General features: G+C 43.4%; 1 protein-coding gene across 3 annotated transcripts; it reads left to right on the top strand.

Annotated features, from left to right (window-relative positions):
* Positions 1-50,779: 50,779 nt before the first annotated feature.
* On the top strand, positions 50,780-141,432 carry ST18 (ST18 C2H2C-type zinc finger transcription factor; the record flags this gene model as incomplete). 3 transcript variants are annotated; one of them, XM_082858521.1, is made up of 20 exons in its annotated part: positions 50,780-50,834; positions 52,877-52,907; positions 76,603-76,805; positions 83,503-84,300; positions 90,100-90,234; positions 90,904-90,994; positions 92,001-92,105; positions 94,069-94,262; positions 96,292-96,503; positions 108,549-108,794; positions 116,084-116,199; positions 121,318-121,380; positions 122,126-122,194; positions 125,887-125,949; positions 126,051-126,131; positions 127,038-127,259; positions 132,776-132,864; positions 135,977-136,080; positions 138,734-138,877; positions 141,292-141,432. In XM_082858521.1, the coding sequence occupies 20 exons, from the start codon at positions 50,780-50,782 to the stop codon at positions 141,430-141,432; spliced, it is 3,162 nt and encodes a 1,053-aa protein (XP_082714647.1). The 3 variants fall into 3 exon arrangements, with proteins under 3 accessions (XP_082714647.1, XP_082714648.1, XP_082714649.1); XM_082858522.1 differs by lacking the exon at positions 108,549-108,794; XM_082858523.1 differs by lacking the exons at positions 83,503-84,300; positions 108,549-108,794.
* Positions 141,433-144,179: the final 2,747 nt, after the last annotated feature.

The following is a 144,179-nucleotide window of genomic DNA, read 5'->3' as shown; positions in this document are numbered from 1 at the left end:
AGCTCATGCAAAAAGTTTGCTTTTTATTTCCCAACAAGTGCTCATCTGGGCAATTAAAAAATTATTAAGATTTGTATTTTGTTAACATTTTTTTCCTGCATTTTTTTTTTTAGCAAACTCTGTGCGTTTACAATGTCATGACTAATCCCAGGGTATTAGAGAGGAGTACTTAGGACTGTGGAAGCAAACGATGGCTACAGAAGATAATTCGCACACAAGCCACCTTTCCGAATTTCCCTTGAGTCAGGGTCCCTCCCCCAGAGCATCTTTAGAATCAGTGCCCTGGATAGTCAGGATTTATCCTCGCAAACTTCTGTTTTCTCATTGTCAAACCCTATTCTTGAACATTTCTCCATGTCTTGTATTTGGAGTCCATGCTGTGTACTCATCAGGACTCCTGTTGACAAGGGGCAGAATCGTAACTCAGACCACAAGCGCAGACGTATCTTGTGGGGAGGGCAGGAATGTAGCTGGGTTTCAGGAACAATAGAAACCAGGAACGTTATCCCTTAGCCTGTTGTGTCCGCATCTCCTTGTTTATGAGCTTCCTTTTCTCCTGCTGCAGACCATCTCCTCCGTACCCCTGGAGACATGACGTCTATAGCTTCAGATTTATATCTCAGCCAACCGAGAACCACGAAGCCTTGGTTGCTCTGAGCTGAAGCCCAAAGATCTTAGAGAAATGCTCTCATCGGCCAAATATGGTGAATTTTCTAAACCCCAAATATGAACCATATTATGATACAACAATCCCCACCCGCAGATCCGTCAATAAGGAGAAAGCATCTCTCTGGTTTCAGAGGAAAATTCCCCAGGAGAGTGTTCATCGTAGTACGTGTTTTGATGTGCACAGCAGTGCTGAGACTTCGGCCGCTCCTGGGCGGGGGGTGCTGCCCCAGCTCCAGGGTGCTGGCCTTCAGGTGCTAATCCTCTGTGGGAGATGCCCCAGCTGCTGAACCCCCAGCAGACACGTCCTGTGCTTTCAGCCATTCACATCTCATTCTACTGCTCCTCAATAAGACACGTGTGGAAAGACGGTGAGAAAATTAGGCTGAATCTAACGTTTTTTTGGTCTCAGAGTCTAAAAATTCCTTTAACAAACCTCAAGGACACCTTGTTCGCTTTGTCTCATACCTCTTGAAATATAGTGTTTGTTTAAAGCATGCATACAAATTTATATATTGAAATATACTTAAAGAATCCAGGGCTTCCCTGGTGGTGCAGTGGTTGAGAGTCCGCCTGCCGATGCAGGGGACACGGGTTCGTGCCCCGGTCCGGAAAGATCCCACATGCCGCGGAGCGGCTGGGCCCGTGAGCCATGGCCTCTGAGCCTGTGCGTCCGGAGCCTGTGCTCCGCAACGGGAGAGGCCGCAACAGTGAGAGGCCTGTGCACCGTGATGAAGAGTGGCCCCCGCTCACCGCAACTGGAGAAAGCCCTCGCACAGAAACGAAGACCCAACACAGCCAAAAATAAATAAATAAATTTATATTAAAAAAAAAAAAAAGAATCCAAGATGCTTCCAATCTGTGTAATATTTACTTGGAGTACTTGTACTTAGTCTCTTGAAAAGAATTGAGTCTGTAAGTTCTCCATGTGAAACGAAAACAAAAAGAGGCCTACCTGTAATGTTGTCATTTGTACCTAAGTTTTTTAATGAGTGAATTTGCATTATAAATGTTTTCCATTCATAAATACATACGTGAACCAAAGGTTTTTGTCCTTTCCTTCACTGGTTTGTTTTTAAAAATAATAATAACTAAAAGTTTATTGCGAAAAAAAAATCTTACAGTTTCCATCTGTTTGCTTCTACTCTTCTCACTTATAGAATCAAAACACTAAGGCACAGCACCTGGTCTAATTTCATATACTGATTTACTGCCCCAGCTGGGCCTCCAATTCTTTTTGACTCAACCTAGTGGTTGAGAGATTACCCTGTTTGGCCAATGCTTTCTTATGCAATCTAAGCCTCAGTTTCTTTGTCTGTATGATGGCGATTGTAGCACATACTTCTCCGTGTTTTTGTGAGAGTCAAGAGACATTAGGAAAATAAAGCGATTAGCACCATGCCTGGGTCACTAAGTATTTAATAGATATTAGCTATTAGTAGTAGTGATATGGGTTAGCAGCCCAGGAAAAGTTCACAATGCTGTCTTATGATACAGCTTATCGGGGTATTATATAGTGACAATAGCTCCATGCTATTATTTTGGTGACAACCTGGTAGAGCATGAAAATTTCTTTTCAATAACAAACTTGACTAGATATATACATTCACATATTTAAGTCTCGACTTAAAGGCATGGAAGTTACTGTAACTTAGATATTTAGCGATTAAAAATCAAGAGTATCGGGCTTCCCTGGTGGCGCAGTGGTTGAGAGTCCGCCTGCCGATGCAGGGGACACGGGTTCATGCCCCGGTCCGGGAAGATCCCACATGCCGCGGAGCAGCTGGGCCCGTGAACCATGGCCGCTGAGCCTGCGCGTCCGGAGCCTGTGCTCCGCAACGGGAGGGACCACAACAGTGAGAGGCCCGCGTACCGCAAAAACAAAACAAGACAAAAATCTGCACATGGATGTTTATAACAGCTTTATTCATAATTACCAAAGCCTGAAAACAATCAAGGTGTCCTTCAGAAGGTGAATGATAAACAAACTGTGGTACATCCAGACAATGGAATTTTACTCAATGATGAAAAAAAGAAACGTGAGCCATCAAGCCATAAAAAGACACAGAAGAAACTTAAATGGATATTTACTAAGTGAAAGAAACCAATGTGGAAAGGCTACGTACTTCATGATTCCAGCTATATGACCTTATGGAAAAGATAAAACTATGGAGACAGTGAAAAGATCAGGGGTTGGTGGGGAGGGAGGGGTGAGTGGGCAGAGCACAGAGGATTTTAGGGCAGTGGAAACACTCTGTGTGATATTACAGAGGTGGATACATCTGGCCAAACCACAGAACGTACAACGCGGAGAGAACCCTAAAGTAAACTGTGGACTTTGGGTGATGATGAGGTGTCAGTGTAGGTTCATCAGTTGTAACAAATGAAGCATCTGGTGGGGGTGTGGATAACAGGGGAGACTCCACATGTGGTGGAGGGTCGCTGGGGAAACCTCTGCTCCTTCCTCGCAATTTCACTGTAAACCTAAAACTGCTCTAAAAAATGAAGTCGAACACAATTTTTTAATTTAAAAATAATTTCCCATTGGACGTTCAAGTGTTATTTCCTTTGTTCATTTTGGATCAGTGACTTTTGAAATTTTGAATTTTTAACACTATTGGTCTGACTGGAGCCCTCACCTTGAGGAATATTTCCTCCTTAATTTATGAGGATATCGTGGAGATTTGTCCACAAACTCCACTTGGTTATCAATTTTCTTAATGCTTAGGAAATAGGACATCCCCGTCCCAAAATACTTGGATATAAATTAAATAGGAAAAAGTCGCTATTTTATTTATTTATTTTGAAAATAAATTTATTTATTTATTTTTGGCTGCGTTGGGTCTTCGTTGCTGCGCGCGGGCTTTCTCTACTTGCGGCGAGCGGGGGCTACTCTTCATTGCGGTGCGTGGGCTGCTCATTGCGGTGGCTTCTCTTGTTGCGGAGCACAGGTTCTAGGCGCGTGGGCTTCAGTAGTTGTGGCACAAGGGCTCAGTAGTTGTGGCTCGCGGGCTTCGTTGCTCTGCGGCATGTGGGATCTTCCCGGACCAGGGCTCGCGCCCGTATCCCCTGTACTGGCAGGCAGATTCTTAACCACGGCGCCACCAGGGAAGCCCCAAAGTCACTATTTTAAAGAGTGTAAAATAACTGAAGGGAACTCTGCTAGATTTCACTTATAAAATCTATATGGTATTATCAGGAATTCGAAGGATTAAATATACACAGAAAAATGTTAACACAAGTTTACTCATAATAATAGTTACATATGAGGAAGAGCGTTTGGCACTGAGGTGTCTGCAAAGATAGAACCGATTCCCTCTATGGTCCCTCGAGTTCATCCTTGTCAAAGGTGTTCTGTGAAACTCAGGTCTGGGTAAGTACTTGCCTTAAATAACTGCAGTATCTTCTAACATCAGTGGTTTACGAATCTGTCTTAACACGTTGGGATTATTTATTTAGCTTTTTTTCTCTGCCAAGCACGAAGTATTTTTGAGCCATCTGTATGTCTACCTGGGAGGTGATTTATTTGGAGAAGAGGCAGCAATGACACTTCCTCTCCATACAGGATAGAAGAATCCAGGCACCCAAATCTCAGCGAGCTCCACACCTGTCAATTCCCCAGTAGGGACATGTGCGGAAAATGGAAACCGACACGGAGGCTCTCTAAGGAAACTGTTCGTTCCTCACCAAAGTGAAGAATGACAGCAAAGGCAGAAGAAGCCCTTCACACAAGCACTGTGACCTCAGTATCGCTCCAGATATTTGGGTTTCTGGGGAAGAAACACAAGCAGTATAATAGCCTGAGGACAGCAGTGAGAAGTTTGGGCCCCTTTTGAGAGGAGTCTTCGGGGAGATGGAATCACATTTAAGGCCTCTTTGTTGAAACTGAAATATATTTGACATATAACGTGTAAATTTAAAGTATACAACATGTTAATTTGATGCATTTACATTATAAATTTGGTACATTTCTATCACTGTAATGTGATTGCCATCGCCTCTTATACATGATGTCTGGAGATTAAATTAAGTTGTCCCTGGGCAAGGATGAGCGTGACATTTCCAGTAAATAGTGAGGAGCTAACTGTGTAGTCTGTGCATAAGGAGAAGCAGGTAAAGTAGCTGAAGAGGCAAAGTGGGATAAAATTGAGAAACTCCATGTAGTACTAAGACATCTGGACTTAGTCCTACAGATAAAAGAGATTTCTAAGCAGAGGGTGTGTTTATGAAGCTAACACTAGCTGTCTAAGAAATCCACACAAAAATGTACAATAACACAAACACAAGAGTAGTTTAATTTTGATCATGTAAATAGTCTCAAAACTTCGTGTTTTGTAAGGGAAGCTGGGGGCTTTGGTCCACGTGGTCATTCAGGACTCAGACTGACTGGGGATCTGCCGTCTTCAACATATGGCTTTCAAGGTCATCTCTGTGCATTTGGCAGAAGAGAATGAAGCTTGAGGACAGTGGGGAGGCTTTGTGGGCTAGACGGGAAGTGATGAATGCATGAGGCTGCGGCCCTGTCTCTGCACGTGGCCACACCTAACCTCAAAGAGGGGGGTGGGAGGCTTAGCCCGGTTGTTGTCCAGGAAGAAAAGGAAAAGCCATAGAATGGACACAACTAGATTCGCCTTCTAGAAAAAATGATGCTGGCGGCACGGGAAAGGATGTCCTGGAAAGAGGCACATTGCTGGGACTGTGGAAGAGCTTGGCTACCGTGATGTTAGGAGCTCAGATGATGGATGATGGGAACTTGGAACAGGCCCTGGAAATGGATCATTACAAGAGTTTGTAAAGGGCTGTAGCTACGGGGGTGGTAGGGGCCTTGGAGTCTGGGGTCCTGCATGCAGTGTGGGTGTGGGTGTCATACGGAGCGTGGAGACTGGTCGGCAAGGGGTCCACCCAGTGACTCAGTAGTACTCGAACTTTAACATCTGAGCTTCCCGTTCAGATTGAGAAGTTGAAGTTTGGGGTTTAACCCAACATGGAACAGTGAGAATGACAGGCGCCTAGAATCCGAGGCCAGTGAAACGGTGTTTGCAGGTTGCTGAGGATGCAGCTGTGCTGTGGACTGGGGTGAACACTGGACTGCAGGAGGCCTGCCTGGATCGAGACGGCCCCAAGTCTTGTCATTTGTCATCCTTGCCTTGTTCCTAGGATGGGATCCAGAATAATCTCTGGTCATATCTTTGTCTGTTCAAAAAAGGGTAAGAAAAATATTGTGTGATCTCTGGAAACACGTTCAACATTCTTAAAGTCTTTGCAACTGATTTATTTAGATGTGTTTTCTCTTCTCACCTCTTTAAAAGTCAGTGGCAGCAGCTGGGCCTCCAGAGCACCATGCTGACCTCCTCCGCCATTCAGGACATTCAGAGTGTCAGCCAGCAGGCTTGTTTGTGTGCTTGGGCCATCCTGAGATCATCCTTCCTCTTCTGCTCTTTTCTTTTTGTTGTTTTAAATGCTAACTGTTCAGTCATGGAGACACTTATTCCAAACACATTTACAAAATGAATTGTAGAAACCACAGAGAATCCTTCGTTGGAGACCTTGTGGTCTAGTACATCAAATCACAGTGAGACGGAAACTAGGGAGTCTAGAAAATGCAGGGTTTTTCCTGAGTGGAATCATAATAGGCCTGATTGCCTTTCTGAGAAGAGAGGGACAAGCTAGTTATTATGGACTGAATGTTTATGTCTTCCCTAAATTAATATGTTGAAGCCTCTACCCCTATTGTGATGGTATTTGGAGGTGGGGCCTTTGGGAGGTAATTAAATTTAGGTGAGATCTTGAGGGTGGGGCCCCCATGGGGGGATTAGCGCCCTTATAAGGAGAAGAAGAGACCAGAGCTCTCTCTCTCTCCACCATGTGAAGACACAGTGAGAAAACAGCCATCTGCAAGCCAAGAAGAGAGTTATTAACAGGAATGGAATCACCTTGATCTTGGACTTACCAGCCTCCAGGACTGTGGGAAGTAAATGTCTGCTGTTGACACTGCCTAGTCTGTGGTATTTGGTTATAGCACCCTGAGCTAAGACACTTGTTTAAGCCCAAATCTATCTAAATAGAATAACTGCTGTGTGTGAGTGTGTGTGTGTCTGTGTGTAGGAGGAGAAGGGGTTGTGCAGCGAAATGAGAATAAGGGCCCACACACCTAGAATGAGTTGTGTGTGCTCAGTGCATGTACAGAGCTGGACCTCCGGCTGCAGGAATGTGATCCAGAATCAGCAGGGTGTGGAGGGATGACTGGGACGAGCACATCACCATGGCGACCCTGTTCAGATCCCTCAAGTCCATGATCCAAGGCCACAGTGTCACCACGTGTGAAGTAGGTACAAGGATCTTAACACGGATTTCATGCAGCTGAGTGATGCAGCCTGTCACAAGGGAGAGTGAGTGAGTGAGCTGCCCACCACGGACCAAATGCAATTCAGCTGCCTGGGGATGAAGCAAAACTATATCTGTGTGATGTCAAGGCCGTATTGCAAATATATAGATACAGACATAATGGATAGAGACAAATATAGACATAGGTGTGGGCGTAGATATAGGCAAAGGTACACATACAAGTACAGAAGTAAAGGTACATGTACCAAAAATCTTTCTCAGCAAAGATTTTACTCACTGTATCTTACTGTATCTTAACTGTATATCAGTGTTCATGTGGTTCCTGATGAAAAGCGTCACCTGACAAAAGAAAGATCTTTGAAATTTCTTATTGACCCCATCGATTTTGCTTGAAAAATCTTCATTTTCCTGAATGATAACAGTTTTGTAAAAGATGAGAAGATGGAGCACTGGAAACCTTTTACACTGGGATCCATTTCTTATAAAAATGCCAAAAGATGAAGGGAAAACAAATTCACCGGAGAGTTTCCCCATCAGATTCATGGTGGTTTTCTCTGATCGGATCTGATGTGTGGACAAGAGTGAAGCTGGCAGAAGTGCCTGGTGGTTGAGAAAAGGGGCCTGGCCGCAGACCACCTGAGCTCGAGGCCTGGGTCAGCAGCTTCGCTAGCAGCACGTATTTGGGAAATTTATGAGATTTTAGGGTTCAGCTTCCAAATTAACCTGTGAAAAGCACTTAGAGCAGTGCCTGCCAGAAGATAAGCACTAAGTCGAATGATAGCTACTATTACTGTGGATAATATCACCCTCATTATGATTCGAGCTAATATGTTGCTGCATCGGGGGTGTCTTATCTTTCATTTATTATCAAAATGTCATTTGATTCTATAATTTTCCAATATCTGATACAATTTGCTACGTTTTACTGGCTACAAATAGGTCTACTTTTGCAAATAGGTATAGGAAATACTCAGAATCCGTCTGTAGGGGTTAAAAATGGAAAATGTGAACTGGATGGGCCGTATCCTTATGACTGAGGCGGTTTGGTTTAATCCCAGGCAGCAGGTGGAATCTAGGTGTGCCACCTACACCTGACCTTGACAGCGTGTTCACAAATGTTGACATGAAAGGTGAAGACCTAGAAGTTGAACCTATAGTTTGGCCTCTACAACATCACTGAACTTGGGATCCAGGTGACCATTACTACCAGAACCTGAGAGACTTCAAAGGACACTCTGGAACTTAGCTCCGGCAGGCTGTTACTGACTTCCTTGGGGATGCTCTGAGCCACCAAGGCAGACCAAACTGGAAGGAATGAATCCCCTGTGTCAGACCACACTCCAGTTTAGGAGGCAGTAAGCACCGTGACAGATCGCATACCAGGTACTTGTAAAACTGTAGAGCTGGGGGATTTCCTTCTGGTCTCCCCAGGAGTTACACCAATATAGGGCAGTTTACTGTCCCAGGTAGACATTAGCTTTTATATTTAAAATGTGTTTACACTGAGCTTTCCAAATTCCAGAATTAGCTCACATCATGCATAGTGTGAAAGATTGAATTCTTACCTTCTAAGATCGGGAACAGAACAATGGTGTCTGTTCTTTGCACTTCTGTTCTGTACTGGAGGTTTAAAGGAAGTAGTAAAACTATTTCCATTTGCAGATGACGTGATGCAGTATATAGATTTGTATACAGAAAATACTAAGGAATCCACTAAAAAAACCATTAGAGCTTACAAGCAAGCTCGGTAAGGTTTCAAGTTACAACATATAAAAATCAATTGTATTTCTACACAGTAGCAATAAACAAAACAAGAAAGTAAGAAAATAATTTTACTTACAATAGTATCAAAAAGGATAAAATACTTAGGAATAAAATTAGCAAGACAAGTGTAAAACTTTGAACACTATAAAACGTTGAAAGAAATTAAAGAAAACCTAAATAAATGAAAAGGCACGTTCATGGATTAGAAGTCTCAATATTAAGGTGGCAGTACTAACCAAAGTGATCTGCAGATCCAACACATTCCCTATAAAAATCCCAGCTGGTTTCTTTGCAGAAATTGACAAGTTGATCCTAAGTTTCATATGGAAATTCAGGGGATCCATAAGAGCTAAACAGTCTTGGATAAGAACAAAGTTGGGGGGTTCACAAATCCCAATTTCAAAACTTGCTGCAAAGCTACAGTGATCAAGCAAGTGTGGCATTGGTGTAAATAGAGACACATAGATCAATAGAATAGAATAGAGAGTCTAGAAATAAACCCCCACCTCTATGGTAAATTGATTTCAACAAGGGTGCCAAGACGATTCAACAGGGAAAACGTATTCTTGTCAACAAAGATGCTTGGAAAGCTGGATATTCACACGCAAAAGAATGCAGTTAGACCCCTTCTTCGTGCCATATACAAAAATGAACTCAAAGTGAATCAAAAAACCTACGTGTAAGGGCTCACACTATAAAACTCTCAGGAGAAAACATAGATGTAATCTTTGTGACCTTGAATTTGGCAATAGTCTCTTAGATACGACACCAAAGCAGAAGTAACCAAAGAAACACACAGATAAACTGGACTTCATCAAAATTGAAAACCTTTGTGTTGGGCTTCCCTGGTGGCGCAGTGGTTGAGAGTCCGCCTGCCGATGCAGGGGACATGGGTTCGTGCCCCGGTCTGGGAAGATCCCACATGCCGCGGAGCGGCTGGGCCCGTGAGCCATGGCCGCTGAGCCTGCGCATCCGGAGCCTGTGCTCCGCAACGGGAGGGGCCACGACAGTGAGAGGCCCGCGTACCGCAAACAGGCAAACAAAAACCTTTGTGTTTTGAAGGACAAAATCAAGAAAGTAAAATAACAGCCCATACAACAGGAGAAAAGTTTTGCCAATTATATATCAGATAAGGGACTTGTATCTAGGATACACGTATAAAGAATTCTTAAAACTCAATAATAAAAATACAAGCGACCCAGTGTAAAAATGGGCAAAAGATCTGAATAAACAGTACTCCATAAAAGATTTCAAATAACCAATAAGCACATGAAAAGATTCTCAATACCATTAGTCATTAAGGAAATGCAAAACCATTAGATAGCATTCACATGCCCCAGGATGGCCGTGAGAAAAAAAAGATAGATAGATAATAACGAGTGTTGGTGAAGATGTGGAGAAATTAGAACCCTTGTGTACTGCCAATGGGGGTGTAAAGTGGTGTGGAAAACAATTCAGAAGGTAGGGCTACCAAATGACCTAGTAATTCCACTCCGAGGAATACACCCAGGAGAAATGAAAATATACCTCCACGCAAAAACTTGTGTATGAATGTTTATAGCAACACTATTCATAGCTGTCCATCAGCTGGTGACGGGCTAAATAAAATGTGGTATATCCAAACAGTGAACCAGCACACTCAGTAATAAAGAAAAATGTCCTTATACATGCCATGACATGGATGAACCTTGAAAATACGCCACATGAAAGAGCCAGTAACAAAGGACAAGATGTTGTACTATTAGCATGAAATGTCCGAAATAGGCAAGTTCATAGTGACAGGAAATAGATTAGTGGTTATCTGGGCCTGAAGGAGGGAGTTAGATTGGCTGATGGGGGCAGAGGGGTGAATGGCGAGGGACTGCTAACGGTTATGGCATTTCTTTTGGGGGTGATGAAAGTGCTCTAAAATTGTGATAATGGTTGCACAACTATGAACAAGATGAACACCATTAAATTGTATACTTTCCATGGGTAACTAATTCAGTGTGTCACTTATATTTCAATAAAGCTGTTCTTGAAACATTTTTTCAATAGTAGGTGATTGTGTATTTCAGTGTCAATAGGGTCAGTAAAGTCACTGAAATTGGTCACGTGCCTGGTCTGTCCGCTAGAAATCCATGTCGTTACTACACTGCAAACATTTGCATCTTGTGCAGGTTCACTAATGGTATGGGTGACAGCTCAGGAAAGCAACTCATATCAAAGAGCGGGATTTGAGTACCCTACACTCCCAGGGTGGAGAGTTTCAGAGTGAACATCCTCTGCTCCTAATTCGTCCTTGCATTGGAGGATTAAATAGCACGATGAAATTTTGCACTAGGCAATCAGATTATTTACAACGACAAAGTGTTGTGAAACGTGGGTGAATTGATGGCCCACACGCTTGGAAGGCCAGTGATCTAAGCATAAACTGCAACCCCACACACTCAGGTTGTAACGCATTTAATATTGTACCCGATCCAGGCAAGTGGTAGACTGCTTTGTTTCGGTGAACAGACAGTTGGAGGCTGGAGGAGTCCTATCCTGCGCCTGGGCTCCAGGTCTGGGGTCGGGGAAGGGGGCAGGATTCTGGTGCCTCTCGGGAAACCGAGACACAGAACAGTGCGGGGAAAGGGTCTCAAACAATTCATTAAGGTCCTGCTGGAGGAGAACACTAAGATCCTTTATCTCACATCCCTCATCTGTTCAGAGAGCCTAGCACGGTGTCTTTGAGGTTTGTTCAAGGTTGAAAGGATGTGAGAAGGTTTTAATTCTTTTAAAAAAATTTTTATAGTTTTCCTCTTCTAAGGCAATAAATTCTTATTAATATCTTTTTTTTCCCATTATGGACACCGAATGTAGTTTGCTGTCATAAGATGCTACTGCCACGGTGGTTTTTCTTTGAAAAATAAATCGACTCAAACTTTTCAAAATGTTGCTATGTGGTTCAACCCTACGAACAAACAAACAAAAAGTGAAATCGTCATTATGTTATCGGTTAGTCGGAAAATACTGCCAAGGGTGTTTCAAAAAATAGTTTCCAAGAAAATATCTGGAAGCCAGATTTTTCCTCTCGATTTTTTGTCCCATTTCCTAAAAGCTCCCACTTGTCTTGGCCGTTTGGAGGTCTGCCCTTTCCAATGTAAAAGGGCTTGCTGCACATTTTTGAAGGATTGATTGGGTTTTTTTTCTTCCCATGATTTCATTTCTTTCATACGGTTAGGAGTGAGTAGCAGATCGAGGATCCGCTAGGAGTCAGGGATGAAAAGAGCCACATGAAAAAATTCCCTGGCGAGCTGGGCACGACCTGCAGAGGGAAGTGAAGCCAGGGTCCAGCGTGAGGGGCAGGGATGGGGATGCAGGGATGGGGCGCCGGGGGGCTCGGAGCTGGAGACCATTCTGTGTGGGAGCCCCATACAGCATCGAGCTTCCCTAAGCTCCACCCAGAAGTGTGGTCGCCTTTGTCATTTTAATTGGTCTGTGTTTGTGAAGTGGGGCCTCTATTTACTTATAGCTTGGGGCTTGTGTTTACCAAGCCTGGTGGAGGCCAAGTGACAGGGCTCCTGCAAGCTCCCCGGCTGTATCTTGAGGCACTTTTCTTTTCAGTATCTGTGCCTGTCTAATGCGTGAGCTTCTGTGAAGCAAGCACAGGAGGGTACAAGGCCTACAGGGAGGAATTACACCTAATTACTCAAATAATTGCTAGGCTGTTGCCTTCTTAGTCACTGAAAATAATTTCCAGGTCCCTGGCTTTTATAGATAGTCTTCTAAAGGCAGGAGGACACAGCCCCCTTTTTAACTCAGCCCATTCACTCACAAAATCAGAACACTCGAGCCTGCAAAATTAATAAGCACCACTTCCATTACATATATTTTAGGTTGTTGTTGCCGTGGCGATAAAGTCAGGGACATTGCATCTCCTCTGTTGAGCCATTGTTATCATCCCTGGCCATCTGCTGCCGAGGAGTGATACTCCGTCTCATTTGCATGATGACTGATATATGGGAGGTTTGGAAGGACATATGCCACGGCAATCATGTGATGAAAATTAAAGTGAAAGTTTTGGGCCCAGAGCCGAAAAAAAATCTGTGTATGCGCGTGAGGCTGTTGATGTGCAAATGGGAATCATATTGAGAAGGTCTGAATAGGGAGGTGTGACGTAAAGAGAGGACACAAGGCAGGTGCTTATCTCTGAGCAGTCAGAGGCACTGGATGTCATATCATGGGAACTACCTTTCAAAGAAACAGCTTTAGTGCTTCCGTTCAGCACACAAGGGAGGAGAGAAATATAAGTTTTGGAAACGAACAAAAAAGTAAGTTGAAAACTTTGGAACCGCGTACTGCTCGCACGGAGGTTTAAGTCCCTCATCCTTGTAGTAGGTTTTTGTGTCTTAGGTCGTCATGTTGAGTTTTGTTTCTGGGGGAAAAAAATAATGAGAGCACTAAAGGTTGAACTTTAGAAGTATGTAGACGGGTTTTTCTGATGTTTGTTTTGAACTTCTGTTTCTGGTTTCTCCTGTGGTATATACTTGGTCATTATTTTAAATGCTCTTTCTGTCTCTCTTTCTTAAATTTTTGCAGAAAGGATTGTTGTATCTTCATTGAGAAGGATTTCAGAATAAAATGTCTTGGTGCACTTGCATTTATACTGCATCAATAATGCCTTTGTTCATATACATTTTTGAAATGTGCAAATTTACAACAGAGAATATTTGATACAAAATTATACTTAGTACACTTTTTTCTCTGAAACAAAGTAAAGTGGAAATAATTTCTGAGATCGCAAAAACTACCATTGAGATCCCAAATCTGACAGCTCACTAGGGTAGAGGAAATCTTTTCCGGGGGGAAGAGGGTTATCAACACAACAATATAGGTTATTTTTATAAACAAATAACCATATCAAAAAGATGCTTCATATATTCTTTTTGGAAAGTCGAAATGCTGGTCATGGCTACACGTAAGGGAAAGAGTTTGTGGGAAGTCCCAAAGATATTTAAAATGATAAGTACGGTATTTATAATCTTGTCTTTAAATATTTAGAGAATTGAAGAGGAGTCTTAAAAAATGATACAGTTCATTTTTTTGATAAATTCAGATGTCAGGAGACTCTTCAGAAAGTTAAAGAGTGATATTAGAAAAGGCTGAAGAAGGAGAAAGACTTAAAATGAACCTTGAACAAAATTTTGCTGAAGGATGAGTTCAGTGAAATATTACTAAAGGATAGAGAAAAATTTCAAATACCTTGATAAACAGTACTTGGCCTCATGTTCCTTTCATCCTCACAAGGCATTTATTAAACATGCTTTGGTTTGATACATGTGGAAATCATAGAAGTCTCCTAAAGGGGTATACTGAGCTTTTCTTTCAATTTCAAAGAACAAAGCAGCTAATAGGCAAAGTGTGTAAAATAACTTCTTCAGCATTTTTTTCTAAGAGGAAGTGGCTTATTGTCAGAAAAGTTATACCAACTCTTATCTTATGCCATAACGAGCACTGCAAAATCCCATAAACTCAAGGGAAAAAAATTGACGAAGAAACCGTAAATATAATTGTGTACACTGTCTTTATGTTAGGGAAAAAATAAATAAGGTCCAGGGAGTAATCAGATTCAGAGTCTAAAATAAAACTGAAATTAGACTTTCCCTAACTTTTGTTCCCCTTGCAAATATCGTCTGCATATTATCCTACTCTTATGTGTGTAACCTAAGATTGCCAGTGATCTCTTTTCTCCTTATTGTAAATATTCAGTTACTCAGTGGTGATTATGTGGCCTTCTTGGCTTACCCCAATATTAGATTACTATAGATTTCTTGTGCCAAATTAGCGGAAATCACTGTTGCACATAAGAGTGATTCACTCTTTTTTAGTTGTATTTATGTTATCGAAGCAGCATCATTTTAAGCTTAAAAGCTTTTATATTTTAAATTTGGATATACTGTACCTTGGAGAGCATAAATAAGGTAGTTGTATTTAAAACCTTTCAAAGTACACTGGAACTTTGATAGAGATTCTAATTTAGTTACGTTTAAAGGAGTCTTTTTTTTTTTTTTTAAGAGTGGCCATTAGTATTCTGCTATAACATCAGCTAGTAAGATTTAAAGTTTCCTGGTTCTTCTTAACTTAGACATTTTAAGTGCAAATTAACTAGAAAAGAATAGAAAACGCTAGGAGCTGTCCATGGTAGCATGCTTTTTAAAAAGTTAGATTTATAAAATGCATATCTGCATACTCTGTGTAATTGGCCTTATTACCATTTTAAAAGGTCAGGATTAAATTCTTATTAGATAAATTAACCCGGCATATACGGTAGTTATTTGCAGGTAATGTAACAATCTTATGCTTGCAATTCAGTTGCAAAACTTTAAGCTTCCATAATGTTAATGAATGTTTCTGGTTGCAGCTTTAATGTATTTATGAGTAAATAAACAAAAATCACAGGCTACTAGATATGTAATTATTTAGGTTGACATTAAAAGAAAACCACAGTGCAAATAGTTTCCATGGTAGTAGGGCAATGCGAACAAACATCAAAAAATGTAACTTGTATGACTTTATTGCTCTTGAAATTAATTCTTGTCCTTATGTGACCTGCCATGTCTGCTATAGAAATCCAAAAGATCATAATTGTTTGATATGAAGTGCAAAAAGAATAGTTAAATTGAAAGTTTAACATCATGAAATGCAAAATCCCAAGCGGTATATAAACATTAAAAGAAACTTTGGACTGCTAATCCTAGGAAATGAGTTTTATGGATTGAATTCAACAAGGCTTCAGAAATGGTTCCATCTGCTGCCTAGCAGCTGGTGAAAGGATAAATTTAATTCATTAATTCATTTGGAAAAAAGGATCCAAAGTAGTAAAGACTTCATTGCTCATAATGCATATAGGTGAAAACACAAACTGAAATCTGGTCCAATTGATCATCCTAGATAATGAGCTACATTTTGTCTTCCCTTTTTTACTAAAGGTCTTAGTGACTGAGTCAATACGGTGTTGATTTTTATGACAATAACCAATCATTTCCAATCATTTCAATGATAAAAAAAATCAGGGAAATTTAAAGTGAGTCACGATTTTTAATCGAGGGAACTGTAGCATTACAAATTATACACGTTCTCATTTTGTGTATGTGTATGTGGGTAGCAGGGTGTGTGTATCTATGCTTACACTATATACGTATCCCTACTCTGAATCATATATATCCCGAATCACTTCAATGAACTACTAATATTAAGTGGCATCCTCCCCTTTGTCGAAATATTCAGACTTACTTAGTACTCGAGTTGAATGCAGGTAAAGCCTACTTCAGATTCAGAATTCATATTTACTCAAAAGTTGCAAGGTTCAAAATAACACTTGTTTTGTTTTCTCCTCTTTCTACGCTTCAAACTAGTTACTCCAGCCTCTGTTTTTACCCACACGCTGTAGAGGCCTTCAAAAGATAAAAAAGTTGTACTTGAAGTTGTCTTTCCCAACTCCTTTTCTACATTAATCACGTTGACATAGGACACGGAAAAAGATCTGGTTGGCTGGATTGCACGGGACTTTTTAGTATCTTCATAAAAAAATGATAGAGATTTCATGCCCAGCTTCTTGAATTGTTTACATGTAACCAACACGATGAGGTATTGAAAAAGTTAACGTTGTTGGATTCCCTTTAACTTATAATCGTATTGGTGGATTTTTTTTTTTAATCTGCTGGCATCTTAATAAGAGCGAGTTTGCCCTTAGACATGTATAGCTCACCTTCCCCGGCAAGGTAAATGTGTCCTGGTTGCTACTTAATTGATTATGATAGAGGTAAGAACGCCCCTGACCTGATTCAGCAGCCAGCAGCCATTCAAACCCTTCTTTTCGGATGGTGATTTCATGAATGGTTTTGGTCTTTTCTTTCTCTGTGGTCATAGCTCACTGTGGTGGGTTTGTTTGCACCCTGTGGGTTGGGTTAAGAATCAGGGTTTATGCATTTACTTGTACTGTTGCATTGTTTATACAGCTTTGGTTTAGTTTTGATCTTTTTTCTTTTTTCTTTTTTTTTTTTTTTTTTGCCTTTGAGGCTCTTCCACAGTGTCAGCTGCTGACTGATAGTAGGAAAAACGGCCTCGTGGTGTGAATGAAAGGGACCTAGCGGTTGGTAAACAGAGATAAGGAATAAATAGAGCACAGGCAAAAGGAGATAGTTCTGCGGGGCCCAGATTGCTGCCAGTCTGTTCAGGGGAGATGCAGAGCCTGTCCTTTTCCCAGATTAAATTAGTGTGCGAAATCTCCAGTGACCTCCTCCGCTTCTCCCCACACTCTTTAGCCAAGCTGAACAGCCTCTGCTGTAAAGGGTTCATTTTATCCAGGGACTGGCTGGACAATAGAGCTCTCCCTGATACTTATGGACAGCTGTCGTCATTCACCGTGCTGTCAGCATTTCATTTTTCATAAGAGTTAAAAGGGTTTTTACCTTGTCACGGAAAGAGGGCAGGAACGTAACTTTGCCAGTTCCAAGGCTGCTCGGGCAGTGGGTAGGACTGGGGCAGGGGCAACTTCGGAGTCAGGAGAAACTGCTAAAGGATGCAGCGCTTTTTGGGTTTGCTCGTAAGATTAAACTGAGACAGAAATTAAATTTCAAATCCGGGTTCCTTGCTCGGAGAAAATATCTTTGATGCTGAAAGTTCTGTTTTAAAAAAATTAAGGTCACCCATGCCAACCAGAGAATTCCTCTCCACCTGCTCTGCCCTTGTTTTGGCTGAAGATGCATGCATTTTATTACCTGCGAGGAACCACCCTTAAACAGGAAGCCTGCAAGATACCTCGGGAGTCTCATATTTTTCTCTCTCTCTTTTTTTTTAGTGATTTACTGCAAATATATTCAGCATTTGACTGATTAAATAGACCTTCGGCAACCTTGAGGGTCACTGTGTAGAGTATGTACATAGAAAATGCATCAGCCCATTGTACCCTGGCAGCTAATGAGATTGGTCGTTAAGTAAATGACACAAAGCCTACAAAAAAAGCTTAGCAGCTCACTAGAGTATCACAGAGTGTCCCTGCACACCACACAACGACACAAACACTGGACTACCCTAGCCCACCCCTGCGTTATTCTGCATCACTGCTTCCCTGAGGTCATCGCGAGAGGCAGAACAAAGGCTAGGAGGTGCGGGTAAGTCAGTCTGGCAATTAAGCCCCAGGGAGAAGGTAGAACAAATCTTAGCCTAACCGTGGCGATGCAAGTCCGGTTCTCGACAAGTAGGTCAGAATGGAGGGATTTTGCTATCACTCCTGGAAATACTGCTTCAGTGATCAAAGCTCTTATGTTGCTGTTACGGTTGTTTCATTTTGCCATTTCATAAAAGTTTTTACATTTCAAAGTCGAGTGTACTCCAAAATGCAAGGGAACTTGAATTGGAGAGGTGGGCTGTTTGCTGGAGAAAGGGGGCTTCTGCAAGTGACGACCGTTCAGGTGTGTGTGCAGCTTTGAAAAACTTTCAAATGCATGAGGTAACTCTGATTTTAGTTAGTCCTACTGCTTTTAAGACACAGCAGAAACTGGGGTATGAATGGGTGCAGTGAAGTTCTTTCTCGTTAATATAAAATTGTTCCCTCCACTAGTATGTATTTAACAGATGTGGGACAACCGTTTCCTCGATCAGTATCTTAAAAATCAATCAATCAGACACAACAAAACAAGGAGATAATAGCTCCTCTTTTTCTGTGCGTTCCAGTTCTCTTGAAGCTGCAAATAAAATCATTGCTGTGAATCTGTAATGTGGAGTAGGATTAGTGGTTATTTGCTTGCTGTACTTGGGGGAAAAAAATCAAAGCTATTTGACACTGAGTAGCACGGGGGTACTGTGTCCCTTAAAAAATGCATTTAGTATTGAACTATAACGTCGCAGGATCCTTTTAGAGAAATATGGCAACAGGAAGTTGCCAGAAAGTCTTATTTGCCTTGCTGAAATGTCTGTCTGCCTTAGACGTGTGTACTCAGAGGCTGTTTAGTTCAAGAGAGAATGATATTGTTCCACGACGTTCAGGTAAATTCCATATTTTATTCTAAGAACTGTCAGCTCAGTGGATTGTCAACGGTGTAATAAACTCTGACACTCTCACTGAAAACATTTTTTAGAGTGTTGTTAAGTGTGCTGTTTTAAAATAGATGGATTCATAATATCTGTGTCAGGATTCAATTTTTGAAGACACTGTCATTTAATATCATAATGGCATGTCATCTGTTCATGAATTAAAACTCTCCATATTACATAGAAACCAGTTTGCAAACTTGCATTACTTGCCCGGAAACATTTTTGTTTATGTGAGAATATGGAAATATGATGATACGGAATAAATTGCTTCCTACTGGTATTCATGGGAGATTCATAATAGTTCATGATATGGTCTGGGTGACCAGAGGTCACATACTTTTTAAATTTTTTTGTCTTGAAGTACTCTTCTCCTTTCCCAACATTCATTTTCTTTACATGAGTCATTTAAGACTGTATGTGTAGAGTATATCACACATATTGTGTGTTACAAACCCTAAGTATTATTTTTATAGCAACCAGAATTTAGAGGGAAATAGATTTTGTGAAGAAAGTGGTATAATTGCGTCGCGTTCTTTCAAGTAAGCCATAGGTAGGGGAGAGATACTTTGATTTTACTCAGTTCAGATTTTTCTAATATGTCGTCTCATCACCAGGCCTTTAATGGGACAGAACTCATGGAAAAAGCAAGCTGTCTGCAAGTGGCTACTCGTGCAACCTAACGATTTTGGTTTAAGGCAGAGTTATGCAGCTAGGCCATCCTTCTGGGCGTTCTAGGTGCATGAGGTTCTCTCTCTGTGCTGAACAATTTAAATCTGAATCCTGTGACGTATAATTTATTTCTTCTCCGGGTGCTCATGTTCATCACGTTACTACAGGAGCGAAATGTTCAGAAAACGCACAATCCTTTCGGATGGCTATACGTATTTGACTGCTGCCCTCCAGTCCAGCGAACGGCGGGCAATCTTGGCCCAAGTCTGTTAGCTGCATCACTGTGGATAAAACTGAGTGGGATTACTTTCACAGGAATATGACTGTCACCCTTCAAAATAAAATGGGGCTGTGTTGTAATTAAGATCCCAGGGCACAGATTCTTACTTTTGCTTTACGTGAACTCGTTTTCACCAGTATTGGTCTTGAATTGGAAAAATGCTTTTAAAAATTTAACTGAAAATACCTGAAGAAAATGGTTTTATCTGCCGTATAAATTGCTTCTTCAAAGAAATGGGAGGAACTTCATTTCTGTTGACGGAAGGAAACTTTGTTACTTTTATTCAGATTGGTTTATTTGAGAAATAAGTATTATGAGTTCAAAGGATTGTGTGACTTGCTGTGGGTAGTACAGGGAGCTCATTTCCAGCCCTAACTACCCACCATCTAAGCAGAACTATGACATGTTTCCTAGAGACAAGGCCGTCGTTATAAGTGTCACGTGAGTGACACAAAGTGACCAGAGAATCTACCCCACTCCCTTCCCGAGTTCATATGTTTGAAACCTGGCTCTTCCATTGACCAAATCTGTGGTCCTGGATAGTTATTGAACTTTTCTGGGCCTCAGTTTTCTGGTCTGTTAGATGGGGCACAGGGTGGATAAATCTTGCCTTACAGCTTCTGTGAAAACTAAATAAGATAATGTAAGTATTTGAAAAGCTTTTGCTGCTTTAACTTTCCCTTGGAGCTCGAACCAGTGAGTGGCCCTGCCAGTATCAGGTGAAGATGCTTCCACGTTTGCCTCACCCTTACAGAGCTCTTTCTCGTGTTTTTACTTTCAGAGCCCTCAGTTTTGTGAGATTCCTTGAAAGACTGTGAAAACCATTTTACATGGCTGCGTGCTCATATCGAGTCTAAGGTAACAAGTTAAAAATACCAAATGTATATTGATATGTCATTAGACTGATTATGCATAGCTTTACTAACAGCAATCAGGTGTATGCTGAAATTTCATTACATTTCAACTGTCTATAAACAGAAACACTAAATTTCATTGCAGTGAAATCGAAATTCATTTCATTTCGAAACGGAATATCCATAGTTTAAATATTTAGTTAAAACAAAGGTCTCTATCTACTACTGTTAGGTTTACTCCTCATTTTTTAAAATTAGTATCTTTATTTTTTGTCCCTTTGAGATTTATTTCATAAGGTTTTGACTTAGATTGTTTCTTTTAATTGAAACTTTGATTTGGTAAAAAAAAGACATTTTCTTTTTCAATGACATTATGATTGGAAAATATTTTATTCTATGAACTATTTAAAGAAACTTGAAACTAGTTGACAGCTAAATATTTTAAAATTTCATTCCAGTGAACTCTAAGAGACACCCAAGTGTCTTTACAGGTATTTGAACAGTATTTTGTCAAATGTAGCATCAGATTTATAAACTTTCAGGTACGAATTTGTTACTTTTTTGGTTTAACTCTTCAGATTCTGATTGTAGGAATATTTATTCTGATAGGGTTTGACTTGTACATTTAAGTTGCAACTCTGTGAGAATTTTGTTGCTAAGAAGGATTTCTGATCTCATGTATCTCATATCCACAGGTAAATTGCGTCAACCTCAGAAACGTGAATGCGTTCAAAGTCTTACTAGTGACTTATTTATACTACAAAGTAGGATTAACTACAAAAGTATAATAGCTTTTAAAATCAGAGCATTTTAATTTATTTGACTTAGTGTAAATACGAAGGTATAGAGGTACTTGCACAATATATGTTCTCCAAATATTCCTAAATATTATATTTGTTGGTTTATCAGAATAAAATACCTATTAATTGATATGCTATTAGGACGAAGAATTACACTTGGTATTTCCATGAGAAAATATTTACATCATGATTTCATTGCCAAATAAGTATACCAATATGGATGGTACATTTTCTCCACCTTTTCCGAAATTTACGAGTAACATAGGTAGTTTAATTTAATTTCCTAAATTTTGAGTTTTTCCTCATGAAGGAAACATGGCCCAAGGCCAGTGTGTAAACCTTGCCTCACCCTTTTTTTTTTCAGTTGTGTCATATACGTGTCCAATTTCTGTATGAGGGAATTCATGCTTGGCACGGGACAAAACTTAGTTATCCGGACTTGCAATGTTAGGCAGAAGCAGCCGGAAATGAAATGGTTAATTATTTAAATAGAATAAACAGTATTTTCATTCCTGGCAAGTAGATTACAGAGAATAAGAAAACAAAAAATGAAAAATTTTGTTATTGAAAAGCTAATTTGTAAAGGAATACCGTCAGCTAGGAAGATGCATGTACCGTTTGCTCTTTGGTGTCTGTGGCATATTTGGTATGAATTAGAATGAAGGTATTTACCTCTTTTAAATTTTCTTCTTTCAAATAACAAACAATGGTAAGGAATGAGTCTTAACATTTCTATGCTGAAGGGTGAAAAAGGGGTGAGGGTGAAATATGCTCATGGAGAAAATGAAATCAAGAAAAGATTGAAGCTGACAAAATGACTACTCCAGAAAAGGGGCAAACCTATTATGTACAGAGCCCTTGACCTTTTTGTGTGTGAAATAGACCAGTGTCTACCAAAAGGGTTAAACAAAATGCATTCTGTTGCATCTGCTTACTAAATCCCTTACTTTAGTAGAAATTCAAATTTTGTAAAGATTATTCGTTTTATTGATGCATATAATTATAATAACAAGCCATCTGCTGATTTGGCAGGCACGGTTAAAATTCTCCAACTCTCATAACCTTTCAAGTACTGTGCCCTTGGGACTCTATTTCACTTTTATATTTTGGAAAACATGTAGGGACAAATAAGGGCGGTCATCTACAGAATGTCAGGCCTGAGGAAGGGAAAGAATGGAGATCGGGGTACCGTGGTGGGTACTTTTCATGGTAGAGGAAGTTATTTTTTCCTTTTCTTTTTTCTTTTTTTTTTGCTTCTGACTCCATGGAGGATTGTCCTAATTCTATGAGGTATTTAGGAATTTTTTTCCTAGGGATTAAAGCTCTACCTTTTCACTCCTGAAAGGCAGTTTCTAAGTCTAAACAAAACCAACGAATAAAAGACCTTTCCGAATATTGCTTACGTTGGTTTTCACAGGTAAATGGAATCTATTTCACTGAGACCTTTTGAGCTAATAAAATATTCCACTGGTTTTATTTATCTGAAATGCATTCGGCTGAATTACCTTCCAGCCATAGATTTCGGATTGTAGAACAGTTTGTACATTTTGATGTGGATCTTTGGTTTGAAGGTCAAATTTCCAAGCGTTTTTGTAGGAAATCACGAGCTGATTAGATTCCCCGTGGCAGGAATCTTCTGGTAGCCCTTCTTTGCTCCCATAAACAGTTGAAGTTTGGTGACATCCCATGCCTGCTTCACTTACTTCCTTGGGACTGTTCCTACATAATCGAACCTGGTCAATCCCGGAGATTCCAACAATCAGATTTTGTGGTTGGAGATGGTATATAGGCCGTATCACAGCAGACTGCAAGTGAGCTGAGGGGGACGGACAGAAGCTGTGGGATCCCAGGACTTGGCTTTGTCAAATGATGGAAACACACACCTCCCTCCTTCCCTCTCCCTAACACATGCACGCACTCACAATCAACGCACACCTGTTAAGTCGGCAACCCAAGAACTATTTCTTAGGTTTGGCCAATAAGAAAAAGAACTTCTGACGCAAACATTGTGCGCATGAATCTCTTCGTAACAAGGATGACGTACGTGACGACAGTAATAAAATAGCAATCTTTGTCCTTCACCGGCGCGCGCGCTGTGCCGGCGCTGTGTTAAACCCCTACACACGTTACGTGATGTAATACTTGTAAGATTTCCCTTCGTACCCCTTTTTAGCGGATAAAGCAATTGAAGCTGAGGCACATTCAGGTGCTTTCCCTGAGGTCACTAGCAGGCTTGAGGCTTGAGCCCAAATCTAACTGTTCCCCAAATCCGTGCTCTTAATTTCTTTCTCTGCTATGCGGTCTCTGGGCACAGAGGTTAGGGAAAAACAAACATTGTCAGCGACATAGTGTCAAGTGACACTGGGTCCCGTGGACTCTGGGCTCTACTCACAGCCGAGTATGGTTAAGGGTTGAATGATCTTGACTCGACCAGTTGCTTTATTTTGATAACATCTGTCACATTCCGGGCTGAGCTTGGTGTCCACTGGGGTCCTTTTCGTTCCTCAAATTCTATAACTCCATGAACTTTTATAATGAAACATCCCAAGATTTGAAAAACAGTTCACAGACAGCTTGTCTTCGGTATACCTAAGACGTAGATGTTCAGCAGGCCAGTAACCTTGGTATCGGAAGCAGCCTGTTCTAAGAACTGTATGCGCTTTAGCTCTGAGACTAAACATCACATCGAAGTTAGACATTTGCCAAACAGCCAGAAATCTTAGGTCTGTGAGCGTAAGTACAGATACGTGGAAACACCTGATCGTTGCATTCTTCTTCTGAGAATTTTGGTGTCGAGCGGAAGACGTTATTTTTTTCTGCTGTGATAACAATACAACACTGACCTGGTGTCAGCCACTATTTTGAGTCCAGATAAGAATTGTTTTCATTTTAACCACAGTCACAACCAGAGCAAAAGCCAATAGGTGAGGTCTGCCATCATCCCCTTTCCTAGATGAGGAGACCCCCCTGGGATACGGAGTAGCCTGCCCGGGACTCAGGGCTGCAGGTGAGAGCCCGACTGACCCCGCCCGGCACTGTGGCCTCGGGCAGCGTGGGTTACACAGCCAGCCTCTGTGCCCCCCTCTCTCTGTGGACTTGTGAAGATTTCGCTTTGCTTAAGAAAAGGTTTGGAAACATAAATTACGGATTACAGATATGTTTAGACTCATTGTAGTATTTATTTTTGCATTTTAGATCTTAATTAGGCAGTTACTATTATAATACTCATATAGTTTCCTTAAATTATTATAGAAGATTAACCCGAAAACACTGTTTAATCTTTTGCAAATACCATGTTGAAAATATAATACCGAGTAAAAAGAGTCAAGTTAATGAGATTTGACAAAAATCCTTTAGAAGAGAAACTGTATTTAAAACAATTTTATTCTTCTCAGTATCTAGCATAGGAACTTTGAACGTTGTGAGTTCAAATGCAAAAGTGTTTGTTGAAATAAAGAACCTAAGAATGAAGAGTTTCAATCACAATGGAACTCTTCCTAGGTATTGTAGATACCACGTGACGTTCACAGGAGATTAAAATATTTTATTCCAGCTGGATATGATTTAAGATATTGTTTGTATTTATAGTTTCCAAGAGAGTGAAGGAAGAAATGTAAATATCGTGAACAGGTTATTTAGGCTCTCAGTTGACTAAGAAATATTGTCTAGAAGGTTCCAGAAGTATAGACAGTGGATGTAAGACGTGGCACCTGCCCTGAGGGACTTTATGAGCCAGAGCAAAGCACGGTGGTGGAGGTGAAGCCTCCAACCTCGGCTGCGTCATTGTTCACAGGATGGGGGGCTTCCCCATGGCCGGTGCAAAGATGAAATAGGCCACGGCCACACGTCACCTCACTCTGCCACTCAGCCCTCCTGTATGTGGGCCAGAGCACCTCACCAGGCACAGTCAGTTTTATTTTCCCCTAAAAGGTAAGGTTATGGCCTAGAGAATAGAATGACCACCTTTGCCTAGCAGTAGCCTCAGGGAAGAGTTCATAGAAGAGACATTTAAAGGGTCTTGAATTCATCCATTCAACCAACTTCTTGAGAATCTACTATGTTCCAGCATCTCTGTCACGCATGGAGGGTACAGACACAAGTATTGTAAGATCTCATACCATAGCAGGTGACACGGGCAAACTGATGTTCACAGTCCCAAGGGGCCCATGTTATGCAAGAGGCAGCCCCAGGGCAGCCATTTGAAAACCAGTCAGGAGTCATGAATGACAGCCATGTGGCTGGGATTACAGGTGGCTGGGTAACCAGGTGAAGAGACTCAGAAGGAAGAGGTTATTTAGAGGAGAAGCTGATGTACATCTTGAATGCAAGACAGCCAGGTGGCGATGCTGAGTATCCAGCTGATCTGTGGATCTGAGATTCAAGGGCAAGATCTGAGACAAAGAGATGGACGTTTGGACGTGGTTTCCAAGGAGAATGCACGGAGTAAGAAATGGATCAAAATTAGCAACTCCGGGAAATCTCAGTGTTTGGTGGGACGATGGAAAAGGGGGAGCCAACAGAGGAGGAATGTAGAGAAGGCTGGAGAAAGCCGGGATTCAGGGAAGACAAGGACGTAACCGGCTTGCTCAGGAAATAGACTGACGATGCAGCGCGAGACACGTTGGCTAGGAGGTCACTGGTGGTCTTTCCAAAGACGCTCGAGCTGACTTGGGCTGGGAGCCAGGTGGCCCTGGGCTGTGCAGGAACGGTGTGCTGAGAACAGAAAGCCTGGGGATTTTAAGAAGTTTGACTCTGAAGAACAGAGTTAACAAGATATAGGGAGAAATGTGTTTATATACTGAAGAGAAGGAACCAGAAGACATAAGAAGGCTGGAAAGTTTGAAGATATGGATGAAGAACAAACTAGACCGAGTAGGAAGCAAATGTCATAGAGCCCAGTGGAGAGCCTACCGTCAGAAGGCAGCAGGGAACTCTCACCCTAAAACCGGAGCAAGGGAGAGAGGAGAGGCTGCAAATAAAAGGCTGTCCTGCATGTATAAGATGAGATATGGGGACCATTCAGAGTAGGTAGGAGTTGATGCAGATAGAAGTAGGTCTGTGCATGGAAGGATGAGACATTAGGACCATTCAGAGTAGGTAGCCCCCAACATTTTCTGTCAAGTTAGGCAGCAAAGTCCTATTTCAACTCTGTCTGGAATGGTTTTAAACTGTAAGTGCCTTTAACATGTTAGTATTTATTAATTATTACATTTACATCATATTAAAAACAACAGGTTCTACTTCGCTCCTAAATGTTATGCATAATGGATATTGGCATGGAAACTCAGAAGACTGAAGACAACCAGAGGAGCTAGGGCTTCGAGCTGTCTTAGAAGATGCAGACGATTAGGAAGGGGGAGGGGAAGAGGAGAGTGTTCTCGGTCTGGGGCTGATGTGGAAGAGGTGAGCAGAGGGGCAGGGGGAGGGGGAGGGGAGGGGTTGGCTTCTCTCCACCCAGGATTCGTGAGGACGTTGGGAGTGATGCGTTCGTCTCGTAGCAGGCAGCAGATCCATTTCTGTTCTTGATCGCGCTCCTTTTTGTACTTTTCCTTGATCTACACTGAAGACGGAACTTCAAGGCTGCCTGCTGCTTTACCTCCTCCACCCCAGGGAGGTCCACCTGCCCACGCCCAGTTGACGCCATGACCTGGACACCCACTTCCCTGCTTTCTCACCTCTGCTCGCAGCTGTCCGAGGGCATCCTATCCCACTTAAAGCAAGATACAGACTCCTCGCTACGGCTCACGGGCCCAGCCGCTCCGCGGCATGTGGGATCTTCCCAGACCGGGGCACGAACCCACGTCCCCTGCATCGGCAGGCGGACTCTCGACCACTGCGCCACCAGGGAAGCCCTCCATCTGTTTTTTAAAACAGCTTTATTGAGATATAGTTCACATACCATACAGTTTACCCATTTAATGTTACAGTTCAGTAAAAGTCTTTAGTATATTCAGAGTTATGCAGCAGTTTTAGAACATTTTCCTTCCCCCCAAAAGAAACTCTGCACCCCTTAGCCATCACCCTCCAATGTTCCCTCTGCCCCAAGTTCTAGGCAGCCACTTACCGACGTTATGTTTTCGTAGATAGGCCTGTTCTGGAAACTTCATAGGAATGTGAGAGCATCGTGTGTGGTCTTTCGTGACTTCTCTTTCACTCAGCATATTTTCAAGGTTCGTCTCTGTTGTATCATCTATCACTGCTTCACTCGTTTTGATTGCCGAACAATATTCCATGCATTGGATAGACCACATTTTATTTATCCATTCATTAGTTTATGAAAATTTGGGTTGTCTCCACTTTTCCACTATTATGAGCAATGCTGCTGTGAACATTCATGTACAATTTTTTGTGTGGACGTATGTTTTTATTTCTCTTGGGTATGTACCTAGGGGTTGAATTGCTCTATTATATCATAACCCTATGTTTAACCATTTGAGGAACTGCCAGACGTTTCTCCAACACAGCTGCACCATTTCACATTCCCTCCAACAGTGTAGGAAGGTCCAGTTTCTTCACATCCTCACCAACACTTGTTATTATGTGTCTTTCTATTATAGCCATCCTAGTGGGTGTAAAGTGGTTTCTCACTGTGGTTTTGACTTGCAGTTCCCTAGCAACTAATGATGTTGAGCATCTTATCATGTGCTTATTGGCCATTTGTATGTCTTCTTTGGAGAAATGTCTGTTCAAGTCCTTGGCCCAGTTTTAACTGAGTAATTTGTCCTTCTATTATTGAGTTGTGATCTTCTTTATACATTCTGGATAGAGGGCTCTAACTCTTTTCAACCTAGGCACAGTTCTTGTACTCTTTCTTAAATGAACGAAGATTATTATTACTTCAATTTAAAATACCCCCCATCTTTTATTTTCCCGTAGCGCTTATCACTGCTTCAAATTGCGCTGTACACGTGTTGTTTCCTTGGTTCTTGGTCTGGCTTCCAAGAATATAATCCCAAGAATATCATTTCTGTCTTGTGCATCCTTGCTTCTCCATCTCCTCTCTCATGATGATGAAAGGTTGCTGTGATTAAACACATGGACCTTGCAGCGAGAGTCCAGTTCCCAGGGCTGCTCATCGAGAGCTGGGTGACCCTGGGAAAGCACTTGACTTCTCTGTGTTTTAATCTCCTCATTTGAAAGATGGGAAAGATTAATAATCCCTGATTCACTTAACTGTTGTGCAAAATGAGTTACTATATAAAAATATAAAGCATCTACAACAGTATCTAGCACAAAGAAATAACAGAATGAGAAAGTCAACAGAGATTTTTGAATGAAAACTTCATGAATTTTCCCACTAACAAAGAAAGTGGTCTGTTAAATTTCCAGACTTAATCAGCCTCACCAACACATGTCCTCACCATGACCAGGCAGGGTTATTAATTGGGTACCACCTACCTGTGGGCTTTGCATGAAAACTGATCTCTTTGGGGATCATGGAGTTTTATAGAATTTGTACTGTGTGCCATGCCTTTTATGAGTGACATCTCATGAGTCCTCACAGCTCTAGAGGGAGGTTCTGTTATGGTATCTTTTTAACAGATGAAGAACCTGAAGATCAGGGAGGTTAAATACAGACCTGAGATCACAGAACTAGCAAATGTTAGAGTTAGGATTTAAATTCAGGTTGGCGTCACCCCTCTACACCTGCTGCCTTGGGCCAGGGCTCAGGGTCTCCTGTCATCAACAAGCATTTCCCAGGTCATTATCACTGTATTTCCCCACATATGGTTTTATGGTTTTTACTGTATTTCAGAGCCTCCATAATCTTAACACGCATTACTGTTTGTCTAAACATTCTATCCCATTATTTTCAGTCTAAATGCAGCACAGAAGTTCTCATTCCTTGAGTTAATGGGTCTTTCCAGGGGTTGCTCAAAGAAAGACATACAGGCTCCGCCTGCCATTTTAGCCAGTACTACACGGCAGGAGAAACCCTGGCATCGCACGTGGTCTTGAGCACCAGCTCAACTTAAATTAGGAATCATAATGTCACCCTCCTTAGGCTGTTGTGAGGCTTCAATAGGATAATAAGACTGTGAGATGCCTAGTCTGGCGTGTGAATGAACATCCAGGCACGACCAATGGCAGTGATAGCTGAGAGCCTCGTCTGATTTTGTGTTTACGTCTTGCCTCGCGCAGATCACTTCAAGCATCGTCCACCACTTTCTACTCCCCACCACCTCCTCTGTCTAATTTGAGATCAGCATGTTGCTTAGCACATTCATGATAAATAATACTATGTTTCTTCTATTACCTTTTAATTTTATTTCATGGTATTTTAAGAACTGCCCAATTGAGTTTCTTTAGACGTTTGAAACACGCCAGTCACTCTTCTATTTTTAACATATGACTGAACTGGCAGTGACAGTCCTTAAGCTTTAATTCCCCCCCACACTTTGAGTTAACATCAATGGTTATGAAGGTTATTAATGGTTATTAATAGTTACATACGTTTTCTGTCCATTTTTAATTTGCAAAGTTATTTTTAATTTGTAAAGTTAATCTCAGTTCACAAGTAAACTGTTCATAAGATTGTTATTCTCTACCTCACTGGTTTTCAGATATTAATAATCTACTTTAAGCATTACACTTATTAGTCTTACAAGTTAACCTACCCTGTATGTTTTCACCAGCATAACTTTTTGCTACATGCTCTGGATACTTTCATGCTTTATCTCTAGATATTTGATCCATTGTTTTCCTAAAATTCATATCCCAGAGGCAGGGCCTTGGTCACAGTTCCCTGTGGTCCTCAAATAGTCAGCACTCTCACTGAGCTTCTGGACTATGGAGAAAGAAGGGAAGAGATTGTCCCGGGCCTGCAGGAGCCTTCAGTGAGCAGAGGGGGAGAGCATGTCGAGGGTGATACATTATGAGGCTAGGGGGGCTTCCTTTGGGAACACGGAACCACGCTTGGGAGGAGGAGTTAAAAGGTGAGAGGAAACCCGTCCAGGTTACTTGGAGGCCAAGTCTTCATTTCATGAGCTTTCTCATTACTCACTTTGAAAACACACTGTATAAATTAAGTCTTGAAAAGCAGGAATTCTGTAGTTCTTCCAAGGAATTTTCTCCTTGTACACTTTTCGAAAAATTTAAAGTACCCCCAAAATACGTAGTCTGTTACCTCTGATGGAAAACTAAGATCAGATTCCCTCAGTAACCTGCCACAGATAACGAAACACCGGAATGTAGAGAGAAACCAGCAAAAACGAACAAAAACCAATAAAAATAACAGACCGGAATTGGATAAGCACAGGACAAAGTGCCTGACGTGAACGGTCCTGACCTCTCTGTACAACCAGATGTTCAAATGACCGAAGGCTCTTATTTAGTCTGATTCATTGTAACTCTTAAAAACCGCCCAAGCAGAGAGATCGGTTAGGATCTTGACACAACCGTCGGCCGTGACAGCACCGTGCACAGCTGACCTGAATTTGTAGGATTATGAGTTCTTCCCTACTCAAACTATACACCCTGATGTTTGTGCTTCTGCAGGAGAGAGCTCGTCAAACCCATCAGATGGTTCTCCCAACTTACCAAGAAATAAACGCGGCACCCTCTTCTCAAAGATTTTCAGTTTATCGCCTCTTTGCTTTGTTCGACAGAAGTATCTGTGCTGTGAGAGGGGCACACACCTTACACCTCTCTCCACTCTACAGGACTCCACCTGTTTATATAAACACTTTCCCCTCTTCTCCAGAAGAATAGGTGCTTAGTGAAGATTTGAGCGAATAAGTTAATGAGTTCGTTCAATAATATTGTTCTATACGGAGAAGGTTGGTTATACCGGCATTAATCAAATTACTTATTTGTGACATTATCTGGTATTTAGATGAGGTTGATACTTTTAAAATAGCTTTGTTAAATAAATATCAGTGGGGTAGCAAGACATAAGAGGCGGTGAGAATTCAGAAGGGGCATTGATTCCTTTAAAATTGTTCTCATTTGTGAACAAACTTCTGGTTACGGGGCGGGGGAGGGGGAGGGATAGATTGGGAGTTTGGGACTGACACGTACACACTGCTATTTTTATAACAGATAACCAACAAGGACCTACTGTATCGCACAGGTTCTGAATACTAATACTCTGAAATAACCTAAATGGGAAAAGAATTTGAAAAAGAATTTGAAGAAACCGTTCTCATTTGCTTACTGCTGTTCCTTATATTGAGCCGCATTCTCCCAGCTTTACTGGAGTGTTGTTTAATAAGGTCATGTTTCAGGACACTACGTAGTTTTTCCTGGCCTGAGCACATCACTCTGCTGAAGCACCTAACTTCCGCTCCGTGAGTCATTTTCTGTTTGGAGAATCACCCTCCATCTCGTTGCTAAAACACTCCTCAGCAGTGTTTCCTTCTACAATTTATTTTACTACCAACTGCTTGTACTCTCCTAGTTCTAAAATATGTATTCCAATGAACAGTGTTGACAAATGACCTTGTAAGAGCTTTGCCACTGAGGTATTTACCAGGACAGCGACGCACACTTATTTTTAGTATCAGACTAAAAGGTGTTTTCATCCTTCGAGAAGTTTTCGGGATAATGTGTTCTTCAAAACAGCCATCGGCACGCTTCGCATGGCGTCCGTGAGAAACTCGCTGTGCCATTTAGAAATAAGTCCGAGTTTACTAGGGCTGGTAAAACATTGAACGTCTCAAGGAAATACGCATCATTGCTTGACATGGAAATTCATTTTTATGATATCATTTTTCATTAATTCATCCTCTTCTTTTATTCACTTTGGGCCAGTTTAAATGCTGTGCGGTCTTAGATCTGTAATTTGTGAGCTCACGTTTGATAAAGGCACCTGTAATGAAGAAGTACATAATTGCTGTTCCTTTCTCAACATGAACGGCTTCAACTGAAGGGAAGATCAAGTTCAATAAGCTATAAAGTGGTTCTCAGAATGTACTCCAGGGATGGGCCAGAACATTCACTTTTTATCTGTTCTTCTCTATCGTGAACTATTAAATACAGAGCAGATACATAGCTCTAGAGTAGAGTGGGGAAGTGCCTCTGTTCCATGTGGATGCAGGGGATGTAGCCTTTGGGATTGGAGTTCTTCAAAGCCTGTATTAGTGACTCTCTAAGGCAACGGTTCTCGAAGTGTGGTCCCCGGGCCATCAGCACCTGCATCACCTGGGAACATGCTGAAGAGGTTCTGTCTCAGGCCCTCTCCAGACGACCCTGCAGGTGACTCTGACGCTGGCTGATGTTCGAGAACGACTGCTCTGACACTTTGCTGTTCAAAGTGTGGCCTGTGGAGCAACGGGAGCCCCTGGACCCTCATTAGGATTACAGGACCTCGGGGTGTTGGAATCAGGACCTGCACTTTAACAAGACACCCAGGTGACCCTGATGCCTATTAGAACCTGAAAGCCACTGACCTAAGGGTTAGAGCAGGAAACTTACAGGGGAGGGTACCTGCCATTCAGGGGCATTTGGGAGGCTGTCAAAGTGGGGTCAGTGGATGCTTTGTTTTCACTGCCCGAAATATATTCAAACACCCTAATTCAACTTATTTATATTAGAGAACTGTGGGAATAACCCTGAGAGTACAGAGAGAAATGTTTGCAGATAACAGCATGAAAAAAGAAAAGAGTTCCTGTGTTTTGCTTATTTTATAAAGTAGTTAATAGGTCATTCAACCAACAAAACACAAAACCACTACGAAATATTACCTTTAAACCTTAATTATTTTCAAGGCAGTATTACCCATTAAATGTTCCCTAGCTTTTTATATTGTGATTTCTATTTTTTAATTTCTTTTGGTAGAAGTTGTTAATTTTATTCTAGTGTTTACCTTACATCAATATATCAATACTTCCATTTTCTTCTTTATTTCTCTCCTTTTTTAAAAAAAAATATAATCTTTTACTATCTGGTTTGTATATTTTAAATGATATACTTTGAATCCCAGTTATTATTTATACCACTTCGTACCAGTGATTTCATTCCATTTTCCAGTTTTTCTGTCCCTTGTCAGAACAAAAAACACTTACATAGTAATTCCTCTATCTATAACTCCATCCTTGTTTGTCTTCATTTTGCAATTAAATAAATGAAATTCTGACCATCTATCTTTTTGCCAAAACTTTCAGTCATCTCTAGTAGAGGGCTTGGCAAACTACACACATTTTTGTTGAGCGAGATCAGTGGATACTTTGCTCTTTGTGGATCCCTCTCAGTTCCCTCTGGAATAAAAAGGGGGAAGAGATGGGTAAACCTCGTGGCTACAATGTTCAAAAATATGTAAAGGCACCCTGTCTACATTGTGAGATGGAGAGTAGAACCATGATATGAGTAGCAGAGCTATTAACTGGATAATAAATCATATGTGTGCATATATACACACACACATATATACTCATACACACATATACAGACCATATATATCAACATATCCCACAATGACCTAGACATTTTAAGAGAAAACATAGTTTTCAAGTCTAACTTTTTTTGAAAACTCAATTTTCTAATTCACTTTTCATGTACAAATAAATCCAAGATGTATTTGTGTCTCTCTCTCTTATTTTCTACCCTCGGATTTAATTTTCTGGAATGCATCTTTTTAGAAAGTCTTTTTACCAGGGAAGGAGGTTGCAAACTTTCGAGTCCCGCCTCATCCCCACAGGGTCGTTGTTACAATGCTGAGGAATCAGTAAGACAAAGCTTTCTGTGGCGGCCGTGAAGTTTGCCTCTTTCCAGGACTCGGCATTTTCCATCTTCTCGTGGTGAAGCCAGTGGCCTGGGCAGAAAAGAATAGTTGACCAAGTAAAATCTTATTTGTAAGAATATTTTTAGCGTGGAAACACATGAAAATGAAGGGATCTTTTTTTTAAAAAAGGCTTTGGAAATCTTTTGCACAACAAACACCCCCATATGTAAATAGGACTGTCACTAGCTGTTTGTCCACAGCGAGGCCTCCAGATGAAGCAGGGCTGTGCTCTGACAGGGACAGCTGACTCATTAGCAGAGAGCAGTGAAAGGTAATTAACCCTGGGAAAAGTACAGCTGCTGTGCGGGCTGTTCCTTTCTGTAGGATCTGATTAGAAATTAGTGTTAAACCACTGATTCTTTTTTTTTTTTTTAAGGAAAAAAAAAAAAAAAGACTGTCATTGATAATTCACTTTCACTCTCAGGTGTGTCCCCAGAAAAGGTTCTCAAATGTACTTGTAGACAAAAGGACTCAAATCCAAAAAGCATTTTCTGATCACAGTAGACACCTGTTTTTCTTGTTGAGGGGGAGTTCTTTCAAATGAATATTATTGAACTATTGAAGATTGGTTTGTGCCCTGATCCGTTCTCCCATAGTCAGTATGTAAATTACTTGAAAAGATTGTTTTATACAGTTAATAAGCTGTAGATAATTACCATTTAATTAAGTTTCTCTTTTTCTTTCCATTTTCCCTCTGATGATGCTTCTCGTCAGTAGCAATGGAAACTCTCCAGTTCAAATCCAGTGGACGCTAGGGAAGGTAAGTGAAGACTATTTAGAAATAAACTTTCCCCCCCAAAAGAGAAGTATCCCTAACTTTTCAGTGGCCTTCTAAAACTTGAGAATTTAAGGAACTTGGTTTTAGGGGACAGCCGAAGATGCCTGATTTTGTTCGTGTTGGTCTCATCCTGGTCATTTGAGTTACAATTGTGTATTTTTTTTTGAGAAGTGTGTATACCTGTTCATCTTGATTTATGACTTCACTTGTCTCATATGAGGAGTATTCATACTTTAACACAGTCAGGATTTACATATGTGGCTGAAGAATGTGGTGGGTAGCATAATGGCGGCCCCCAAAGCATCTGTGTCTTAATTCCTGAAACCTATGAATACGTTACGTTACATGCAAAGGGAGTTGATTAAATTGCGAGTCTAGAGATGAGGAGATTTCCTGGATTATCCAGGTGGGCCCAGCTAATCCCAGCGACTTTCAGAGAGAAGCAGATGAATGAGTCATGCAGATGCAGCCTGAGAAGGACTCAATTCCACCAACCATTTGAAGAAGGAGGAAGGGATCTTGGGCCCCAGAATGCAGTGGCTTCGAGATGCTGAGAACGGCCACTGAGAAAACAGGGACCTCAATCCTATGACAGTAAGGAATTCTGACCTGCAGCCTCCCGTAAAGAGCTCAGCCTGACTTGATTTCAGGCTGGTGAGACCGTCCCAGACTCCGGACCCCCCGAGCTGTGAGATACTGACTTATTTGTGCTGTTTTAAGCCACACAGTTTGAGGACTTTTGTTACAGCAGCAACAGGAAACTAATACAGAAGATAAGCCAACCTATAGATGGGACGTATTTTACAGCTGACAGTATAAATCCTATGAAGAATTTCTTGTGTTTGAATGAAGAGAAGAAAAATTTCTTGAGAGGCCAAGACTGATAAGTCGTTTTTAGGAATTGGCATCTGTAGATTGTAATGATGGTTATTTCAGTAACTCTGAGATTTCTGTCTTCTGCATCGCAACACCCTGCCCACACCAAAAATGTTCTCCATGTGATATTTTTGTAAACATGATGCCTGTATCCTCCAAGGTACAAAGGAGTACCTGCTTTATTGGGGTGGTGAGTACATCTGTGTTTCACTGTGCTTGGGTGAGAGGAATGGAACGTCCGTGGGAAAGGCGACCTCTCTGATGCAGAGAGAAAATTGATCTGACCGTCGTAGTGTATGCGGAGCCTGGCGCCTAGAACCACAGCGCTGTCATGCAGAGCCCGGTGCTAGCGTGGGGACGCTGACTTTGTTCCCTTTCTTCATTGTGAAATGGATAGAGTCTCCCTATAGGCACGGGATGATGACAGGAAAAGAGTGCATGACGGTGCGCAGAAGAGTGTCTTTCACGGGGCAAGAGTTCAGTCAAGGTGAGCTCAACTAATTTAGAAAATACCATGTCATTTTACTATCTTGATAAAAAATAATGGATGGGGCTTCCCTGGTGGCGCAGTGGTTGAGAGTCCGCCTGCCGATGCAGGGGACGCGGGTTCGTGCCCCGGTCCGGGAGGATCCCACGTGCCGCGGAGCGGCTGGGCCCGTGAGCCATGGCCGCCGAGCCTGCGCGTCCGGAGCCTGTGCTCCGCAACGGCAGAGGCCACAACAGTGAGAGGCCCGCGTACCGCAAAAAAAAAAAAAAACAACAAAAAAAGGATGACTTTTGTCTTTCCTTGTGGTTCCATTTTTGTCTCGAATAGAAAAGTCATCAGTTTAGAGTATATGGACGTACATTGTTTAAAATAAAATGTAAGTGCGTAGTAGTTAGGACACTGGCCATACTGACAAATTCTGAGTAAGAAAAGTGAGATACAGAAACTGGAAACTGGATGGAGGTTACGTGAGTTGGAGATCTTCCTAAATGGTTTTCTTGCCAAATTTGGAAAAATAAGAATAATATTTCTATTTTACCTTTGGCTTTTATCCCCACAAAGGGACTGATTTAAATCACATGCTGTCATTTCTCATGCAAATGAGATGAAAGTGGACGTTGGGGAAGAAATCTGACCATAAAATCTGTTACAATCTATGCTTGCTCCCCTTTGTGTTTTGGGAGCTGACTTTTTGACACAAGGGAAGACAACATCGTGAATCCTGCTTACCGGGCATTGCAATCAAGCAGACAAAATCTGTAAGTTCCAGGTGTTGTGCTGGGAAGTTATGTGTTGAATACAATGAATAGGATGATATCTCAAGCATCTGAAGAGTATTACCTTTGGCTTATTTTCATTGAATTCAGTAATAACATATTGAGCACCTGCTTTGGCCACAACATCATGTTGCAATGAAAGGTCAACACTACACAGCCCCTCAGGTCCGTGAGCTTTACTGGCGCTGGGACGATAAAGTGACCTTGAGTCAGCGTGGCGTCAGGCAGCACCTATGAATCCAGGTGGAGGTGCCGTCAGAACAGGACCGGGACACAGAATTCTGTGAGGCGCGGCCGCTTGCAGCACAGCATGGATGACAAATTGCGTTTCAACAGACAGATTTTTCAGCTCTGATACCGAAGGGAAAAGTTCCTTTGGAAGTTACAAATGACATCAACATATTCTAAACATTGAATTTGAGCTCTGTCATTTGACCAGCTGGTCTCCTTGGACCCTCGTGTAACTATACAAAAGTATGGCTTTAATACATTGTTTCACCAAGCCAAGTATGATTTCGACTGTTTGTATTTTTTTTCAACTGGTCTTTGGGGACGTTTATTTATTTTAGCCAAAGTCTCTGAATCTCTCAGGATGCATTCTTCAGGATTCATCATTTCGGGAAGCGTTTCCAGGCTGCACTCTCATCGCTGCTTCTGCCTCTTCCGTTATCATACTTTCTTTTTTTTTTTTTTTAACTTGAGAATTTAGGGTTTTTTTAAAAAAAAAAACTTCTTATTTTATATTGGAGTCTAGCCAATTAACAATGTTTGGTAGTTTCAGGTGCACAGCAAAGGACTCAGCTGCACATACATGTACCCATTCTCTCCCAAGGCTGCCACATAACATTGAGCAGAGTTCCCGGTGCTATACAGTAGCTCCTTATTATTAGAGAAATGCAGATCAAAACTACAATGAGGTATCAGCTCGCACCAGTCAGAATGGCCATCATCCAAAAGTCTACAAACAATAAATCCTGGAGAGGGTGTGGAGAAAAGGGAGCCCTCCTACGCTGTTGGTGGGAATGTCAACTGGTGCAGCCACTATGGAGAAGAGCATGGAAGTTCCTTAAAAAACTAAAAATAGAGCTACCGTATGACCCTGAAATCCCACTCCTGGGCATGTATCTGGAGAAAAACATGTCCCGAAAGGATACATGCACCCCAGTGTTCACTGCAGCACTGTCTACAATAGCCAGGACATGGAAGCAACTGTTTTCATACTTTCCACATCCTACTGGAATCCTCAGTTTTCTGGTTTGTACCATGAGGACAGGAGCTGTGCTTTCTATATCTTTTGATGCCCGAGACTAACATGGAGTTCCCTAGATCAGTTCTCAATAAATGTGTATTGACCCAATAATAAGTAAAGTGTTTAGGACAAAGAGATTGATATTAACAGAATCCCTATTAAATTAAACACTGTAATGAGAACAAAATCCAGAAATCATTCTGCAAAAATCCAGGGCCCATTGACTTCAGTGTTTGAGAATCAGGTCATTTCTTTGTAAATTTCGTTAGCTTCTCCCATCCCATATTTCCTAGTCAGACAATAAAGATAAATGACTCTATTCTTTTATCTTAATTCAATTTTACAGAATATGGTGAAGATTTTAATGCAAAACGAACAGTTCCTGTTGGGAAAAGCAGCACACTTGTTGAAAAAACATTCTAAAAAAACCTCTTAAAAACGGGCAAAGAAAATAGAAAATGTCTTAGGATATCAAGCATATTGTATAACAATCTATATAATAAAACAGCTTAAATAGAGAAAACTCCCTTTACGTAATAAAAAACCTCATTTTTGAATCAACAAGTGCTCTGTGAACTTTATTAAAAATGTTTTGACATTATAGGGTTGTTTAGTATAGATTTACTCAAAATAGCACATTTACTTGCAACACAAGCCTTGAAGTTAAGTGGTGAGTTTGATAACACAGAGTTTCCATAGTTACACAGGAGAACAGAGGATAACTTTTATTTCTTTGGAAGCCAGGAAGGGGCTTTAGAGAAAAGATTAAGCAAACAGACCCAAGCAGGTTCATTACGCAGGGCTTTACACCTGATTGGCTTTTTAAAAGCGGAAATTACAGGAAATAAAGTTGCTATTACAGGAAATAAAGTTTTGCCACTAAAATCTATAGCAGCACGGTAAGAAGTCCGCACATTCCCTTTCCCTGGGCGTTCCCAGCTAGGTTCTGAGTCAGAGGGGAAGCTGGTTTCATGAGATGATCTCCGTGAGATGCACTTTTGCTCACAGTGTTTGTTAAGAACCATGCCGTGAACAAGTGGTTTAAAAGCCACGCAGGAGAGAGCACTGCCTTGCCCTCCAAGGCAGATCCTGCCATCTCAGGTCTAACTTGGTCATTCACGATCACCATTCTGTCGAGAGGCCTGATGAAGGGGAAACGGGAAGCCGCGCTGGTGAAGCCCCCCTCGTGCCAGCTTCCCTGAGATGGGCTCTGCGTGCTAAAGACGGTCACTGTGGCCGTGTCCTCTGATGCGTGTAACCCAAGGAGTTCTTCACCGTTGACTGTGGAGAAGCAGAATGACGTCTAGCGTCTCACCTTCAGCCCGGGAGCCTTTAACGCAGCCGTGATTAAGAGGACTTTTCCAAAGTTTCTGTGTAGTTACAAGGACAGTTTCAGTCTTCTGTCATTTTTTTGCATCAGCTCTGATTATGTTTTTACCAGAAAGATGCATTTGTTTTAAAGGTAACAATACAGACTAGGAGAATAGCTTATGTTTCATCTATATTTATCAGCACTCACTGTACATTTGTGTCTTCATTACCAGGAAATATTAAGGGACATTGTGCCATCGATTCCTGTTTACAGTTTATTATGCAGAGATAGGAAACACTTAGCATGTAAAATGAATGTAGAAATTATTCCTGGATAGAAACACGGACATTTCCCGCTCGTTGGCGCTTCTCCTCCATCACTGGATCAGAGTGTAATTGTCAGTAATCAGGGCTGCTCGCTGCTGATAAAACCACTCTGAATGCTAGCAGCCTTCTTTGTGTGATGACTCAATTATTCCAGAAGTGCCTCATCAAATCTGCCCCATCAGCTGGGCTAATAAATAAGGAGAAGAAACTGGCCCCCCAAAGCAAATTATAAATCCATTTGCATTAACCATTTCGCTGGTCCATGATCTAGGCAGAAATAAGCATGGCAGATTGTGCTAAGCTTATTTGAATATGTTTATAATGTTTACAGCATGCAACTTTTTCTCCCCACAAGGTGTTGGAATTATCGGTCATGAATGGCATCTGAATTCAGCTATGTTAATTGCAGCAAGGCTTTAAGTAGCTTTGAGGGCTATTTTGTGACTTAAATCAGGTGAAAGTTAAATCCTCTCGCAGGGAAAAAAATAGGGGTCTTGCACAAGTTATTGGCTTTGCTTCCGAGTTGTTTAAGGAGGAGAGGCCTGTGTTTTATTTTTACAGGTGATGGAAGGACAAACGCAAATAATATAATGCCTGCTAGTACAAGGATCAGATGACTTCTCATCCATCTCAGTGGAAACCAGAAGTTATTTTGATGCTCTGTATGACTGCAGCAATTTGCAAAGCAAAAACTTACATTTTCTAGAGAAGATCAGGGTTGCCATAGCATTCCTTGTAACTTCAATTCCTTGAAAGACTCCATAGGGCAGAGATTTCAAAACGCCAGGCAAACCAGTAAAAATCACTTAAATCCGTCCATGGAAACTTTGTACATTGACAAATCTTATTTCTCCTCTTCTTGTAAAATAACAAACTCTACTGCATAGCAAGAAGTTTTGTTTGTATTTGAACTTCAGTGATCACTTGGGGAAGCAAAAAAACGTTCAGAATGGATCATGAAAAGCAATCTGGTTGCTGATATCAAAGAATTAGTCTTGTTGAAAATGCAACGACTTAAAATCCAAAACATACCCCCTAAAAGTAAGTGATACCACCACCCCACTTTGCAGCGGGAGCTGTTTTTCCTGCGGAGCTGTTCCAGTTTTGGTGAAGTTCCTCCTTCTACTCCTACATTGACCAGGAGCCTCATTCTGGGCTGATGGTCAAAGTAAAGCTTGTGGCCAATCAACAGTATATTTCTTTGCCTGAAACGACGTAAAAGAAACTCACCACTTCTCTTCATTTGCCCCCAGCCAGTGAAGCCTAACCCCCTAATATCAACCTGGAAAGCTAAGAAGAAGAGAGTCATCTTTGACGGCATAAATATAAAGTGGCAGTAGGCTAACGTAAATTGTGTGCATCCGTTTCTCAATATATAATCTCTTGCTATGATAGGAGAGGCAATTCTATAGCTCATTGACTAGAAACATCAAAATAAGGGGCTTACATTTTCATTAGAAATTTAATGGCACAACATGGCAAATGGAAAGACAAAGAATTCGATTGTCTGTCCAGGCAGATTTATATGAAATTTGACTCTCACTAAAATTATCATGGTGATTAATATAAAAATAATGCTGGAAACTTAGAACTATAAAGGACTTGCCTTCCCATTAAAAGAAAAAAACAAGCAAGAATAATCCCCCTCTTTCAGCATGTCAACTAATGAACAATTGGTGAAGATCTCGAAGTTAGTGACTGAGAGGTTAAAAGTGTTAGAGGTTAGGAGACAGGACCTCCAGGGTCCGCAGTGCTGAGGTTAACATGCTGGCATTCTCCTGTTTTCGTTTTACTTGGCAGGAAACTAAATCTGAGAGTGGTGTTTGGAGCTTGAATTAGCATCCCAAACTTCTGAGAGGAGCCTGCCATGCATTTTGCATCCCAACTGGTTCTATTGGTAAGCAAGTTCCCAAAATAGTAGTTATATCACAGGGCTACCAGTGCTACGACATTTCGTATTCAACTGACTTGCCTTTTCACCAAACTTTTCACTTTGAGTTTAGTTTGGAGGATTTTTTTTAAATATAGGGTTTTCTTTGAATCGTAAGTAGATCTATGGTTCTCTGCTTTAAGGACACAATTGACGGTTGCATCCTATCACTTTAGGTCACCCCACCACCACCACCACCACCACCACCACCAATAAAATATAATCTGATATACCCTTTTTAAAAAATAACACTGCAGATTCATTACATTATATTATAGGTTTAAAGAACCGTCTTTTTCCGAAGCAAGTACTTACCCCTGAAGCAGCTGTAAATTTAGGACTCCATCCACTATTATTGGCATGTGGCAGAGCAGACAAATGGAGAACTCTGTGATGACTCCATTTAATGAGGGAAGCCATGTCTTACTTAGAGCACACACTGAAGGACTGTGTAGCCCATTCCCAACACCTTGGGTGTCATATAGTTTTACCTTTTAAGATTGCTGTTTCATGAAGAGATGGGCTTCAATGGAAAAGTGTCCATCCTGGTAGGCGGGGGATAGAACTAACTCAGTTACAAGTTGGGGGAGCTTGGTCAAGATTCCAAGCCTTAGGTTAACTGTATTCCAAAATGTGTATCTCCTATGAAAATTTTAGGAAGTCCTTAAGTTTTACAACATGGTTTAAGGTCATCAAAGAGATTAAAGATGGCAATGAATAAAAATGGGTTTTTTAAGGTATCTCTTTGATATAATAACAGGACACAAGCAGGGAATGGAGGGAACCGATTGCAGTGGAAGATTCCTTTTGGTATCCGCCAAGGGTGTGTTTCCAAAAGGCGGTGGGTGGAGTCACGGATGATGGACGCCTGGAACGGCGAGCGTCCGCGGGCCCCTCTTTCCCATCCGTATTTTGGTGCACTTGGACTTCCCAGCCCGTTCGTGTCAAATCATATTTCTAAACTTATATGTTGTCGGCGCCCTCTGTGCACGGCTCCACGTGGATCTCAGCTGTGCTGCCTTAACTCTCATCCCCCGGGGAGGGGAGAGACAGCAGATGGGGTTAGGGCAGAGGGCTGATGCATCTGACAGCAAACGGCCGGGTTGTTGAGTGGAAGCCGCGAGCGTCAGGAAGCTACTTTTCCCCTGAGAACCAACTAACCACTGAAGAAAGTTGAAAATGAGCCCTTTGAGAAGCGCTATTAAAAGTAGTAAAAAATTGCAATTGTGCAGATGATGTGCTGCTGTGTGCTTATTCGGATGCTAATGAGTTTGACATTAGGGAACTCAGAGGGTTTACAGCTACTCCCTTATGTGATTCAGTTCTTTATTGGCAATCTTTGAGAAAATAAATGGAAAATGTATTGCTAATAAACACACAACACGATAGGGTGTAGACAAAAAGCCATTACTTTCAGGATTTAGAAAGAGCTCTGCCCACCAGTGTTTTCCGGGATCTTTTGTCTTAGGTTAGAGTGTGGCAAACAAAGGGGACAGGCAGGTGGACCGAGGGTGAAGGAGAAGAAGCCAAACACATTTGTAGAGAAAGCTCTTTTTTTTTTTTTTTTTTTTTAGTTGCAATCAAACAAACTAAGAACTCCCGAGTCCTGTGCTACTTTTCAATCCTTACATCCTGTGCGATAATCTGCTCTATCTCTTGAGGGTTTTATCCCCGTTACTCCCCAGGAACTCGAGTTGCTGAGGTGAGTTGAAGAAGCATCTGCTTAATGTCTGGTCAAAGCTTTCAAGTAACACAGAAATCCATGGTTCAAAAGCTGGGCACACCAACCTACTGCAAAGGGTAAAACACGGACGAGAGAAGTCTTCTGCCAGGAAGGTTGGTGACTTGGGTTCTAGTATGTCAGAACTGACGGGTGAACCATTGTAAATGTGCGTTAATATAGATAGTATACGTATAGTGTTTGTACCAATAGCCACTCTCTTATCAGGCTGAGTGTATTACAGAGTTTCAGAGGATTCTCTCAAGGGCCAAATGGACTGAAGACAGATTCTGTTCCATCCCTGGGACCAAATAGAGGTGACACAGGCCTGTGAAAGCGAGGAAGCCACGTGCAAATTGTTTCCACAGGAAGCAGGTTAAAACATTGGCAAAAAGCGTTAGTAGCCTTTTAAGACAGCCTCATTCAACAGCGCCCTAAATACAGATGCCTTTGGAATCTTGTCTTTTGTGACTTCTTGAGTATAGCACGTGCCAGACCGTGTCTGAACTTTTTCTTCTGGTGGTTAAAAGTAAAAATGACAATAGTGATACTGAGAGTCCCTATTATCCAATTTTCCTAGTAAATTGAAGGCATAACATAAATTATATATATATATATATATATATATATAGAGAGAGAGAGAGAGAGAGAGAGAGAGGGAAATTACCAGTTTTTGTTTGGTAAGAAAATTTTCTTACCAATTTTTGTTCGGTAAGAAAAACAAAAGTTAATTTGGCTTACCGTAAAAAAGCTAAACATCGTTTTCCCATTGATATGTTAGGTGAAATTTTCATTCTGTTTGTAGCGTAGTCCACCGGAGTTATAGCTGATGGTTTATTGTGCACTTCACTGTTCATTATTGCTCTTCTATTTATTTGTTCTACCTTATATGCCTTCTTTTACTTTTTATCTTCATAGAATGAATTGCAGGATTTCTCACTAAAGCAGACAAAGGTATTCAGTCACTCTGAGAGAGGAAGGAAAACCAGGTTAGCGTACAAGTTACCTGGAGAAAGAGAGAGGTAAGGCAACGTTTTTATTAAAGAGTAGAATATATTGAAATCAAATGAGTCTGACCAAAGCATTTATAAAAGGCTCTCCTCTACAACAGCACTTTATCTCTGCCCATTTGCTTTGACAGAAATTTACTCTTAACGCCCAATTTAGAATTATGATTTTTGTCAGAAGTACGGTCACTTTAATCCTTTAAAATATTAAACAGGTGACGTTCTCCGTACCTACAAACCCTTTAGCATGTTGATTGGTATGTGTTACTTGTTTAAACGTGTTTGCCCTTAGAGAAGGAGTCAGCATTAAAATAGTTGTAAAATTCCAGTTTTAATTCATGTGTATTTGAAATCAGTTTACTTGAGGATTAAGAGTAAATAAGTGAGATGTTTTTAAAGCATGTTTTTAAAGGCACTGTAGCTGACATCTAGAGTTCACTCCTACGGACACTAAAAAGTAAGGAATTGGGTTGTCCTTGGGAAAAATTCTATTTAGAATAACCTATCCCTGTAGGAAGGAGCTTGTTTTCTAACATTTTTCAACACATGCCTCTCAAAATATCAGCAAGAAAAAAAAACAATTTAAGACCCATTTAGGGTGTTCCTTACACTGAGCTATCTTTAAACAGGGAATATTAAAAAGCAGGAAATATTAAAAAAATTTAAGTCTCCGAAAACACAAAGCTGGTGGCTGCCCCCTTAGATCACAAAGCTGTGTGACTCAGAGGCCGTGGTTCGGCGACTAACAGAAATCGTTGGCACACGCTGTCCACCTAAGGGAATAATAGAACTATTTGCTGGAGTCGTTAGGCAAAAGGACACAGACGTATGGCATTGGTTCAGGGTCACGTGGCCAGCTGTGCAAAGTTAAGAGGGTTAGTCTACACCCAGGAGCCGCAGAAACTCAGAAATCAGAAGCAGGAATCAACACACCTCAGCCTCCTCCTAAAGCCACCCAAGCTCTCCCAGGCCCAAGGTTTCCTTCATTGCTGGGCCTTTCCACTTGACTCTAGAAATTCCCCTTGAAAAGCATCTCCTCTGCTGCGGATGTGCATGCCCTTGGCCTTCGGGGAGAGCTCTTTCCAGACAGCTGTGCTTCGTCTGAGAGAGCGCTGAACCTGCTTTTCCATGAGGTGTGGTGTTTGCCAGGCTGGGAGGGATCAGGGGACATGAGACGGGTTACCGGTGTAAACAGTACCATCCTTCAATTCTTCAGCCTTTTATGCAGAATCAACGGCAGTACAAATAGAGACGGCCAGGAACAGAGAGCTGACATCAGGGATCCTGTGCCCTAAATAGAGGATTCAGAAAATTTTCACTGCATTTAGGATAAAGCATTCAGAAAAGGTTCGGAAATTATTAACGGGGCATCAAGGGTGATGTCAAAGCTCCTGGATTTATTCACTTAAATGTTTTTAAGTTTTACTTTCTGAATTACTCTTCCTGAGGAATTAATAAATGTGTGAAAGGAGAGCCAGGAAAACAATAAAAGGGTAAGAACAGAGGAAAAAATGCTTGAACATTCAATCTTGGTATTCTTATCAATGAATCAAGTATTCTTTTAGGATCACAACTCGTTTTCCCCATCTTTTTCTTGTATAACAGGGAAACATCTTTTGCTGCCGTTTTGGGCTGATCCAAAGCTATGTTTAAAACAAAATAACGCCAGAAACATCAAAAGAAAGGGCACTCGGTGTAGGGTTCTTTGTTCTTCAATCTGGCCGAGTTTCATCCCAAGGTACTGGCATCATTTAGCTGCTCCATTTTCTGGGTTTAGCCTTTTCCAACTTCCTGAGTTTCTCTTTGTCGTTTTTTAAAAGATGATTTTGTAAAGAAAGCATCCGCTGAGGATAAGGTGCTCCTCGTGGGGAGGACCCCTGGACCTCCTCTGGGCAGGCACAGAACTAACTTCCTCTCACCGTTGCCGTGAGTTTCCTGAGATTGAAGGGACAGCTCACAAGAGTCATGAGGCACAGCAGACAAAACTGCTTTGTCAGTTCCCAGCTCTCAGGAGAGGAACACAATGAAATCTTGTTAAAAGTGGGACTTATTGCAAGTTGAATGTATGTGAAGGACTTCTCAAATTGAAAGTAGCTACCCGCATGAAATTATATGTCACTAAACAGTATGACAATTAATTGTATAAGGATTTTGAGAAACTGTCCTCAAAACATTATGATCACCATGGCCTTTCTACTAATATTAAGAAACTCAAGACTGCTTATAAATATATATTGAGGACGTCACTGTCCAGGGTTCTGTTGAAAGGAGAAATAAAACGTAAGCATTACCGAGAGATTTGTTTTCCCCAAATCTTAAGAAGTGATTAAATATTTACTTGGAGGTTGTTTTTGTTGACAAATCATTTTGTTTGTTTAACCATTAGGTTAAAATAGGATTTTTGAGTGAAAAATAAAATCAGAGGGAACTAAATCTCCTCACATACCCATAATTTGCTTGTATGAATGAAAGCAAAATTGAGTTTATCAATTTGGTGTCCTGCTCCTTGAATCTCTCCCTTCCACAAATCAGCAGTTCCAGGGGTCCCTCTTCAGCCCAAAAGAAGGCACCAGATCCGTGCCTTGGAGCAATGCAGAAGGAAGATCTCCTGATCGCCCCTGATGTAACTAACTAAGCACCTGGGGGAAAAGGTGGTCAAGTCCATGTCACTAGGGAATTACCGTGCACACCTGTATGTAGGTCTGTAAATATGTGACGATGGTAAATGAAGGCTTTCCAAATGCAACTAAGTAATGAACATTTATTTTATGGTCATTTTTCTTCTTTGTCGCCTATCTGCTTATCTCCGTTGTTGGTGCTGGCGTATCCTTCCCCCAAGTTTTGTTTCTTTGCCTTCTTTATTTTATAAGTTTCTTTCCCTCTTGCCTCTTCTTGTATTAACCCCTCTCCCCAGAGAACTGGGGAAGAGAGTCTTAAAATTTTTTTTCACGGCTTTATTATGAAATAGACAGCAAGCAGGAACACTGTTTTCCCTTTCTACATAAATATTATACATAACATATCCATAATTATAGGTTAAAAGAACTTTTCTTAGTTTCAGGAAAAATAAGAGTGGCAAAACTTGCCTTTACTGTTTTATCTCGATTGAGTAGATTGTCAAAGCCGGGAGGAACCCGTGATAGGAATGTGAGAAAATGTCTTGTTCCCATCCATAAACAATGGGATGGAGAGAAAGGTCCTAAGAAGTGAGGAGAAGGACAGCTTTTTAGAAAATCAAAGCTCTGTTTTGGGAAAAGAGATGATTCATTAAGTTTCACAAAATCAGTTGCAGGCTTGTCGATAGAATTTGGGACTTTGGTAGTAAAGATGGTCGAGTGTCCTTTTCCAATAGAAAAAAAACCCCATGTTCCCAACAGGAAGTAGAGTTTTCAAGATACAGGCCATGTTCGTTAGATCAATGTCCTGAATCGTACGTGCTCGTGGCCTCTTCTGTAACGTGGAGGGCTTGAAGGGGTGGCCGTCCCCCTGCCCCGCCGCACACGCCCCCTGGGTCTCAGCACAAGCAGTGAGGTAGAACTTCTTTCCCCTTGAACGAACCATCACCGGAACGTGGTACCCACTGAATCTGAGGTTCGATTTTACAAAAATTAAGTCTTCCCATTGGCAATTTATTAAAGTCCATGAGAATAATCCATACAGAGAATATTGAGGGATTCCTGCTCCCGTGTGTCAGGTGTTTGAGAACAAAGGCTTATTTTTAAGCTGAGATCTACCAGAGAGCGAGGTTTCTCATGATTGTTGCCCCCCCAGAGAAAAGCACGTATGCTCCAGGTGTCTGATGTTCTCATTTCCAAAGAGCTGCAAGACAGGACTAGACCCTGAACTTAGTAACAGCCACGGTCCTTCAGGTGTGAACAGGAGAGAGGAGGTGAAAGGGATGGATTGTATGTTGGGGCCTGATCCATCCCACACCTGCAGCCTGGCCCGCAAGTTAAAATGAACGCTGAGCTTCATGGATGAGTGGCCAGTTCTTACAAGGCTTGTGTGGGATGTATGTGCTCCACCAGCAAGAGGCCAATAGCTCCACGAAATGCAAGCGTGAGGCTGGCACTCCAGGCCCCTTCAAGCAGAGGCCCATGAATATTTATGTCTCCCTTCCGATGACTTTAACGGGGAGGTGTCTGCACAGGGCGGCGGCAGTCCGCTCAGGTCCTCGGACAGCTGAATTGTGAAATAGCACGAGTCTTGGAGCCGTTATGAAGAAGGTTACGTTTAAGCAGTTTTCTGACATTTCTGTATGCCTGCTGGCACTCTGCACACCGTGTTTCTGTAAAGAAACGCGTGGAGTTCAACCTTCACCTGTGTTTTGGGGCGGGGGAGTACGGGGACGTCCAGAGTGGCGGGGGGAGCTATCAGAGCCCCTGCACGCAGTGTAACTGCAGACCCGAGTTGAGATGGTGCTCTCCCACGGGAGGAGCTCCCTCAGAAATAGGTGATGGTTTGCCCATTTTAACCCTCAAGCTACTGGTTTCTCCTAATCAGGTGACTCGTTTAGCGCACAGAAGGGAGTTTGCGTGAACTGAGCCACTGGATACGCAGCAGAGACCCTCACGGAGGAGGCGCTCACAGCGCAGTGCCCACCGTCCTGTGTAAACCAAGCCACGTTAATCCCAGCCAGTGTCACATGTATCATAAGTCTGTGTGGTTTTAAAAGAAGGGAAATCTACAGGAGGAAAAAACAAACCTCCTCTGTTTTCCTGTTGTTTTCTCTTATCATGTAGTTTGAAAATACTCGTTAACAATGGACCGTTTTACCTAGACTAAAGCAATGGCCGCTCAAAAAAGCAGTGGACACTTTTGTTGGCTAATTTGAAAACCAGTTCAGCGATTGCTGTGGTGTTTATTACGAAATGATGACAAAAGGGTGCTGGTGGTTTTAATAGCTTTAGCTTACAAGAGCTGTCATTAATTTTGTCTGTAGTGTTGCAGGTGAAAAAATGCGCGATGGATAAATAGTCTATATTGGTTTAACTGAACATAATATATAGTGTGTTCTGGAGTTGTTTGTCTCAATAGACTATAGTAATCAAAAGTAATGAACCTATTATGTGCAGGACCTTGGAGAGCGTCGAATGGCAGTAAAAGTGTGGCACATAAAAGGTTTATTAAAGGAAATTAAAGTCCATCATTGCCACACCTGCTCCCCTATTATAAGTCTATGGCAGGTCAGTGCTTTCCATCACAACTCAGCCTCGGAGAGCAGAGATGCGTCTCCCATTCTCATTGCAGTCACACCGCACCCCCGCCGGCGTCGGGATTTAAGGATGAGCCGTGGAGAGCGCCTTCGGCCTGCTTCTGATTTTCAACAAGCAGAACAACTTCTTTCTACTTAAGAATTCCTTCTGATAAAGTGCAAAAGTGAATTAAACTACGAGATGCTTAGAGGATCCTAGTGGAGTGGTTGGGTGTAGTCAGGTCAGACTCTATCTCCGTGTGGACAGAAACAAGTTCTTTATGTCTTGGCATCCCTTTGATAATTAGCTTCATTATATTTAAAATCATCAGTAATGATGTTTTAGGGAATTTGACAGACACAACACTCAAATTTTACTTTCCTTATGGATTTGGACGATTATAACCCGCATTTATTCTGGAATTATGGGAGTAAATGTATGCCATTGTTGATCGTAAACATTTCCAGGGGTATTTTACAATGAGGGCATTTCAGGGTTTTTGTGTTCACGTTGGATTTTTACAGTGGGAATTATTTTTCCTAACTTAGAAAGAGGCATGTAGCAGAAAGTTTCTAGAAATGCAAAGGCATCTGGTTTAGTAAATTAATCTGAAACCTTTTGGTTTGGCCTTTGAGGTTTTGTCTCTTTCACGATCACTGTTAATCAGACCATCCCTCTTTCTATCTTTGTCATGCCGGAAGTGTTTGAATCACTAGCAAACACTTGTGGGCAAGGACATCTGCCCCCTTGTCCCTTCCGTCTGGTTCCAGCATCTATAGAAGTGTTTCCAGAACTCATGGGGTGTGAGGCAGTCACAGCTCTATCGCTTCAGAGTCAGATGCTGTTCAAGAGCATGAAAGGCTACTCTGCTTTTCATAACGACCTTCAGAACTTCTAGTGACATGTGTTCGTATTTTGACCAAATGTCAAAGCGGTGACCTCAGGACTCTGTGCTTACGTTACAGATGGACGCAGAGGCTGAAGATAAAACGCTGCGTACCCGTGCGAAAGGAACCAAGGGTGAGTTAGCAAGCAGATTCCACGACACCGTGCTCACCACACCATGAAACGTGGGCGTTCCATGCTCAGTCCCTGACGTGTGGTCAGAAGAATTACAACTTCCTCAGGGCTTCCATTTTTAAACCAAGCCAGGACATTGGATCATGGCATTGAGAGACTAAATACTATGAACCAGGAGTAAAAGACTCAGAATAGTCCAAACGATGTAGGATGCTAATTTTTACAAAATGCAATCATGAGTAGATTTAAACCTCGTGCGAAGTAGCATAATGGTCAGCAAGGGAAGAACACTTCACGGAGACCTCAGATCATTGACGTGACTTTAACGTCCAAGGGAAAAGACCGAATTGTTCGTTTATTGCCAAAGCAGGTTTTGATTTTTATGTTATCCGGTTTAGTGGCTTCCAGTCTAAACTTAGTTCAAGTCAAATGACGACGTTTGCTTTTGGACTGTCCCTGCTGGGAATTTCCAGCAGCTCTGCGACGTAACGTCTGAAAGGTTTAACTTGTCAGTTATCCCTCTCTTTCTGTAACCAACAGATGGTAATGTAATATTGAAATATAGACAGGCCCTTGATGATCCAAACATCTGGAAAACAGGATTGACTGGCAATAATACCCCTTAAGGAAAATAACTTTTATTATAATTAGCTGTATTTGTGTGACCCTTCATTCTAAATGGAAGGTTTAGCCTGGCCTCTGGAAGGAAGCTGGGTAGCTGTTCCCCACCTGACCCTCTCCCGTTGGTCTTGCTGAGGAAAGGTTGGGTTCGACAGTGATCAGGCAGTCGTTTGTAAGCGTTCAGAGATGTACAGTTGAAGATGTCTAACCAAATTCAACGCTTTCATTAGCTTTGTTTATAATTCCTGTTTCAGTAAAGTCCAGAATCCCCCATTTTTTTAAAATCCCAGGATGATTTTTTTTTTTCAGTTAAAATACAACCCTCGTTATCATCAGCCATGATAACCAAAATGCAGAATCATGCTGTACGAGATATGGGACTTTTCTCTACCCCAACTGAAGTTTTACAGTGTTCTGTTTTCCAGGTTTAGTTTAAGTTACTTTAAAAGTAATTACATCATATATCCTAGTATTTGGAATGCAGTTTTGGAAATATCACATTTTTATGCAGCAGACTTCTCCATGGGATACATGTTTTTAAAACAAGGACAGTTTTATCATTATTTAGCATAGGCTCACGTCTGCCATAAACGTCAGCATTCTAGGAACTGTATTTGGATTATTGGAATCTCTTATTCTGACTTCTGAAAGCACAGAACTCTATCATACTTCTAAAATGTGAGTATTTTAAGCTGCCATTCTTTTTGGACTTTGAATCCTTTTGGCACATACATATACACCCTTAAATAGAGCCAAAATGTTCTTTGAGAACTGAGACAACTTTTTCTCGTGCAGCATGAGTCATCTTTAAAACCACCTGTTGTCTCTCTCAGTATGCTGCGTATCCTGGTGTAGGCAGGTATTCATAAACGTGAACTTCTTTAGTTCCCATCATCTCAGAAAAATCAAAGCTCTTTTTTTCTCTAAATATCTTACTTTTAAGAGGATGTTGAAATTAATGTGACTAAAACTTCTCTTTCTACAGGAATGAAATTTATGGAACAGAATCTTAGGATATTTACTAATAAAACTTCGCCAGTTTTATTTAAATGCTTGTTTAATGTCAATAAAAATGTAAACAGGATTCTTTTGAAATTTTTCCTAGAGACAGTAAAATTGATTTAAAAAATAGTTCAAGTCCTGTACTTCTTCAATGAATCTCTAAAGACAGGTATTTGGAAGTCCGGTCCATGACTGTGAAGTCCCAGGGTCACCTGAGGCACTGTTCTGGGCCATGGTCACCTGTCCTCTTGTTTCCAAAGAACCAGAACCAGAAAAGATGAATCGGCCCAGAGGGAAACTGAGTGGGGTCTGCACTAATCATACATTGGTCGTCATCTCTAGACGGTAAAAGGTTTCTGTCATACAGTTTTCAAAATTATAAACTGATTTTCCTTTTCTTTCTTTCTTTTTGTCAATAGCACCAATGGATTCTCTAATCCAGGAGCTCAGGTAAGGGTTGCCCTACTTAACTTTTTGCTAAGATTGATCAACTTTAATTATTAGAATGTTTTGTACTTTTCAAGCCTGGATCCTCATTTTACTGTGAGGAATAAGCCAACAGGCCTATTTCACTTGGCTTCTGTCTCTACCCCAAAGAAACCGAGAAAGGGAAAAACTACTGATTGTCGATCCGAAACAATTCAAGCTAATATTTTGATAACAAAACACAAAAACGCTGTTCTGTAGTGTGGGAAAATCTCCACTTCCTCCTTGGAGGGTGCGCTGCCTCTGTGCACACGCCCGTGTGTGGTTTGTTTTCGTGCTGATGGAAGTAAGGAACTGAGCTCGTCCGAGAACATGAGTGAGGAATAACCCAAGTCCAGAATGCTCCATGTTTCTTTTTAATAATTAGATAATTCTTCTTTAGATTCCACATATAAGTGATATCATATGATATGTCTTTCTCTGCCGGGCTTACTTCACTCAGTGTGATCATCTCTAGGTCCATCCATGTTGCTGTAAATGGCATCATTTCATTCTTTTTTATGGCTGAGAAATATTCCATTGTATCTATGTACCACATCTTCTTTATCCATTCCTCTGTTGATGGACACTTAGGTTGCTTCCATGTCTTGACTTATACAGACAAACTTATTTACAAAACAGAAAGAGAACCACAGACATAGAAAACTCATGGTTACCAAAAGGGAAGGGGGAGGAGGGATAAATTAGGAGTTTGGGATGAACAAATACACACTACTATGTATAAAATAGATCATCAACAAGGACCTACTGTTTAGCACAGGGAACTGTACTCAGTATTTTGTAATAACTCTATAATGGAAAAGAATAAGAAAAGTATGTATATGGTGTGTGTGTGTGTGTATATATATATATATATATATATATATCTGAATTATTGTGCTGTATACCTGAAACTAACACAGCATTGTGAATCAACTGTACTTCAATTTTTGAAAAAATTTAGATAATCCTATCAGATAATCACGTGAATTTTTGACAGTAGACATTTGAGGATAATGAGATGGTGGTGTTTGGGGGGATCTGAGCACTTCCGCCTTAGATACTGTGCTGTGCGCCTCAGGCAATGCTCTGGAAATTCCACCTGACTAGGTTTTGCAGAATAAACTCCAAGTGGGTTTTCTTTCACAGAGTCTTTGCAAGGTATAGCTGTTGGGTTTTTTTAAGTGCATATTTAAAGAAATGCATGCTGCCAGTACATTTTCTGTCCCGATGCTGTTTTGTAGTGAAATGCTGCAGGAGAAAGAGGAAACCCTTGTCTCCTCTCTAGGTTTGCAAGCCCAGAAAGTCCCAGACTCAGGGTCTAATCCACCTTTCTGGAAACAGCGATGGTCTATGTGTTCCTCTGGGAAATGTGTGAAAACTGGAGCGTGTGTAACAGTGTCTGGATGTGTAACAGTGTCTGGCACACCTTGACATTTACGGTGTATGCATTTATGATTTCCATGGTTGTTTTCCAGGCCACTGTGCTCTGTGATTTCCTTTGGAGGGCTAGCTTCGTGCCTTCATTCTGCAAGTTTCGGTTCACCAGCTTAGTGGAACTGGATCTGTCAGAATTGGGTGCAAGCTTTCAGGCTGGTGCTCTTCTCTGTGGAGATGTGTTTGTAGGAAATCCATGGCCCTGCATATGTTGTCGATGGTATCGTTGAGAATATTACATTTTAAACTACTTTTATGAGAGCAGAACACAGATATACCCACACATCGGGACAGGATTAAATGGCCGGAGTGTCTGGCTGCCTTACATTCTTGCTTTTTACATCTACCCTCGTTAACAATTCCTATTTGTTTGGAGACTTGATGTCCTTGTAGAATGACGGAGAGAAGTTGAAAATGCTCAAGGCTCCAGGAGCCTGCCATGTGTGCCTCCCAGAGTGGGTTCCTCGGGCATCCCACAGCTGAAGAACTGTGTTTCCAGTTGGAGTCTTTTTAGGGAATCAAACTATTCAGAGGAGGGAAGAGTCCTTTAGAGTAATGTGTCTTGAAGAATACCTTGAAAAGAAAAAGAGAAATTTGAAGGAATGAATACTTTGTGTGCTTTGGATTAAGGAGAAATATATAATTCATAGAGAAAGAGAAGACATTAGCAGAGAGAAGCAACTTTGAGAGGAAAAATGTTTAATATGACCCTCCTGGAGAAATAGAAGTTACTGTTTAAGCACTTTATTAGCATCAGTAGTTACAATAAAACTAATATTTATTGAGAGCCAGAAGTCCTGAGGGTCCTGGAGCAATCTGTCTCATCAATCCTCCAAGAACCTTAGAAGGTAGAAACTATGATACTTCCAATTCTCAGATGAAGAAAGTGAAAATAAACGGTTTACATAAATAGCCTAAGAGTAAACAACTAGTAAGGAATCCAGACTTCTGACTCGAGCCAGCTTCTCACCCACCAGGCTGAGCTTTCTGTCATGCACAGTTAATACTAATTGTCTAGAATATAAATCAAAACCACGGTCCATTGTTGATGTTCTCAGAACCTGGATTCTTAAAATTCTGCAGTTTAACCCTTATGGTTTATTTTTCAAAGCCTAGTTTTCTGAAATTCAAAAAAAAATACATTTTAATTAAAAATAGCATTTCCTAGTCTCCTAATTCTCTAAAAAAACTTTTTGTCAGATATTTAACTTTACCTAATTTGTCATTAGACCAATTCGGAAAGCTGGTGATAATTGCTGGAAAATCATAAACAAAATGAATTCACCTGATCTTCTTTACTAACAGCGAGTTTATAAAAATTACTGATTATTGCTAATTTGATAATTACTTATCTTCAACAGCCGGATCATGCTTAGGCTAAATAGGTCTCGAGTTGTTTCTTAAATGGTTTAAGTTGACCCAGATATGGACCCTAAATGCCATTCTACATAAATCTTGGAAAAAAATTCTGATTCATATGGAAGGTTTATTTTTAGCGTGTTTTTAATTCTGTCCAACTTCATCCATTTGCTACAACTGTTCCTCCAGTTGATTCTGCAGCTTTGTTGTGGTCCAGAACCCAGCATTTTTGTGCACCTGAATTCTGAGTATCTCAGGAAATGTGGCATATTTTCCTCAGTGTAAAAGTTATGGGTCTTTTGTGGAGAACATTGGCAACTTTATTTAGTTCTTCTTTTTAGAATGCATTGGCCATGTTATTGCTTCCAGAGCTACTACCTATAAAACTACTAATACAAATGAAGCTGATTTAAATATACTGCGTATTGTTCCTGACACTAATAAAAATTGATACTGACATTCTCATCTTCTTACGATACTCTGTCTTCACCATTAAAAAAGCAATTTATAACCCCAGACCCACCGTTAATCACATGCCGTATTAGCATTTCCAGCCTTTTCTCCAGCACAATTCAGGTTACAGGTGGTGCTGAGAAGGCTCTCGTGAGCCCGTCTAAATCATGACCATCGGATTTTCTCTGCTCTTTTCTTTTATTACTATTATCTTTAATCTGATCTGCCTGCAGTTGCATCTACTAATATTGGTAATCGTGTCCTGCGTTGGCAAAGTGTTTTACGCCAGTCCCGGCCCCTCTCCTCTAATTAGGAAAATATATTCCAGCCTCTGAAATGGCTTTCCTATGTGACTCCTTAGAGGCACAAGTGAATTCAAGGCTCTCAATTATATTAGAGGCACATCCCACTGTCCTTTCATGGTCTTCTTGCTGCCTCCCAGTTGGCTTAAGTTTTGTAATAAAATTTTAATTTAGTTTTCTCTTTTTATTTTGTTTTACATAATTTGTTCCTTCATTCAAAACCTTAGCATTTGGTATTTTCTTGTAAGTTTTAAAATACTAAACATTTTATGAGTTCTATAATCGGTAAGCTATAGATTTAATAACAATATTTAATTGACGTGAGAATATTTTGCGACTTACAGATTTAGATGGCTTTCTCTTCTTTCTTCTATGTTATTTCATGCACTAAAGTCTTTATGTCAGTTAAATATTTAATACTTAGTAGTTTTCTTTCCAATTTTTCTTTTTTTCTTGAGACTAAAGTTTCCTTTAATGGTCATGATTTTCTTGGAACTACTTGTTGCACAGAATTTCTGGAGAGGACGTTCAACGGAAGGAAATACAATGAACAGAAACTGATTTCTAAAGTTAAATGTCATAAATCTATTATCCAGGTTAAAGGAAATACGTTGTTTTAATCACAAGGTTGGAGAAAAGAAGGAAGAAACCCTCTTCTTTCCTTTATTGCTGTGATTTCCAAATGCACGGCTCAGTGCATGTTTGGGATATTTAATAACATATCATCTCTATTACGTTCCCATTAGCCATGTGTCTCTCTAAACGTGGCCAAACCTATAACTTAGAATCCAAGGAACTGACACTTTAAAGAAAACCCATTTTCCTAAAACCCCTTTGAGGGGAAGTGAGACTGATAACCAAAGAAGGTGATGATAAGGACTTAACTTGGAAGAGAAGTCTCCAGCGAGGGGGTGCCAGAGGCATCACAGTCCGTCACCCCCCGTCATCCGCCTCCGTGTAAAGGGCAGGGGGCTGGGGTCCAACCTGCAACTCGGGGGCATGAGTAATCCTTCCAGAAATTACTGTACTTACCGGGGTAAGAAAGTGTCTTAAGATATCTTAGGGAGGCTTTCAATAAGAATAAAAATCTGAAAAGAGTTCGTTGTTTAACAAGAAAATTCCCTTAACTGTGTGCCGGCAGTACTTATGGGCCTGCATTTAGCACTGAGCCTGCCATGAGCGGCCTTCAGTAGGTGTCTGTTGAGTGAGGTGTGCAAACAGTGCGCAGGTTCTGATTAGATCCCTACAACCAGCCCTTAGGGTCACTGGGACAAGTGACACTGTCCACAGTTAACTCACAAGCCGGGTTCAGGGAGGTTACGTGCTTTATACACGCAAGGTCTTTGACTAATAAGAGACTGGACCAGAGGCAGAACTTAGGGCCCATCTGTGGTCCAGGGTGCACCCCACACCTCCCCAGACCCACTGCAGCCACTGTATTGTCCTCTGTTACTGCAGACCCTAGCATTCCTTTCTTTCCCCGATAGACTTTACCTTTTAGAGTGGTTTTCGGTTCACAGCAAAACTGAGCAGAACAGACAGAACTTCCCACAGACGCCCGGGCTCCCCCACCATCAGTTTCCCCACTAGGTGTTATGTTCGTTACAACTGATGAACCTGCACTGACACACTGGGATCCTATCTTATCATCCGAGTTCTGGGGGAAATATTTACTTAAACTTCATCAATATATTAATAAATCAAGGTGGAATAGATCAGACCTACAAACTAACCCCAGCACATTTTCTTTCTTTTTTTTCTTTTTAACGTCTTCATTGGAGTATAATTGCTCTACAATGGTGTGTTAGTTTCTGCTGTATAACAAAGTGAATCAGCTATACGCATACATATGTCCCCATATCCCCTCCCTCTTGCGTCTCCCTCCCACCCTCCCTATCCCACCCCTCTAGGTGGTCACAAGGCACCGAGCTGATCTCCCTGCCAGCACATTTTCTTGATTCACGGCACTGCCGATTATAAAGAGGCCGCTGTCCTTTCCTTCTGGACTTTTTATTCCATGAATTAATTATGTGATTTTAAGTCTGTTAAAATACCTGGATTTGATACAAATCTCTGTTCGTTCTAGTTGTTTTTCCTTTCAAAGTGCTACCTCCCAGGTGATGAGCTGTCATGGGCCTTACCCTTCGGAGACTGATTTTACAGAGTGTGAGGTGTGTGTCCTTTCTGCTGTCCACGTGAGGTCAAGGACAGGCATTTAGAACTGGGCCAGCAGTGGGCTCCTGTCGCTTCACAGTTGAGCTTAGAGACTGAATAGCTATGTGTTTTCCAGTTTGCATATATAAAATGATGATTGCATGGGGCAGGCTGCGCCCCATCTTAACTGTATATGTTTTATTTTACATCATAATGCCCGCATTATGATGTGAAACACCATGGGGCTTATACGTAAATATTCAGTGAAGTTTCTCAGAAAAAAAATAAGAACAAGGAAATGCGCTTTCTTTTCTTTACCTTTTCTTTCCATGTTCCAACGTTATCACAAGGATATCGGTGGCCTGTGTCAGCCAACGGTTCTAGGAATCTAAGGCGCAAACATCTCCAGAAATTAGACCTTTTCTAAAACCGTGACACATGGCACCCCTGCAGGCCACACACGAAGATTCACTTCACCATGGTTTTCAGATTTGCAGAGCTCGCCCACAGAGATAATATTTTTATCCATTTAGCTCTGCTTTTCTTGTAACACAAACGAGGAGGAAGACTATCTCCATCTATATTTGTTGCTTCAGCACTTCTTCTGCCCCAGTGTGGGACCACGTACTGCAGTGGAGACAAAATTAGCGCATGGATGTAATAAACCAGGGAAGTATGTGATAACAACACTGTGGGTGACACTGCAGCGGGAGAGGTCCCCTCCCACTCGGAGATCACGTGTCACCGGGAGCCACCCCGGCTGCTCCGAGCATCCCCTGGGCGCTTATTAGAAACGCAGGCTCCCAGGCCCACCCCAGACGGAGTGAACCTGCGTTCTAGCGAGATCTCTGAGCTGTTATCCTGAATATTAAAGTTCCAGAGGCACCCACAAGCTTAGACTTCACTCCATACTTGGAAAAGCTCTTCTCTCCATTGTTAATTTTCATGGCGTGGGTTGGCAGGGAAAGACAAGTGTCTGGGTTTCTTGGGAATTTTCTTGGTCTGTGAATTCTTGGGTTAATGTTAATGACTGTTTGCATTTCTACTTGATGGAGAGAAGCAGAACACTGAACAAACAAAATGTTGACAGTTGTGTAGCAAAAAGCACAAGCCTTGGTCTTTTGAGAGTCTTTGTTTTAACCTCTTGGACGTGTTTGAAATCGACCAAATCTTCCTTAAATATTTTCCACAGATCATTAGAAAGAGAATTCGTGTAAGGATGCGTTGAAACACCACTTTATATGCCTCTACAGTCATCTAGAGTGTGTTCTCAGGCGATGTCATTATTATGTTTCAAACAAAGTCCAGACTCTCCATCGGCTTCCATAGGTCACGTGCCTGCCTTGTCACCTTGATGTGTTGATAACCGACCTGCTGAGGTTCCTTTCAGCCCACCCAGGCACGTCACAGCTTAGGATGTGGTCATGATCTTCTCGCCCTGACGTGCTATGGAGCATCTCTAGCGCAACGTGAAAGTATTGAATTCCATCTCTTGTTTCTCCTTCATCTTCCATGAAGGAACGATTAAGTTGAATCGCCAGGCAGAGCTCTTCATTTCTGCTCTTATCTCTTAGGTAAGCTATACCCACTTGAAGTCCTGTTTCAATTGCCGTGTATGTTTGCAAACATAAGATTTCTGACAACTGTCGTGTTTTTCCTGCTTGAAGTGTGAACTGAGATAAATGTGTCCCACAATGTTGATACATCAACTTCCTACAACCAAAGCGTGTGTGTGCTTTAGTTTTCAGTGTTTCCTCTTCATGGGTGACTTCTCGTAACTCTAACACAAACTTGGACTTTGACGGGTGCGTGTGGTGGCGAGAACATGGGTGAACAGCAGTCCTGGGTTCTGGGGGTCCGGTCAGACCAGCTGTGGGACCTTGGAGACATGTTCAGATGTCACGTCTTTGCCGCCTTCTTGACTAAGGAAACTGTTCCGTACGGCGCTTTCAGTCTTGGCCTCTGGGTTCACCTAACGGCTCCCCCCATCTCCAAGCAGAGCTAAATTGACCTCTGGCTTTATTCAGACGTATCTTCTGATTCGTCTTTGCCACTGAAGCTCTCCTTTGCTACATTTTCACTTGTTTCTTTTCCCCTTGTGTGATCCTTCTCCTTATTTATTTTATCCTCCTTGAAGGAGAAAGTCCTGTTTTCGAATGACCTCCACTTCCAAATGTTCTTCTAATCTCATCACCAGACTGTTTTCTGCAGGAATTCCCAAGCCTAAAGCTACTTCTTATTTTATTTTATTATTTTACTATTTTATTTTATTTTATTTTATATAATGCTTTTTGCATCTCAACTCTGTTACAGTCTGTTCCTGGCAAAATTCTTCCCTTCATCTAATCCCCTATGGGATTTGTACTCATTCTTTAAGGCTAATGACTAATGTCATCTCTGCAATGAGCTGTCTCCATGACCTCCCAGGCTGACTAATACTTTTTTCCATTGTGTCCCCAAAGCATTTCTTTTCTTGTCTGTTTTAAAGCACTTATTACTTTGAATTGTAGCTGTTTTATTACTCATCCATTCATCTGTCCACCCATCCAGAAGAAAGCAGATTCCCTGCCTTCAATTTTAGAATTTGGTTGGGGAGACATCAAAAAAAAGAATAAACTATTTAAAAAACTTTAATTAATCATATAGAATTCTTTCTGATACACCTTAAACTTTTTAAAGACAAGAAATCTATTTTATTCACCATTGTATCCCTAGTACGTGATGTTACTTGAGATATCTTGTTTTACATTGTCTACCAATATTTGTTTTGAGAATAATATAGTTAGAAACTCACTGCCAAGGAACTTCTATTTAACATATTGATTCTCTTTATCTTTTTATAATGCCTGTAACCTCTTTCCTTCCAGTGCTTAGATTCTTCCCCTACGTCTGTCCCTTTAAAGTCTAGACTGTTTAGTCAACAAAGCTTCTGCCGGGCCCTTGACTACAAACCATGCTACTCTTGCTATAATAATCATTTCTAATTTAATTTTTCTACCATCAATACGTGTCTTCCTCTACAACATAAAAATGAGGTACTCTTAATTCTGTTAACTTCTCCCTTAGTTTCACTTGGTCATTTTCAGTCCAGAAAAGAAATCACAACTAGAACAGAAGTGCCTACTGCCCATTTCTGAGTTGCTTGTAGGAAGGTATCAGCCAGTGAGTCTGTGGACAGGAGACCCTGAGGCCACAGGTCAGCAGGTGAAGCCGCCGCTGCTGGACGTGTGAACACTTGGGAGAAACTGGGGGCCAGGACATCTGATCCTTAAAAGTCCTCACCGTGGTCCCTACCTGAGGTCGGGGGCGCATCCCCACCTGTGGGATCTTCTCGTGAGGTGAGGATGTTGTCCAGGGCTGGGGCAATAAAACTTGTAGGGAAATGACGGCACACGTCCGGGGGTGCCGCGGAGTAGACTCTGCTCTTCCCGGTGCCCCGTGAGAGCTGAGGGAGTTCAGACCCCTCTGCCCTCGAAGGGTCTGTGGAAATTGCTCCAGAGCCTCTGACGACCCATGTCCTTGGAGGTGGAGGCCGACACAGGGCCTGCCGTCTGTCCTGGGATCAGGGAGCTCCGCGTTTATTGTACGGGAGGCTTATTGTACAAGAGCACAGTGACATGAGCAGTGAATTCCGGCCAGGTTTTGACCTGCGTTGGGAGGGTGAGAACGTGTCCACCCAGGGAACTCCTACGGGCAGGAAACAGGCACTCGGTTAAACCAGATTTAACCAAGGCAGACTCTTCCAGCGGCCTGGTTCTGGGCCAGCCGGGGGTTTGGGTGGCAGGGAGTCAAGGGGGAGGGACAGATGAGAACAGAGGGGGTCCCTTGAGTGTAGATGAAGGCCAGTTCCCTCCAGGACTTCAAACCCACTTCCTCAACAAGATGGCCCCATGTTTTTTTAAAAGCAATGAAAAATCATGTACCAATAGAAAGCCTGGACTCTGAGATCCCAGTGTCTTCCATTTTGTCCCTCAGTGAATTAAGCTTTGATGTCCAGTTTATTTTTACACCTAAAACAGATGCAGGACAATTTCTTGACAACACTGTAGACCAAGCCTGCACACAGGTTTCTAACTTCATGATTCCTACTAACCGTGGAAACATTTCGAAAACAATGACTTACAGGATAGCTCCCAGCCGGCATGGGTGTGGAGCGGTAAAACGGGGTCCCGAGCACTTCTGGGCCCAGAAGCACTGCTGTGTCTCAGGGGCCACTGTCCGCGTCGTCTCGAGGAGTGAACTCTGGCTCGGAAGCGGGTTCCTGTCGCTTCGGTGTTCTCAGGGAAGCAGTCGTACAGTATTCTGAATGAGAATATGAATTTTTAAAAAAGGTTACATGATGGAATAGTAAACTACAAGGCAGGCACGGGCAAAGTAGTCACGCCGCCCTGCACCCACCGGTGAATGGGAGTAAGGGCATCCCGTGAGCGGTCCAGGAGGACGGCCGCCTGCCGGGTCCGGAGGTGGCGGAACCATGTTGGGGCCGAGCCTGCCTGACTTGGCGGGGCCTGGGGATAGAGGTGGGCCAGGAGGGGGCGTCCTCAGGAGCTCTGATGGGAAGGATGGCACGGATACGCTTAAGGGGTGACTTACGGGAAGTGACGTGTGGATTTGCAGGTTTCATGGAGAAGCCTGAGAGCATCTAGATCAGGAAGAGCCCTTAAAAGCGAGTTATTTCTGATTCAGTTGGTTACTTGGCTGCCACAACGCCGCACAGATTTGTGTGTGTACATATATATATATACTTACACATACACATGTGTAGCCAGATGACACACACATTTATATACACGTCATTTTAATAATATAGCAAAGGAGGTGATCCCGACTAATTCAGCACTCACTTGACTATTTTAACAGTTGATCCCCCTTTTAAATATTTCTCCGGCATGACAGCAAGTTCTGTGAAATGGTTCATAATGTGTCTTGGTGAAGTCGAGAAGGATGAATGGAAGCCGTCCAAATATCAGACCGAAGACCTTGTGTAGATCTGTAGGTTTCTAGTTTTTTTAGTTCAGGGAACTGAGATTTATGGACCAAGTATCTGCATTCATGTAAATGTCAGGAAATAAAATCGGCATTTATGACAGTAGTCATAAAAGAGCCACATGGTCTTAAAGAGTCTCTTGTCGTCGTCATGTTAAAAGCCAAAACATCGCCGTCCTAGTTGATGGAGCTGTGTCTCTGTGTCTGTGTGTGTGCCTGGTCTATTTTGTTTTCCCTCAGTGGGTGTACCTCTCCCTCATGTTGGTTGCTCTCAGTGTCTATTTCTGCTGGTCTTTCTTTGACACTGTGCCCACGGCACACGAGGACACACACACACACACACACACACACACACACACACACTTAGTTTCTGCCCCTCCTCCCAGCCTCCCTGCCTCCGTTCACTGACTCTTCCGCCTAACACTCTCTCCCTCTCTCTCACTTTCCTTCTTTTCATATTATCTTTCCTTCTTCTGCAAATTTCTACTCTAAATATTTCTACTAGACCCCATGCACACACACTCAAAACTGAGAAAACCATTCTTTTGAACACTGAGAAATATCTGTAGTAGAAACCACAACAGGAATGGCCAGAGAAAGAAATTAATGAATAATGAAAAAGGTCAACATTGATGAACTCTGTTCTAGGTGACAGAAATAATGTGGCTCTCCTTCTTACTACAAAAATAATCAAATGTAAAGACTACCTGACAAAAGTATTTGTACATAAATTTCATCTAAAGAAGTGGATTCGTTATATTTTAAAGAGAATGAAGCCACTATGTTAGTTTCTAATATGCAAAATATGGTTATAATTATCTATTGCATGTAAAAACATGTTATTCTTACATCAAATTTTTAAGCATATGAAGCCTTACTCTGTGTCATTCTCAACAACCCTTCAGAGCCTGCTCCTTAGAAAGAGTTCACATCTGCACATCTTGGGAAAAAGAAAAAATAAATACATGTTCACGGTAGAGAACAGAGGACACCTGTACTTTACTCATTACGGTGCTAAATAGCTGGTACTTTATGCTTCCTGGTCTTCATTTAAAGCTACCCAATGTACTCGGTTTTATCTCTGTGGCCCTGATGCGAGTGTTTCCAGGAGTGAATGACCCACGGTAAAAAAGAAGCTGCAAACCCCATCCCTAGTCCGTGGTGTTTACTTTGTGAATGAATGAGGTCGTTTTCATTTCCTAAGGATGTGTCTGTGCCACCAACATAAACAGGACCTTGGTATCTGATAGCTTTGGACCTGGTGCATAGTAGTGTCTTTTATAAGGAGCCCACCATAAACTTTTTTCCGCCTGAGTTGTCTGGCTGATTCACAGGATCCTGAGTTTATTCACATGATCGTGAATGAAATATCAATTACCTTTATTACTTTGGTTCAAGAGTAACTTGTGGAGCAGACTTTTTCCGTGTGACTTTTACAGTCACTGTCACGTACTCTGTCTGATGTTGCCAATCAAAGATGAGGGTTGAGGGCTTCCCTGGTGGCGCAGTGGTTGAGAGTCCGCCTGCCGATGCAGGGGACACGGGTTCGTGCCCCGGTCCGGGAGGATCCCACGTGCCGCAGAGCGGCTGGGCCTGTGAGCCATGGCCGCTGAGCCTGCGCGTCCGGAGCCTGTGCTCCGCAACAGGAGAGGCCACGACAGTGAGAGGCCCGCATACCGCCAAAAAAAAAAAAAAAAGATGAGGGTTGAAATGGCCTTTCTGAACTGAAATTGTTGCCTGTGCCTGGATCCTGGTCCAGCGTTCTAGTCAACAACCTCTGTAAAAACTTAACCTTCTCGTTCTGATTACCAAATAATCAGATTATTCAAATTCACTTTGAATTCCAAGTTTTATGATGAAGTTAAGTGTGTCTTCTTTCCTTGGAAGTGTGCGTGGAAGGTTTCTGGTCCTCGTCCAACTGTAGAAAGTGCTCGCACGATGCCTACATGATTGTAACCAATGCTCTGTGACCTCCAGGAAGGCCCTGAGTTACACACACGCACATGCATAAAGTACAAATCAGTGTCATAAGGTATAAGGCCAGGGAGGATGTGGAACATCAGTCTCCTGCACGTCTCCAAACAAGATGAGGTGGGATGCTGATGAAATGGCAGGGTGAGCGAAGCATTTCATTCATGGGGGGGACGTGGGAATAGCGTGAAGATACTGGCATTTAAGATTTCTCTTTCTTTCAAATTTGGGACTTACAACCCTTTCCCCAGGGACGAGCTGAGCTGGTTCCTCCACAGCAAGCGGGGGCGGGGCAGGGAACCTGGCAGCCGGCAGCCTGTCCATCCAGCCTAGGGAGCAAGGGCACCCCCAGCCCCTGCTGACAGCACCCAAGCCTCTTGCTTTTTTTTTTAATCGAAGTAGAGTTAGTTTACAATGTCACTTGAGTTTTAGGTGTACAGCAAAGTGATTCCGTTATACATATATGGTTTTTTTCAGATTCTTTTCCCTTATAGGTTATTACAAAATATTGAGTGTATTTCCCTGTGCTATACAGTAGGTCCTTGTTGGTCCTTTTTTTAATTTAACCATTTTTGCAATCATATTGTGCTAATAGAATTTCTGCTGGTAGCTCAATTGCTACCTAAAATTATGTAAAATACTGTGCCAGGGAAATTAGACGGGATTGCTTTAATTTCTTCTAAAACTAGGTATTTGTGAATACGCACAAAAATGAATGTATATGGTCTTATCGTATACTAACATGTTACACAAAGATAAAGCACAGTATTTTTATCCTCATTATCATGGAATTTCACCACTCTCATTATTTTATTTTATCTTAATTTTTGGATAAGAATACAAACTTTAAGTAAAAAAAAAATTTCAGATTATTGCCTAATTCATTAAAGTGAAAAGAGTAACTTTGAACTCAGTTCTACAAATGCATTTAACTTTAATTGTCAAGATGCTATTATTACTCAACCGCATTTAATTTTTTTAGCAGATGCAATCTATAGTAAAATACTTATCAGAGCAACTAAGATGATGCAATAATCATTTAGAGTTTTTTTTTAAAGTAAGTCCATTTTAGTTATCTTCTCCTCAAATACGATTTTTTGTTAAGGCAAACATTCATGAACTCCGCGAATTTCATTTTTATATTTCTTCATGATCAAAATAAGATCATTGTTTAATTTTTCATAATACTTTTAGTTTTATAGTGCTATTTGACAAAGTTAATATAAAACCATATATATCTTATTGTTTTATATACTTTAGAACATATATTTGAAGTATTACTCAGTAAATTAAAAAAAACAAACAGTGTGGCTTTAATGAAGCCAAATTTGCTAGCAAACAACAAACGAATCTCCTTTTGTGTTTAAATTCTTTGTGAATTCTTTTGGTATCCTGATTCTAAAATCCGCATAATAACCACCTCTTACTGTCTTTACTTTCTAATTTTATCTTAATAGATCCAACTTCTCTTCTTTCGGGGAAATCCCTATGACCTATCATGTTATGTTTCTGAAGAGACCAATGAGCTATTTATGTATTGCATGGCTAAGCTGTGGCTATACATTAGTGAATCAATTAGTCAATCTATAGGCAATTACAAGGAACTTGGCAATTCCACATTATTTCACTGAGATGCATCCTTTTCCTTTGGGTATAAATTGGAAGACATTTATATCTTGTTAGACTGTATTCCAAATTTTGGTGTATTCATTTGTGTTTTAGTTGATGATTAAATATTGTTTCTTTTAAAATTTTGATTCATGTGAGGATTGAACTGTCTTTAAAACTGACTGATCGTTCTGCCTTCTTGGAGAGCAGAGTTTGGGAATGACCAGTTGGTCATTTGGTCAATCCTTGTGTGGGCCAAGTAGGATTTCCTGAGTTATCTGCTCCTGTTAACTTAATTCCCCCTACCCCGCATACAAAAGCTGGTGTGGATCTGTGACCTTTTGTTCCAAGGGGGTGGGCAGCCACGTGGTCCGAACAGTCAAGGGGTAGCTTTCTCATGACTCTCCTGGGGAGAGGCAATTGCATCCAAGTCATCTTTATACACTTGCATCTGGGTGGAGTTCAACTTCCGGGCACAGTTACCAAGCTTTACAGATGCCCAGGAGATAAGAAATGAACAAGAAGCAGTCTCCGTTCCCTTGTAGATGGTTCCAGTTTCCTGGGAGAGACAACGACCATTCAGAGGGCTAAGTTTTATAATCATGGAAAATGCCAAACCCACAGGGGTGTAAAAAGGATGTGTTCTGACAGCGTTACCAGAATGACATCCCAGAGGGAGGTGTGTCTGGCCAGTGAGGGTGTGAAAAGGCGGTGGGGCAGCAGGAGGTTTCAGGGAGTCTTCTTAGCTCCTTCCACTGTTACTCAGGATTCAGAGCAAGTTTTATTATTATTATTATTATTGCAATGTGGCTTTTAATGGCTCGACTATTTTATGAAAAATCTGTTGTGGATGTTATGCAATTAATTTATCACTCATAAAACTTAATCCCAATTAAATGAGGAAAAAGCATCTATTAGCTCTGGCCTTGTGGGAAAAAAAATTCTCCCCTCTTAACAACCTGATATTATCAAATAACCTTGCCAATGGAGTCAGTGTTCCATGACAGCAAACCAACCATCAATAGATAGCAACGCTGAATGGATGACATGAGTCATAGGAGAAGCTTAATTATAGGTTTACTGCGGGTGCACCGCTCAGCTCTGTAAACACGAGCTCAGGCACAAGTTTCTCCGATGCGGCTGAGAGAGCTGGGCGTGGATTCAGGGACCATCCTCCAAGAAAGAACAGTGTCTCAGAGTCTTGTCTGTGTAAGAGTCCATTTGTCACTTGCGGTGGCCTGTAACTCTTGGGAATCAGGAGGCCCGTATCCAATGAACAAGGGCTTAGCTTTCCCGCAGGGGGTCTCATGATTTCGTAAAAGCTGGTCCAGTAGCCGCGAGAGGACAGGGCAGAGTGGGAAGCAGACTGTGGTGCGTTGCTGCGGAAGCCTAGGCCGTTCCTCCTGGGCGCTCTCTTCCATCCTTGGAAGGAGGCCCGCCCTCCTTGCCAAGCACCTCTGCTCCTCTAGGCGGCTTACCTGGCAGTGGAGGGGAGACCCTCGTCCCTAAGGGAGCTGAGCCTTGCTCACCATGACCTTCAGATTCTCTGGCTGCCGTGCATGCTGATTGGCTATCAAGGCTAGGCCAGGAAGAACCAGGAGACGCCTCAGTGGTCACTCAAGGGCCAGATGTGTTCTCTGTTCCCCTAACGTAACAGCAGCCTTGCTGCTCCCAACGGCCAGGGTCCGTTACTCCCGCCAGGATGGTGACTCTCTCCCTGGCCTGCTGGTCTCCCAGCCCAAGAAGCCCAAGTGACCAAGAGGCAGGCAGAGCTGCAAGTTTGATTGGACTCTTATGTGTCCCCTGGTAGAAGCACTCCCTTAGGGGACCAGGATCTTTAGACCCACGGAGGGTAGATTTGGGGTGAGGGCTGTACAGATCCTTCAAGCTGGTCATTGGGAGTCATGGTAAACCAAACCATTCCTAATTCCTGTTAGTTCCTGGGCCCATATATTCAGACTGTGGAGGGCGTGGCATGACGTAATGATCGTCAAGCGTGCGTATTGGCCCCAAAGAAGGCACGCCCTCCTTCAAGCCAGCATCTCAGCTGTGCCTTCGAGAGGTTGTTCTATCGCCCCATCAGGACTGCAGTTTCCAGGATGTGCGATAAGTGATGCCAACGGTGTATCCACTTATTCTCTTCCCATGGTCGTCTTCCCAACTGGGTCTCTTGGTCCGTGAGACGTGTGAGAATTCTCGTTGATGGAACATTCAGATATCAGTACCGTCTGAGGCAATGAAGACGGGCCAGGCAAATCCATACCCAGAATGTGTGTTAATTCCAGTCAAGGTGAATTGCTGCCCCTTCCACAGTGAAAAGTCCAGCGGCTGGTTGGCCTCAAGAGATGGTGTCCTGTTGGGAGGTTGGCATTTATCTCTTCTGCTGACAGATTGGACGATGGGCTGAGAGAGTAGCTAAAGCGGTCTTAGTGGGAGCCCTGCTATGGGGCCTGTACTGCCCCTCCGTCCCTGCCCTGATGTCTCCTCCACTATCAACTCCAGCGTAGGAAAGTCGAAGGCAGAGGCTAGCTGACTTCTCCTGACCAGGACACTCTGTCTGGTTGGTGGTTGAATGCTTCTTCCCGGGTATGCGCTCTCTGGTGGGTGTCATCATGCAAGGAAAGACCTTCTCATCTCATACTAACTGTCACAGCTCCACCCTCAGGCGTCTTCCTTAGATCCCTCGACCCTGATCTTCTAGGTAAACCGTTCACGTCCTTGTCCCTGCTTGATGTCATGACTTAGTAGGTCCAATAGAAACCAGTTCCTAATGGTCAGCTCTGGCCTCCCGGTCAGGGATTCTATCTCTAGAATGTAGTAGTGTAGTTCTTTGCCACAAATGACGTGGCCTTGCTCCAGAAACCTGTGTCTCTGGGTCGTGATCCTTCCATGAGATCTTGCCACAAACTCTGTGAGCATCTTTTCCTTTGACCACAGATGCCTACAGACATACCATAGGCTCTACCAGGTTTTATGTCCAACCAGCGAGGCTGTCCTCAGTGCAGCCGGGACCTGCTCTGTAGCCCTGTCCAGGCTGGCCACCTTCCTTGTCACCCAAGCATGGATCAGCGCAGTAGGCCCAGGTGTGGAGTGTGCGGTCCCCAGAACCTAATCAGGCAGTCTGGCATTGTGCTTCCTTCTCAGTGGTGGGAAGAGTAGATGCAATGCTTTGTCCTTTATTATCACTGGGGACACCTGAAATGTCCTGGGCCACTGAGCCCTCAGAGTGTCACTGATATGATGTGCCCCTGAATCTTTGTCGGTTTATCTTCTACCCTCTGGGGCACAGATGTCTTCCCAGAGCTTCTAAAATACTTGCCACTTCTTGCTTATCTGTTCTCATCAACACGATGTCATCAACCTCATCTACCCACGTGATGATCTGTGGGACGCACGGATCACCCAGGCCCCTTCAGACTGTATTACGGCGGAGGGCAGCTGGATTTGCACACACCTCAGCAGGACTGTGGATCTGCCCTCTTTTCTATGTTACTGGAATGCTAACACTCCTGGTTTCGCTCTCTGATGGAGATGGAAAAGGATGTAATTGCCATGTCGGTGACCGCAAAGCACGTAGTTGAGTCTCTGTTAATCTGCAAAGCAAAGATCCCGTATTTCGGTCTAGCAACTGCAGTTAGAAGTATTATTTGCCTGGGTTTGTAGTTGCCCGCTGTTAACCCCCAGGATCAGTCTTACTAGAGTCTGCACTGGTGAATTTCAGGGAGAAATGTAGGGACCACCAGCCATGCATCCTCTAAGTGTTAAGGGAGGCACTAATCATTGTCATTTCTTCTAGAATATGATGTTTGGGTTTGCTATTTTGATAATGGGAAGGAGAAGTTTTAAAAGATTCCACTTATAATTCCACTTTGTCAACAAGTGAGTTATGTTTTTGCATTTACCCGGAGAGGAAAGAGCCTGAGCACCTCTTCACTTGGGTATCAGTTCTTTTGCGATGTGCCTGCCATGTCTTTGCCCGCTTTTTAAATTGATTGTCATTTTCTTATTTATTTGGAAGAATTCTTTCCCTTATTGGCCTTTTAATAACTGTTTTGAGGAGTGTAACACACCTGTAGAAGCACGTACTTATCTTAAGGGTAATGCTCAACGAATCTTCACGACCTGAACAAGCTCATGTAAACAGATCAAGAAACAGAATATTGATAGAAAGCTCTCCTTCCTGGCTGGTATCTTTTGATGAATAAAGGTTCTTAAGATTAAGGTGTTCTAATTTATCAGTCTTTTCCTTTAAATTAGTGCTTTTTGTAAACTGCTTAAGTCTTTGCCAAGGTCATGAAGGTATATCCTCACATTTTTTTCTAGAAGTTTTATTGTTTTCTAGTGCATGGTTTAAATCCATAATCCTTTGGGAATTGTTTGTTGTAGATACCATCAAGTAGAATCAGGCCTTTTTTTTTTTTCAGATAAATATCCAATTGACCCAATGCCAGTCACTGAAGAAAGAGCCCTTTCCCCAGTGACACCTTTGCCATAAATTGACCATATATGTGTGATGGCTTATGATAAACTTTGACACCCAAGGTGCTTTTTGCTACTCTTGGTTCTTTTCATTCCCATTCAAACTTTAGAGTTAGCTTGTTAATTTCTAAAAAAAAAATTCTTCATGGGATTTTGTTTGGGATTGCATTAAATCTAGTAGATAAATTTAGGGAGAATTGAAATCTTGCAGTACTGAGTCTTTTATTCCATGAACATTTTTTATTTCTTCATTTATTAAGATCGTCTTTAATTTTCTCAAAATGTTATTTGTTTTTTATAAGTTTTACATGTCTTGTGTTAGATTTATTCCTCAGTATTTCATATTTCTATGCATCATAAATGGTTTTATTTTAAATTTTTTTCTAATGTTTTTATCACTGGTTTATAGAAGTTCAGATCATTTCTAATAGTGACTTCAGTGAAGTTGCTTCCTTATTTTAATATTTTATCTGTAGATTCTTTGGGGTCTTCCTCAAATACAGTCATGTCTCTGAAAATAATAATAGTATAATTTTTTTTCTTTTTCAGTCATCATACCTTTGTTTTTTCCTGCCAGTCTTTTTAATTCAAATTCATACTTCCTGGTCCCTTCCCATGAATCTGTGGTATTCTGCCTAATTAGAAGAAATCAGTAGGAATACCCACTATGAATTTTCCATGGAAATGTTGGAGCAAGTTTCCTTGGACTCAGGGATTTATAACTTCCATTTGTTTTTCTGTTTTATTCTTTTTGGAGGATGTACCCAAAATGTATCTATTGCTGAACCTACATTTTTAAATTAATTTTTATTGGAGTATAGTTGATTTACAATGCTGTGTTAGTTTCTGCTGTACAGCAAAGTGATTCAGTTGTACATATGCATATATCCACTCTTTTTAGATTCTGTTCCCATATATGAACCTACATTTTTAATTGTGTTACGTATCTTCTGGTAACTTGCACTGAGGATTTATTGCTGTGGAAAGTGGAAAATAAGCTGGAAAATTGTTCTAGGGTCCAGTGTTCATTGTACAGATTTGGGGGGATTCACAGTTCCCCACTTTATTGTACTTTCTCCCGAAACCTGAAAGGTCAGTGAATTTGACTTCTAAACACCTCCAGCAATGAGATTCCCATTAGCGTTATTGACTGTTGTTTTCCTCCATCACTTTTTGAATAAAATTTCAGCCATATGTTGTCATCAAAGGGAGTACCGTTTCCAATTAGAATTCGAGTTTCTAAATGGAAGCATTTTTCACATAGGTAACCAAAAATTTCAGGTAAAACTACAGATCCTTTAAAGATGTTTTAATAAAATCAAAACTGCAGATATGAAATATGGCACTGAAAGGTATTTGGCTCATTGGCAATGTCCCCTGGAGGACTCTGAATGTTTAAAGCAACAGTTTGATTGAATAGAACAATAAATGCAGGCTCAGTGTGCTTTCCCCCTTCTTTCTCATCTACTAGAAAAATATAGATAATAGAGCTCATTTATTTCCTTAACATTTCAGAGCTCCACAGATGGGAAAACACAACCCAGTGGAAATTATTTCTGGCAACCTTGAGAAGATATGTTAGCATTTTGTGGCATTTCTTTCAGTGACATGTAAAGCCTGGCTTTCCCTCATTGCAGTGTCACAGTGAAGTGTCACAATAAAGCCAAAATAGTGTGCCCTCAGGGAAAATGCGGGAAAGGGACCATTTTCCATGCACACACAAAGGGTAATATTTATTATAAAGCCTTCCATTTTAGCTCCAAATGCTGCCTGGGCCATAGCTACTTTGCAGTGGAGAAACGCACAGAAAGGGAGATTTCAAGCAAATGTTATGTATAAATCTAATGTGATTTATGTGAATACAAATACCGTGTTTAAAAGTAGAATGCCTTTATGGACACACAAGCTCGGAGAGTCTGTGCAGGTGACGCTCAGCCTGGTTTTGGTGGAGTCCAAGGTGCAGAGAGTCAGAACCAGGAGTCCGAACAGCCCTGTCCTGACCTATTTTTCTCGCTCGCAGCACAGATGTCACCTTCTTTACATACAACATGTGCTAACATGGGAATTATTATCCGCCTTTGTTGGCTAAGGAATTTTGTGTTCCAAAAGAGTCAATTATTCATTACAGATGACACAGCCAATGTTATTTAGGGAACTTCATACACAGTGTCAAATACAGTAATTTATTTGAAGCTAAATTTGTTTGTTTCTTTTTTCATTTTTTTAATTTAATTTTTTTATACAGCAGATTCTTATTAGTCATCTATTTTATACATATTAGTGTATATATGTACTTTCGATAAAACCTCAACATCCTTTTCATCCTTCCTTCCACAAGTTATTATTTGGACCCAAATACTGAATTTGATTTTTATTATCATTAATGTCTTCTCGTCACGTTCGTTCTACCGCTCCCAACTGTGGACGTGTTGGGGGGCAGGGCGGTGTCTTCACCACGTTTTGCAGCATTTTTCTTTGCTGCAGCTCAGCGCCATCTCCCGATCTAATGAGTGTCCCGAACCATCGGGAGCAGCCCTGTGGTAGGCAGGTTCCTCCAGCTGGAGCCGTGGCTGGTTTATTCGGGTCCGACTCCACCCGGCTGTCAAAGGCAGATGGAAATTACCCAGGTTCCTTGTTCTGATTTGGCAACACGTAGGAGACCATGAACTTTGGGGACCAGCAGACCAGACTCAAATATCAGCCCCACCAATTACGGGTCACGTGATTTGGGGAATGTTCCTTGTCTTTCTATGTACACTTCGATAATAATATTAACAAGACGAAATCTCTAAGGATCTTACCGGAAGTACACATTCAGCCTCATCCATCCCCCCAGCCACCAAAGGAAGGAATGGCGTTTGTCTGACCGACCAAGCCCACCAGCCCAGGTCTGTTTGATCAGTGTTTCCTGGTGCTGACGAAGCTTTGTTTGAATGAACTTTCTCAGCCCTTTTCCCAGTGCCCATGCTATGCTAACATGAGTGTTTAGAATCCACTTTCTTTCCCTGCTTTAATAGCTGAATGTCATTTGCCAGGAGCCTCGCCTTTTCTATAAATCTTCTTGGTTCGGGATAATGGTTAGTGGCCTCACTTGTGTATCTTCTGAGCATCCTGGATGGAAACGCACTTGATTTAGAAGACTTTGGTTTAGGGGCCTTGAACTCCCTGCACATTCCTGGGAACTTTGCCCTCCTGCCCCTCCCCCTTCAGAGGTCTTCCCCCGGACAGAGTAGGCTCCTGCACAGGGGGTCTGCTTCTCTGCACTTTGCTCCCCTGACACGGGACACGCGTGTTGTAGACTGTTCTCTTTGACAGGCCAGGCTCAGGCCGTGCGGGCCTGCACTTTCCAGTGTCCTCACAAAGGCATGTGCTCTCCTGCCCACCTGCTGAGATGCTCTTCCGCTCCATCGTCTGTGCGTGGTCACTTTGTTATTTTTTTTTAAAGATTTTTTTGATGTGGACCATTTTTTAAAGTCTTTATTGAATTTGTTACAGTATTGCTTCTGTTTTATGTTTTGGTTTTTTGGCCGCGAGGCATGTGGGATCTTAGCTCCCCGACCAGGGATCGAACCCACACCCCCTGCATTGGAAGGAGAAGTCTTAACCACTCGCCAGGGAAGTCTCCGTGGTCACTTTAAATTTGGGCTCATCAGAGAAATTTTGCCAAAGCACATTAGTTTATTTAGGAAAGTCACTGTTCTCTTCCTTACTGGGATAATCTTCATTTCTCAATGTTTAATCTTTTGTGAGAGATTTCTAACCCTCTTGGATTCTCTCTCCTTCCAGAATCTCTTTCTTTCCCAGAAGGAAGAGCGCTTTTTTTTCTTCTGAAGTTTTAAAACCTACTCCTCCAAATTCAAGAATTCATGTGTGATGCTAATTAAATAATTTCCACGAATGGGCCACCACTGGTGTTTCTCTGCACTGATGCTTCAGAACAATTTAAGGCCTTGTCTTAGGAATAATGCTGAATATTCAGTCTTCTTTTAGCGATGGAGTAATATCTCGTTACTCTGAGTCCAGATTCTCTGCTCCGGATCTTTTTATTTTAAGTTTGCATTTTTCTTCAAAGAGTGTTTAATAAATATATGTCAGAGACTCACTGTTGGCTAAACCCTCTGGTCTTCCTGGGTCTTGCCAAGAGAATGTTTGTCTTAACTTCAGCACATAGAGTGAGCTGCGTTAATGCCAAGTGAGCTATATGTAGGAAATCTGTTTTGAAAGGGCCATCCTCAGGAGGACTTCCAAATAAAACTGTACGAGAACAGGAGTAAGGATAAACTGTGGTCCATTTTTGGGAAATCCAGTCTTATTTCTCCTCCTTTTATTTGTTTGTTCTGTGTGCCAAATGGGTAAGAACCAAACGGCAGAGTGCCACGAGCATCTTTCCACTTTTTTCTGGGACTGGAGATGGGCAGATCAGATGTTCACAGCTTGTCCCCCGCTTAATGCCCTGTCTTTCAAGTCAAAGCCCGGGATATGGCATCTCAAGGTTGACATGCAACTGTGGCGGAGATAAGCAGTTTCAGTAGCAAACAACTATCCGAAAAACCTTGTGATTTATCCATACTGGACACGTTTTCTTGTAGCTGGTGGTATATTTTTCACATTAGCTCTTTCTTGGGATTAACAAACCAGTGCAAATCTTGTTTCATCCCTCCCTGGGTATTTAGTGTAGTGCCAGGCAAAGTACAGATTAACGTATGCTTACTCAGGATTAAGGATTTTTTTTTTTTTTTAGCTCTTCTGATCGGCAGTAAAGTAGAATCTGCACAGTTCAGTGAATTCAGCGGATGGGCTGTTTTCGTTAATGGCGACAACTAACCCCAAACCTTGGGTCCCAGGTTTCTCTGGTCGTGCTTGGTGATGGTCGAAGGGCAGACAGCCGTGAACTCTTTCATCATGTTCTTAATCCGTCTCCGTTACTGCAGTGCTGCGCATGACTGCTCCACGGCCAAGAAGAGGAGAGCCGGGGAGCAGGCTCTGGGGGTGCCGGTCAACAAGAGAAAGTCCCTGCTCATGAAGCCCCGACACTACAGCCCCAGCGTGGACCGCGAGGAGGGACGGGCTGAGCGGACGGCGGAGGCGTTGGGGCAGGACGGCGCCCCGGAGACCCACCATCACCCCGGTGCAGGTAGCGAGGTGGAGTGGCCCCAGCTTGAGTTCCTGCCCGCGCACAGACCCAGGCCCACCTCAGGGGGACGTGCCGTTTGTATGGTGGGAAAAGCAAATCCCAACGTGAGAGCAAAACCAGACATTGGTTTCCCTCAGCATCCACTAGTGAGGACCGGTTTTCCTTCCGTAACAGTGGGGGGTCTAAGCACATGCCACAGAGCGCAGAGCATCCTTGGCCCCAGGCACGGGTGTGGACTGTGCCTCTTTCCGAAGAAAATAAAAGCGACCAAGCCCCAAAGTTGAAGAGGACCTTAACTCCCTAATGGGGTGGATGTCTAGTCCCTGAAAGATAAAACCCCTGCAAAGTAAGCTTTGAGACACTTCCGATAGGACATATGAGACGCAGTCTCTATTTTGAAATTTTGTTTTGTTAATTTTTTATTGAAGTACGGTTGATTTACAATATTATATTTGTTTCAGGTGTACAGCATAGTGGTTCAGTATTTTTACAGATACACCATTAAAAGTTACGACACGATAATGGGTGTAATTCCCCGTGCTGTACAGTATATCCTTGTTGCTTAGCTGTTTTGCACGTAATGGTTTGTGTCTCTTAATCCCCTGCCCCTCATTTTTTTTTGGAAATTTTAGGATGTGCTTCTCCGCAGTTCGCGGTCACCCCCACTAGACCCTGGTTGTCCCGGTGCCTCCAGGACCTGGACCATCACAGACCACTCTGTGCATGAGGCTAAAATCGAAGGACATGCAGAATGTCTCAAAAGTTTATTTTAGGAAATACATGGAAATCTAAAGCTTGACCTTTTAGAAAATGAAACTAGATGTGTGTATGTTCTATTACATACACATTTTTTTCCGAATGTGAGTTTTTAAGGAATCAAAATATACAAAATAAGTTGTTACTTGAAAAGAAGTATAAATTATACAAACCGAAGGCAGCGAGCTTCTTAGATCATAAATATCTATTGCATATAGAATGGTAGTAATTGCAGTAGGTGTTGATAGAAAAGATATGAAAGCATATCGACTGAGTGAGCACAGATCTCAGATCACAATCATCAGATCTCCAGTCATCCCGGCTTACAATTAATTGGAGATTCTGTAGTTAAAACAGTTGTATTCTGATTTGCTAGTGCTTGACTGAACTTTCTGGCTTTTGTGTATTTAACATATGGCGTAAAACCTCGTGGCTCATCTGTAAACTATAATCATCCTTGACCTTTTTGTTTGTTTCCTTGAGCTGGTCAGTTTTTTGTTGTAGTTGATTCACGAAAATTGTAGGTTGCATCTAGTACTAGGGAGAGTCCTTGAGTCAGTATGGTTAGTACTAGGGAAGGTCCTTGAGTCAGTATGGTTAGTACTAGGGAAAGTCCTTGAGTCGGTATGGTTAGTACTAGGGAAAGTCCTTGAGTCGGTATGGTTAGTACTAGGGAAAGTCCTTGAGTCGGTATGGTTAGTACTAGGGAAAGTCCTTGAGTCGGTATGGTTAGTACTAGGGAAAGTCCTTGAGTCGGTATGGTTAGTACTAGGGAAAGTCCTTGAGTCGGTATGGTTAGTACTAGGGAAAGTCCTTGAGTCGGTATGGTTAGTACTAGGGAAAGTCCTTGAGTCGGTATGGTTAGTACTAGGGAAAGTCCTTGAGTCAGGATGGTTATATCATTCATCTCGCTGACATTAATTTACCAAGTATTTAAGAAAATGGGCATCTTTTACACCAACACATTTTGCAGGCACCCTAAGGACCAGGACGGTACCTGCCCACCAGCTTCCCGCCTTCTTTTGTAGCTGAATGATCGTTGTAGATGCTTGGTAGTAACCAGGAAAGTATACTGTCAAATATTCTCAGTTAAATATTCACTTAGAAGCACTGATGGACTTCTATCTGCAGCTTCACAAATGTTCACTCTTTAGTATTGGAGCCACTACTAATCATAATGAATATGCTAAAATTACAGCCGTAGTGGCTATTATTTTTGAATTCTTAATATATTCCGAGCACATAAATCATATCACCTAATCCACCCAACAGTGACGTGAGTGTGTATTATTATGGCCACAACTTTACAGATGAGACCATTGAGGACAAAGGGATTTAATGCTAAAGGTAACACAGCTTGTAGGCGTTGGAAAGAAGATAATTAGGAAACAATTGAAGGACAAGCAAAATAACTATTTCCCAGCTAACCGTGCTCCATAATCCAGCCCTTCCCATGCTCTGACCACCTTTGGAAGGCAAGTTGGGCAAAGTCCCTACGAGGTCAAATTACGAAGTCACATTTCCAGAAATGACAGGTCACAGATGCTTCTCTCCCTGGTCGAGAGAGGAAAAGTCTAAGTTGCCTTCAGCCCTCTGAGCAAGTGACCCCCAGCCCCCGGAAGGTAAGAGAGCTGAGTTTGCGCCCAAGCCCAGCATAAGGGGTTTCATCTGCCGTCTCGGTCACTCCAGGCACCCCAAGGTCTTCACCTGACCAGGTGTGTGTCCAATTTTGTCTTAAGCAGGCGGTTCAGTTGATGAGAGAGGGTTAGGCTCACGAAGGCTGAGGCCATGAGCTTGAATCCCTTTAATGGCAAAATTGTGCCCCATGCCCTCCCCTGGCTGTCTTTCATAGAGCTGCAGGTGGGCGTTAAGGACGGCAGAAGAAAATTTGGACAAAACCATGCAGATGCACAGTTTTCACTGGGGCAAACAGAAGGTGACCTCACAGAGCTCTCTCAGGAGGCAGGACGCACTCGTGTGTTCCCAGTGCAGACGAGGGAAAGAAGCGGGTGAGCCAGTGTGTGGGATCCTCCCGGGGTGTGAGCACGTGACCGCGATTCCAGGAAACCTGTCACACCTGTGGAGGCTCCGGGAGCTGGGATGATACTTTGACTATGTTATCTCTCAACAGACAGCAAATAAAGGATACGCCGCTCCCATTCTAAAACTCTGAAAGATGAATTCATCTTTTATTCCCAACAAAGTTGACATACTCAGGAGGCCTGGAAAACTAATTTACCCGTAAAAGTCACTTAGATAGTTACAGAAACAGAACTAAAATCTGAAATCCAGTTGTACGAAAGGAATCAACCTCAAAACATGTGATTTTCAGAGGACTTCTTTTGTTTAAGTTGTTTTGATGCAGAACAGTTGATACCTGTGGAGAATCCGCTAGCAGGTAACTTCAGGATTACCAGACCCCTCAGAGGAGAGACTTTGGTTTAAAGCAAATCAACAAATGTGAGGTTTTACATGTCAGGCCAAAAGGAAGTTTATTTATTTACTTTTTTGCTCTATGAGGAAAGTATTGTCCTACTCCAGCCCCAGAAGTGCACCTGAGGAATTTTCTACCCCACGTTGTTGTGAGATGCACTTTGTTAGTGTTTGTTTGTTGTTGTGTTTGTCTCTATGTGTTTTTCTTTATACTTTAAGGATTGTTGCTTTTCATTACAAGTTACCTGACAAGTGTATTCTGGTATTTTCCTATAAATTCACTCTTGAAAGTATCCAAATATGGGAAAATAGTAGGCACCTGGCCGTGGGTCCGGATCTCAGCCCCCCACTGGCTGGTTGTGTGAACTTGAGTAAGCCCTTAGCTCTTTAGAACCCTGGTTCCCCGCCTGTAACAGGGAGTTGAAAGTACTTTCCTTGTAGTTGTTGTGAGGATTAAATGAAACTAAACTAAACTAAACACCATGGCAGGAACATACCAGTTCATTGTCTTAGCATGTCACAGGGTCATCCAGTCATTGGGACATCAGATCACCCTCGTTTTAAAGATGAGGACCCAGGACTCGGGAGACATCGGCCTGCCCGAGGCCATACAGGCAGGTGGTGCTGGGCCAACCACACGACCCCGGTCTCTGGACCTCAGACCCGGGAGGTCTCCCTCCACGCCCGTGCGCGGACCCTCCCATCCCCAAGGCAGTTGGCGAGCATAGCAAGTGTGACGGTGAACTGGGCTGAGTTCTCTTTGCACTTGGACTGTGACCTTCCACAGCGGGCGTGGTCACCACTTACTCTGAATGAAAAACGGGCCGCACCTTATCTAGGTGGAAGCTCCCATGTCTCCTCTGCCCTTGCTGACTCTACCGTAGTAACAGGGAAGGGAGAAGCGGCCATCCTTCACCGCATACCTGTTGGGTGGCACCCGCTTTCCTGTGAGGGTGAGGCTCAGAAAGGGGGAGGAACCCATCGGAGTTGGCACAGAGACACACGCCAGGCCCAGAGTCAAACGAGGTCCCTAACGCAGGGCTCTTTGGGTTATGTCAGTGGCAAAAGCACAAAACAGACCAGCGGGCCACCCCGGAAAGCAAAAACACACAAGCGCAGAAAAAGTAGGCAGCCTGTTACAAAGCTGGGGGGAAGGGGCGCCCCGTCGCAGATATGTCTGCTCAAAAGCGAACTCAACTTCTCTCTTTGTGACAATGACAGTGATGGCAGAGAGGGGTGGGCGCGTGGGAAGTTGGTCTGCAGGTTTGCAGAGCACCCCTGGAAACCCCGCGGACGACGCACGAAGGCACCTCTACCAGCAGGGCTCCTCTCTTTCTGAAGAATAATTAATAAATATTTTCTTTTAGCATATAACCAACAGTTGAACCAAACAATTATGTAAACTGGAAATGACCCAAAACGCTCGCCTGGCAGCGGCTCGGTGACACGCATCGTCGGGCACACGTGCATGGCTGTCACCCCCGCCTCTCTGGTGATCTGCACTTAATAGGAATATTTTAAACTATGTAGCTAAGCAACAGAGGTAATTGTTGCTTTCTAGAGCTTTTGTCAGCACTCTCACACAGCCCAAATATGCATAATTAGGTATAATGTCTATAAATCATTATTGTACACATGTGGGTAGTTAAGTGGAGTTGAGAGAATAGTTCAATGAATTGAGCATATTCACTGAAAATGCTTTTTATTTGTTTTCTGTAGTTCATAATATTCTAAAATTATCATAACCCTTCACACTTTCTCTTAACAGCCAACTGTGATATTGAGAAAAACTTCATTTGCATTTTAGACTATGTTTAATATATTATTTAAACCTGGAGTTCCTCTGATATGAATTCAGGAGAGGATACACCATCCGTTCAAATATTATGTGCTGGTTTCGCCAGCCTCTTTTCTAGGAAGTAAAATGTTAAATTTTTCAGTTTATGTTGAATAGATCCCAACAAAAGACTGCACTCTATAATCAGCATTATTTAAAGGGGCTAGTGTTGTGACTGAATTCTTCCCTTCATCCAAAAATGCTTTTAGTTACTATGGCAATATTTACTTGATCCGGGCAGTCCAGTGTTGATTTAGGGAGATAATTACCAGAAAGGAAGATGATGGAGATGCATTTTTGAGTGTCCTTGTCAGACGCAATGTTTATAAAAAATTAAACGAGACCCAAAAAAGGCACATTGTCTTCTGCACAGACACCCTCTCCCGCAGCCCTTACACAGGACGGCTGTGCTTTCCTTTCCTCCCAAGATGTCTATTAAGGCAGAATGCACTTCACCTGGTGTCTTTAACGGTCTTTAAGGGGCTTGTTATTTTGTGTTCCCATCCGCCCCCTGCCTTTAGAGACACAGACATGGTCTTGCTTCTTCTTCTTTTTGTTTTGTCTCAGTGACTGCCAGGGACCACTGCCTGGTTATCTGGTGCATTTCACAGCCTGGCGATCTCTGGGCGCCGAGCTCCCTGGACCCCGCCATGTGCGCGGCCAGGGCTGGGGCACTGGCGAATCTGCACCTCAGGTGGTGTGTTTGCACCGGGACAGGCTTGGGGAGGGTGACTGTACATATAAATATATACACACACACAATCTGTCACCCCGACTGGGCCACTGCCAAGAGGGAAGGGGGTGACACGGACAGCTGCTCTGGGACAGTGGACACCCCATGGACAGACTGGCGCTTGGGGGGTGGGCGCTCTTCTCAGTCCCAGGCCTTCTTTACCATCAGGACTGAGAAGAACTGGTTAACATTCAGCATCCTCCAGCCGTCCCCACTCCTGACTCATCTCCTTTTTACACAAGTGCGTGCAGGTACCAGGCCAGAAACTGAGCTACTATTCAAGATATTATTCCATCATGTTCATTCTCCCATTTACTTGTGTTTCCCTCGTCATGGCATTTTCGTGTGACAGTTATGACAGTGATGAGGGAGTCTCGAGAACCTCGGGCTTCTTTTAGTTATCGTCTCGTGTAGATGTGTGGTGTATTTCAGCTAACGTTCCATAAAATCTGAAAGTATGTTTGGGACTCTGCGGAGGCAGAGAAAATCAACCTAATAAGCTTTGAAAATATATTGCCACGCTAGCAGAGAAATTCGATGAATACTTCCTTTTTATAATGTATAGTAGGACATATGCTTAATTTTCTTCCAGTTGACTGAGATTTGCAAATATAAGCGGTACAGTAACACGAATTTCACATTCAGGTCTCTGTGATGGTTGAGTATTTATTTCAGTAACTAGACGAGCTTAGCTCTGACATGCTGAAAATTAGAATAGCTCATCTCCTTAAAGGCAATTCTCAGAATATTAAGGTCTGAGTTTTGTTTTGTTTTGTCAAGAGGGTATGTATTTTTCTACCCAATGTTTATATAATTGATGGAGTCCACATATTCACATATTGCATGTATTATATATGTATATGTCTATCTATCACTGTAATTCCCTTAAAATACTTTTTGTTCTTATTTTTCAAATATTGGCCTTCTTTTTTCCCTAGAAGAAATCATGATAAAACCCATGGAGGAGAAGCTTCATTCAACTGCACAAGAAAATTCCGATGGGAAGGAAGACAGATACGGCCGTTATCAAGAGCTCGTGGTCAAATCGCTAATGCATTTGGGGAAATTCGAAAATAATGCATCTGTTCAGACCATAAGTGAGAACTTAAATGACAGTGGCATCCAGTCTCTAAAAGCAGAGGGGGATGAAGTGGATGAGTGCTTTATGGTTCATTCCGACGATGGAAAAGACAAAATCGACGATTCCCAGCTGCGGTTCTGCTCCTCCGATGACAACGAAAGTAACTCTGAAAGTGCAGAGAATGGTTGGGACAGCGACTCCAACTTCTCAGAAGAAACCAAACCTCAGAGCGTCCCAAAGTATGTTCTCGTGGATGATAGGAAAGACCTATTGGAAGTTCCTGAAATAAAAACTGAAGGTGACAAGTTTATCTCTTGCAAAAGCACATGTGATTCAGAAACAGAAAGGAGAGAGCCACAGCACGCTCCCGTGGACCCGTCGGATGGCCAAGCCCAGCCCTCGTTCCCTGGGAGTAAGGAGGATGATCCCAGGCACGGGTGTCCGGCCGCGGGGGTGGAGGAAGCCGCTGCCCTGGAGAAAACCAAGGGGAACTTGAGTTTGCTGGAGCAGGCGATCGCCCTGCAGGCTGAGCGAGGCTGTGTTTTCCACAGCACCTACAAGGAGCTGGACAGGCTTCTTCTGGGGCATCTCTCGGGGGAGAGGAAGCAAAACAAAGTCATTGACGTGGGCGGCAGACAGGTCTTTACCAGTAAACGTAAGACACCGATTTGCTTCTATTTTCTTTAAAATGTCTTTAGAGGTTGGGGTGGGGGGGGTGGTAAATGAGTAAGGTTTGCTTGCTTCTCCCAGATAGCTGTTTGACAGCACAATTTAAAAACCTAATTTATATTTTAAAGTTAGCAACTTTTTTTCCTACTCAATAGATTGTTCTCAGATTAAAGCTTGGTCGGTTTGTCGGGTTTTAACTCACGCAAAATAAAGACCTGTATTTCTTCTAATAGGAGTGCTTTTAAAAAATACATCGTACTTGTTAAAAAGTACTATATTGGGTATGCTAGAAGTACATTTGTATTTACTGGATTTTAAATCATTTTATGAATCAAATCATTTCCAGAAATTTAATTTTTCTTTCCCGCCCTCTTTCTGGGATCATCTATCTGACTGCTTTCTTTTTTTTTTTTTTGCGGTACGCGGGCCTCTCACTGCTGTGGCCCCTCCCGTTGCGGAGCACAGGCTCCGGACGCGCAGGCCCAGCGGCCATGGCTCACGGGCCCAGCCGCTCCGCGGCATGTGGGATCTTCCCGGACCAGGGCACGAACCCGTGTCCCCTGCATCGGCAGGCGGACCCTCAACCACTGCGCCACCAGGGAAGCCCCATCTGACTGCTTTTGAGCTTCAAAATAGTGTCAAGCTACCAGGAAGCCAGGCAGGATGCTCCGATCCTTCTTAGGACAAGACCGGATGCTGATGCCTTTATAAGCCTGTGCTTTTACAAGCTCTCTAACGGAGGGTCCACAAACGTCTGGACCAGACTTGAATGAGGCAGTCAGTGTGCTCGGAGGAGACCTTAAAACCGATCCTCAGACTTTAGGAAAGCTGTGTTCTGTTCCGTGTGCCCATAAAGATGCCCCCGCCCCTGGGTCTTGCACCAGGCGGGCCCGGTGATGAGGCCTCCAGTTACGTGGAGTTTCCCAAGGCGTGGTCTTTGGCTTGTTAAGATGAGTATTTCCAGGATCCCATCAGACTTACTGCTTCAGAACTTGCTTTTTTAAAAAACTTTTTAAATTTAATTTTTATTTTATATTAGAGTAGATTGACTTACAATGTAGTGTTAGTTTCAGGCATACAGCAAAGTGGTTCAGTTATACATATACCCATGTCCATTCTTTTCCAAATTCTTTTCCCATGTAGGTTATTACAGAATATTGAGTAGAGTTCCCTGTGCTATACAGCAGGACCTTGTTGTTTATCTATTTCATATATGGTAGTGTGTACATCTTAATCCCAAACTCCTAATTTATCCCTCCCCCTCACCTTTCCCCTTTGGTAACTGTGTTTGTTTTTGAAGTCTGCAAGTCTGTTTCTGTTTTGTAAATAAGTTCATTTGTATCATTTTTTTAGATCCCACATATAAGTGATATCATATGATATTTGTCTTTCTCTGTCTGACTTACTTTACCTAGTATGATAATCTCCAGGTCCATCCATCTTGCTACAAATGGCATTATTTCATCCTTTTTATGGCTGAGTAATATTCCATTGTATCTATGTACCACATCTTCTTTATCCATTCCTCTGTCGATGGACATTTAAGTTACTTCCATGTCTTGGCTATTGTGAATAGGGCTGAAATGAACATTGGGGTGCATGTATCTTTTCGAATTATGGTTTTCTCAGGATATATGCCCAGGAGTGGGATTGCTGGATCATATGGTAGCCCTATTTTTAGTTTTTTAAGGAACTTGCATACTGTTCTCCATAGTGACTGCACCTGTTTACATTACCACCCACAGTGTAGGAGGGTTCCCTTTTCTCCACACCTTCTCCAGTGTTTATTGTTTGTAGATTTTTTGATGATGGCCACTCTGACTGGTGTGAGGTGATACCTCATTGTAGTTTTGATTTACATTTCTCAAATAATTAGCAATGTTGAGCATCTTTTCATGTGCATAACTTGCTTGTTTTTAAAAGCAAGTTCCTGAGGTGATTCTCGGGCACCCTAAAATCTGAGAACCACAGAATTCAGAGAGGAGTAGCTTAGAGATAACCAAGGTCGTGGACCTAAAGCGCTGACAAGAATAATGCGCTAGTGTGGTTAGATGTCCTGACTGCTGAGATTTACCCAGAAATCCATTGTATATTTTAAGTCCATTTTAGTACTCACCTACAAGTAGTCTTGTCAAATACTGTCTTGCAGCTCAGAGTTGAGAAAAAAAGAATAAAAGAATGTCATTTAGTGAGGAGTAAGAGAATAGTTCTGTGCAAACATACTGTAAGGGCTGGGATGGAGACAGAATATCAAGGATAGTATGTGGTCTGGGGCAGGAGGGCGTGGTAGCAGCTCTGAGCACTCCACTCACACCCAACTTGTGGAAATTACCTGTGTGGGTGTTGGTTTTGTTTTTTTTTTTAATGAGCTAAAAAATCAGAAAAAAAAAAGATGAAATATACTTCAAATTCCAAAACCCCATCATTTCCAATATACTATATTTCATCCCTTCTAAGATGCACAGTTTTCCCATCTTAGCATCTCTGTGAAATTAGAAACATGTGCCATTATTCAGTTTTCAGTCGTTTTTGCTTCCTCACTGGCACATAAAATGATGTTTCATCTTGCAACTGATAGTTCCTTCAGCCAATGAAATCCAGTCTTTGGAGACACTAATTATTTGTGCCATGGCTTAAAACACTTGACGATACTTTGGTCATTTTTTAGAACTTTTTAAAGGTTTTTTTGTTTACAAAAATTAACAAGGCAATAGAATGTGCACGGCGGAGACTTAGAGAATCGCTGATGGGACTGGATGCGTCCACAGTGTAGCCTGTGTGTAGGGTGAGGTCCTGCATTGGGATGTGAAGTCCACGCAGGGAGCTCCAGACTAGACCAGGAAGAAACAGGCAAAACAGTGACCGACTGCAGGGGCCTCCAGGCTTCATCCAGAGGCTGCCCAGGTTCACGGTCCTGCTCCCGTCCCTGGTGTGGCAGCGAAAGAGGAGCCTTTTTCTCCTGTGAGTACTCCATGCTCCTAAGTAAGCACTAATCCCCGTGCACCTTGGGCATGTGACTTTGCTCTCAGGGACAGAACACTAGGATTTCAAAATACCGTTTCACCCAAGCCTTCCGATGAGCCGGCAGTTCTAACAATACCAAGTTTTGCTATCCTGTTGCCACCCAGCAATAGGGAGACTTTGGGTCCCCCTAGTCTAACTAGAGTCGCCATATAATTTATCCTACAGCCTACGACACTTTCGGGGTGAAGGGGAGCCATGGGAGCAATCCCACGAGTCCATCAGGTATGAACAGGACAGTCCCAGGCAAACCGGGACGTCAGGTCACCAGAGTATAAGGTCATTTTCATGAAGCAGCATCCGGCAAAGAAAATTAAAGAGGAAGAGCCAGGCCCGGGAGCTCCCCCAGAGCTGCAGCTCCAGCTCGTGTCAGGCACCGGCGCCGGCCCCGGAGAGCACCGTGGGGCATCTTTGCTCCCCGCAGAGCAGGGGCTGGCAGACACAGTGCAGGACGGACAGTCAGCAACCCGCACCTGGTCAGGTGCCAGCCTGGCCTTATCTCCCACACCCTCCCTGGCTTCCCGCAGACAGTGTGGCCAAAGCGCTCCGTGTGGTTTAGCAATGCGGCCTCACCTGGACCAGATCCAAGGGAGGAAGCCCATCAACATTCACATCACCTCTCCTTCTTCCCGATTCTTCCAAGTCGCTCTCACAGGGTGTCAGCACCCAGCCCCCACCAATTCCATGTGAATCAAACATCGGGGATTTTTTTTTTTGGGGGGGGGATTTTTTTTTCCCCAATTGAAGAGAAATTTATTTCTTCACACATCAGGTTCCCATATATCATAAGAAGTAGTTCTGGTCAAAATTCTATTCAAATGATCTGTATTTCTTGCTCTGTTCTTTTTTTTAAAATTAATTTGTGTTGGAGTATGGCCGCTTTACAACGTTGTTAAGTTTCTGCCGTGCCGCAAAGGGAAACACTGGGGACTTTTACTAGCATATTCTACACACGTGAGTGCCCAAACGGACTGGAAATTTGGCAGTCTTTTCGGACTAAGTAAAAAATACCCCCGCAAAATCATACAGCATGTCAAAACCCTTCGTATGCACCTTTGTCTCGTACAGCAAAGAGTGTAGTCTCCACCTCGTGGCGTTAAATCCCGTCTCAGGAAGCACACACGCCCGCTACTCGGGTCCTTCCCTTGCCGCCCAAGACACGCGTCCTCTCCCTGCTGACCCCGCCCTCCCTGGCTGCGCGCTCACGGGGAGGGTCCTTGGCCCTTCCCCCTTGGCTGGAACCACGTCCCCAGATAATTGCCCCGCGTACCACCTGCGGTACCCACCTGCCCAGTCCGACGGCCGGGGTGGCGTGGCAACACGGGGGCACGTCTGCCCCCCGCAGAATTCCGCCCTGGGGACGTCTGTCGCCTCCGGCAGCGCTGCCCTGCTCTCCGTGCCACGTTTGGAGCCGGAGCACACGGGCCCTCGGCGTCCTCGCAGCCAGGACCCTGCCCCGTACCCATCGCCGGCAGCCTTCCTGCGGCAGGATGGTACAGACTATTTATTTTCCCTCTCAGCGTCGTGTGTTCGTGATTCCTGATACTTCGCGTTGGGAGAAGCCTGCAGCCTGCCGGCCTCCATCCCACGCTGGTCCTCTCTCTGAGGCCGCCTTGCCCGCTCTGGTCCCGCTTCCTCTAGATGCCCTGAATGTGAGGGGCAGGCTGGCCCCGATGCCTGACGTTGTCACTCCACGCACGAGTTAGGGGGGCAGTTTCGGCTCTGAGAATGCATTTCTGTTTTAAGCTTGTCTACCCTCTCGGTCACGAATATGAGAATATTCACGTTAGTCCTCATTTATTTTATGTATTTATATAACCCTCTATCTAAGCCAGCAGTGTGTGTGCCAGAAAACTAAGACCCCGAGCTGTGTTCAGCCGCCCCCTCTGGGCAGCCCGGCAGCATGGGTTGCAAGGTGTCCCTTTCCCCTGCCGCAGCACCTGGTCCTCCGCCCGCAGCCCATGTTCCTGGCAGCGCCCGGCAGACCCCTCAAGGCGGTCCCCACCCTGTGTGCGGCCAAGCCTCTTCCTACTGCCTCTGTCTTCCACTTCCACACTAGGAGTGAAACCAATAGCTTCTCCTCTGCAGCTACTGCGCGTTGATCCAGAGCTTCAAACCGCGGGGCTCTGGGCGTCTTGGGCCCTCACAGCACTGCCCCCGGCCGGGCGTGGCGCGAGATGTCACTCTTATTGGAGCAGCCTCCCCACATGTCTAGGAACAGCTGCTCAAGCCCAGAACTCCGGGGCCACTGGACCTGCTGCCAGGACCCACTGGACCGCCCAGACGGGCCCTCCTCAGATACGGTGGCTTCTTCATCGTGTGATTTTTGAATCTGACCTTTTACAGATCCCTTCAATAGGAGACAGTTTGGGTTTAAAAAAATGCTTTCCTTTTTCCTTCTCTTTTTTTTTTCCTTCTCTTTTTTTTTTCCTTTTCCTTTTCCAGAGCCTATTCATCCTCTGGTGTAGGGCTGACATTTCATAATGAGGCTGTAACTATGATCTGTGACATGACAACTTAAAACCGTCACTGTGTTTCAGCACTCCCTTGCCCTGTGTCAGCCTCTGCTTAAGGAACCAGGAAAATTGAAAACCTTCTTTCTGCTTCCGCAGGTCTTAGTTGAGGGTCTTATTCAAGGCGATGTGAGAAGAATGTTTATCATCAGAAGGGTGAACAGAGTGAGAAGGTCGTGTGCAAGGCCACTTTGCTGGAGGGGAGGGAAGAGGAATAACCAGATGTCTCTCTCAATTTAATTCCTCTGCAGATTCACCGAGGCCTGAAAAGAGGGAGACCAAGTGCCCCATCCCCGGGTGCGACGGCACAGGGCACGTGACAGGGCTGTACCCTCACCACCGCAGCCTTTCAGGGTGCCCTCACAAAGTGCGGGTTCCCCTGGAGAGTGAGTACCGCCGGCCCTGAAAGAAGTCCACCAAGTTACCCACTTCCTCCCTCCTCCAGTTTGGAGTCAGAAACGGAAATACCAAGTTTTCTCCCTCTGTGTCAAGACAATTTCCATCTAGCTGGGTGTTTAAAACAGAGCATATTAATAGAAAACTTGGGGTACAGTGAGGCCAGTAGATCAGGAGATACTGACATTGAAAACCTAATTTGCTACTCAGAGCTCCCAAGAGGAAGGGGCACCTCAGGCCAGGCAGGGCCCCCGGGGGAAGCACCAGGACCCGCGGCGGGGAGGGATGAGTTGTTGTAAGCAAGAGCCTTTTTGAGCTTTCGTGGGAGGGAGTGGAGTGAACTGGCCTCAGATTGGCCAGCTGGAATTTCTAGTGGGCTCTGGGCCTCTGGCGCTGTCTGTGGTTGTCTGGGACCTGGCCCTGGGGGTTAGGGCAGGTGGAGAGTGTCCTGGAGTGTGAGAGTCAGAGAGAGGAGAAGGTCCGGTGTGGGCTCCCATTGGTTGGTTTGCATTTGAAAAGTGTTTATTCTCTCGAAGAATTAGGGAGTGTGGTGGACGATGTAACTGAATTCCTTTGAATGCAAAGTTGAGACAGTTTGTCGGTGTGTGATGTATTGATGATAAATTGCTCTCTTCTTTTATGTGCTATTTCGTGCTTAGTTCTTGCCATGCATGAAAATGTGCTCAAGTGCCCCACCCCGGGATGCACAGGACGAGGGCATGTGAACAGCAACCGCAACACGCACAGGAGGTAATTGGGATGAGACTCGAGAGAAACTTTCCACCAAGAAAACAAGGAACTTGCCGTGTGTTTTCAAAATTGCTGGATAGCATCAAATATGTTAGCACCTGACATAGGTGACAGATATTCTCAATGCGTGCAGAGTAAAAGATAAAGAATACCTCGTTATTTACTCCCCTATAAATTTTCACTGAGCAGCCAGGTATGCCAACAAAAAAATGTCATATTTGAAGACCAGGGGTAGATACTTACATAGCGATACACAGAGAGCCTGGTCTCTGCTCTGAACCTCCCCCACCCCAGAGCTGTTGGACCCTGGAAAGAGTGGCTTAGGGGTTATCTTGAATCCCATCCAAGGCACATTAAAACAGTACCCAAGAGCTTCAGATTACTGAAGGGAAACGTCATTTCATTTCATTGAGATTTATTTCACTGAGATCGCAGCTAACTTAAAACCACATATGTGCATTTATATACAAATATATTGCATATATATAAATACTTTTGGTGAAAATGCTTATCGTATATGTGTTTCATGTATAGATTATGTGGTCATGAGATACTAGTTGACTTATAAGCCTATTGCCAGGAAACTTACATTCTGTGCTCTCCATTTAAACTGAGATATAAAATTAAGTCCCTAACATTTTGCAGAAGACCCTAAGCTGTCATAGAATTATCGTGCTGACATCCATAGTTGGACAATTGCAGTTGGATGAGCGCATTCTACTTAAAATATCGTGAGGTTTCAATGATTTAGTTATTCCTCCCTTACATAATATTTTGATCTTAAAAATGACTCTGTTTTTTCATCACCTCTGAGATGAGGTTTGGGGACAAACGTTGACACAGTAGTTTGCAAAACCCTTTGGGATCTTTTAGGCTGAGAATGGTGCTAAGTGAACTATTAATACAACTTAACATTTGGTGCTTGCCAAGGATGCTGTGAGGTAGGTGCCAGAGCAAATTACATTATCTTTTTAACTCAGATCCGCCTACTTTTTTTTTTAAACAGTCTTTCTGGTTGTCCAATTGCTGCAGCTGAAAAATTGGCAATGTCGCAGGACAAAAGTCAGCTGGATTCTGCCAAAACCGGGCAGTGCCCTGAGCAGGGTCACAGGTAGGATGCTCCCCTGGGGTTCCCGTTACTCCCTGCGTGCCGAGCACCTACACAGAGGGTCCCTCTCCTCCCAGGTGCCAGCTCACCGTGGGCCACCTTCGTTCCAATGCACAGCCACCAGTGTCCACTTGAGAGGCTGGACCAGCTAATCGTGCTGTCACTGAAATGAACTGCTAGACCCTCCAGAAGTTTAACTTGAAATTAATCTGCATGCAGAGGTCACACAATATGGGTGAATCTAAAAAATGTAAAGTCTACGATAACAGATTAATCAAATTCTGTGTCGCTAAGCACAAGCCCGCCCCCTAGTCAGGTAGGGGCCCCCTTATGGTTGACGTAACCTTTCCACCCATAATCCCTCATCACTCAAAATATGTGATGCTATATGGTCGTCCCACTCTTCCAGATATGCGCACAGTCTCTTTGAAACAAAAATTCGTTCCAAATTGATAACTATGGAAATACCTCCTGTCGGTCCTAGGTCCTTCAGAGTCTCTAGTAGTTTGGAGGACCTTACTTACACCGAAATAAGAAACTATGGTTGAGGACACAGTATGAGGTGATACCCTTATTGATAGAAAATCATATACATAAGAAAAGTGATTTGGGGATTACAACAGATGACCAGGTCCTCATTGTCGTTACCGAGACACTGGAATGAAAAACAGTTATTAGGAACATTGTCAAGATATGGTGTCCCTTAATATTTGCTTCTGTAGGTTTAATTAAAAGACTCAAATTGTCATGACTTTGCCGAGAGTCAAAATCACATGAGTGAGGAATATAAATCAGGCAAATATCATGAATTACTGAATCACGGGTTAAAAATCTTATAACAAGGTTCTTGGTTAGGATTACAGTACCGTATTCTCTGGTTTCTCCCTAAGTAGGTTAGTTATCAAACATAGAAACAGCATTAAGTTTCATTGTGCTCATTTCTTAGAAGGATTATTTTAGACTAGAACACTGTTGCAATATTAGGGGTATAAAGCAAGTTATATATACAATAACAAATTCAACTAATCACTCAGATATTTTGATGTAGCAGCTAAAAAGTTTTTTACCTAATCCAAGAAACATCATCAAAACGTTGACCTTCTGATGAGTAAGGTATGTTCTGGTGAAAAACAAAATAAAAATATGTATTTTTGATATTGCTAAATTCTGAAAGTCTATTTATTTGTGTCCTTTAGCAATAGACCACAGCACGACAGCATTTGTGTTTTCCTTGGCCGGCATTGGTGCTATACAAATATGATACCCTTGTTTAATCCACACAGTAATTCTAAAGGAATGTTTAAGTCACATTTAGCTTGGATTAAGATAATTCTATTGAAAAATGTGATAGCTGTTATAATACAGTAATTTTTATTCATATTGAAACAGTGGCAATTTAATAGATAAAATTTTGAAATACTATTTAAAATATTACTTAAAGCAGCAAAAGCATTCAGTCCGAAGGTGGGGAAAAAGACGAGAAGCCCAAGAAGAAATTCACAGTTCAGGAATCCAGTTTCCGGTGCCGACACTGCCCCTGTTAGGCGTCAGGGCCCTGCCAGCTGTGCTGAACAGAATATAATGACATTATATTGTCATCAGAGTATAATGACATTTCCTCACTAGTTCCAGTCGTGACTTTTCACTGCTACTCTGATGAACAGTCCTGAGCAGCAGGAAGTACACACCTTATCAGTGCCCTGATGACAGTTCCATGGCACTTTCTCTCTTACTGATGGGAGACTCGGACACACAGCGTGCAGCCTCCCTGAGGCCACCCAGCGCCCGAAGTGCCCCCTTGTCCCTCACTCCACCCCATCCTGTGTGACCACAGCTCTATTCCCTGGTGCGGGGCTCAGTGGGAAACTCCAGGTGTGGCACACCTGAGCTGCTTTAACTTCTGATGCTGGGATGCTCACCAACGGTGTCGTCCTATTTCTTTTGAGCTCTGCCCCTCTCTCTTCAGGACAAGCTTGGTGAAGCAAATCGAATTCAATTTCCGATCCCAAGCCATCCTCTCTCCCAGAGCTACGGTGTCAAAAGAGCAAGAGAAATTTGGAAAAGTACCTTTCGATTATGCCAGTTTTGATGCCCAGGTCTTTGGTAAACATCCCCTCGTACAAACAGGTCAAGGCCGAAAAACACCACCGTTTCCTGAATGTAAGCTTCAAATTCTAACACTTACTCCAAAAACAATGCATCTTGTGTATGTGCATGTTGGGTGAGGGGCATGTATTCAAATATGTAATATACTATTTACTGCTGGGAGGAGAGAAAATGTATTGTACGGTGAAATAAAATAAGGATAACAATAGTAAGGTAATCAGTACTGCTGGTCTTGCATGAAGTGACACTGAGTATGGTCAATAGTGGATTCATTATTCTACAAATTTGGTGCCATTTTTAATCTAAATACAGTAATTCTGAAGAAATACAGGTAAAAATATGGAAATACTACTTACATCAGCAAAAGTGTTCACACTGAAGGTGGGAGAAAAAGTGAAAAGTCTAAGAAGGAACTCAATTCAGAAATCAAGGTTTTACTAGGGAAAAAAAAACACGCGTGGCTTTGGAGATGTTCATCCACAGATTTAAGAATTAGTGCAGAAACATTTAAAATGGGTCAGTTCTCTGGTGCTAACACAGAGACACTGTAACACATAAAACTTGGTGTTTTTACTAACAGTTTCTTCAAGTTGTTTAGAGTCCTTGAATATTTTAATGAAAAGGTTAGAAAGTAAATGTTGGGAATAAACCCAGGAATGATTTCTGCCAAGCAAAATAATCCCCCAGTTGGAGTCCTCCATAGACCGGGAATTTTTTACAACGTTGTGCAAATCCCTGGAATCCCTTTGATCTCACGCGTAGTTAACCCAGACGTAGTACTCTTAGGGGCACAGGATGCTTCCTTCTCCCTTCTGTGCCATGGTCACCTTCCGTAAAGAACGTGAATGTCGTATAAAACCTAACAGTGTATAAACAGACTTGAAAGGAGTTTGTCCACCAACAAGAAGTACATTAAACTCCAGAAGATAGTTTACCTGTTCTTACTAAAAATAGGGTACAGCCAACATAAGTAACCACTGACAGCCTGTTAGATTCAGGAAAGAAAGTTATACACACAATGTTTTGTATCTATCTGTATAAATTTAGATATAGATATAGTTCTAGGATATATACACACATACAGATATGTTGAATTCAGGTGAAACTAATTAATGAGTGTTCTGTATGCTCATGTAGTATGGATTTTGGTTTAAAAATGTAGCACATTCAGTGACATTTTCATATTTTTATAACTACAGGAATAACATTTGGTAATGTTTTAAATTATTTCGTGAAAAATAATGATCAGATATTTAAAGTAAACACGACTTACGGTGAAACAGCTATAACTGCCTTTATATTAGCCCACATTAAATGCTGGCTGTGTTTCCTGGTCCCTGAGTGGTTTACAAATACCCAGAGTGGAGAGAAACCCGTTAATTCTCTCAGTAACGCCTTGGTACCCGCAACAGAACATAAAGCAGCGCTCATTCTCGGTAGCACTGAGAATGCTACCTTTCCGCCGCAGTGCCTTGCCGTTCCCCTGGAAGCTCTGTGCATCTCTCACTCACTGCCCCGAACCGAGCATGAAGATGCCAGCTCAGGAAAGCCTCCGCCACCAACTCCGTCCCCCTGAGTTGGAGGAAGAAAAACTCATGCTGTTTTAAGCACGAAACAAACCTCCACATCCAATAGCAAAACAATGCAATTCCATGGCTAAGTAAAAACTGCTATTATGAAAACAAATACGAAAAGTCCGTTTCTCTCCCCTGGGGTTACTGGGCCGCACACGTACGCCGTTTGTGGTTGTACCGGCCTTATGCCTGTCTAGTCCCTGATGGGTTTTGCAGCTACCCACGCTGCCATGGCACCTGCCCGCTAACATGAGCTCTGGAGTTTTTGTCATAAGACGTGGAAATGCAAAAAAATATTCAGAGAATAGGCATTCTTCCCCCGCAATCACGTCATTTGATCTGTGAAAACCGTTCTGAATAACCTTCATTTAACGTACGCAGGGAGAACGGAACATGTTTTAATTTATTCTTCACGTATTTTCATGCAAGGAAGTTCTATCTTTAAAACAAATCTATCTAATGACTAAATCCACGTACGAGCAATTGCTAATCAAATCTCTCTTCAACAGCGAAGCATTTTTCCAATCCAGGGAAATTTCCTAACCGGCTGCTGAGTGCGGGCGCTCACACACCGAGCCCCGGCCGTGCCAGCTCTCACAGCCACGGTCAGCGCGGCGAAGACACCCACGTAGCGGCAGCTGCTGCCATCCTGAACCTCTCCACCCGCTGCAGGGAAGCTGCAGACATCCTCTCCAACAAACCGCAGAGTCTGCCTGCCAAGGTAGGCCGGCCAAGAGCCCGGAGGGGGGCAGCGGCTCACAGCGAGAATCCACTGCCTGCGTGAACCGGCCACACTCTCCCCCGCCCCTGCAGCACGGCCCCCCTTGTCTCGGGGAGAGAACCTGGGCAGGGATGAGTGTGGTGGGGGGAAGGACCTTGGAGGGAGACAGTGGCGCTTTGCAGGTTGTGCCCCAGAGCTGGGGCAGGGGTGCGGTATGAAGCCGGTTGGGGGCAGCTCGACAGATTCCAAACCTCTTTTTGTGTTGGGGACTCTGGCACACGAGGAAAGAGATTGCCACTAGGATCACGCTGAACGACGGAAGCTTTTCACTGCCTTCGAATCAAAGATGGTAGGACGTGTTCCATTACACAGCCCCCCGTAAAACACTGGCAAAATTCATGAAATTTCACTATTGTACATGTGACTGTCGTATAGCGTAAGGTGGTCTGACCTGCTGTAGTTTTCACGAAGGACACATCCTAAAACCTGGATCTGTTAAATCGACAAGACAGGGCCCCGGGGGCGTCTTGAGAACTCAGGGCCCAAATTCAAATCCAAAATCAAATTCTGTGAAGTTTATGGAGACCCCAGCTTTCTGGAGCTCACGAAATTAATCACATTTCTCTAATAACCTCTCCTCGCCGACTAACGCAGAGAAGTAGACATCTGTGTTTATGATGCCTTGAGGAAAACAAAAAGCAAAAAGATCCTTCATGTCTTGCCTTTTGAGGAGGGGGTTGTGATGCTCCAAAGTAACAGGGACCCTCGGAGGGAGCGTGAGCTTCCTGCAGTCAGCAGGGACCTGTGACTCCTGTCCAAGCTAAGGGCTGTTAAAAGAAGTTATTTTCCTACCTAGACAGCTGAAGCCAGCTGGAGGAGAGTGCCCAGGCTTATTTGGAGCAGAGATGTTACCCTTGCTTTCAGTGGAAGATCGCCCAGGTTAAACTCTAACCCGAAACTCGGCGAGCACAGGCTCTAGCTCTCTTTTCCCTTTAAGCTCAGCCCGTCCCCGGCGTGGTCAGCTGCCACCTGTGCCGTGTGCCAGGCCTTCAGGAGAGCAGGGCGCACAGTGCGTCGAGCCTTTGACAGAAGAATCAGAATTAGCTTCTGGACAGATCTCAGCCAAGTAAACCCCAGGAAGAGTTGGTGGCCAAAAACCACTCAAAAACAATTTTTAAACAAATGAGGTTCTTAAACAAAGAGAAACACGTTGCCTCAAAAATATAAAGAAAATGCCGAGCTCTTCAAAATCACAGGCAGAAATTATGTACACAAATGAATGAGGCAGGGTCCTTTAAAAGGGAACTCCGGTTATTTTTAAATTCATTTTTAAAAACCTGAATACATTTCTTCTTTTTAAAGGGATATTCTGATATACAGCTTGTTGGAGAAATACTGAACTATCTTCCTTCCTGGTGCTTTATTCTTTGTCTAGGCTGTCCTACAAGAATAAAAGTGCCGATATTATAATGGTTAAGTCTGCTTAAATTGCTTGAGTAAATGGTTGTAGAGTGAGGCTTTCCGTGTGCAAGGCAGACACTTTCTGTTCCTCAGAATTCTGCCTTTACCTTTATATTCTCCACGTTCTGTTAATTGCTGGAGCCAAACAATGAATCAGACAAGGAGGACTAAAATTTGAAGGTATTTCCCGTATCGATATATGTTCTTCTCTTCTTAAAACACATTTCTGGTCAGAAAAGTGACAGTTAAATGGTCACATTTCGAAAATTCAAACAGCGGACTCGCCGTGTGTATTTGATGCTCCTGCTGGGAGCATTCTGTGAGCCGGGGTTGCTCTGTGGAGCTGATACGCCTGACCCGGGCGGCAGGAACCCCCTGCACATCTCAGCCTCCAAACTGCCAACCAAGCCCTAACTGCAAAGCCCCACCACTGATGATAAGGGTGGAAGAGACAGAAAGTGCACCAGTCGGCTTTTAGGAAGAGTTTGTGATGCTGGCGGTTTTAGGAACCTTTGTCCCACGAAAATTGTCTTGTTTGACATCGTGGTTGTTAAAATAGGATCACTGTGGCACCCTACACTGTCACCTGGTACAGAATCCTTCTTCCAGGCCCGCATTTGCACACAACTGTAACAGTTTGCAGAATTCTATCCTGGTTGGATCCTATTTTCTGAATATAAAAGAGAACCTCATAAATTCCTGAAACCACAAAAGGTAATTATTGTAACAAAAAAAAGAAAAAGAGAGAGAAAAAGCCAAAGTAATTAACCCTGAAAAATAGGCTCTGATCAAACAGTGCCCAGTGACAGCCATTTCTTTTTTTTTTTTTAATAGATCTTTACTGGAGTATAATTGCTTCACAATACCGTGTTAGTTTCTGTTGCACAACAAAGCGAATCAGCTATATGCATACATATATCCCCATATCCCCTCCCTCTCAAGCTTCCCTCCCACCCTCCCTATCCCACCCCTCTAGGTCATTGCAAAGCTCCGAGCCGATCTCCCTGTGCTTTGCTGCTGCTTCCCACCAGCCAACTGTTTTACATTCGGTCGTGTGTATATGTCAATGCTACTCTCACTTCGCCCCAGCTTCGCCCTCCCACCCCATGTCATCACGTCCATTCTCTATGTCTACCTCTTTATTCCTGCCCTGCAGCTAAGTTCATCAGAACCTTTTTTTTTTTAGATTCCCTATATAGGTGTTAGCATACAGTATTTGCTTTTCTCTTTCTGACTTACTTCACTCTGTATGACAGACTCTAGGTCCATCCACCTCACTACGAATAACTCAATTTCTTTTCTTTTTATGGCTGAGTAGTATTCCATTTTATATATGTGCCACATCTTCTTTATCCATTCATCTGTCGATGGACATTTAGGTTGGTTCCATGTCCTGGCTATTGTAAATAGTGCTGCAATAAACATGGTGGTGCATGTCTCTTTTTGAATTATGGTTTTCTCAGGGTATATGCCCAGTAGTGGGATTGCTGGGTCATATGGTAGTTCTATTTTTAGTTTTTTAAGGAACCTCCATACTGTTTTCCAGAGTGGTTGTATCAATTTACATTCCCACCAATGGTGCAGGAGGGTTCCCTTTTCACCACACCCTTTCCAGCATATATTGTTTCTAGCTTTTTCGATAATGGCCATTCAGACTGGCGTGAGGTGATACCTCACTGTAGTTTTGATTTGCATTTCTCTAATAATTAGTGATGTGGAGCACCTTTTCATGTGCCTCTTGGCCATCTGTATGTCTTCCTTGGTGAAATGTCTATTTAGATCTTCCACCCATTTTTTAACTGGATTGTTTGTTTTTTTGATATTGAGCTCCATGAGCAGTTTGTATATTTTGGAGATTAATCCTTCGTCTGTTGTTTCATTTGCAAATATTTTCTCCCATTCTGAGGATTGTCTTTTTGTCTTGTTTATGGTTTCCTTTGCTATGCAAAAGCTTTTAAGTTTAATTAAGTCCCATTTGTTTATTTTTGTTTTTATTTCTGTTACTCTAGGAGGTGGGTCCAAAAAGATCTTGCTGTGGTTTATGTCAAAGAGTGTTTTTCCTATGTTTTCCTCTAAAAGTTTTATCAGTGTCTGGTCTTACATTTGAGTCTTTAATCCATTTTGAGTTTACTTTTGTGTATGGTGTTAGGGAGTGTTCTAATTTCATTCTTTTACATGTAGCTGTCCAGTTTCCCCAGAACCACTTATTAAAGAGGCTGTCTTTTCTCCATTGTATATTCTTGCCTCCTTTATCAAAAATAAGTTGACCATATGTGTGTGGGTTTATCTCTGGGCTTTCTATCTTGTTCTGTTGAGCTATATTTCTGTTTTTGTGCCAGTACCATACTGTCTTGATTACTGTAGCTTTGTGGTATAGTTTGGAGTTGGGGAGCCTGATTCCTCCAATTCCATTTTTCTTTCTCAAGATTGCTTTGGCTATTCTGGGTCTTTTGTGTTTCTGTACAAATTGTAAGATCTTTAGTTCTAATTCTGTGAAGAATGCCATTGGTAGTTTGATAGGGATTGCATTGAATCTGTGGATTGCTTTGGGTGGAATAGTCATTTTTACAATATTGATTCTTCCAATCCAAGAACATGGTATATTTCTCCATTTGTTTATGTCATCTTTGATCTCTTTCATCAGTGTTTTATGGTTTTCTGAGTACAAGTCTTTCACCTCCTTAGGCAGGTTTATTCCTAGGTATATTATTCTCTTTGTTGCAGTGGTAAATAGGAGTGTTTCCTTAATTTCTCTTTCTAATTTTTCATTGTTGGTGTATAGGAATGCCAGAGATTTCTGTGCATTAATTTTGTATCCTGCAATCTTACCACATTCATTGATTAGTTCTAGTAGTTTTCAGGTGACATCTTTAGGATTTTCTGTGTATAGTATCATGTCATCAGCAAACAGTGACAGTTTTACTTCTTTTCCAATTTGTTCCTTTTATTTCTTTTTCTTCTCTGATTGCCGTGGCTAGGACTTCCAAAACTATGTTGAATAAGAGTGGTAAGAGTGGACCTCCTTGTCTTGTTCCTGACCCTAGTGGAAATACTTTCAGTTTTTCACCTTTGAGTATGATGCTTGCTGTGGGTTTGTCATATATGGCCTTTATTATGTTGAGGTAGGTTCCCTCTATGCCCATTTTCTGGAGAGTTTTTATCATATGAATCAAAATCAAAATCATATGAATTTTGTCAGAAGCTTTTTCTGCATCTGTTGAGATGATCATATGGTTTTTATTCCTTAATTTGTTAATGTGGTGTATCACATTGAATGATTTGCATATATTGAAGAATCTTTGCATCCCTGGGATAAATCCCACTTGATCATGGTGTACGATCCTTTTAATGTTCTGTAGGATTCTGTTTGCTAGTATTTTGTTCAGGATTTTTGCATCTCTGTTCATCAGTGCTGTTGGTCTATAATTTTCTTTTTTTGTGTTATCTTTTTCTGGTTTTGGTATCAGGGTGATGGTGGCTTCGCAGAATGAATTTGGGAATGTTTCTCCCTCTGCAATCTTTTGCAAGAGTTTGGGAAGGATCGGTGTTAGCTCTTCTCTAAATGTTTGATAGAATTCGCCTGCGAAGCCATGTGACAGCCATTTCTATTGTCTGTGTGGCCCTCTGCTCTGTGCCCTTTGCTTAATGTAGGATTAAGTGTAAACAATCTTCCCCTCCACGTTGAATACTAGCCTGATTCTCTCTCCACCAGGATTTGGTGTTGCCTCCATGGCAGGCTGTTAGTACGTTTGTTTTTTCTAGCCCAAATCCATAGATGTCTTGAGTTCCTAGCTTAGAAAGAAGGATACACAGCTTTTCCCTACTCTTGACTTCTATAGCAGAGCATAGAAGCATTTTTGATGTACCAGAGATACTCTGGCAGATGGACTCAGCTGTCCCACCTGAAAGGTCTGTAGGTGCTGGACTGCCCAAGTCACAGGTTAGAGTCCCTCAGAGACCCCGCCTTCAAGGAGCTTACAGGAAGAGAAGGACAAAAGAAGTGGTCGTTCCAGGTGGAGAACTGGGTCTTCAGAGGTGATGTTCCTGAGGCTCAGGGGAGGCATGGGTGGCTTGTAGGGAATTTGATCAGAATTTGGACAACGGATTTATTTTCCTTCTGCCTCCATGTCCTTCCCTTTACCCGATGAGCTTCTCTGAAGTTGCTTAAAGAGCCCAAGAGGAGAACAAATTACAGGTCATGAGTAGGAGCATGACCTCGTCAAAATCAAGCCAAAGGTCACTAACTGTGAGATTGTGTTCATCCACTGGTCGGAGCTAATACAGATTGGTTTTCATGCTGTGTGCAGACTCACAGCTGACTCCAGGTTTACTGGGAGACCTGCATCCGTGATTTTCAAAATCCCTACTCTTCTGGAAGATAAGGGGGTGAAGGAAGACTTCAGAGATGCAAGAGAACATCTTCTAAAGACAGTGAAGGACGATAGGCACGTTCCAAAGTGTTCTCCCCCTTCCAGAATTTCTCAGCCTGAGCACCTGCCCACCCAACACTAAAACACCTCCTCCCTGGCACTGAGCTGAGATGCCAGGGCTAACACTGCCCATCGCTGCCCAAGCTTGAGTCCACCACATCCTGAAAGTAGATCTTAGAAGGAATTGTTTATATGTTAAAATCCAGGCCAGCACGTACCCAGCAGGTCTACACCACCTAAATCACTTGTGCGTGTTTTAAGTATCTCTTTGAGGAATCAAGTCAGGAGGAAAAGTTAGTAATAGCAAATCCCTAATGGAGATTGTCATGGTTACGGGTACTTTTGTCTGAAGGATGAACCCCATCTCAATGCTAGCATGGTCCTTGGTGCTGAGATTTGTATCATGTCCTTTACTTCCATTTGGAGTTAATGTGAGTTTGCAGAGCTCACATGGACCACAGCTTCAATCAGTCCCGCTTTAGTCTGGAGACGGGTGCTCCCGAGATGAGGTCAGGGCTGAGTAGAAGCAAACGGCAGGAGAAGCGAGCGGCGGGGGTTTGCCACGTTCCCTAAGACCCGAGCTCCGTTCTCCTTCTTCCCCATCTTTCTCCTCCTCTTCCTCCCCTCAGCAGAGGTAGGAATAGGCACACAGTCTATCTTTATCCTGATCGCTGCCGCTTGCCAAGCGCTCTGTTGTTTGTTTTGGTGTTTTCCCCACCTGTTTAGACAAAGTGGCATATGCACAGTGTGCCTTGAAAGAAAACAAAAAATTGACACTTGCTTGAAATGTTTAAAGTTCAAAGTCTGTTTTGTGCTTGAACAAGGCCTAGACACAGCAGGATATCACATCGCCATTCCTGCTGCCTGCTCTCAGAAATAGCCTGGCGGCTCTGGGTGCGGTTAGAAAAGCAGCCTTTTGCAGTAACTTTAACATGAAGTCAGAGGATGCTACAGAATGTGAGTGAAATGTCCTGAGGAACCTGAGTTGGGATCTCAAGGAACCAGCTGACATGTATGGGGAAACTGCCTCTTTTCCTCAGTGTAGAACAGCATAGGGAGGTCTCTTCGGGTCCAAAAACCTAATCAAATTATTCTTATTATCAGTTGTTGTTTATTGAACACCTACTATGTGCCAGGCACTGTAAATAAGCACTCTGCCCATAATAATCCTTTTTAATCCTTCTAGAAACTCTGTCAAGCAGATACAATTATCCCATTTTGCAGGTGAAGAAAAGTAGTGTGGAGATACTAAATGACTGCTTCCGAGTTGCATAGCTATAGCCATTGGAGCAAAAATTTGAATCCACACGCGCCTAACTTCTGACCTGCCTGAAGAGTTTATCATTCCCTGGTGTACAGATTGCTGGCCCACCAAGGGTTTTCACTGTGATTCCAAGTGCCAGACAAAGACTTGGGGGAAATGGTTACAAACTCAACTTTAATTTTATACCTTATATCAGCCACTTGATTCTCCTCTGAATTCCATCACTGGATTTATATTGAGTACATTTCACAAGTCTATACTCTTAATAGTTTTAATATTCGATTGCTGTTTAGTAAGAATAAGATGTTTTCAGTTAATTGATTTATTTTACTTTATTTTATTTATTTATTTTATATTTTTGTGGCATGCGGGATCTTAGTTCCTGGACCAGGGATTGAACCCGCACCCCTGAAGTGGAGGCGCAGAGTCTTAACCACTGGACCACCAGGGAAGTCTCTCATTTGTTTACTGTTAATACTCTGCCTACTTATTTTTTTTTTTGAGGATAGGCAAGGGGATTTTTTTTAATATTAATTTAATTTTTAATTTAATTTTTATTTTATATTAGAGTATAGTTGATTTACAATGTTGTGTTAGTGTACAGTGTACAGCAAAGTGATTCGGTTGTACATACACATATATCCATTCTTTTTCAGATTCTTTTCCTATATAGGTTATTACAGATTATTGAGTAGAGTGCCCTGTGCTATAAATAGCACGGGATAAATTAGGAGTTTGGGATTAACGTATACACATTACTATATATAAAACAGATAATCAACAAGGACCTTCTGTATAGCACAGAGAACTCTACTCAATACGCTGCCTGCTTTGAAAACATTTCAGAGGACTTTCGGTACCAAAAAGATACTCCCCCGAACAAACTCCTTGAGGCACGAGCAGAAGAGCAGAAGTGGCAAGTTGGAAGCAGAAACCAGGCTGCGGGCCACCTGTCTTTGCATGTCCTCTTAGCCCAGTCACAAAGGCAAGGTGGTGGTGACCTCTCTCGTATTAACAGAAAACCTGCCAAATAAGGAAAACAAGGCTATCTTATCCTATCAATGTCTTGAAAGTTAATGCTTTTCTAATGAGAACACTTAAGGTAAAATTACAATTTTGCTTTTTTTTACTTCATCACCATCTTTGAATGTGAGATCGTTTTTAATTGTTGAAACAACATAATATCATTTGCCCGGAAAATATCGGAGGACAACAGCCATCGGCCTATCCTCTAACTACAAATGCAAGAATTTCTGTGTTTTCCCATTTGCTCTTCTTCAGAAAATGAATTTCTCCCCGTTTTCCCTAGCTGTACACATAGCCAGCATGCCAGGCTGTCTCCTGCTTTCAGTGACATAAGTCTTTTCCCTGTTGCAACAAACTTCTCATAATTATCATTTGACTGAGTACATAACATGCCATTGTTTTAAATTTATTTATTTTTATTTTTATTTATTTTTGCCTGCGTTGGGTCTTTGTTGCTGCGCGCGGACTTTCTCTAGTTGCGGCGAGCGGGGGCTGCTCTTCATTGCGGTGTGCGGGCTTCTCATTGCGGTGGCTTCCCTTGTTGCGGAGCATGGGCTCTAGGCGCGTGGGCTTCAGTAGTTGTGGCGCATGGGCTCAGTAGTTGTGCCTCGCAGGCTCAGTAGTTGTGGCACGTGGGCTCAGTAGTTGTGGCTCGCAGGCTCTAGAGCACAGACTCAGTAGTTGTGGCGCATGGGCTTAGTTGCTCCATGGCATGTGGGATCTTCCCGGACCAGGGCTCGAACCCGTGTCCCCTGCATTGGCAGGCGGATTCTTAATCCCTGTGCTGCCAGGGAAGCCCTTTTTTTAAATTTATTTATTTTTATTTTGTTTTACTTTTGTAACATGCCATTTAATAGATGCAGCGCAGTATCGTTTCTCTGTTGGCAGACATCTGAGTCACTTCTTATTTTATAGCACAGATAAGACTTATAATGAAAAATTATCTCAACTTTCAGTTGAATAATAATTTATAATTGTATAATTTACGTATAAATTATGTAACTTAAAATAATAATTTATAGTCTATTTCACTAAAGATGTCCTATATGCACAAAAGAAGCTCCTTGAAGTCAGGGACACTGTACGTTTCAGTTTTCTTTTACCCGTAAATATAGTGGCTTGAAAATATTATGTGCTTTCTCAGTCATTTCATGAATAAACACATCTGTCTTATTACAGGTGGCATCTGTAACTCAAAAGTAGCTGAAGTAGATGGTCACTGATGTCGCTCCTAAGTTGGAAAGCGTATGAGTAGTGTTAGACCAGCCTCAAAAAGCTTAAAATTCAAATACTGAAAACAAGGGTATAAAACAGCCCTTTAAGAAATGAGCATAGGGCTTCCCTGGTGGCGCAGTGGTTGAGAGTCCGCCTGCCGATGCAGGGGACGCGGGTTCGTGCCCCGGTCCGGGAGGATCCCACATGCCGCGGAGCGGCTGGGCCCGTGAGCCGTGGCCGCTGAGCCTGCGCGTCCGGAGCCTGTGCTCCGCAGCGGGAGAGGCCACAACAGCGACAGGCCTGCGTACCGCAAAAAAAAAAAAAGAAAAGAAATGAGCATATTCGGCGCCGGGCTGGGGGTCCATGTCAGGGTGCAGCCGTTCCTTCCCCCTCCTGCCGCCCCCCCACCCCGTCCTCGTTGTCCTGCCATTTGGAGTTTCAAGCACAGAGAGATGTGATGTCTGTTGATAATGCTCTGAATAAAATCCGTGCAGTAAACGTGTGAGCCGCCCATCCATGGGCAGAAAGGGGCCCTTCCCTGGTGCTGTGTGTAATTTTGAATGCATCTGTGAGCTCACTTAAAGCCCATCTGTACCCACACGGCCGCCTCCAGCCCAGTCAGGTGCTCAGAGCAGCCGGCTGGGGCACGGGGTGCAGAAAAGCACCTCTTTTAAACATTAGGAATGATTTTTTTTTTTCAATCAGCCCATGATTACTCAAGATGTAGGACCATCACAACTCTGAGAATCTCCGATTTTTTAATTTACTCATGGGAAGTTTCTTTTTCCTGTAAAAGCTAAAATATATATTAGTGTTGTCTTGGAATAGTTGGTATTTTTTCAGCAAGCTCGAATCTGCACTATTTATGGGTTTTGCACTATAAAACACTGCAGCCCAGTCACGTGACTCCTTTTTCCTAAGCCATCTGTCACAGAGGTCTGGAATTTTATGTGAATGTTGGTTGTGCAGTCTTAACCCAAGTTTTTTTATTTTTTTATGAAAAATGTCAGCAACTACAATATTTAGCATTTTACTTTACATTGGCCATTAAACTTGATAGCTATAGCTCTGTTTCTTTTCTATAGTTATGTATCAGTTTTGAAGCCAAAAATTGCTTTGATGTACTCCTGGCAGAATACATTGTATCGTGGAGAGAGCACGTAGCACTGATATGGTTAATATCTTGGATTTTTGTAACTAAGGTTTATTAATGCTGGTATAAAAACGTATTTGATATTATACAGATGGCATAAGATGTGGTGGTTACTAAGTTATTATCCCGGATAAGCTGTACTGTGAAATTCAGGGCTTAAAACTATCACAGGAGATTAAACTATTTACTGAAAAGGACAGAAAGACATGACCAAACATCTTAGTACAAATATATTAGAAGCGTATTTACCTCCCACAAATATAATAGAGCATTTCTACCTCATAGGCTGAGGGATTGAGAATAGGAACTTTACAGGTCAAACAAGCAAACAGAAGAGATGCTTTTATTTTTTAACTCAGGCGGCCGCTACGGTGGATCACACCTCAGGGGGAACTGCTGGGGAGGGGGTATGGGTGCAGTGTAAATGGGGAGTTCAAATAACCCCCTGGGAAGTAACCGTTACGGATCTTAGGAGCATATTCAGAGAAGACTTCTGCTTTGCCGGCCAAAGGGAAAAGAGAAGAGACATTGTCCAGAAGCTAATTGTGAATTGATGATGACAGTGACAGTGCCGCTCAGGTATTCATTTGACCCACTTGCGAGGGTGACGAGCTCGTTCACCCCGCCTTCTGGGAGTTACTGCCCGGTGGTGTTCACGGTTCAGGGCCACGCACGCCATCCTCGGGCACATGAGTTGTGGAAGGTCCAGGGCACGTGGGGACTTTGTTGGCACTTGAACCTTAAAAAGAAGACGAAGCTTATCCAAAGGTCTCCCGAAGAGAAACACCGTGAGGTAGAGTTCACGTCTCATACTGAGTTTCTGGAAGAGAATCACCTTTATTCTGGAGTTTTCACTGTAGAACTTACCCCCTGCTGCCCGCCCCGTCCTGTCATGTGACACCTGGTACCTCCACTCCAGGCCCCCAGGGGAACTTTGGTTTACACTGCCCGCCTCCCCCAACACGCCCGCCACGAGTTAACCAAGCTTTTCTGGCGCAAGGCACCCAGGGTAAAATGTCACTTTCATACTAATCTAATATAGTTCTCATATTTCCCAGTAAAAAGTCTCTTCCAGCCGGTTATTTGTGTGTGTTTTTCACGTTAGATTAATATTGTACCTCTTTATAAACTCAAGTGTTAATGCTTCAAAGGATGAATTGGGAGTGATAATTCTGCAAACTAGAAAGGAAGGTTTAAAGCTGAACTTGGGGGAAAAAAAGATAAAACAGGTTTAGCCAGTACATTTAGTATTTGGACCATCTTATTTATATTAGGCTTACTTTGTTTAAACCCAGAAACACGAAGCTCACTAATGGGGCTGCTCTGAAAAGTCTGCCTAAGAATTGAACATTAACCAAAGCAAATCGGAAAGCTAGATTTAAAATCAAATACACTTCCATAAAAGCTTGCATTTAAAATGATCCCTTAAGAGCCCACGTGGCTAGGCTACCACTGCAAACTGCTTAAATGTTTTTCTGTTTCCTGTTGTATACCAGGGAGCCGAGATAGAAGTGGATGAAAATGGCACATTGGACTTAAGCATGAAAAAAAACCGAATCCTGGACAAAGCTGCACCCCTAACTTCCACTAACCCTTCTGTTCCAACTGCTTCCTCTTCCCCATTCAAAACCAGCAGCCTGTTGGTCAATGCCGCCTTCTACCAGGCCCTCTGTGATCACGAGGGCTGGAACACGCCTATCAACTATAGCAAAGCTCACGGGAAGACAGAGGAGGAGAAAGAGGTATTGTTTCGATGTGGCCGATAAGCTTGAGACGGAGCGTGATCGAAGGGTGTGGTCGGCTTTTTCCTCCTGCATTAATTCTCACAGTCCTGTGTAGATAATACGTAATTCTGTACCTTGTTTTTGATTTTGGTAAAACGTTGGTTTTAAATTTCAGGAGGAATTTATAAATGAATCCAACGTTTCCCATCCCTTGCCTAAAACAATATGTCATCAGAGTGCGTTGTACCCCCGTTACGGCTGAATAGCGTGCGCTGCGTGAGAGGTGACGTCATCTCTCCCTCGGACACGGCAGCCTGTGAGGGGCAGGGTGTCCCTCAACACCAAGCCGCCTGCCTCCGTGTGCTCCGCACCGGATGCCGGAACACGAGAGCGAATAGGGGGCAAGGACGCGTCTCGTCAAATTCCCTTCCGTGGTTTCCTGGAGGGATGGTGTTGGCGTCCCTGTGTGCAGAGCCGTGGTCCGGGGACTGATCGTGGACGTGGGATGTCTCAGCCATGGCAACTCCAGAGTTTGGGCTGGGTTATCCTTGGAGGTGGCTTCACCCCTGGAAGCCAGACACTGTGGCCGTGCAGGAATTCATCCGCCCACATCTCGCAGTTGGAGCAACCTGGCTGGGGCTGATTAGCCTTGACTCGGTGTCATTCAAAAGAGTTCATGGCCACACCCTCCACTGGTTAGACTCAGTGACATTGCAGATGTGACCCCAGCTTTACTGTAGGCGATTCTGTTTGTCAGGGAAGTGGTTTGTACTTGCCAGTTGCCATGTTTAAAGAACTGAAATAGACATTTGAAAGTGCGCATTGTGTGAAGCTCAGAGACTTTGGTGGAAGACTCATTTCATTTAGCATGTGCTTTTTTACTGAAGTATAGTTGATTTACAATATCATGTAGGTTTCAGGTAGAGCACAGCGATTCGGTTATACGTGTGTGTGTCTGTGTGTGTGTGTGTATTCTTTTTCAGATTCTTTTCCCTTATAGGTTATTATGTAATATTGAGTATAGTTCCTTGTGTGATTTTAGCATCTACTTTAACATCTCAGGGCATGAGTCAATGTCAATGGCAGTGATGACAAGGCTGGGCTGTTTCCTGTTCCCCTTCTTTCCTTCCCTCCCTCCCATCCTCCCTCCGCACACTTTCACTGTGATCCCCACGTCCAGGTAGTAAGATCGGTCCTGAGGATGCAGCACCACCTGGCACACGCTTCCTGCCCACGCTTCCTGCACGCGCTTCCTGCCCACGCTTCCTGCACGTGCTTCCTGCCCACGCTTCCTGCACGCACTTCCTGCCCACGCTTCCTGCACGCGCTTCCTGCCCACGCTTCCTGCAGGCGCTTCCTGCCCACACTTCCTGCACGCGCTTCCTGCACACGCTTCCTCCACACATGTGCTCAGTCTGGTAGGAGGACCAACCTGTAACCAAGCTCACGGACCAGCGAGTAGCTTAGCGGGCACGCAGAGTAGACGGGAGGGCCGGAGGAGCCCCCAGGACCCAAGGCAGGCTCTGCGTCACCACTGGCCACACCATCGCGGGGAGGGTGGGGGGACTGGCACAGCAGCAGCTTCAGGTTGGAGTCTGCCATACGGGGTATAGTCATTGTCATTCTGCTTGGCTTTTAAAAATTCACCCAAGGACTTCCCTGGTGATGCAGCGGTTAAGAATCCACCTGCCAATGCAGGGGACGTGGGTTGGAGCCCTGGTCCAGGAAGATCCCACATGCTGCAGAGCAACTAAGCCTGTGCGCCACAACTGCTGAGCCTGTGCTCTAGAGCCCACGAGCCACAACTACTGAGCCTGCGCTCTAGAGCCCGCAATCCACAACTACTGAGCCCGTGTGCCACAACTACTGAAGCCTGTGCGCCTAGAGCCCGTGCTCCGCAACAAGAGAAGCCACTGCAATGAGAAGCCCGCACACTTCAACGAAGAGTACCCCCCGCTCACCGCAACTAGAGAAAGCCCACACACAGCAACGAAGACCCAACGCAGCCAAAAATAAAATAAATAAATAAATTTATTAAAAAATATTCACCCAAGTATTTAGGGATGGTCTTAGTTAATCTATCATAACACTGTTTAGAAGAACTGTTTCTTAAATCATATACATTTGACTCTAATAAATATAAAACTGACCCTGCAACGTGTAAGAAGCTGCTTCGCCTCAGGTGGTGACTGTGAACCGGTGAGTGTGCATCTCTGCCCTCTTCCACGTCCCCGGCTGCTTCAGCTGTGCAAAGTCACAGAAGTTACACCTAACTTACGTCATCACGCAATCCAGAAATCTGCCGGTATTCGCATTAGCGATCGCTCGGCACGCGGGTCTGAAATGGAAGTCAGGAGGCGGGGGGAGTGGGCTGAGAGCAAGTTTGTTGATTCGGTCCAGTCCGTGCACATCAGCTCCCGAGACGGGGGACGAGACTCCCGATTGCCAACCGGGCCTATTCCACTCCCCACAGGGGGACCTAATGGCAGTTATGAGGCCTGGAGGTAGAGGTCCAGTCAAAGGCACGTGGCACGGAGGACGGTCCCTTCTGGATAAGCATCACGGCGTCCCTGTTCCTGGGCGATCCAGCTGGAAGGGAACCCCCCGTGTTGGGGAGTCTCGGTGCTGTGTGCAGGGGGCTTAGACTTTCTGTCCTCACCCCTGCGAGTCCGCTGTACACAGGCCAAGGCACCGTTGACAAGCAGTCTCTTTCTGTTCACACACAGTCGTCAGGCGTCCAGTCCAGTCCCGACCAGTAACGAAGCATAGTGGGTTCTTGTTCCCTTCAGGGTGTTTGTGTCATTGGACATCGGTTTTAAGTTTGTGCGGCGATGTCTACAGAGTAACCCTCGTATTCTGGGACACTCCTGCTGCTTGGGGGTCTAGTGAGCACCTCAGGGACCTCCTTGTATGTACTTATCCCTCAGATCACCAGAAAGTTCAGTCTCGTGACAAATATTCTCTCTTTATCAAAACATGTGGATTCATCCAGGCGGCTTCATGGATTCAGCTGGAGCACGTTCCTATCTAAGGCTGACGGACCTGTGACAGTGTGCAACGTGCCAGCAAAATCGTGGGGGAGAGGATTTGTTCAGATTAGGTTTCTGCTCCTTCCGGAATGGCTCGCCCCCTTCAGGGCTGACAGTGTAGACTCTCTGCTGCAAATGGCAACCTAAGTATTCTGACGTCTGGAACTGACGAGCTAAGTGGAAATTCAGTGTCACTGAGAGCAGCAAAGAGGACTTTGGAGACGTCAACTGAGTTCTTGGAGTCCAAGTGCTTGCACTAGGGTTTTTGTTTTTTGGTTTTTTTTTGCAGTACGCGGGCCTCTCACTGTTGTGGCCTCTCCCGTTGCGGAGCACAGGCTCCGGACGCGCAGGCTCAGCGGCCATGGCTCACGAGCCCAGCCGCTCCGTGGCACGTGGGATCATCCCGGACCGGGGCACGAACCCGTGTCCCCTGCATCGGCAGGCGGACCCTCAACCACTGCGCCACCAGGGAAGCCCTGCACTAGGTTTGAGTTGACAAATATGGTTTCAGCCTAACGCCTATTGTCACGGTCTGAACGTGGGTGGTTCATTGCTGGGGCGCTGTCCCCGTGGGGACACACACAAAGGTGCTTCTGAACCCCTGTAACTCCTGGGGCAGCTTCTCACCCTTGTTCTTTGTGCTTTCATCCGTGCCAAGGTAATTTACCAATAGAGAGTATTTTTCACATTTTGTTCTGAATCCCTAAATGAAAAATGGGATACTCGATAGTTATTATTTTGAAAAAGTAGATTGTATTCAATGTCGTCGTTGGGAAGGTAGCAGAGGGAGGCCATGTTGAGTAAGAATAAAGATAAAGATCTATATAAACAGCAGCTCATTATCCTAACAGTTCTGAAAGGCAGGATTATTATCAAAGTTTCTAGAGGAGAAAATTGAGGCCTGCCGGGGTAAAGTTGTTGTTCTTTGGTCATATAGAAAATAAGCAATGGGCCTGGGCTTCCCTAAAATGAAGAAAAGGGAGAGGGAGAAAATGGAGAAAAGGAAAAGAAAGAAGTACACAGGGAAATGGAGACAGCTAGGAAATATTGAGAAAAAGCAGGAAGGAAAGGAGAAAGAGAATAATGAAGCAGTGGTACTTGGCCAGGTATGTGCTGGAGACCACAGTGGTTTCAGTGCTTCTTAGGATGACAGGACCAGAGCCCCTGAGCCCGGTTACAGGACGTGACTCCACATGACCACACAAACCAGGGACGGATGGTCCTGGCTGTCCTTCCCGTGAGCTCCGCAGAGACGCAGCTCGGGGCCCCAGCGGTGCTCTGTGAACGTGGACTGTTCCCACCTCCCCAGCCCCGCACATCCCACACGAGACTCACACCCGTTGCCACGACCAGAAACTGGGCGATTATTTCCAATTCATTGTTATCTAGTTCATATGCACAACAGTTGCCTCATTTTGGTGGTAATTTTCAGAAAATATTGTCTGTCTCTCTCAGTGAAATAGCCTGTCCAGATGCCCTCTAAAAACAAAATCCTGAATCTGGAAAAACCTCAAATTATCTCAAAAGGAAAGCGCTGAGAAATAACTAGGCTGTCAGTTGCATTCAACTGTCAGTTCTCCAAAGATTTCAGGGCTTCAAATGTTAAAAGTGCCAGATGCTATTATCTGTTATTCATGTTCCCATTATGTTCTGGTCTTTACTGAAATCTATATAAACTTCTGTCTGTACATTAAAGGAATTTCATTGCACCCATATACTCTCTAAACACACACATATATGTATGCCACATTTTCTCTTTATGTCTCCCCAATATAAATTTATTATTTTCAAAATGATACTTTAAATGTTGAAAAAATTTTGACAAATGATGTTGACATATTTTTATGGTGTGCTTTTTAGGAGTTTATCCAATATACAATGCTTCTGTAACAAAATTAAGCATTCTTATAGTGACGGTCACCTGTATTTTAATACCTATGCTCTCTGCAAGCTTCTAGAGGTAGAATGCTGAGCAAAAAAAAAAAAAAGGGAAAAAGACAACTATTTCATAATGCAGTCACATACCCAAGAGTCCATAGTTTTTAAAAGAAGTTACAAAATATTTAAAAGGTCATATCCAACAAAATTATCCTACTGAAACATCAGCACATACTACTGTGCTAAGTTAAATACCATATATTCTGTAAGCATTAATTTTGAATGCATTTGAGTCAAATAAGTTACACTTTCATAGTTGATCATTTCTTTCGAAATCCCTTATTCCCTTGTCTTCCATAATGTGCAGATTCAACAAACAAGAGCTAATGACCTTTATGTGTTCACCTGTACCTGCCTCCTTAGAGATACTTTGCTCTCGTTCATCGCAAAGAAAGTAATAAAATCGCTCTTTTCACTTTATGCCATTTTTGTGAAAAATTCAGCATCTGAACAGAAAAACAAAAGCTGCTCCACACTGAGACAAAATTGGGTTTATCATTTGTATCGACTTTCAAAGGCCAAGTCGTTTGTAAATTATAGTGGAAAGCACCACGGGGCTGAATCCAGGTAGCTCCAAATGAAACGGAAGGTAGTGCTAATGCTTCGCTTTAGGCATTAACGCTGTGAAACGTGAAAAGGATACGCGTAATTCACTTCTTTTCTGTAGATTCCACGGAAGCAGCATTAAAATAGCCCTTCTCTTCTACCTTAGTAGACAATTATCATCAAACACCTATTTCTCTTTATTTTTCAGGGGTGTATTAGTATCTGCTACTATTTTCAAACATTAATCAATAATATAAAATGGAATACTCAGTATTAAAAATAATATGAAAGAAGAAGCTAGACCAAACCAGGTTTTATTAATTTGGTCGGAAGATAATGTTACTTGAGGTCGTGTAAACGTATTTACCACTGTGTGGCCCTATGTAAAATAATTGATTGAACTGTTATCCAAGTAATTAATGAAAGAGATTGCATTTGCCTTTATGACTGAGATGAAGGCTTAGAGTTTTTCTTTGTTTGGGAAAATCCAGGGATTTTGTTTTTCCACTGATGTGGGGTGTAGACTCAGGATTATTAAAATTGTATTTGCCCTTGCAATTTCATATTCATTTGAGTTAAATGAGATTTACCTTGAATAACTCAAAATTGTTTTCTCACCTTAAATGGATCAGTACTTTTGAGATTTAGGAGACAGTGTTTTTATATTAGTTAATCTGATTTTAATATTAAATCCAGAACGTATTATATTTACTGTATATAAACTTAATGATAAAAGTAAGCTAATTATGTGACTGAATAAAACCGTCATTAGTTTTCTGTAAGATAATGTATCAGATGGTAAATAAATGATTTGAAAGGATCAGTGAGATTTCCTTATGAAATCAGGATCAGTCCCAAGCTTAAAATAAGGCCATGAAAATTAGTGATAACCCAACAAGAGATTCCATCCAATGAGTAAAACCATTACAAAATGCCAACTTGGCAAAAGAGGTAGTTTAAGGGAAAGAGGAAGTGATGTGAGACGAAAAGCGATTATCCAGAAAACTCAAACTAAATGTTGCCTAGATATTGTGGACTCGGTGGTTACATATTTAAACAAACAATTTAAATCTTAATTATCTGCTTATCAGAAAGGACATTCTGGGCTTCCCTGGTGGCGCAGTGGTTGAGAGTCCGCCTGCCGATGCAGGGGACACGGGTTCGTGCCCCGGTCCGGGAAGATCCCACATGCCGCGGAGCGGCTGGGCCCGTGAGCCATGGCCGCTGAGCCTGCGCGTCCGGAGCCTGTGCTCCGCAACGGGAGAGGCCACAACAGTGAGAGGCCCATGTATTGCCACAAAAAAAAAAAAAAGAAAGAAAGAAAGGACATTCTCCTAGCCTAAATTTACTTCTTCCTTCTCTGTTTGAAAACATGTGTGATTCATTTTTTGCAGTGTTTCTTTTGTTTTACCAATGACTGCTGTGTGCATAAAGAACTCTTCCTATGTTCTCTACGAAATGTTTGCTATGCTGTAAAACTTAAAATATATTAAAATAGTAACTTATTTACATAGCTCAAGAAATACCTCTGTAGTTATATTTGCCAAAATGCAAACTTTCTAAAGGTGTGCCCGTGAGTTACAATTTCTCATTCTTCACCGAGCATAGATGTCCATAGCAGTCCAGATCTACCCTTATACTCATTATCTTATTTATTTTGTGTACAAATCCGATGAGGGATGTCATCTAAGTCTTTAAGCCAAAACTCAAATTTGACCCCAATGACTTCAAATACAGTTGTCTTTCCAGGGTTTCCTAATGCCTTGTGTGCTTCTGTATTACTTTTGTTTTCAGAAAGACCCAGTGAGCTCTCTAGAAACTTTAGAGGAAAAGAAGTTCCCTGGAGAGGCCTCCATACCAAGCCCTAAACCCAAGCTCCACGCAAGAGATCTCAAGAAAGAGCTAATCACGTAAGTCATCTGGAGTGGCTTACTCTGTGGTTCTAGAACGGAGACTCCAGTTCCAAACCTTGAGTAACGAATAACGCCTTGGCTTATGGAGCTGACTTTGCAGATGTTTTAGGGCAATTTCGACCCATTGGTAGTTAAATGTTCTGTATATACCTAGACCTGTGCTCAGAACTAAGAGGATTATGAAAAAAATGTAAAATGAAAAAATGACGTGATCTCATGCTAAGAGAATTAGAAGTCTAATCGACTGAAAAACAAAACATGTAAAACAATTAGAAATGTTTATGTTCTGATCAGCAGATGTTAGTCTAACAGCCGCTGGCCTCAGAGGACCCAAGGCAGGGCCTCAGGGAGTCTGCAGACTCACAAAGCTTGGCTGCAGAGTGTTATTGGAAGGGCGCTCATGGTTTCCGCCACAGTCTCAAGGGCTTCCGCGACTCAGAAGTTGAAAGGACAGGGCAGGAAGTACTGGTCGAGCTGCAGTGGGTTCTGAGACAGGCCCGGCCGTCCGGAGCAGAAGGGCCCAAGCTGAGCCCCAGGACCAGGTGACCTGGAGAGAGAGAGAGAGAGAGAGAGAGAGAGAGAGAGCAGGGCGAGGGCCCTGAGAAGATGGCCAGGTTTCCCATGAACAAGCCACAGGGTGTTTGGGCAGAAAAGTGCACTAGGGCTGGGGTATCTTAGGAAGAGCAGTGTGCAGAATTCTTCAGGGGCCGGGTGCGCGTGGGGACCGTCTGGGGTCAGGAAGATCACCTGAAATGTTGGCTAGAGATGCAGACGTGAGATCGTGAGCTGCGGCCTGGGAGATGGGGCCTCCAGGGAAGATGTATAAGAGGAAGAGGACAGAGTGCCCGGCCCAGAATCCGAGGGCACGCATCCTGCTGGGACCTGACAGGGAAAAAGAAGCCCACGAAGAGCAAAGACCTGGGGCCAAGGGGGAGGCAAGTGATGGTCATGGGAGCTGAGAGCTCAGAAAACTCCCACCTGGGCCTTGGATGGTCTCAGATGCCACAGCAAGTTGAAAGAGGTTAAAGCGGAGAAGGCAGGGCAAACCCCAGGAGAGCGGGCCTTGGGAATAAGCGAGGCCAGCCAGCGGGGGGACGCGTGGCGGGAGCGGGGGGCGGAGGCAGAGCTGGGGTGCGAGGGACGTGCCGCCAAATGACGCAGGGATGTTAACTAGGACTGTGGCCAGCGCGCACACCCTTATTCCTTTTTCACCCCGAAGATCTCTGGCCGGGGGCCGTTGGAGGTCAGAGTGCGGCGCACACGGCTCGCTTACGGGTGTGAGTTCGCCCGGGCCATCGCCAGGACACAGGCCGTCCTGACCGCCTTCTCCTCGTCTTCCGGTCACCACCGTGCGGGGGACATGGAGACATCAGGGTGGACGTTGAGGGAGGGAGAGAGGGCACAGGGAGGGGAGGGGCTTTCAGGCAAAGGCAAGGCGGGAACCGTGGCTTTGGGACATTTATATCCTCAGCAGATAGTGTAGTCCCGGGGGGGTGGTTGCCGGGAGTGAGTGAGTGACATGCAAGAAAATCTTTTCCACAGGAAAGTGATTAAACGTTCATGTATATTCTCACCCAATACAGTTAAAGCTGCCAGCTAATGAGAGTTTCTAGCAAAGAGGGACCCTTGCACTTAGGCACTGGCATCTGTACCCTCTCTTCTGAATCCCCCAGCAGAAAAGTACGTTTACATTTTTCTAATACAATAGATTAAGCACCCTGTCCTGAGTAGAATGCTTTGCCCACCGACCTCTGCGGGGCCGTCCTCCCCTCCCTCAGCTCTTCCCCCACGTGTCACCCATCCGAGAGGCCTTCCCAGCTGCTGTGGTCCCCCCTTCCCAGCCCCACTGCTCCCGCCCCCTTTCCCAGGAGGGCAACCTGTTCCAGCCACTGAGGTTGCTTCTTCCACATCCCCGCGCGGGCTCCTGGTACCACTGCACTGCCGCTCGTTTCCCCGGTGACAGGGACACACCTCAGACGCTGCACAGCCTCTGTACACACAAGCTGTCGATCAGAAGACCCCGGTCCAGCATCAGTCTGTCCTGTCCACACTCAAGTGATTTTTTTTTAACATCTTTACTGGAGTGTAATTGCTTTACAATGGTGTGTTAGTTTCTGCTGTGTAACAAAATGAATCAGCTATATGTATACATATATCCCCATATCCCCTCCCTCTTGCGTCTCCCTCCCACCCCTCTAGGTGGTCACAAAGCACCGAGCTGATCTCCCTGTGCTATGCGGCTGCTTCCCACTAGCTGTCTGTTTTACAGTTGGTAGTGTATATATGTCCATGCCACTCTCTCACTTCGTCCCAGCTTACCCTTCCCCCTCCCTGTGTCCTCAAGTCCATTCTCTACGTCTGCGTCTTTATTCCTGTCCTGCGCCTAGGTTCTTCATGACCTTTTTTTTTTAGATTCCATATATGTGTTAGCATGTGGTATTTGTTTTTCTCTTTCTGACTTACTTCACTCTGTCTGACAGCCGCTAGGTCCATCCACCTCACCACAGATAACTCAATTTCATTTCTTTTTATGGTCGAGTGATTTTTAAATAATTGGTTATGCTGCATTCCTTAAGGATTTCGTGGGCAGACATTGCTGCCTCGAGCATGATGTTCTCTTAGGAGGTTTACGTTTCCTGATGATGTAGGGCCCACGTACCAGAGCTGCACGTCACCAAGCACAGTGCCCTCCGGGAGGTGCCCTGGCGCAGCCGTGTCAAGGCTGCCACGGGCCTGTGAGTCAAGTTCCTAAAATCTTTGTATGCGTTTTGTGTCTGCGTATGATCTCAGATATCTTCCAAAAGGGCTAATGTTTATCCTTTGAAGGTAGATTTTGGAAATTTCCAGAGTCGTTCCAAGCTAAATGAAATGTAAAGAACTGATAATTAACCTGCATCACATTTTAGACAGAAAAATAAAGTGCGATTATTTTGTAATGGGCACTTCTCATGGGTGCAAAGAGAAAGGGCTCCAAAAAGATGGTGAACAATTTTTGGAATATAATCACGAATTCCTAGGAAATTGACTCTCTAGGGGCCTCGTGGTTTTCCGCTCCTTTCGGAACAGGGGAGCGCTTGGGTGGGTACCACGTACTTCTACACACCTGTGTCACACACTGGTTCTGTAAATGTCTCACTGCTTTACAGTTTCACCCTGTCCTTATTATGCTTTGTTTTATGTTTCTAAGAGATAAATGCACCTTAATTGCTTACCGGAAACTGTTCCGCTAAAATAGGACTTTTTGATGTCATTGATCAACATGAATTTGCTTAGAGTTTGAGCACCACTTACTGAGGGAACTAGCTAGTTTCCTTTCTCTAAGTTGTGATACTCTCATTTGCAAATCTTCCCAGAATACATCACCCAACTGGGATCTGCACATGTTATTGTACAAGATTTCTCATTGAAGATCTGTAAATTAAACCAGCCGTCAGGATCCAAAACAGGACCTTTTCCCACTACCTCGCCCCCTTCAATCTTGGCTTTATTCCTTGACCTCTTTATACCACAAAGCTGAAACAAAATAGCCACTATTTAAGTGCACACTTTATCATTATACTTCCTAAGTAATTTATAACTGTCTGGTTTAAAAAATCATTGGCACTTTGCCTCTCCTGGCAGTGTTAATAGGCATAATTTAAAAATAGAAATAAAATTTAAAGTAAAATAAAATAAATGCAAAGCTATTTTGGCACACCAGGTGGCGATGTATTTCCAAAGTAGGAATTCGCAGGGCACTGTGACCCATCTCTCGCGCTCTGAATATTCCAGCTGTGTAATTATCAGAAAAGATTTTTTCTCTGTTTAGCGGGTGAGTGGCACTTGCAAGATAACTCAGCTCAGATGTTGGTCGTTGTTCTTTTTTTTCTTTACTTGTTTACGTATATTTGTAGCTTCCGCATTTTCCTTTCTGGTGTTGCATGGCTGGTTCAGCTCGGATCAAGCTCCGGAAATCAAGCATCTCTCTGAGAGATGAAGACGTTCTAACTCTTACAGTTTCTTTAGAGTACCTGAGAATGATTGGAAAGTAGCTCACAGGGAAAAAAAAATACTGAGAAGGTGACGTTTCAGAAATCTTGGATGTCGTCAATCTATCCCCAAATGCCCCTTTAAAGAGGCAGAGTCTGCGTTCCACGCGTGGGTGAGCCTTCACGTTAGGCAGGGTGCCGAAAACATCAGAAGGCACGAGTGACGTAGCTGACGTCCCTGATTATTGACACAAAGACCACCGAGTGGGCTGGGGTCAATCTGCTTACCTCACACCAGCAACTTTCAAGCAGCGTCAGAGGGAAATAAAGGGCTCCGAAACCAAGGAATCTGTTAACTCTGGCAGCAAAACTGCTCAGGATAACTATCCACTTGCATCATTTTTAAAACACACGTAAGATGCGCAGAATGTGACCGGCTTCTGAGACAAATGAAGTGCCCGGGACAGACTCCGGTCTTGGGCAGGCAGCCCGGAGAGCCTACTTCTCAGGTGGTTAATTCCTCATCGTCTTTGCTGGGTTCAAAACTTCGGATGAAACTGATCACAGGCTTTATTAACTAAACTTCGTAACTATTTCTGTACTATCAGCAACTGTCCCATCTAAAATGTCAGTTTACATTTTAGCCATATGTAGTATTTTCAAAGATCTTCTTTTTCAGGTGTTTCCTAACATGCTTATGAAGTTACTATGTTATCTTTTTCTTTAAAAAAAGTCACAAAAATTTCTTTCTGAAATCTGTGATATAATTGGTACCTAAGAGCTGCTATCATGGTGAAGCATGGGTTTTTAATATTTATGTTTTATAACTCATATTTTCAAAGAAATAGAACACCACTGACTGTTGATTGACTCACATCCATTACCAGGACACGTATTTTAGTATCACTGTCCTCCATCGTCTGAATCAGAGAGCTGATGTGATCCTGGAAACTAATAACTCAGGATCATGGCAGTTCCCTCTTGTCTCGTCTGCTGGTCCTTATATAATCTACATCTTTAGTTCATTAGCTTCTTCACGTCCCATATGTGTTAACTGGTCTTGAAAAGAGAAGCTACCTCATACCCAGTCAGAGCAAGTGCATCCGTGAAGGCACCTGACCCTGATTCTATGTTTTTATTGACCCAGCTGTCCAACGCCAGGATGCGACGGGAGCGGGCACGTCACAGGCAACTATGCATCTCATCGCAGGTAGCTCCCCACACTCTCACTTAGGCGTTCCACATCTGTCCTCCGTAAGGACTCACCCTCACCCTCTCTAGAAAGATATTATCTTGATCGGGAGTTGGAGACTGAGTTAGTTGGGGTTTGGGTTCGTTTCGTTTTTCAGAAATAAAGCTAAGTCTTCAGTCTTTTTACTGATATTGTAAAGAAAGTGTACTTCTCTGGTCAATAACGGTTTTCTGATCCTGTGATCCAGGCTACAGCCCAGAAGTTAGAGTTCATGTCAGGCTCGGGTCTTGTCTAGCTTTAGGACTCAAGTGAAACCCAGGGAGGACAGCAGTGACCTGAACTGACCTTTTACGCTGTGGGAGGGTTCAGTAAAGGGTTGGAGGGACAGTAGTGCAGAGGCTGTGCTCGGCCCTTCCTCCCACCCGTGTCACCCATGGGATTCGCTGTCCCTCTGGGCAGGGCCTTAACTTCTGAGCACCATCCCTCGGGATGCAGAGGGCGGGTTCTCTGGGTCAGTCATCACTGGAGCCGGGGGTCTCGCTGGGCTAAAGCCCCTGGTTTGGTAAATAGCAAACCAGAGTCTGTGACAAGTAGTCAAGGTGCCCAAAGCCCGGACTCACTAGAGCAGCAAAGCCGGGTTCAGACTTTTTCCCAAACCCCGTCGGTGGATTGAACATGTGTTCACCAGCTCAGGCTGCCCCCAAGTTGGGCCTGCGTGTGTCAGCGCGTGTGTCTCTGTTTTTGCTTTCTCCTCTCTCTTCAGTGTTTCTGGATGTCCTTTGGCAGATAAGACTCTGAAATCCCTCATGGCGGCCAACTCTCAGGAACTCAAGTAAGTGTCCGGCCAGGGTGGCCCTAACCAGGGGCAGATGGCACCTAAGTAAATTACGACCACGAGCTCTCTCACCAAAAGCTCAAACAGCTAAAACCAAATCGCTGGAATTTAGTTAATTAGCTGGACTTGGAGGGTTTGTATTTTACAGTGTTTTTAAAGGCAATGATGTTGGCCTTCCCTGGTGGCACAGCGGTTGGGAGTCCGCCTGCCGATGCGGGGAACGTGGGTTCTTGCCCCGGTCCCGGAGGATCCCACGTGCCGTGGAGCGGCTGGGCCCGTGAGCCGTGGCCGCTGAGCCTGCGCGTCTGGAGCCTGTGCTCCGCAACGGGAGAGGCCACAACAGTGAGAGGCCCACATACAGAAAAAAAAAAAAAATGTTAAAAGCAATGATGTTGAACACCTACGACACCTTTTCTCTGTTACCTTCAGAACGTGTATACTAATCAGACCTAGGAGGGTACGGCCAGCATTTTCATCATCTGACTTTAGGAAAACTGCACAGTGCTTTACCTTGTGGGCATTTTGAATCATACGACAGCCTTTCACTTTTGGGGGCGACATACAATTCTGGCTCATTTTCACCTTGTCTACAGGATCTCAAAGTCACACGTATATTAACTTCCGTTGATTGATTTTTCCTACTATGATCTTCTTTTATCCCAAACTTCTCACTTGTTATTTTCATGTGTTGTTATAATACTTGTAGACTAATAAAAAGTTACAATCCACTATTTACCCTTTAAAAATATAAGGCATACATTTAGAAAAGATGAAGAATAACATTAATCAAAATTAGAAAAATGCATTTGCACATAATATTTTAGGAAAAATCAGTGTTACTAAGTCTAGTGATAAAATAATATTTGTGTAAATAGTAGAATTAACACTTGGTGTCTAAATTACAGGTAAAATTTCAGAGAATATATCTTCTTAATATTTTGCTAGTATTTCCATTTTTTAACTTGTTTAAAATTTATCTAAAAATTATCTGGAAAAAGTTTATGAAACAAGATGTGATATTAAACAGGTATAAAAATTCAGAATTTTAGTACCATGAATAGTAAAGACAACTCTAAAATATGCAAAGTGAGTGTACAATTGATTGTGTCAGTGTAGGTTCTAGGAATCGTTTTCTTGGCTACCATTTTTCTAGATTGAAATGGCAGGATGTGAAGTGGAGACTTACTAGCAGATTGAAAGGAGAGAAGGGCTAGGCATACTCACTCAGTCTTACTCAATTGCTCTGAACTTCTATATTGCCGTATCTTAAAAATAGCTATCAATTCTCCTAAGTATTTTCTCTAAACATTATTTCTAGAAGAAAATGTTGATAATACATTGGAAACATGTAGATTGAGTGGTTCTATAGCAATGTTCAGTACTTACCTGCTTTATACAGTCACCTAATAAGTAACATCTTTGTGGTTTTTTCTGTACAGAAAGAAAAGGGGACATTTCATTGACCTCTTGTTTGGATATTCAGGGAGAATTTCAAAACGAGGTTTTTTTGGCATAGACTTTTCCAGAATTGCAATGTGCTAGTAAACCACTATTTTACTAAAAATATTAATAGCATCTGAGCCTTTCTTACAGTATAGAATATGTATTAAATCTTTAAATGTTTGATTAGAGAATCATTGCAGGGTTCTCTGGTTAGCTCGAGGAGACATATGCAGATTGCATATTTCCTTCGAGAAAAGCATTCACTCCCTATGTTCCGCCTCAAGATTGAATACAGAAGAATTTCTGTGAAAGTTCAGTGGGTTAAAGTTTAAGAAAAGGAATAATGTTCACATTCTTCTTTGGATTATTATCTTTCTCAAACTTTTGTTTGAGTAGAAATCTGAACCCGGGTGGGCATACAAGTGAAATAATAACAGTGACCTTGTCTACAAGAACTTTCAGGAAAGCAAACATTTTATGACAGCCTCTGCATTTTATTTTTTTATAAATTTATTTATTTATTTTATTTATACTTTTTTACTTTTGGCTGTGTTGGGTCTTTGTTGCTGCGTGTGAGCTTTCTCTAGTTGCGGCGAGCGGGGGCTACTCTTCGTTGCGGTGCGTGGGCTTCTCATTGCGGTGGCCTCTCATTGCAGAGCACGGGCTCTAGGCGCGCAGCCTTCAGTAGTTGTGGCGTGCGGGCTCAGTAGTTGTGGCTTATGGGCTCTAGAGTGCAGACTCAGTAGTTGTGGCTCGCCGCCTCAGTAGTTGTGGCTCGCCACCTCAGTAGTTGTGGCTCACGGGCTCTAGAGCACAGGCTCAGTAGTTGTGGCACACGGACTTAGTTGCCCCACGGCATGTGGGATTTTCCCAGACCAGGGATCGAACCCATGTCCCCTGCATTGGCAGGCAGACTCTTAACCACTGTGCCACCAGGGAAGCCCACCTCTACATTTGTATTAGTATCTGGCATTTTTTAAGGCAACAAAAGAGTGAGAATCTCTGTATATTTTTGCATTCAAGTGTATTTTAAACCCTGTTCCTAATTAGCATTCTAAGTAAAATTGGAATCTCCTTCCACCTTCACTCCCCGACTCCAAATTTAACGGTTGACTGTCAGTCAGAGTTATTGGTAGAGTTTCCACAAGACTTCTTAAGGTGGACCCTGAGGCAGAACAGATCAGGTGCAAATGTCCTAGGTTCTTTGGCAGGTGCATTAATCCACCAGGTGTCGGTTGTCCCATCCACCACTGTTGTCCATCTGAATGTAAGGGATTATCATGGTGTTGGAGCAAATCAAAGGAAATAAATTACACACAGAAACAATTTGGAAACTCTTTTTTCTTAAGCAAAAGATAAGAACTTTGCATGATGTAGACAGAAGCCCAGCAGTAAGTTGTGGGTTGAATTTCAGATTCCTTCCAAAAGAAGGTTTAACAACAGGGACCTATTGTGTAGCACAGGGAACTATACTCGAGACTTGTAATAACCCATAAGGGAAAAGAATCGGAAAAATTTTATTATATATATATATATATATGTATGTATATATATGTATATAACTGAATCACTCTGCTATACACCTGAAACTAACACAACATTGGAAATCAACTACACTTCAATTAAAAATATAAGGCATAAAAAGAAGGAAAAAAAGAATGGAGGGTAACAATGAATACGGTGTCTTCCAAGCATTGGACAGTAGTTAACACATCTTAATATTTCCTTTAAAAATGGATTCTTAGGGCTTCTCTGGTGGCACAGTGGTTAAGAATCTGCCTGCCAATGCAGGGGACATGGGTTCGAGCCCTGGTCCAGGATGATCCTACATGCCGCGGAGCAACTAAGCCCGTGTGCCACAACTACTGAGCCTGCCCACTAGAGCCTGCGAGCCACAACTACTGAGCCCACGTGCCGCAACTACTGAAGCCCGTGCACCTAGAGCCCGTGCTCCGCAACAAGAGAAGCCACTGCAATGAGAAGCCCGCGCACTGCAGCGAAGAGTAGACCCCGCTCACCACAACTAGAGAAAGCCCACGCACAGCAACAAAGACCCAACACAGTCAAAAATAAATAAATTAAAAATAAATTTATTTTTTTAAAAAAGGATTCTTAGCCAAAAAGCAGTTCTGTACAAGCAGAGAGTCCCACAGATCAGCTCATTCTGTTTGACTGCTTGTCTCTGTGATTTGCCGTGACCCCCTACCACTCCTACGCGGCCCCAGCTCCGCTCTCGTGTCTTCCAGGTGTCCCACTCCAGGCTGTGACGGTTCGGGGCACGTGACCGGAAACTATGCCTCCCACCGAAGGTAAGACTGACCCCATGCCCGAGATGGAAATCAGAGCGGTGGCAGCCGCGCCCGTGAGATCACATGCTTCCGTCTTGTTCTTTGTTGGGTCCGTATTTCAGCCTGTCCGGCTGCCCTCGTGCCAGGAAAGGTGGTGTCAAGGTGACCCCTACGAAGGAAGAAAAAGAAGACCCTGAACTCAAGTAAGTGTGACAGCTGAGGCGGCGGCATCAGGGCAGAGGCCACTTGTGGGACAAACGGGGGGACTTCGGTTGGGAGGCAACTGCGTGTCTTGTTCAGCACGAGGCCCTGGGAGCAGCATGGGAGCTCGGAGGCTGCAGAGCACCTCGCCCTCCCCAGTGGTGCTCACACGGGTCTCCGATGGTGCAAAGGAAACAGGACTTGGTCCTTGCCCAGCGGTTTTAAAGGAAAGCAGCCTCGTGGACATGCCCTAGTGTGACACACATGGCTGCGGGCTCCCCTGAAACTTAAGGCGCAATTTTATCTAAAGCGAACTCCCTCCTCTGAGAAACATGCTTCAGGTCTTGGGTGACAGATGCAGATACAGGTGCAGAAATGTACAGAGGCTTGCTCGACAACGTGCAATATTTAGACATTTGGAAATCAGAACTCCCGTTCTCTGAGCCAGGGACTCTGTGATGAGGGAGAGCCAGTTGACACGTTAGACCCTTGGTCTTTGTTTGGAGGCAACGTAACCCGTAACCAAGGGCTTCCCTGGCTGTTTCTGGAGCTGAGAAGTGTGGCCACACACTTGACTCCACTCCTTCTAAACTGGTGGCAAGTCCCCTGAGCTCTAGAAGTCATTCTCCGCCCCTCTGAAGTGGGGTAACAGCGTCTCTGCCCACCAGGTGAGCAGTGAGGCTCACGTGAGATAATGCATGACGGTTGCTTAGCTGGGAGCCTGAGGGCCATCCCTGCTGCCAGCACTGCTGTCTCCCTGGTTGGAAGACATCTGGTGACGCTGTCGTTTCCCCACTTGCCCCCTGTGTGGTCCGCTCTCACCACCACCTCCTCGTTCGCTCGCCTCACTGCTTCACCTGGCTTATCTCGTCTCTCCCAGCTGCTAACGACTGTCTGTGTCTCTCCAGATGCCCTGTGATCGGGTGTGACGGCCAAGGTCACATATCAGGTAAATACACATCCCACCGCACGGCTTCTGGCTGTCCCCTGGCCGCCAAGAGACAGAAGGAGAACCCTCTCAATGGGGCCCCCCTCTCCTGGAAGCTGAACAAACAGGAACTTCCCCACTGCCCGCTGCCCGGCTGCAATGGGCTGGGCCACGTGAACAACGTGTTTGTCACCCACAGGAGGTAAGCTTTCCTTCTTTTTTTTTTTTTTTTTTTTGGCGGTACGTGGGCCTCTCACTGTTGTGGCCTCTCCCCTTGTGGGGCACAGGCTCCGGACGCGCAGGCTCAGCGGCCATGGCTCACGGGCCCAGCCGCTCCGCGGCATGTGGGATCCTCCTGGACCAGGGCACGAACCCGCGTCCCCTGCATCGGCAGGCGGACTCCCAACCACTGCGCCACCAGGGAAGCCCCGCTTTGCTTCTTAATGTGTGGTTGCTGTGATTGTTTGTCACCTGGACTGTCCGGGGGGTGGGAGCGACCCCCTCAAGGTCATTAATCGTAGCACCTTAGATGTCCAAGTAATGAGTCTTGCCAGTTAGATATTGGACCAGTTTGAAGGATGGAAAATGTTATTTTCTCTATTTCTGAAATTCACTGCATGATTTTCCACCACTTGTGAAACCGTGCTTGTGGGTTTTTTATTCTAAAATATTGCTTGTGCTGCTTTTTTTAATGGTTCTGTCAGTGGTTCACTTCAGTTCTAAGTGGTGATAGCTCCTCACTTCTGTCGTGTGATCGTGAACGTTCACTTTACATGTTTATGTCATGCCCTTCTGCTCACCAGCTGGCTCCATTTCAGACCAAATGGTAGTTATGTTGCAGCTGGGAAGCTGTGAGTCATCCCCAGCGGCCAGAAAGAAAAGGACACAGCGATTACTAAGTACACGGAGGACACGAGAGATTTAGAAAACTCTTTCTAGCTTCACAAGGACTCAGCTCCTTCATCATCGAGCGGCACGTATGTCAACCAGGCTCTTTGTCAGGAGCACTGATCTTAAACCAGGCTTTTGTCCACATTCTCCATCAAGGAGAGGAGCTAGAGGAATTCCCTGGCGGTCCAGCGCTTAGGACTCCACGCTTTCACTGCCAAGGGTGCAGTTTCGATCCCTGGTCAGGGAACTAAGATCCCACAGGCCAAGCGGCACGGCCAAAATACAAACTAAGGAGCGGGGCTAGAAGGTTCACTGCACACATCTCTGGTCGTGGGGCTGTGGCGCACGATACAGATTTAGGATCTAACAAAACTTCGCGAGTCCTGAAGCTCTGCTTATGGGCAGGATGCCCGCAGAGCAAAGCTGGTTCCGGTTTCGAGGTGCACACCGACGGTGTCAGGAGATGAAGTTTTCCAAGAGCTACACCTGCTTATGGAGGAAACCTGATCTCTTTAGGTGGTTTATTTTTTGATGGTTCTCAGATGCCTGATCACGTTCACAACAGTGCACGTTGTTTTCTTCTGGGTCTGTACCATCGTTTCCCGTCCAGGAAGGACAGTCACATGTCACGTGAGCCTCGTAGCTGCACAGCAGCTGTGTTTTCTCACCATGGACCCTGTCATATCCATGTCGACATCGATAATGAAATATTAATGCTGGATTGTGGTGAGTGCATCCCTCAGTTAGAACACAGATTTCTCTTGAAAAATCCTGGAGTGGTTTTACGTGATGACGCCAGGCCTGGTGAGGATGTAGAGCTGCAGGGACCCTCAGAGCTGTAAGTGGAAGAGGAATTGGTAGAACCATGTCAGGAAGCTGATGCCTCAGATGTAAGGGAGCTGGTGAGGGTGCCCTGCTATCCAGCCGCCAGGCGTCCAGGCTCAGTCCCAGAGGCTCTCCTGCACCCAGAGATGGAGACGGACGTGTGCCAGGAGGTCGGCTTCCCGGCGCCAGGCTGGGGACCGCCTGCCCGCCACCTTGGCCCCTACAGCGCAGGGCACGGGAGTGGCTCCACCTGCAGGGCCTCGGATCCGTGTGGATGCAAAGGCCCCGCGGGCGGACTTGGAGCAGGTGTTGAGTGGGACAGAGTGCTGAGGGCTACGTGTGGTGGGATTCTGTCCCACAGAGTGAAAAAACGTGTAGCAAAATCACATTTTAAAAAACTAGGTGATCTTTCATCTGCAGTTGGAGTTACTGGCTGTCTCTGCGGGACAGGGGACAGCTGTTGCTACGGGGCAGGTGAACCTTCAAAGCGCGTTCTGTGTTTGAAGGTAAATTCAAGGTATGCCCCTCAAGGGTATTCTTTCAACTGCAAATACACGTTGTATGTATCTGTGTACATACTATTTATTTCATAATAAGAAAAGGAAATTATGAGTTCAAAACTATGGGCTGCAGTATTAATGCAGAGATATTATTTTCTAGGAGAAGAAAAACAGTTAAGAATTTAGACAAATGAATAATTCAGATTTCACGGTTTTTCACTCTTGCTACTCAAAGGATTTAAGAGCCCAAATTTAACCTGGGGTTTTCTCTTCGGGGTGGAATGCTTTTCTTTACTATGTGTAGGATTTAAACAAATAAGATAATAAAATACCTGGCTTATTGCCTGGTACATAGTAAGTGTTCAGCACAGACCATTTCCTTTCCCTTTTGTACAATTATATTAATATATGTGTAGCTATGCAATAATTCATTAAAGTAGGAATGACATGCTGGAATCACACGTACTGACCTACGATACACCTTTATCTGTCCTGTTCTCGACCCTGACGTCCTGACTTGTTCTGTTCTCTTTCCCGTCACTGCCAAGGGCCAACTGCTATTCCAGGCTGCTCTGTCCCAGCAGACAGCCTGTTCTAAGTTCCTCACGTGGCTTATCCCTTTAAACCCTTACAAACCCTGTAAGCTACAGGGACTGCGGTGACCCTCAGCTGACAGAACAATCAGAGCACAGGGAAGTTCAGGGATTGCCCCCTCCTGCACAGCTCACAGCATCGGGGCCCCAGAGCCCCTCTCCCGAGCTGGGTACCAGCCCATCCCTGGTGTTTCCTGGATCCTCCCGACCACGAGGCACTCGTGCAGACTTTCCTCAGCCGTCCTCTAAAGCAGGTTCTGTAACTTTTCCCATTTAAGATTCAGCAAAATGGGAATAATTACAAAACTTACCTTAGAGGATGGCTGAGAACAATTACCTGTGCATTACATCAGCATTTTGTTTACATACTAATTACTTTAAAACCTTTCTTTAAGACTTCATGTTACAGACTTCCACTTTGAAAGAATAGCAACTGAGAAGACAAATGATACTATATTAAATGCACATCATTATGGATGTCTGCAGCTTTAAAACCAGAAGTCCTGTGACTAATAGAACTTATTTAGTGCCACACCATAACTGTAATTTTATTGAGGTTTACTAACATATTATAAACAATGATGTCCACCACACAGATTTGTCACCTGCCGTTTTACTGTAACAGGGCAGATGAAGATATAGTTTTAAATTGCCCTCCCCTGCGGATTCCCTGGTGGCGCAGTGGTTAAGACTCCACCTGCCAATGCAGGGGACACGGGTTCGAGCCCTGGTCCGGGAAGATCCCACATGCCGCGGAGCAACAAAGCCCATGCGCCACAACTACTGAGCCTGCACTGTAGAGCCTGCGAGCCACAACTACTGAGCCCGTGAGCCACAGTTATTGAAGCCCCCGTGCCTAGAGCTCGTGCTCCGCAACAGGAGAAGCCACCGCAATGAGAAGCCTGCGCACCGCAACGAAGAGTAGCCCCCACTCACTGCAACTAGAGAAAGCCTGCGTGCAGCAACAAAGACCCAATGCAGCCAAAAAAATATATATAAATGAATAAATTTTAAAAAACAATTTTTTAAAAATCTTAAAAAAAAAAAATTGCCTTTCCCTTCCTTCATAGAATTGTGAATTTGGTCCAGGCCATATAAAGCATGTTTCTCCTGCCTTACGATTCGGAGCCTGAACCCCAAAGGCGACGCCCAGCCAACCTCCCTGTTTTCCTGAGCGGCAAGACCGAGCCTTGTGGAGGATGTGGCATCCTCAAAAGGAAAAGGGACATTAAAAATATTTTCTTGCCCCAGTTTTCTTAAATGTAGGATTTGTTTTATATCCTGGAAGATATAACCACATTGGGAGGTACGAAACATCCAGTGGCATTTTTTAGACCAAAGCCTCCCTCCCATCACTTAACTGTACTCGGTTCTAACGCACATGGTTGTGGAGTTTCACCAGCATTCCACACGGCTGTCCCCCCTGGACGCTCACCCTGTGTTGTCTAAACAGTGCAGACCCTTGACGGGAGAGACAGAAGTTCTTGGGAGGTATTAACATCCATCTTGTTACAAACCTCCCACAGGTGACTTTTAAAATCCAGTTTACCAGCCAACCATTACTCCTGTTTGTAACCATTTGTCAGAACACAATATGTGACAGAAGACAAGACAGACTTGTACAAACCTTCCAGGAAAAAAAAAAGATAATGTAGCTTATAAAGGCCACTCTTTTTAGTGAGCAGTTTCCAAAATAGAAAAGTCAGGTTCAAAGTTCAGTTTGTGCTTTTCCATTATTTTCTTTTCCTGTGTAAAATATTTCATAATTTATCAAATCTTGGCAACCCACAGAGCCTTCTTTTTATATGTAGTATTACATATCTATTATTGTTTTATTTCATAAAATCTTAATATAGAACAATTTTAAATTCTTAAAAAAAATATTCATTCTGCAAACATTTATTAAGGGCTTTGTTTCAGAAATATTCTCCTTTCACTCTGCCAAGTGCTCCAATCTTTGGATGGAAAATGATTGTTTCATGCATGAACTGTAAACAAATTTCTCTGGGAAAAAATATTTTCAATGGCTAATTATCATTTTTAATTCTATTTAAAAATGGTGTCTCCAAAAATATAACCAAATGACAAAAGAATTAATGGCTGCATAGAGCAACAAAATCATCTCATCATGTGCTACAGGAAACAAGTATCGTTCAATGTTGTCATTATCATTTTGGTGTAATTTAAACAAAACAGATGACATTATAGGAAGGACGCAGGTGTGAAGGGTGTGGATCTCCAGGAAAAGCGTATAAAGAGCCTGCCGGGCAGCGCACTGCCTGGGCAGTGAGGCTGCCTAAATACACCTACAGCCCTGCCTTTTCTGTTCCTTTCAGGTAGAGATTCTTTAATGAAAAATGATGTTTACAAGTTAAAGAATAAATTCGAAACTTTCCCCTACCCAAACTGGATTTGCCACGAAGCGGGGGGGGGAGGGATATTATTTTGGGCTTGTATCAATTTGAGTCATTCTGTAAAGATCAAATGACAGTGTGTATAAAGACAGGAAGAACTAGATTTATTATTCATGGCATTTTTGACTAATCTGGAACAAATCTTATGCAAAATGTATACATACAGTTTTACATTTACAGTGAATAAAGTAACCACTACTAAAAAAAGGCCCTTACATGAATGCAAAGTAGTAACATTCGAACAAAATTAATTCAGTGATAATTATCAACAGTAGCTATTTGTATTTTGATTTGAGAAAAAAACACAAAACACTTTATTTGAGGGCCTTTTGCTTTTGTTTTAATAGATATTGTTACTTTCTGCACAGAGACTGCAGATTGTAATGTAATGAGTAGGCAGGCAAAGACTTAAAGAGGAAGTAGTGAGTACAAAATTTGAATTTTTGTAAGAAGTAATATGTGTTTCACATATCGGTATGATTTCTCTTTTCACAGCTTATCTGGATGTCCTCTCAACGCACAAGCCATCAAGAAGGGCAAGGTCTCTGAGGAACTAATGACCATCAAGGTCAAAGCATCTGGAGGTAAGAGGGCAGGGCGGGGCGGCCACCCCCGAGGTCTGGACCCTGGTCTCCGGCGGGTCCTGTGTCTAAACCATCCTCCGTGAGGGAAGTGCTATTTGACTAGGCAAGAAGGAAGCTTTCCTCAAATTTGAACTAAACTATAACTTTCTCTAAAGAACAATCTCTTGGGTTTTTTTCCTTACTTTTTTTTTTTTCTTCATTGCAAGTGACATGGGGGTGACTAGTTGGTTTGGAAATGGCTCTGATATATCAGAGTTCCATCACTTTCATCATAGGGACCAAGAGCTATTTCAAAGGACAGGCCAGAGTCCTGGTGTGAACTCGTTGGTCACCTGTAGGTGAGGAAGGGGGCTTGTTTGCTGGAATGTATTAGGTCATGGGGGCTAGAGTTCCTGATGACAGTGTTAAAATGCTGAAATAGGTATATCTGTATACTGTGTGATGTTTTCAGAGAATAGCCTAGTGACCTTGTGTGACCTCTAGTGGCCTCCAGTGACATACAGCACAGAGAGTGGAGCTCGGTGAGCTATTTCAAAATGTGTGGAGATTTAAGTGAAATCCGAAACTTAAATAAAAGATACAAATAAGGAATACTTTAGCCATCTTGGAGAAAAAAAGAAGGTACAAACCTTCTTTTTCAGGTATCAATTTAAAATGTTTGGCAGTATTATGTTATGGGGGTAAATTTTCCATATTTGATTTTTCATAGGGATGATGAGAGAGGGGAACATGCTGCAGCTGTCACCCATGGGGGTCAGATTCACAGGTGATGTGATTAGGGCAGTTAGCAGAGCATGGCGACATGTGACAAAGGGTGCTTGAAGAATAGAGTTTCCTGGGAATACTCGGGCTTGTGAACACAAGTGGTATCATGAGAAGATGACTTAGGTCACAAGAAAAGAGAGTCAAATTCGGAATTAGCCGCCTTCAGATGTGCGTGTTGACTGGTGTGTTATTTTTCCAGAAACTTGTAGGTTGAAAGATCAGTCTAGAGCAGGACAATTTTTTTTTTAATACGTAAAAAGGAATATAAACACAGCATGACAAACAGGTATGTAATGTTCTTTTGCTACTAGACAAAATGCCTTTCTGCTCTCGTTTATGCTCAGGTCCACAGAGTTCAGGGAAAATTCTGTCTTCTGGTTCTCAGAAAAATGTCTCAGACTTTGGAGTCGTGCAGAACCCACCCCAACTCTACTGATTTTTCAGTTGGAATTTTAATTGCTGTGATAAAACAAACGTGTAAATGTGGTGTTGCAGATGCTAATTGTTTTAAAAATCAAGCTGATTTAATTAATTTAGTGGTGTCCATGTCTTAGGTTTACCTTACTTTTTAATAAGGGTCTCCAGCAGAGAAAACCAAGCAATGAGACTTTTGATGAATTAGGGTGCACTGGCTGAACTTTTGTGCTTCAGTCCTGAAAATGATAGTTTTTTGTATGAGCCTGCACGTTTGTGTGTGTGTGTGTGTGTGTGTGTGTGTGTGTGCTCCTGGTATAAGCCCTCTATCAAATTTCAAGTTTGGGGCACCTATGTTTGAATCCTTACATTCTGCTCTACCCTCAGAATGGTATTTTTGTGGAGAATCCACATGGTTTAATTTAGCATCTCTATCTCTATTTCTCTACATGCCTTCCTAGTGTCAACCCCCAACCACAGTTAATGTACACAGTGGCTGAGCTGAGGTCTATATTGGATCCCCCTGTGTCCCTCTGATTCTTGAGTACTTTTCTTGAGTTCTCACCAGCATTATCTCAGGCGTGTGTTGTTTCCTTCGAAGACCATCCTGACGCATCTGGGAAACAAAGGCAAAACAATTACTTTACTTTGGGGATTTTATCTGATGGCGTCTTTAGCACATGGGGAGAACCAAGCCGGGGACTGTGACCTGTTGTTACTTTATTTCTCTGAAAGCATCACTCCATCTTTTAAATCCATGTGTGACTCTTAAAAAGGGTGGCTTGTTTCCAGGTTGTGCTTCCGTGAAGAACATACCACGTGCACCTTACACATCCTGCTGCTGTAGGTTTGTCTCAGGTGTGTGCCTAGGAATGGCGTTGCTGGGCTGTGGGGCATGTGAGGTCCACCTTCAGTAGGTGACGAACCATGCTCCAGAGCAGCGACCCAGGAAGGTACCAGAGCCTAGAGCTGTTTCGCACAGATTGTCGGCTCCGCTCACGCATCGGTCTCACTAAATCTAAATGCTGGCATTCGCGTTTATCCCGCTGAATTGTCATCTCCTGGTTTAGAGTCATCATTCTGGACTGTTGAAATGACCTTAAATCCTGCTTCTGGCATCCTGATCACGAGCTCCTCTTCCCAGCTTTTTAAAATCTTTAAAATGTATTCATATTCCTTCTCTAAAAGAATGATGGGAAAATAACTCCCGTGCATTGAGAACCCGTTGTATGTTCAGCACTTTATGTTTTATCGCGTTAATTCTCACAACGTTTTACTGAAGCACAAGGACGTGAAGTAAGTGAGGCAAGTTCAGGAACAGGAGCCAGGCAGCATTCAAACTCCAAAGCCACACTCTCCCCGGGCGGCATTTGCTTCTGATTCTGGTCCGGGGAGAAGCCGAGCTGTGTGTCCCTGGGCTCGAGCCCACCTGCCAGGACCCCCCTCTGCCTCTAATAATGGCTCATAAGACCCCATACGTTTGGTCGTTAGCACCATCCAGGTCTTCCTGTCCTGGCAGCATCGCACAAGAGAGAATGCCCGGGCTTTGGAGCTCAGGCAGGCTCTGCCCTTCCTTTGGCCCCGGGGCAGGTGATGCGACCCCGTCGGGGGTCACCGTGGCCTCCTTTAACCTCTGTGAAGCTCTGGCCTTTGTGGGGGGAAGGAAGGGTGATGACACCTGCCCCACAGGGTCCAGCAGCAGACCTGGAACACAGCAGACCTACATTAAACGCTGGGGCATTTCTTACTAAGGAAGAAAATCCTGCAACTCTTTGAACCCACTTTTTAAGAATCTTGAGTATGGGTAAAAATTCAACGTTATAAATTAAAGTCTCATTTTCACTTAGCAAACCACAAACTCAGTGTAAAAGGGCTCAGATTTGTCTCAGTCTCTTATTTTCTGTTTGAACTAAAAGAGCCTGACTTTTTACAGGTATAGAGAGTGATGAAGAAATTAGGCATTTGGATGAAGAAATAAAGGAACTCAATGAGTCCAACCTTAAAATTGAAGCAGATATGATGAAACTCCAGACGCAGGTAAAAAAAAAAAAAGGAAGAAGGAAGGGAAAAGCAGTGGGGGAAGGGATGGAGGAAAGGAGAAGGCAGGAGAGCAATGAGTTATCTTTAGGTAATCATAATCCTAAATGGAGGGAACACATTGAACTATTAAACCCTACGATAAAAAACAAACTTATCGGGCTTCCCTGGTGGCGCAGTGGTTGAGAGTCCGCCTGCCGATGCAGGGGACACGGGTTCGTGCCCCGGTCCGGGAAGATCCCACATGCCGCGGAGCGGCTGGGCCCGTGAGCCATGGCCGCTGACCCTGCGCGTCCGGAGCCTGTGCTCCGCAACGGGAGAGGCCACAACAGTGAGAGGCCCGCGTACCGCAAAAAAAAAAAAAAAAAAAAAACTTATCGGACTTCCCTGGTGGCGCAGTGGTTGAGAGTCCTCCTGCCAAAGCAGGGGACACGGGTTCGAGCCCTGGTCCGGGAAGATCCCACATGCCGTGGAGCAACTAAGCCTGTGCGCCACAACTACTGAGCCTGTGCGCCACAACTACTGAGCCCACGTGCCACAACTACTGAGCCCGTGTGCCTAGAGCCCGTGCTCCACAACAAGAGAAGCCCGCGCACCGCAACAAAGAGTAGCCCCCGCTCGCTGCAACTAGAGAAAGCCCGCACGCAGCAACAAAGACCCAACGCAGTGAAAAATAAATAAAATAAATTTTAAGAAAAACATACGGATCTTCTGCAATGAACACACAGAGTGTGTCTCCTGTACACAATCCTTGTGAAGGCTTGAATAGAATACATGGATCACGCTGGACGATCGCTGGTTTGGCAGCTGTAGGCCAAACTGCTCACCTGGGTGAGCCTGGGTGCACCAAGGGCTTTATCAGCAAGTAAGACGATCTTCCTATAACTGCAGAGCCTCTGGAGTATGTGGTGCTTTAGAAAAACCGTCATGAGAAGATATAGGAGGCCTTAGTTTTATTGGAAATTCAAGTAAAGCAATGCAACTTTTTTAATTTAATTTTTCTAGAACACCTCTGAATGAGTCAGTCTTTGATAGAAATGGATCTTTTCCCAGATTTTCCTGACATTCTTTATTGAAAACTCAAGCAGTTTCTCAATTCTGCATTCTCCTGGGTCTGCCCCAGCCCCTGATTAAATTTACCCACGAGGAAATTAAAAGTTCAGTCCAGGATTTGGTTTTTGTCTTTTTTTGTTTGTCTGTTTTTTGGCCATGCCCCAAGGCTTGTGGGATCTTAGCTCCCCGACCAGAGATCGAACTCGGGCCCCAGCAATGAGAGCACCGAGTCCTAACCACTGGACCACCAGGGAACTCTCGAGTCCAGGATTTTTAAAAACACTCATAATAACCTATTGCAATAAATCAGAAGGAAAAGAATGAGACAAAGTTAAGTTGAAGTGTCTTTCTCCCTTTTCTCCTTTCCTGAAACGTGGGGTTTGGGCCACTGAGGTTACTGACTCTCAGAAGTCTTCACTCACAGGGGCCTAAAACAGAAGCTTTTAGTCCATCTGAAAAGCAGGTTTCTGCGTGACCAGTGTCATAACCTTCCATTAATAGCAATCTAAGCTACAAAGAGAGCGTCATGCGTGGTTTTCGCAATCATGAGAACTTGTCTTGAGAACATTAGTGAAGAAAGCAAAGGCCTTGCCCTCGTGGAGCTTACAGTCTAGAAGGGGAGGTAAACAATAACAAAAAAATCAGAAGCGATAAACTACATCGCACGAGGGCAGGGCATGGGGAGAAGCAGCCAGGGTTCGATACAGAGAGGAGAGCGGGGCTCAGCCGCAGGAAGAAGGAAACATGTGGCCGGACTCGAGGAGCTGAGGCCATTAGCCAAACAGGAAGGGGGAGGAGTGTTTCCAACAGTAGAACAGCCAGTGCCAAGCCCCTAACCCTTGAGAAGGCCCAGCGTTTTGAGAAATAGCAGAGTGAGTGTGGCTACAGGCCAGTGACCTGGGGGTTATAGGAGGTGAGGCCCCGGGGACACACAGGGCTTCCCAGGCCCTTTTTAAGACGTTGGGTTTTTTTCTGAATGAACACAGAACCATTACGGGGTTTAGAGCCAAGGGTAAACACGATCATATTTGACCTACGATCTGCCTGACATTTGAAGAGACCCGCGTGGGTAGGTGGGGTGAAGACAGGTCAGCAAGAGATTGGGTGGTGCCCAGCCGGGTGCAGGGCCGCCCCTGAGAAGGGGTCACAGTCACCACGGCGGCTGCACCTGGGGAGCAGCAGTGCAGGTGGGCACCATCTCCGTCCTGGGCCCTCTGACGGGGGAGCCCAGTGGACATGAAGTGCGAGACCAAGCGCTGTCAGGGACGCCTCCCAGGCCTGGGCAGCGATCAAGTTGCCACCAGCTGGGAAGGAGGGGGCTGTGTAGGGAGCGGGTTTGGGGAATAGTGAAGGTTTGCCCTTGAAGTCCGCCTTACAGCCACGTGGAGGTGTGGCTCTGCAGCCGTGGGAGAATCTGGGCTGAAGAGCCGCACTTGGGGCTGTGATTCCGGCCCTCAGAGCGAAGGTGGGGGGGCGGGGGGCGGGCAGGGCTGCCGCTTTCTGAGGACAGGTGTCCATAGGCCTGATCAGCGCCGGACCCCGCTAAAGCCCCGCCCTTCCAAACCCCGCTTCCCACGTTCCCAAGTTCTTTCCATTTCAGATCACGTCTATGGAGAGCAACTTAAAGACGATAGAGGAGGAAAACAAACTGATAGAACAGAGCAACGAGAGTCTGCTGAAGGACCTGGCGGGCCTGAGTCAAGCCCTCATCTCCAGCCTCGCTGACATCCAACTCCCGCAGATGGTGAGTCTGAGGCCGCGCGGCTCCGTCCCAGGGCTCCCCTTGCTGGCGAGCCGTCACCCAGGGCTGGGGCGGAAAGTCGGCTCCGAGGGGACGGGCCACCCACACTTCATCCCTGGGAACGTGATGGATATTTACGTTGACCCTATGTCACGACCAAGGGCTTCTGATACCGCAGGAGCCATTCACAGATGATGAGGGTTTATCTGAAACTAGGTTTATGATGTAAAATGAAAATTGGAGGCCAAAGTTCCCGCTCTCAACATTTGTTTCCAAATGGGAAGCTTGCTAACGTGGCTCACACAATCTGAGACCCATGCTTGCTTTTTTTTTTTTTAACATCTTTATTGGAGTATAATTGCTTTACAATGGTGTGTTAGTTTCTGCTGTATAACAAAGTGAATCAATTATACGTATACATATGTCCCTATATCCCCTCCCTCTTGCATCTCCCTCCCACCCTCCCTATCCCACCCCTCCAGGCGGTCACAAAGCACCGAGCTGATCTCCCTGTGCTGTGCGGCTGCTTCCCACTAGCTAGCTATTTTATATTTCGTAGTGTATGTATGTCCACGCCACTCTCTCACTTCATCCCAGCTTACCCTTCCCCCTTCCCGTGCCCTCAAGTCCGTTCTCTACGTCTGCGTCTTTACCTAAGTACGTTCTTCATATATATAAGTACTCCTCATATAGAATAAAAAGCACAAGAGTGAGCAAGGAATCCTATTTCCAAAACCTAACCATACGCTTGAGACATTGCAACTATTTAAAATTCATAGAAGATTGATTTCCTTTACATTTTCATAAATATAATAAACATTTGGAAGAGGGCTGCATTGTTGAATGCTTTCCATTTCCTCAGTACGGGCATGTTTAGAACAAGGTTTCTAAAGCTGCAAGTTTTATATACAGAAGGGTTTGAAAAAGCAGCAATTTAATAAAGAAATAGGATTGGTTTTCCTGAAAGCAAGAAATCTCGCAATTTGTCCAACTTCCCAGCACAGAACCCTCATCTTCACCAATTCCAAATATGTCTCCTGACAATAAGAAAAGAAAACAATATTTTTTTTAAAAAATCAATAATGTAATAAAAAAGAACCCAAAGGAAAATAAATGATTACTTTATGGCCGGTATTAAGGTAATTATTGAATATTATTGTTATATTATTTCTTGTTTTGTTATATTATTTCTTAACATTTCTCTCATACTTCAAATTTGTATTCTGTAATAGTTTTTTCTTCAGTGGCACCATAAAAGTCACAGTTACCGTGCAAGATAAGTTGTACTTTGTATAGTTACATACAAGGCACTCTCGCGGTGATGTGGGGGCAGGTCCCACTAAAAGTTCACAATTTATTTCGAGCACTGGTCTCCCGTCTTATGGGGGAGGGATTGGAGACTCTGAGCCTTACGTAAGTTGATGGAGGTTCCAAAGCCTGCACAAGCGAGGTGGCCTTTATCACTCTGCCATCCGGGTCCTCGTCCAGCTAGAAACTCGTGACACGGCGAAGGCAGAAATGACAAGGGAACGGAGAGCCGCGTCAGGCAGCTGGTGGAGTCAGTGCTCGGCTGGGCACAGTGAAATCAGCTCCACGTTGAGAAAGCCGAGCTCTTCAGCAGCAGCAGTCACAGTAATACCCTTTATTCCTTTGCACTGAGACCTTGTACAAGTCCCTTCTTCCACGCCTCTCGTGCAGTAAGTAAGGCACGTTTCCAAAAAGCTGGGAAATGCAGGCCCAAGAAGTGGTGGAGCGGCAGTTCCCCAGCCACTCGTTCCTTCCACTCGTGCAGTTTCCACGCTGCGAGGGGCTGCTCTGTTTGAGCCGTCGCGTTAGGGACAGGAGGTGCCCACGCACAAGCAAAGAGCAGGGGGTGAACAGACCGGACTCTGTGAATCCCGTATTCCACCTGGAAAGACAGAGAGGGGGAAAGCCTAGCTCGGACCCTCAAGGCGGAAATGGACAAAGGAGTCTGACGATGAAAGAGGACAGTTCCCACCAGACAGCTGGTGACACCTTGTCCAGCCTCACAGCCCTGAAACCCCGGCCCAGGGCTGTCAGAGGAAGCTTCTGGACGAGCAAAGCCCTCCTCCTGCCTGGCCCACCCCCGCCTTCTGCAGACGAGGTCTCCATGCTGAGCACGTGCACGTGAGGGAGGCCGAGAGCCCCTCTCGGGAGGAGGGTGCAGCTGGGAAGGGCCCAGCCCAGCAGCGAGACCTCCACCTGGTGTGGCTCCAAACTGACCCCAAAATACGGGCAGTCGCGCTCACCCCATTAACCGAGTGAAGAGCGCGCAGCCGCCTGCCTTCCTGCGTCCCTCCCTGATGCCAGAGTCACGGTACCCCCCGTGGACTTGCTCCCCTTTTCCCAGCAGCCTGGGTCACGTGACTGATGCCATGTGTTTTGTCCTCCTTCAGGGGCCCATCAGTGAGCAGAATTTTGAAGCGTACGTCAACACGCTCACAGACATGTACAGCAATCTGGAGCGGGACTATTCCCCGGAATGCAAGGCTCTGCTGGAGAGCATCAAGCAGGCGGTGAAGGGCATCCACGTGTAGGAGCACAGCGCCACGGGCCGCGGACTCTCCACCGGCAGCCGCGTGTACGGGTCTGGAGGGCCCCCGGCCGCTAAGGCAGGCAGGCGCCGTACTGCATCTACAATTGCAACATTGCACTAATTTTTCCCCCCCCAGCTAACGTGAAAAGGAAAGAAAAACTATGATAGACTCTTTGGATGAAAAGCAATGCAGTCAAATATTAGATCTTATTTATTTTCATATGCTTTCCTTTTATTTCTTCATTGCACTCTTTTGGGTTCTTTTTGTACAGTATATGTAAAATAAACGTGACATTTTTATATTTTATTTATTTCTAATCAAAGAGTTTTTTTATCTTTTAATTGCATTTTGAAGTCTGCCATATTTTTACAAGTGTGTTTATTAATTTATTTTCCAATAGACTTTAAATAGAAATGCTCTTCTCAAATCACATACCTTGCTGGGTTTAAAGGAGAAGACAGATAAGAATGAAGGAAATCCTTGTCTACGGACTGCACTGTGGTCCGGCTTGACTTTTATTGCACACTTCTACCCCAACCCCCGTCCCACCTTCACTGGCTTTGTGTTTATAGACAGGCTTAGGTAAGGTGCGCAGGAGGGACAGCAAGATAAAAGGCGCCCGCTCGTGGGATGTGCGCCCTCACAGAAGCACAGTAGACCGGAAAACAGCCTGTTCCAAATCTGTTAGCAATAATTAAACATAGCAATCAGCAAAGTATTCGACTTGGCTGTACGGTTTCAATTCATATGAATTATTTATTTGAAATGGTTTAAAGAAACAAGCTTTTTTAGTGATGCAGGTTTGTCCATTTGTTTTTCAAGTCACACCAGACAGTGGGCAGCTCTGACCCTGAGACGAGAAGTAAGGCTTGATGTGACCAGCCAGGCTTTCCTGCCACACGTTGTCACAATATACATGGGACGATATTGATGTAGATTTGTACTTAGCAAATGTAAACGCATCCAAATGGAAAACTGTGTAGATACCATATCCCCTGAAATAGCATGTATCTTACTGGGTTGACTGGGAAGAAATGGAAAATATAATCACACATGCAAAAATGGTACCCAGATCTGAGTCGTTGCTTGAAACGCTGGCGACATTGTCTCAGCCTCCTTAGGCAGCCAGACAGCTTTCAATTTGACAGAAGTCTTTCTGCAGAACAACAAGTGCTACAAAGCACACGCACTCGCAACCCACAGACAGACACACTCACAGACACGAAATTGAGCCCCCAATCTCGCATTTCTGGGTGGATCAGAGTTTAGGAGTTGCTATAGTAAAGGCAATGTCTATTTCAGGGATTGTAAAGTAGTTAAGCATTGTTTCAAAAGTTTTTTTATATTTATTTTTTTTAAGAAAAAGGTATAGACAACCAGCTAAACTGCCTTTTTGCTGTGCACACACCCCGGGTGTGCAACGTGCCTCTGTGTAAATGGGCTTGATTTCTGTGCTGTAATGAAGTGTTTATTTTTCTTAGCCTCCTGGGTGTGTAGACTGAATGCGATGGCGCTCACAGGCTTGATGTTTTCCACTGTTATTACTGTTACTGCACAAACTACAGCACCGTCCACGGTGATTTCACCCCATGCCACTGGTCATTGTTCTCTATTAAGTGGGGCTTATCTTCGGTTTGGGGTTCATTTGAACCCTGACTCTTAGTCTAGTGAAAATGAGATGTCTGTTCTTAGGTAGGAACGGTGGGTATTTAAAAATCAACTTTAAAAAAAAAAAGAGCTACCATGTGTGCTGTCTATTATAAATGGGACACCAAACAAAATTTTCTATTAAAGTTATGTACTTGCAAACATTTTGCTGTACAGTCCTTGATAGATGCACACAGATGAGTTCACTTATTACAAAGACAAAAGTTTAATTTGCTAAATATTTTAACAAGTTTGTTATATATTTTATTTAATTTAAAAGAAACCTCTTACCGACCTATGTATTTATTATTATAATTTACTGTGACTTCAAGTTCATTGATTTGTGTTTGCGTAGTTTGAACAGGATGTTTCTGTGAAAGATGTTTGTATTTATTTGCCTCCTTTGTACTTGATCTGTTTTGTAATGTGCACTGAATTTTTTTTTCCTTTCCACTATGTTAATGATCGATACTGTAAATTGGGTCTTTTGTAAACAACAGAAAGGCAATGATGTACGCATTTTTTTAATTTGAAGTAGTTTGTACACTGTTTCTTCAAACAATTAATATTTCTTACATCAAAGCAACCAGCTGTGTTCAGTGCTGTACATTTGGTGTATGGTAGGAAATAAAAATTGATAAGAGTTTTGCTGTGGTCTTTCTTGAGCTACTAGAGACGCTTGTGGCCATCCCATGGGAAGCACTGTGCCCTCCCACCAAGGAGCTCAGCGTGGGGAGTGCACAGCTGAGCCTGTGAGTCGCTCTGATGCTCTGGGGTCTGCTAGTCTGCTTGGCTTATTTTTTCACCCCAAGTGGACAGGACTTTTGCCAGTTGGTAGCTGCCCCAGCCTGGGGTTCGGTAAATACACGTGCAAACCAGCAGATGCCTCTGAGATCAGGAAACCTTTGCTTGCGCCAGCAGGAAATTCACCTGCCTCTAGTGAGCGGTAAGATAGAGGCCCCACCCTCCTGATGCTGACATCACTTTGGGGGCTGAGTATATCCGTGCATTCCTGTAAGCCAGTTGAACACAGATTCAAGGAAAATAATCAATTGTGGTTTTTTAAATATTTATTTATTTATTTGGTTGTGCCGGGTCTT

This window comes from Leucopleurus acutus (assembly GCF_964270905.1).
Source record: "Leucopleurus acutus genome assembly, chromosome: 17".
NCBI classification, from domain to species: domain Eukaryota; kingdom Metazoa; phylum Chordata; class Mammalia; order Artiodactyla; family Delphinidae; genus Leucopleurus; species Leucopleurus acutus.
The sequence above is the reverse complement of the archived record's forward strand: the minus strand, read 5'-3'. Positions and strand labels throughout refer to the sequence as shown.